At 45.4% G+C, this 144,179-nt stretch overlaps 1 long non-coding RNA gene across 1 annotated transcript; it reads left to right on the top strand.

Moving 5' to 3' along the window:
• Nucleotides 1-23,621: 23,621 nt before the first annotated feature.
• On the top strand, nt 23,622-95,526 carry LOC143793952 (uncharacterized). Its single transcript, XR_013220349.1, has 3 exons — nt 23,622-23,732; nt 94,861-94,949; nt 95,349-95,526. It is a non-coding gene; the product is annotated as an uncharacterized LOC143793952 (long non-coding RNA).
• The last annotated feature ends 48,653 nt before the right edge of the window (nt 95,527-144,179 follow it).

Below are 144,179 nucleotides of genomic sequence, written 5' to 3' on the forward strand. Positions count from 1 at the left end.
TTGCCAGATTCTTCCTGCCCTGAAAAGGGACCTGTGAATGTTGGAGTATCGAAGCAAGCTTTTACACAGCCTTTAGAGAGCTTTTCCACAAGACAGCAGTGAAGCACAGAGTTTGCATTGCAGTTCTAGACTTCCAACCTCCAGCACGTTAATTCATCAATGCCAAAACATAAGCAGCAGCTTCCACTAGTGGAAGTGGAAGAAGCAATTTCTGTGAGTTCTTTGACACTTTTTTTAGACTAGCTGTGCACCAGCACAACAGAGTCCAAGTCTTACACGTGGTGAACGAATGGAGAGGATGGTTGAGGAGTATTTAGAAATGAATATCAAAACCATTATGGAGGGTTTGAACCCTTTCACACTTTGGTCTTCCAAAATGGATGAGTGGCTGACCACCTAACTTTCATCAAGATGAACAAGTCATGGATCTCCAAGGACTTTTGTACCCCAATCGCAGACTGTACAGACTAGGTGATATAGCATTTTTTAGTGTGATGCATTAATGTCACGTAACTGCACTCTGTGATTTCTTTAGTGTGGCTTCTGTGCCTGCTGTGGCTGCTGCTGTTGATGTTAACACAAATGTGTGGAAATGTGAACAGTCATGGTTGGTGTACATCTGCTGGGTTAGCTGTAGTGGAAGACGAGTTGGTCCCAATTATACTGTTTCTATTCTTGTGACAGTTATTCCACTTGGGTGATGGCAGGCCCTCATTTTTTCAAATGTGAAAACTCCAGTTTGGGTGTCCATCTGCTTGATTGGGTGTAGTGGAAGACCTGTCAGTCCTTATTATACTATTTCTACTGTGTTGAAATTGATGCCACTTCTGTGGTGTAAGTCCCTCATTTGTTTAAATGTAAGCTCTCCTGGTTGAGTGTCCATCTGCTGTATTGGGTGTAGTGGAAGACCTGTCGGTCCTTATTATACTATTTCTACTGTGGTGAAATTGATGCCACTTTGGTAGTGTCTGCCAGTAATTTTTGGAAATGTGAACACGCCTGGTTGCGTGTCCATCTGCTGTATTGGGTGTAGTGGAAGACCTGTTGGTCCCTATTATACTATCTATACTGTGGTGAAATTGATGCCACTTTTGTAGTGTTTGCCAGTAATTTTTGGAAATGTGAACACGCCTCGTTGCGTGTCCATCTGCTGGATTGGGTGTAGTGGAAGACCTGTCAGTCCCTATTATACTATTTCTACTGTGGTGAAATTGATGCCACTTTGGTGGTGTCTGCCAATAATTTTTGGAAATGTGAACACTCCTGGTTGGGTCTCCTTCATGCGTGTTGCCTGTAGTAGTAGGACTCTGAGACGTCAGGCCTCTACTTCCTTGGACTCTACCTGTGTTACTATCCGGGCTCTGCAAACGCAACGTGATGCCCACAGACCATTCCATCATTTTTCTTACAATGGTAGTCTACAAAACTGATATCAGCATGAAAGCAGGTAGAGGTGTTGCATGTGGTATCAGGACTCCCAGCAAAGGGGGCCTACACCAATCCCTCACTCACCTCGTCTTACTGTGACATTCAATTGAAAGCTGTAAATGCTGTCCCAGACCTCATGCCGAGCTTATTGCTGCAGTTCCATGCTAATATTTATACTGTGGGTGAATTGAGGCCACTTTCCTGGTGTCTGTCCCTCATTTGATGTGTTTTGGCAGCATTTTGGGTCGTTATTAGTGTTATGCATGTGTTTGTTTTTGCCTCCAATTGACCTGAATGGCGTTCAGTTATGTTTGGCAAATATTTGTTAAATTAATCCGCGAATATTGCAAATTCGGCGATCGTAATCCGAAACATTGAAATTGAAACATTCGATCATCTCTAGTCAGGAACTATATCCCCAAGCTACTTGGGATATGAAGGGTCCATGTTTCAGGATCCATTTATAGCATATAGGCGTGACCTATAATTAGGTCATGTACCGTATATACTCGAGTATAAGCCGACCCCCCTAATTTTGCCACAAAAAACTGGGAAAACTTATTGACTCGAGTATAAGCCTAGGGTGGAAAATGCAGCAGCTACCGGTAAATGTCAAAAATAAAAATAGATACCAATAAAAGTAAAATTAATTGAGACATCAGTAGGTTAAGTGTTTTTAAATATCCATATTGAATCAGGAGCTCCATATAATGCTCCAAACTGTTCATTATGGCCCCATAAGATGCTCCATTCAAAATAGGCCCCATATAATGCTCCATACAGTTCATTATGACCCCATAAGATGCTCCATATACAAATATGCCCCATATAATGCTCCATTCAGTTCTTTATGGCCCCATAGATGTCCCATATAATGCTCCATGCAGTTCTTTATGGCCCCATAAATGCCCCATATACACTCACTGGCCACTTTATTAGGTACACCTGTCCAACTTCTTGTTAACACTTAATTTCTAAACAGCCAATCACATGGCGGCAACTCAGTGCATTTAGGCATGTAGACATGGTCAAGACAATCTCCTGCAGTTCAAACCGAGCATCAGTATGGGGAAGAAAGGTGATTTGAGTGCCTTTGAACGTGGCATGGTTGTTGGTGCCAGAAGGGCTGGTCTGAGTATTTCAGAAACTGCTGATCTACTGGGATTTTCACGCACAACCATCTCTAGGGTTTACAGAGAATGGTCCGAAAAAGAAAAAAAATCCAGTGAGCGGCAGTTCTGTGGGCGGAAATGCCTTGTTGATGCCAGAGGTCAGAGGAGAATGGGCAGACTGGTTCGAGCTGATAGAAAGGCAACAGTGACTCAAATCGCCACCCGTTACAACCAAGGTAGGCCTAAGAGCATCTCTGAACGCACAGTGCGTCGAACTTTGAGGCAGATGGGCTACAGCAGCAGAAGACCACACCGGGTACCACTCCTTTCAGCTAAGAACAGGAAACTGAGGCTACAATTTGTACAAGCTCATCGAAATTGGACAGTAGAAGATTGGAAAAACGTTGCTTGGTCTGATGAGTCTCGATTTCTGCTGTGACATTCGGATGGTAGGGTCAGAATTTGGCGTAAACAACATGAAAGCATGGATCCATCCTGCCTTGTATGGAGCATCTTTGGGATGTGCAGCCGACAAATCTGCGGCAACTGTGTGATGCCATCATGTCAATATGGACCAAAATCTCTGAGGAATGCTTCCAGCACCTTGTTGAATCTATGCCACGAAGAATTGAGGCAGTTCTGAAGGCAAAAGGGGGTCCAACCCGTTACTAGCATGGTGTACCTAATAAAGTGACCGGTGAGTGTAATGCTCCATGCAGTTCTTTATGGCCCCATAGATGCTCCATATAATGCTCCATGCAGTTCTTTATGGCCCCATAGATGCTCCATATAATGCTCCATGCATTTCTCATGGTTGCACAAGTGCCTATCTGATAAATGCCGGAGTGTCAGTCTAGTGGTCATTCATCAGTTTGGCAGAGGCACTTGTAAAGCAAGAACTCAGGTGACCTTACTGTAATTGTGAGAAAGTTCTCACACAGCCAGCACTGACGTCATTGAGGTCACCGGAGTTTGTTGGACTTCGCTCATCTTATTGACGTCACAGCTTGGTGCTGCAGCTGAGTTCTCAGGCTCAGCTCAGTGTTTTCTGGATTCATGACTGAGCGGTGGCATCATGCCAGCACTCAGTCATGCAATCCAGATGTAGCAGAATTGAAGAGCATCATGGAACATATGGATTATCGTGGAACAGGTGAGGAATATGGTTTTTTTTTTCTTTCTAATTTTTGTAAATAAAAGGTTAAAGAGGGTCAGGGAGTTTTATTTCAAATAAAGTGCTTTTCTCTGTGTGTGTCTTTATTACAATATGACTAAGTGGTTAGCAAGGGGGGCATCTTATAGACGCCTCTACATTTCTAACCCTTGGACTTGATGTCAGTAGCCATAAAACAGTAAATACACACATTGGCACACCAGAACGCTAATTTTTGGGATCCGTACCAGACACCCTGTGCTGTGTGCAGTACCGACCCCGAACATGGACTTTAAATCGGAAGTGCATCGGCTACAACAAATAAAGCTTGGTAAAAGGCTGCATCGCAGTCAATCACCCAGATTTATGACTGTAGACACCTCCTGCTGCATCACAGCCATGCCAAGTATTGACTTGGCTGTGATTTGCCAGTGCTGCATGTGAGACATCCTGTGTACAGGCAGGTTCGCATGTTCAGCATTGTCAGATAGGAGAAAAGAGTACAGTACAACCTAGTGCATACAGCCCCTACTAATTTAATCTTTACAGCCTGGTTAATATTGCTGCTACAGCCTAGTACACAGAGAAGATCCAGCCTTGTGTATTGCGTAATGTGACCATCCAGCCTGGTGCACAGTGCACTTTCAGTGTCATGTATCGTGGCTGAAAATATGAAAGCACCAAACAAGCGACGTGGTCGTGGTGCTGTTAGTCGTGGTAGTGGAGCTGCTGCAGGGAGAGGAGGTGGTAGTTCTGTAACACTCCAGGAAGCCAGATGTTACAGTGGTATTGCCTTTCTCATGGGGAGGGTGATACCATGCCTGTAAACAACAAGGATCCCATTAACAGGTAACATGTACATACAACACTGTTCTGACTTCAGGCCAGAAGGGGGAGCTAGAACCGGTTTGAGGGTGGCTTCCCTATATATTCTGGCTGGAGGAGGAGTTAGCTAGTCAGTCAAGAAGAGAGCTGGAGCTGAGCAGACATGCGATTCTGCAGCTCCTCACAGAGCAGTCTGTAGGAGACTGTGAGGGGAAAAGAGGCAAAGGAGAGGAAAGATACTAGGAGTGGAGCTGCAAGTGGGCTCACTCCAGAATCAGCGCAGAAACCGGAGGCCGGAATGCAGAGGTTGTGGGGGTAATTGTATGCCCCACAGCAGAAACCGTTGGACAGGAGATTCCAAATCTTCTGTCCACCATTACACCCGAAGGCACAGCAGCAGATAGAGCCAGAAGTCACCATGAGAAGGGACACCTGTAAAACAGCTCGAGTTGCCTGCAATGCGGGTAGTATCCACCTAAAAAGGAACAGAGAGAAAGAGAGGACCTTGTGTGAAGTCTCAAACAGCAAGGAACTTAAAATACAGTGCAGAAAGGAAGGCTTCCAACCCTACCTGGCTAGAGGGATCCCGAATCGCTTCTAGGTTGGCCGGACTTCACCATCACTTGTTGCTGGTATCCTGGACTGTGCCTGCATACTACCAGTAAAAGGTAAAGAGACTGCAACCTTGTGTCCTCTAGTTCTTTCCTGCACCTCACCATCTCTCATCCTTACCAACTAAATCGGGAGCCCTGTGGACCAAGTTCTATCTCTGAGGAACTATTCCACCTATGTTGCAATACCATCATCCCCCGTGGACCCCTTTAAGCAGCGTCGGCAATCCCTGGCCGAATACCACAGGTGGCGTCACGAACACTACTACAATAGACTTTATTTTCCCATCTTGATTAACTCCCCTTTTACTGGACGCCAAGGGCCACGACCAGGTCACTGCTGCCATGACCACCACCCCTTTAAGAACAGAACCGGCCCAGTACCGAGTATCCCATGGTCCTAGCGGGCACTCTAGTTCCATACCTGCTACGTCTCTTTCACTTGTGGGGCCGGGCCAGGTGTATGGGCCACGGATCCACAGCCAGCAGAGTCCTCAAACAGCAGAAGAGACTGCTGCACAACTTGTGGCTCAGACAGCTTGGCTGTTTTGCAAGGGGGTGAAGTGGAAGAATGTTCATGCCCAAGTGCCAAATGTGCTCCTGTTTCAGGGGAACAGATGGAAGACAATGCCAAGGAACTGAAGTTACCACCTTTTCAGCATCTAGTGGCCTCATCATTCTGCCAGTATTACTCAGGCCTATGAGAATATGCCGATTGTCCTGGCCCCTAAGTTTACCAGAGGAAGGTGTTGTATTTTGGTACATAGTAGGTACAGAACTACCACATCCTCTCCCTGCAGCAGCTCCATCATCAAGACTAGAGTTGAGCGACTTTTACTTTTTTCAGATCGAGTCGGGTTTCGCGAAACCCGACTTTGTCAAAAGTCAGGTCGGGTGAAATCTGCCGATTATTGCGTAAAGTCGGGGGCCGACTGAAACACGAAACCCAATGCAAGTCAATGGGGAATCACAGTCGGCAGTGAGTGGAGGACAGGAAAACACCTACAGTGCCCATTTTAATGCCAAAAACATAAATTCTTATTACTGAAGCTTGTCAATCTTAATTTACTTTATAATAATAGTTAGGCATTGAAAACTGGGGGTCATTTGGCTAAAGTTGTGGGGGGGTAGGGCTGGTTCAAGTTTTTTGTGGGCCCAGGAAACGCGGAATACGTCACGGTGGTGGAGCAGGGAGAGGTAAGTATTTCAACTTTGCAAATCCTGTGATCCTGAGCAAGCAGTGGGGGCCCACTTATTGGCATTGGCACTGGCACAGGGCCCCTCATAGTACGGCAGTGTGTTTGACGGCGGGTGGCGCCTCCCACCGGCAGAGACACTTTTGCATACTATGAGGGGCCCTGTGCCAGTGACGTCGCCAACGAGTATGCCCCCCCACCTGATGAAGGAACCTGCACTTTCATCTGCACCTTCCTCTTTGTACCCGTGTAAGGTGGTATAGTATGCGGGGAAGGGGAACCTGACTTTCAGCAGGGTCAGATTCTGGCTGTGTAGAGTGGAAGGGGAATGTAGTGGTCTGGGTCAATGTACCAGCAGACTCATCTAGCAGTGGCTGGGCAATGGGCAGGATGAGGAGGAAACACAGATATAGGCCCAAATAATAAAGTGGGCTAAATGCAGTTCAAAAATGGTAACAGGAGTAAACAGGCGGCATTGCTTTGTTCAGCGGAGAACAACTGTAAGGAGTGGCTGACACAGTGAGTAGGCCCAAATAATTAAGTAGGCTAAATGCAGTTCAAAATTGGTAACAGGACTAACCAGGCGGCATTGCTTTGTTCAGTGGAGGACAACTGTAAGGAGAGGCTTACACAGTGAGTAGGCCCAAATAAGTAAGTAGGCTAAATGCAGTTTAAAATTGGTAACGGGACTAACCAGATGGAATTGCTTTGTTCAGTGGAGGACAACTGTAAGGAGAGGCTGACACAGTGAGTAGGCTCAAATAAGTAAGTAGGCTAAATGCAGTTCAAAAATGGTAACAGGACTAACCAGGTGGTATTGCTTTGTTCAGCGAAGGACAACTGTAATAAGAGGCTGACACAGTGAGGAGGCCCAAATAAGTAAGTAGGCTAAATGCAGTTCAAAATTGGTAACAGGACTAACCAGGCGGCATTGCTTTGTTCAGCGGAGGACAACTGTAAGGAGTAGCTGACACAGTGAGTAGGCCCAAATAAGTAAGTAGGCTAAATGCAGTTCAAAATTGTTAACAGGACTAACCAGGCGGCATTGCTTTGTTGAGTGGAGGACAACTGTAAAGAGAGGCTGACACAGTGAGTAGGCCCAAATAAGTAAGTAGGCTAAATGCAGTTCAAAATTGGTAATAGGACTAACCAGGCGGCATTGCTTTGTTCAGCGGAGGACAACTGTAAGGAGAGGCTGATACAGTGAGTAGGCCCAAATAAGTAAGTAGGCTGAATGCAGTTAAAAAATGGTAACAGGACTAACCAAGTGGCATTGCTTTGTTAAGCGGAGGACAACTGTAATGCGAGGCTGACACAGTGAGTAGGCCCAAATAAGTAAGTAGGCTAAATGCAGTTCAAAATTGGTAACAGGACTAACCAGGCGGCATTGCTTTGTTAAGAGGAGGACAACTGTAAGGAGTGGCTGACACTGTGAGTAGGCCCAAATAAGTAAGTAGGCTAAATGTCTGCCAAATTTTTTTTCATAAATAAACAGGTGGCATAGCTAGGTACAGGGGTGGGCTCCTCTGCTGAGTAGCAGACAGTGGTAGTAGTCACAACGTATTAACTGGTCTAAATGGAGGCCAGGGCCCCTGTATATTTTAACTATCATCTACCATTTCAACAAATTTGTATTGCCAGTGCCATTGAAGGATTTAACAGCACAGACTACACAGTGGTGGAGCAGGGAGAGGTAAGTATTACAAGTGGTAGAGCACTGTTCGAGCTGGGGGGAACACTCTCTCGTGGGCGGCGGTACTGGCCCAGGGCCCCTCATATTACGACGGTGTGTCTGACGTTGGTTGTGCACCACCACCATCAGAGACACTTCATTGTACTATGAGGGACTCTGTGCCAGTGCCGTCGCCCAAGAGTGGGCACACCCACTTGTCCAGGCAAACGGCACTCGCACGGGTGCTTGCGCCAGGTAGTGACCACGGCCCTGTGGGGGGAGTCAGTCCATTTAGGGAGGTATAAAAATGGCCTATGGTGGACATTCAGCAGCTGCAAATGGAGGAATTGGAGAAGTCAGTAAGAGGAGGCCAAAAGCAAGACATTTTTCAGGCAAGCTACGTGTCAGCAGGGGAAGGTGGGGCCAAATAATTTGAAATCCATGATTGGTTCATTTTAATGAAGGATAGATCATCAACATTTCGGGTAGTCAGACGTGTCCTTTTTTCGGTCAGTATTGAACCAGCAGCACTGAATACTCTTTCTGATAGCACACTAGCAGGAGGGCATGCGAGCTCCTGTAATGCATATTCTGCCAATTCAGGCCAGGTGTCTATTTTAGATGCCCGGTAATCAAAGGGGAATGACCTGTAAGGGAGAACATCGATAAGGGCGGAAAAGTAGTTCGTAACCATACTGGAAAAATGCAGTCTCCTGTCACTTTGAATCGATGCAGCAGTACCTGTCGTGTCAGCGGTCGTTGCAAAATCACTCCACAACCTGGTCATAAAACCCCTCTGTCCAATGCCACTTCAGATTTGTGCACCTCTAACACCTCTGCCATGTTGCCCACTATAGCTCGTGTGAGAACCATCACCGCTGCTGTGTGCTGGAAATGCCTGAACCAAATGGTCTACAAGAGTTGCTTGTTTGGTAGCCAATATTTGCTCAAGGTTCTCATGTGGCATGATATTTTGTAATTTTCCTTTATATCGTGGATCCAGGAGGCAGGCCAACCAGTAATCATCATCGGTGATGATTTTGATAATGCGGTGGTCCCTTTTTAGGATACGTAAGGCATACTCAGCCATGTGGGCCAATGTTCCAGGTGTCAATTCGCTGCTTGTGCTGGGTTGAGGAGCACTTTCTTGCAAATCAACATCACTCGTGTCCCGCAAAAACCCTGTACCTGACCTTGCAACGCCACCAGTTTCTATTGCCCCCTGAGAAGCATCCTCCTCCCATAAATATTCACCCCCATCATCCTCCTCCTCCTCCTCTTCATCCGCCACCTTGTCCAGGAGAGTTCCCTGAGCTGACAATGGCTGACTGTCATCAAGGCTTCCCTCCTCTTCGGCTGCAGACGCCTGCTCCTTAATGTGCGTCAAACTTTGCATCAGCAGACGCATTAGTGGGATGCTCATGCTTATGATGGCGTCGTCTGAACTTACCAGCCGTGTGCATTCCTCAAAACACTGAAGGACTTGACAGAGGTCTTGTAGCTTCGACCACTGCACACCAGACAACTCCATGTCTGCCATCCAAGTGCCTGCCCGTGTATGTGTATCCTCCCACAAATAAATTACAGCACGCCTCTGTTCGCACAGCCTCTGAAGCATATGCAGTGTGGAGTTCCACCTTGTTGCAACGTCGATTATTAGGCGGTGCTGGGGAAGATTCAGCGATTGCTGATGGTTCAGCATACAGCTGGAGTGTACGGGCGACCGGCGGATGTGCGAGCAAAGTCTTCGCGCCTTCAGGAGCAGGGCTGGTAACCCCGGATAATTTTTCAGGAAGCACTGCACCACCAGGTTCAAGGTGTGAGCCAGGCAAGGTGTGTTTCAGTTCTGAAAGGGCTATGGCAGCCATAAAATTCCTTCCGTTATCACTGACTACCTTGCCTGCCTCAAGATGTACACTGCCCAGCCATGACTGAGTTTGTTGCTGCAAGTACTCGGCCAGTACTACCGCGGTGTGTCTGTTGTCACCCAAACACCATTTGTAACACAGCCTGCTGACGCTTACCACTAGCTGTTCGATAATGGGACACCTCGTGTGCAACACTGGCAGCTGCGGATAGAGTGGTCGTGCGACTGCGCTCTGTGGACGAGCTTTCGCTTCTGGAGGAGGAGGAGGAGGAGGGGTGGCGAACGCCTACAGCCAATTGTTTCCTAGACTGTGGGCTAGGCAGAACTGTCCCACTATGGCTGTCCCCAGTGGACCCTGCATCCACCACATTAACCCAGTGCGCCGTGATGGACACGTAACGTCCCTGGCCATGCCTACTGGTCCATGCATCTGTTGTGAGGTGCACCTTTCCACTGACTGATTGCCTCAGTGCATGGACAATGCGGTCTTTGACATGCTGGTGGAGGGCTGGGATGGCTTTTCTCGCAAAGAAGTGCCGACTGGGTAGGTCATAGTGTGGTACTGCGTAGGCTATCAGGGCTTTGAAAGCTTCGCTTTCAACCAACCGGTAGGGCATCATCTCTAATGAGATTAGCCTAGCAATGTGGGCGTTCAAACCCTGTGTACGCGAATGAGAGGATGAGTACTTTCTTTTCCTAACGAGAGTCTCTTGTAGGGTGAGCTGGACTGGAGAGCTGCATATGGTGGAACTAACGGTGGTGGTGGTGGACATGGCAGATTGAGAGAGGGTTGGTGATGGTATTCTTGATGTTGGCCTACATACAATGTTTCCTACCAATAACCTTGTGATTCCCTTACTGCTTTGGCCTTGCGACGATACCTCCACAATTTGCTGCTGGTGGTGTCCTAACCCGTGGGCTTACAGTGAGGGAAGCAATGTAGCATTGCTGACTACCTTCATTCTGAGCAGGTGCACCAACGGTACGTGACGTTTGGTAGCTAGTCCAGGCTTGCAAGTGCATGCTGGTTAAATGTCTACGCATGCACGTTGTATTTAAATTTTGAAGATTCTTCCCTCTGCTAAAGGTCTTTGAGCATTTCTTACAGATAACTTTTGACTGATCATTTGGATCTTGGTTAAAAAATTGCCACACTGCACTCTTCCTACTATCGAATACCTTTTCAGGCATTGCACGCTGTGCTACTTTCTCTGGATGGCCACGCTGTCCTAAAACTGTTTTTGTTTTTGACACACGTTTTTGGTCTGATACAGGCGTGCCAGATGACAGCTGTTGCGATGTAGATGGCTGCTGCGGATCATCCTCCTCCACTTCTGAGCTACTGGCAGCGGCACCCTCTTCCCCCAAAGGCTGCCAATCTGGGTCAACAACTGGGTCATCTATCACCTCCTCTTCAATGTCATGTGCACCTTCCTCTGTGTCACCGTGTAAGGTGCTATAGCGTTCGGGATGGGGCACCATAGTCTCATCAGGGTCAGATTCTGGCTCAGTACACTGCGAGGGCAATGTAGTGATCTGAGTCAATGGAACAGCATAATACTCTAGCTGTGGCTGTGCATCAGTGCACTTCATGTCTGATTCATCTTGCAATGGGCAGTTAACAATTTCCCTTTCTAACCCAGGCACGGTATGTGTAAAGAGCTCCATGGAGTAGCCTGTGGTGTCGCCTGATGCATCCTTCACTTTTGGTTTGGGTGAAGGACACAAGGAAAAGTCTTGTTCCTGACAAGGAGCATCCACTAACGACTCGCTGCTTTTATATTTTGAACTTTCTGAAGAGGAGGCGAAAGAGCTAGAGGCTGAGTCAGCAAGGAAAGCCAAAACTTTTTCCTGCTGCTCCGGCTTTAAAAGCGGTTTTCCTACTCCAAGATAAGGGAGCCTTCGAGGCCTTGTGTAGCCAGACGATGACGCTGGCTCAACACCTCCAGCCTTAGGTGCTATTTTGCTTTTCCCACTACCACCAGATGCTCCACCACCACCATCAGTACCAGCTGGCAATGACCGCCCACGGCCTCTTCCACCAGACTTCCTCATTTTTGGGAAAATGTTACCAAAATAACAACCGTTATATGGTACTGTAAAACAAGGTAGACGGTGTATATAAACTTGTTGAGAATTTAAATCTCCCTTTTTATTTTGGGGAGACTGAACCAAAACTCAGGCCCAGTGTATAACACAACACAATGTAAGTGGCAGAACGTGGCTGGCTGATATACGACAAACTAACAGAATTGACGTATATCCACTTTGTGACAATTTGAATCTCCCTTTTTTGGGGGGAGACTGCACCACAACTCAGGCCCAGTGTATAACACAACACAATGTAAGGGGCAGAACGTGGCTGGCTGATATACGACAAACTAACAGAACTGACGTATATCCACTTTGTGACAATTTGAAACACCCTTTTTTTGGGGGGAGACCGCACCACAACTCAGGCCCAGTGTATAACACAATACAATGTAAGTGGCAGAACGTGGCTGGCTGATATACGACAAACTAACAGAACTGACGTATATCCACTTTGTGACAATTTGAAACACCCTTTTTTGGGGGGGAGACTGCACCACAACTCAGGCCTAGTGTATAACACAACACAATGTAAGTGGCAGAACGTGGCTGGCTGATATACGACAAACTAACAGAACTGACGTATATCCACTTTGTGTCAATTTGAAACACCCTTTTTGGGGGGGGAGACTGCACCACAACTCAGGCCCAGTGTATAACACAACACAATGTAAGTGGCAGAAAGTGGCTGGAAAATATCTGAAAAAATCCAAGGACTGTAGTACAATTTCAATCTCCCTACAATGATCTCAGGACAAGTATGGCAGCAACAAAAAGGACTGCTGCATACAAAACTGTGGACAAATAAACAAGATAACTGCAGAAAGGATCAACAGGATTTTTGCTTTTAAAAAAGCAGTTGGTTTGCACAGCAGCGTGCAAACAGCAATGCAGCTATCAGGGAGCCTTATAAGGCAGCCTAATAAGCTACAGAGCTGATGCACAAAAAAATTGCCCCCCTGTCCCTGCAAAAAAAGGTGGTGTTGGACAGTGGAAATCGCTACAGCACAAGCGGTTTGGGGGTTAATCTTCCCTCTCTAACTATATCCCTTCTTCTGATGAAGCTGCAGCAACCTCTCCCTATGCGGAGATTGGCAGAAGTAAGATGGCGGTCGGCGTGCACGCCCCTTTATAGCCCCTGTGATGCCGCAGAAAGCAAGCCAATCACTGTCATGCCCTTCTCTAAGATGGTGGAGACCGAGACCTATGTCATCACGTTGCCCACACTCTGCGTCCTCCTTCATTGGCTGAGAAATGGTGCTGAACGCGTCATATGAAACGCGACTTTGGCGCGAAGATCGCCGACCTCATGGCCGATCCCACACTAGGATCGGGTCGGGTTTCATGAAACCCGACTTTGCCGAAAATCGGCGATTTTTGAATTTGTCCGATCCGTTTCTCTCAACCCTAATCACGACTAGAATCTTTGCCCTGATGAAACTGTCTTAAGACAGTGATACGCTTGGACTCTCCCAGCCACCCCTCTTTCTTCAGGTATTACCCACCATGGCAGTTTCTTGGTACTTCCCGTGTGATTTCAGGTATATATGCCTATGATCTTTTTTCTTCAGCTCACTGGCTCATTCCTATTGATATCCTTGGCCTTTCTTCCTGTCAGCATTGAAAAGCACTCACTTTAAATGAACATTTCTGGCCTTTTTTTCCCTCTTGCCAGCAATGGTGAGCATTAAGGTCAGATTTGATGATTGGTCATGGTTGCTATGAATTATTAGTTATGAATTGTTCTCACAAACTATTGTAATTTATTGATTTGTGATTCTTTCAAAGCTTATTATTAATTACCAGTTTTGCACTGTTGATTCAACACACAGTTATAAAACTGACAGGTTGCACCATTTAATATTGAGGGGTGCGGGTTGACCGCCATGATATATATTTGTTTTTAATTGTTTTATTGTTTGTGGATTTGTGCGTCCTAACGTCCAAATAAAGCTATATATTTTATTATTGTTATCTTGATCTGAGTATTGAAACAGGTGTGCATGCCCATTTGTGTCTGGTCTTTTTTGCTTTGATTTGACTAGCATCGCCACGACTGTGTTGCTTGCTTGATGCTCTCATCTTTACAGCCACGACACTGGAAGTAAACTGTGCACCAGGATGGACGGGTTGGGCAGTATACACAACCCTGAAGAGCCAGGCAAAGAGCCAGAATTGGCGTATCTAATAGATGCGCCTTTTCTGGGGCTGCTACAGCCTGCTATTTTTAGGCACGCGGCCAATAGACATGGCCCCTTCCCAGTCTGAGAATACCAGCCCCCAGCTGTCTGCTTTAGCAAGGCTGGTTGTCAAATGCGGTTGGACCCTACGCCTCTTTTTATTTCTTAAAATAATTTAAAAAAATGGCCCCTCTATTTTTGATAATCAAGGTGTCCTTCATTGTTGGGTCATTGCCCTGACAAGACAACTCTTGTTCCTTCCTACACCATAAATTGTAGGCTTCTTACCCAGGAGAGGTGTCTTATCAGGACAGGAAACCAACAATAAAGGACACCTTGATGTTTGCTGTTGGGCTCACATATATTGGCCAATCTCTATGCTCTAAGTACCTTCTTTTTTACTCTAATTTTTCATAGCAATATTGCTGTTTCAGTTTTCCAATATTTCATATGTACATAATGTAACATTTTCTATGGCAGTAATGCAGTTCCAATTTTCTAAAGTTATCATTCTTAGCAATTCAGGGTGCAAATTAATTTTTACTTATAGTCATATTGTTTTAGTTAGTACCTGTATACACATGTTTTGAATCTCGGAAACTTTAGCTTGCAAAAAAAAAGGCTAAGAGGAGACTTAATCGCTGTCTACAAATATCTCAAGGGATGTCACAATGTAGAGGGATCATCCTTATTCTCATTTGCACATGGAAACACGAGAAGCAATGGAATGAAACAAAAAAAAAAGATACAGATTAGATATTAGAAAAAACTTTTAGACAGTGAGAGTGATCAATGAGTGGAATAGGCTTCCACGAGAGGTGATGAGTAGGGTTGAGCGAAACGGGTCGTTCATTTTCATAAGTCGCCGACTTTTGGCAAAGTCGGCGTCTCATGAAACCCGACCCGATCCCTGTGCGGGGTCGGCCATGCGGTACGCGATCTTGGTGCAAAAGTCGCGTTTCATATGACGCGTTTAGCGCCATTTTTTCAGCCAATGAATGAGCGTGGGCAGAGTGATGACATAGGTCTTAGGGGAGTGAACGCCTATCGTCATGTTATCGCTTGTGCAATACGAAATTTTCTGTGCTGGGATGGAGGAGGAGGAGGAGGAGGAGGAGGAAAAAAAAAAAAAAAAAATTCCCCATTGAGGTGCATAGGGTTTCGTGTTCCGGCCGATCCTCGACTTTGCGCAGTAATCGGCCGATTTCGCCCGACTCGACTTTTCCAACAGTCGGGTTTCGCGAAACATGACTCGACCCTAAAAAAGTCAAGGTCGCTCAACCCTAGTGATGAGCGAAAGTGCTCGAATATCGTTTTATCTGGGTATTGTCCGAGTATCTTGGGTGTACTCAGATAATATATTCGAGTCCCTGCAGCTGCATGTTTTGCTGTGGTAGATAGCTGCAAAACATATGCGGGGATTGCCAAACAAACAGGCAATCCTTGCATGTGTTGTGGCTGTCTACCTCCACAAAACATGCAACCACAGGGACTCGAATATATTATCCGAACATACCCAAGATACTTGGATAACACCCAAGCATGTTTTGATAACACATTATCCGAGTACATTCGCTCATTACTAGTGGTCAGTTCTCCTTCAATAGAAGTCTTCAAACAGGCTGAACAGACATGTGTCTGAGATGCTTTAGTGAATTGTGCATTGAGCAAGAGATTGGATACAATGACCCTGGAGGTCTCTTGCAACTCTTTGACTCTATGATTCTTAGTTTCTATGATTTTATGACATGTTACTGATTTTCATACCTTGTACAGTGGTGGTCGGTACTGGGTCATCACAGACCAGCTGTTCCCAGTGGAGCACAGTTTGTATAGCAGAGTGGTTCTCTATCTCCGGAGTCATTGGGCAAATCTCTCTTTTCTGTAGTATGTAAGGTCTTATGGTCAGCAGGGTCTCTCTCTCACACTTTCTCCTTCTCTTGTGTACGGTGTAAGATCTTATTATCAGCTATGTCTTTCCTATTTCTCGCTCTCCTTCAGAGCATAGGTTCTAGCAGGGTACTCTCGCTCTCCTGTAGAGTGTAAACTTTTATGATCACTGGTGTTCTCTCTACTGTAGATTGTAAGCTCTTATGATCAGTCAGATCCTCTTTCTCTTGTGTCTTATGATCAGCTGGGTCTTCTCTCTCATCTGTGGAGTGTAAGCTCCTATGATCAGTGAGGACTTCTCCCTCCTTTAGAGTATAAGCTACTATCATCACTGGGGACCTCTCTCTCTCCTTTATAGTGTAAGCTCCTATGGTCAGCAGGGTTCTCTCTCTCCTCCATCCATGTGTATTTTCCAAGAAATTGCAAGTACTCCAGTACTGAGACTCATGCAATACTGGTGCAGCACTCTGCAAGTGGGGGAAATGCAAACTCCAGATAAAAAAAGGAAGCGCTGTCACCTAATTGCTGACAAATGCAAAGGGAGTAGTTGGCTCCTTGCACAGCCATTCACTATATAGTTTATTAGACTCCTTTAGTCAGTAGCCTAAGTGGCACACAGCATTGCAAAATCAGACAGAATGGCATCATGATGTCTGTTAGCATGAAGCTTTAGACTGCTTTGACTGCAAAAGAAAGATGGGCAAAATATTGTAGGATGACCACTGTCTATTGGAGTCATTATTTATACAACCCCATATTGAGTGCTAACTACCGTATTTTTCGCACCATAAGATGCACTTTTTTCCCATAAAATTTGGGAGAAAAATGGGGGGGTACGTCTTATGGTGTAAACGCAGGCTTACCGGGGGGTTGCGGCAGCAGAATCGGCAGAGGTGTGGCGATGCTGCGGTGGTGGGCGGTGCACCTGAGTGCAGCTGAACAGGGTCCCTTCCTCAGGATACACATGTCAGAAATGTGTCCACGCCACGGCCCGGTGTCCACGCTGCTGTCCGGTGTCCATGCCGCTTTCCACGCCGTGGCCCGGTGTCCAAAGCGAGCACATCACCGGTTTCCCTGCGGCCATCTTCCTGAAGCCGTGGGCCGCCGAAGAATTCAGGAAAATGGCCACTGGAGGCTGTGTGTGAGCAGATTGAGATATCCGCGGCACTCGGCTTCAGGAGAATGGGCGCCGAGATCTCAAGTTACAAGAGTAATATAACCAATAATGTTGTTATATAAGATTAAATGCAGTGTGTGATATAAGTATTGAACACATCACCAATTCACTAAGTAAATACATTTAAAACTAGAAGTTTACATACATTATACTGTATAAAAAGACACATATGCATGTTTTTCTCAATATCTGACATGACTCAGCTAGGCGCAGGAGCGCTGCTAGGACCACATATCTTAACAAGACCTATGCTCGTCGGGACGGCTACATATACCCCCACCCCATTATTACAATTCCACAGGTTACTCTATCCCTACAAGGGATCCTCCCATAGTTACCTCTATTTGTACTCTTAAAGCGACCAATTTTGATAAAGACTCGGGAAGAGTCGAAACGTCAGCTTATACTTCTGGTCGCCCTCTACATTATTGAGTCTTTTGTCTAATGTAATACAAATAAATCTCATTTCCTTTTTGCATTATATACTCTCAGTGTGTGCGGTGTATATTGTTCACACCAACGGATAGTGACAGCTCCACACCAGAACCTACTGTGTACACCTTCTTTTGCCAGCACCTGTGAAAAGATTCCTGATACACCATATCATATTGTATGAAATACTACACCACAGAGATAATAACTATCTTTGACCTAAGATGCTTTATTAAATGGGCGACTATGTGATCAAGGCTATTAACTGGCCGAAACATCATTTTGCCTGTCGCTTCAGCAATCACTATTAATAAATTCTCACTTGAAGAATAATTTTCAACTCGTACAGTATGCGTGCAGTGATTTTTTTGAACTATTGTTTATGAGAGTGCAGCGCCCCAGAGTCCTGGTCGTTGCAGTATTGTCGCTCTGCCACAAGGGGGAGTGATGGTACGTCTGATGGCACTAAAGGAGTTCACCTGACCAGGTATCACAGTCACACACTACACTTCACACTCCGGCCACCAGGGGGAGCAAAAGGTTCTATGTATTAGGCCACTCCTCACACTCTGGTAAAACTGGGAGGGAACTGGGAAGTTGGATAGAAGCTGACTGGGATTTGCCCAGGTAACATCTAGTGAGAGAGAGAGTTACTTGGGAAGATTCAGGGAGGTCCCTGTCAGGGGTGGGTTCCTGGCAGTGGCCTAGCACGAGACAGATCATTACGGAGCCGTGCCTGCACCTCATTGCGGCGGCATCCTAAGAAAGAACACAAAGTGAAGTATATTGTGGAGAAGTGAGAAACGAGATCACAGCACAAAGGAGATAGAACCAGGAGGAGTCGTGCCCCAAGATCGGCAACATCCTTCTGAGGCGCGTAGCTGGCGGCCGGAACGCCGAGGAAGTAATTAGCTCTACGCATTACTTTGAACTACGGCAGGGCAGTTAACTCTAGGTTGGCTGTCTCACCTTTACACCTAATGAAGACAACGGAGGCAAACGTGGGAGAGGGGCGTCTCTAGGGTCCCTATAAAATAACTCCAGGCCTACCCCGTCATATGGGTGCGTCCTATCCAAACCATCTGGGGGACGGAGAGAAAGAACAGAAACATACACGACAGTTGTGAGGACTATCCTGTGGTGCTCAGCAGGGAGGTACTACAACACACAGGCGCTAGTAGGAAGGCTACTGATTTCCACCTGCAAAGGGAACTCTGGAGGTGCCTTCGGACTGGACGGTCTCAGCCAGCCCTGTTAGCAGTGCTCTGGATTGTGGATGCCGAAGCCTTCAGTAAAAAGGTAAAGAGACTGCAACCCTGTGTCCTCGTCATTTACTGCGACCTACACCATTATCATCTACTCATCAAGAGAAGCCCTGGGGACATACTTCACCTGTGGGAAGTTACACCATCAAGCTGCCATTCCATCACCCCAGCAGACCCCTAGCAGCGTCGGTCACCCTGACCGAATACCACAGGTGGCGTCACGAACACTTGACAAACTTTCACCTACACCTTTATTTGGGCACCCCTTAGCAGGGCCACGGACCGGGTCGGGCCACCATGACACCTCTAGAACAGAGGCCGAGGGACCCGGTACCGAGTACCCCGCTGCCCTGCATTTGGGGGCCGCTCCAAACTCACTGGCCCCTTTCACTAGCACCATCATTCTAATCTTTAATTGAGTTCTAGCCATCGTATCCTTTGAGTTTAAATAATTCTGGACTGCACAAAAAAAGATCATGTGTTTGGAAGTTTCTGATGTTTTTTGGCAACATCTGAGTTAAATAGAGACACACTTGTGGATGTATTTCAATTTACGCCTGAAACACACTGCTTTTTTGTGTAGCATCATGGGAAAGTCTAAAGAAAGCAGCCAAGATATCAGGAAGAGAATTGTGAGCTTGCACAAGTCTGGCTCATCCTTGGGTACAATTTCAAGATACCTAAAGGTGCCTCGTTCATCTGTACAAACAATTATATGCATGTACAAGATGGGAATGTCCAGCCATCATACCGCTCAGGAAGGAGATGGGTTCTCGGTCCCAGAGATGAACGTGCTTTGGTCCAACATGTGCATATCAACCCACGTACAAAAGCAAAAGACCTTGTGAAGATGATGGCTGAAGCTGGTAAAATTATGCCAATATCCACAGTGAAGCAAGTACTTTATCAACATGGGCTGAAAGGCCACTCTGCCAGGAAAAAGCCATTACTCCAAAAGAAACATAAAAAAGCGAGATGTTTGCAAATGCACACAGGAACAAAGACCTTAATTTTTGGAGACATGTCCTGTGATCTGATGAAACTAAAATTGAACTTTTTGGGCATAATGACCATCCTTACGTTTGGAGAAAAAAGTAAGAAGCTTGGAAGCCTAAGAACATTATCCCAACAGGCGCTGGGAAAGGTCAAAGAGGCCCAGCGCCTGGGCACTGCAGGAATTTGAGGGCAGATAAGTACGCCTGCACAGTAGCGCGATGCCTAGCAGACTATGTGGATGATCCAGGGATGCGTCATCCACATGAAGCAAGCAGGAGGATGGCATCACAAGAATATGGGAGGCAAAGGACCAAGAAGAGCGACACCCCTCAGTTATGGCTCCGGGAAGAAGGGGAGCAAAAAACGGAGATGCAAAAAAGGAAATACCCCTGGTCTTTAATGGGTTAATAACACATGAATGAAAAAAAAATCATGGTGTAATCCTGCACATCCAATAGTGATGAAATTGCGGCAATATCCCTGGATAATAGGGTGGTGCCCGCTCTCTCCCCGTTTTATGTTTGGCATTAATGTAGTCATACTGGCCTGAAGAATCATGTTGCCAGGTCATTTAGCACAGAATGAACAACGTGAAAACAAAACCCAAAAATTAAAATTGGGATTGTCTTTTCTTCACAATTTCTAATTTGGAATTAATATACTGTTTTTCAGTACATTATATGGCAAAATAAATGTTGTTATTAAAAACTACAACTCATCCTGAAAAAAAAACATCATACTGGTTTTACGACTGAGAAATAAAAAAAAGAAATCTGGAAGAAGTTAGAGGAAAAAAGTGCAAAAATGTAAAAATAAAAATTGACTGCAGCAGGAAGGGGTTAAATATTCATCCTTGCAGGGTATATGGGGCTTTGTATCAGGAAAACAAACTTCGCATTTTTTAAAGGTATATTGAAAAGGTTATTTTTACTACAAAAACTTTTGTTTAATTAATTTTTTATAAAAACTTGTGTTTCATTTTTTATGCCATTTTTATATATAAGAGCAGATTTAAAAAAGAAAATAAGAAGTGTTCTAAAATGCAAAATCTAAAAATTAATCTGTAAATGCCAAACCACTTTGGTGTTAAATTAGTTTCAGATACTGTAGGATAAAGGATAATGGCATTGCCAACTGGTTTTGAGGTTAAATGTGATCTGCCTGCTTGCTTGTAATGCTTTATAAATATTTTTGGCAGTCAAGTGAAGAGGTGAAAGGGGTACCCATAAATCTTCAACATTATTGCTTTAAATATGATGCTGTGAAAATGTTTCGCTTGTTCCCCCTTGAAGGCATCGCCATTCGTAATCACTGTGTAGTAAATCAAAGTTGAAGTAAACTGAGATTAAACAGTCTATTTAAAACAGTGAGAGGAGAAAGTTCATTTATTGACTGAGATCAAAAGAAGGTTAAAGGGAGGAATGCCCTAGCTGGTACTGAAAGATAACAGGGAGCATAGATGAAAAATGTTGAAAGTGTTCAGAAAGCTGAGATATAGTGCTTAATTTCATATTTATTTACTACTAATAATATAAATATGTACGAGCGCATTATCAAGTTCCAAGCAAATAAAGATCTTTTATAGGTTGACCAAGACTCTGTGGTGTAAGACACTGGATGGGTCCATACACATTATTGTAAGGTCAGACGAACGTACCAATTTCAGCTTGGCAGGTCGACCATAAGATGTTTATGAGTGCCAATTCTTTTATTCTTTCAGAAAAAGCCACCGCCAGAGGCATCTCCAGTCCACTCTCCCTATGCACAACACATGCACTCTCAGCAGAACTGAGTGTGCATATATATGGAGATCAGGAAAGATAGTTGTTAGCTGCTCAGCTGACAGCTATTTGAAAGAAAACGGTCACCAGGTTTTCTCAACATAAACTACAGCCACCGTCTTTAACCTCTTTCTGACCTCGGACGGGATAGTACGTCTGAGGTCAGATCCCCTGCTTTGATGTGGGCTCCGGCGGTGAGCCCACATCAAAGCCAGGACATGTCAGCTGTTTTGAACAGCTGACATGTGCCCGCAATAGCAGCGGGTGGATTCGCGATTCACCCGCTGCTATTAACTAGTTAAATGCCGCTGTCAGACGCAGACAGCGGCATTTAACTACCGCTTCAGGCCATCCGGCCAGAAATGAGCGCATGGCTGACCGGAGGTCATCGATGCATCGGCATAACAAGCAGTGGTTGAGACCACTATGGTTGTTGAGCTCCACCCTGTGGTCGGCACTCATAGCAATGCAGGAATTCAGCTACATAGGAGTGATCTGACCTTCGCTCCTCTGTAGCTGAGCCCATCGAGTTGTGCCAGCTTCTAGCCTCACATGGAGGCTATTGAAGCATGGCAAAAGTAAAAAAAAAATGTTTTAAAAAATCTGAAAAAAAAAAAATATATATAAAAGTTTAAATCACCCCCCCTTTTGCCTCATTCAAAATAAAACAATAAAAAAATCAGATATACACATATTTGGTATCACCGCACTCAGAATCGCCTGACCTATCAATAAAAAAAGGATTAACCTGATCGCTAAACGGCGTAACGAGAAAAAAATTTGAAACCCCAGAATTATGTTTTTTTGGTCGCCGCGACATTGCATTAAAATGCAATAGCGGGCGATCAAAAGAACGTATCTGCACCAAAATGGTATCATTAAAAACATCAGCTCGGTACACAAAAAATAAGCCCTCACCCAACCAGAGATCATGAAAAATGGAGACGCTACGGGTATCGGAATATGGCGCAATTATTATTTTTTTTAGCAAACTTTGGAATTTTTTTTCACCACTTAGATAAAAAATAACCTAGACATGTTTGGTGTCTATGAACTCATAATGACCTGGAGACTCAAAATGGCAGGTCAGTTTTAGCATTTAGCGAACCTAGCAAAAAAGTCAAACAAAAAACAAGTGTGGGATTGCACTTTTTTTGCAATTTCATCACACTTGGAATTTTTTCCTGTTTTCTAGTACATGACATGCTAAAACCAATGATGTCGCTTAAAAGTACAACTTGTCCCACAAAATATAAGCCCTCACATGGCCATATTGACAGAAAAACAAAAAAAGTTATGGCTCTTAGGCCGGGATCACACATACGTGAGATACAGCCGAGTCTCGCAGGTGAAAACCCAGCTCTGGCACTGGCACTCCGAAGCGGAGCGTGCAGCCGCACAGCAATACATGGAGCTGCACGCTCCACTCCGGAGTGCCGGCGCCAGACCTGGGTTTTCACCTGCGAGACTCGGCCGTATTTCGCGTATGTGTGATCCCGGCCTTAGAAGGAGGGGAGCGAAAAACGAAAACAAAAATACCCCAGGTCATGAAGGGGTTAATGCCTCTTTGACAGTATTCTAGCTAGATGTATAGAAGTCCTCAACCCCCCTCTGAATAGCCCCAAAAATGCCTTTTATAACCCCCCTATACAGTGCAATCCGGTGTGTCGCTTCAGCTTCTCCTCTTTCATCACAATCGCCATCCTCCTGATTGCTTGTATGTCATCCATACAGTGTCCCCCACCCACACTGCTGTGCAGGCATATTTCCTTCTGCACTGCTCAGGGCACAACAAAGTACTGGAATATGCATGCTCCAGGAGAGACCAAAGAGAGCCGATGCATGCGCATTATAATGCTCTGCTCCACCTTCGGCTTGGCAGAGTGAAATACGCCTGCTCCTGATCACGATTGGGGGACACTGTGTGGATTCTGAAGGTCACATCATCCACATGAAGCAAGCAGGAGGATGGTAATTGTAATGAGAAAAGAGGCACCAAAGCAAGACCAGCGACACCCATAGGACCGGACCACGCTGTATGGGGAGATTATAAAAGGTATTTTTGGGCTCTGCAGAGGGGGTTGGGGAGTTATATACAGATAATTAGAATACTGTAAAAAAGGAGTTAAAGATGATGGCTGTTGTTTTTTTATTGGGAACACCTGGTAACAGGTTCCCTTTGAGGTGTATAGACACCATATAGGCAGTCTGACAGCACAAAATGACTGTTCAAAATCAAGAGCAGCAACTTGCAGGGGATAGAGCCCTAATAAAAATTATACGTGTAGTGTCCAAATTTTTGCTGTGTTTGCAAGAAATCAGTAAAATGCTAGCGAGGTGCTTGGTACACTCTCAGTTCAGTGCACCTACCCTACCTACTTGTTTTATATCCATCTCCAACCTCCTCTTCCTTGTTTGACAGCTTTTATAGTAGCCAGAAGAGGGTGAAGATGGATGCAAAACAAGGTGGGAAGGTGCACTGAACTGTTCAGCTATGTCAATGTCACGATTCCAACGATCAGTGTTTCTGGAATTAGTGAAAGACAGTTCAGCCATCCAATCATGGCCGGGGTGTGCTAGTGCTTCCTCCTTGTGTTTCCTGTTCTGAGTAATTACCTAGCTATTTAACTGGCTCTCTGCCTCCAATTACTGCCAGTTGTAGCTTAGCTCAACTGATGTGTGCTTGTTCTGTACTCTGTGATCCTGTATTTTGATCTTTGTTGCCGGACCTTGGGCCATGCCTTTGACCCCATTTTACCTTGCCCCTTTGTCTACCTTCCTGGAATTCTGACGTCAGACTATGATATGACTACACCTCACCTTAACTCGTTGTTTATTATGAGCCCTCTTGATATCTGACCTTGGACCTCTTGACCGCACATCCTCACGACTTACCCGTGAATAGTGACTAGCATCACAGTCTCATTCATACCCCCCAACAGACCTATCCATCAAAGTAAATGACTGCCCACTTTCCCCAGTCCCACAAGCTTGCTGCCTCTGGGTAACCCTTGACTCTGATCTCTCCTTCAAACCACACATCCAAACCCTTTCCACTTCCTGTCTACTCCAACTCAAAATTATCTCCCGGATCCACACATTCCTCAAGCAAGAATCTGCAAAAACACTAGTGCATGCCTTCATCATCTCCCGCCTCAACTACTTCAACCTCCTGCTTTGTGGCCTCCCCTCTAACACTCTCGCACCCCTCAAATCTATCCTAAACTCTGCTGCCTGACTAATTCACCTGTCCCCCCACTATTCCCCAGCCTCTACTCTCTGTCAAACCCTTCTCTGGCTCCCCATTGCCCAGAGACTCCAGTTCAAAAGCTTCCATCCAAGCCATCCATAACCTGTCTCCTCCATATATCTAATCTTCCACTACTTACCTGCACACAGGCTCTAATCCTCATAAGATCTCCTTCTCTACTTCCCTGTTATCACCTCTTCCCACAATCGCATACAAGACTTTTCTTTTCCCATGCATCCCCTCCTACTCTGGAATTCCCTAACCCAACATATCAGACTCCGGTGAAAACCTTCAAAAGGAACCTGAAGACTAACCTCTTCCGACAACCCTACAACCTGCAGTAAACCTCATTTCACCATACCGCTGCACGAGCAGCTCTATCCTCACCTACTGTATTCTAACTCATCCCTTGCAGATTATAAGCCCTCGCAGGCAGGGTCCTCTCTTCTCCTGTACAAGTTGGTAACTCATTTTGTTCAAGATTATTGTACTTGTGTTTTGTTGTTTTTTTGTTTTGTACATACCTTTTTGCATGTAAAGCGCCACGGAATAAATTACTCTATAATAATAAATAATAATAAATAATAATATATACTTAGAAGATACAGCCGGGGACCATAGTCAGAGACGAGACTAGTCCGATGCTAGTCCTGTCCAGCTTCTCCAAGGGCCTCTTCAGATGACTTACAGGTCTATTGCTATGGGGGAGTCTTGTTAATCACCTGGAGGGGTGCTAGGAGAAGCCATCCAAAGGCAATGCCAGACTAGTCTTGTCTCTTGAATCTTCTAACTATATATTCCCTAAAAGTTTGTAGCCAGGCTGTGATTCATGCAGCGATGGGTTTAGGCAGCATGAATTGCATGACAGGTTCTCTTTAAACAGTATTGTTGCCTTCTGCAATGTGTAAATGATGTCAGAGTCATTGTGTAATACATGTGTCATTGAGTACAGAGCAGTAATGTGTTCATTAAAACAAATAAATGAGAATAAGACAATAAAACAATACATGAGTTAATGGATATAGCAAGATAACATTTGATCATATCAGTCACCTTCTTGTGACAAAGGTGCCATCTCCTCTCACTCGAGTAACTATCAAGAGACACGCTGGCGCCCAGTCATCCACATTAAGTATTGCTATAGGAACCGCAAATGACCATCACATCTAGAGCCATATCTTCTTTCCACACTGCTGCAAATTACACAATTGATAAGCACAAAATGGGAGGGGGATTCCTTTATGGCTCTGGCTGGAAGCAGGGTTCAGGGTAATAGATAAGTCTGCTATATAATGGGGGTGTCATATCTTCTTATCGCCTCTCTTCCCTGTTTTATTCCACCTACAAACCATAACTCCAGCCTATATAAACACATAAAAGTAAGAGTTTACTCAGAGTTTTATGGAACTAAACAGACAATTACCTTGGTGCCGGGACGGATAGGTGCGAAGGGACACAGGTCAGGGAGGGAAGGTGTGTGTTTAGTGTTTTATTGTTCTGTTTTTGTAACACCTGGGGAGCGGGCGTAGGTGAGTCCCTGAGGATAAAGGGCTTTTTCCAAGATGAACTTTTGATAATGCGCACGTAACACTGGATCAAATTAACCCTTTAGATTGTTTCAATTATTAGCATTTATCCACAATTGTGATGACTAGCAATGCTAGTAAAAATTTCAAAAAACTGACCGTCACATCCATACATAGACTAAGCGTGAACAGGTGCTGAACCTAGAGTCACCAACTCGCATACAGCCAAATAAATAAGGCAGCATACTGCGGCGCTAAACCATGCAAACATGAAACATGAAAATTGAACTGCATTACTGCAAAAGGAAAGTTTAGGACCTGGTATACGAGAGATGCCTTAATGTGGCTACCAGGTACACATGAATTGGCCAATTTATGCGCTAAACGCTCTCATTTTTTCATATTTCTAGTGCAGTAATGCAGTCAAATTTTCATGTTTCATGTTTGCTTGTTTTAGCGCCGCAGTGTGCTGCCTTATTTATTTGATAGCAATGCTAGTAAACTGTACTGCAATCACAGATGGACAAGAACCTTGTGAATCTACTGCTTCCAAGATCAGCGGAGCCTCTTCTTATTAGTAGGCCTGGCGTGATGTCATGCAAGGATTGCGCCACAAAGTAATTACATCTCAGGGCCCATTAATTTGAGGGAGAATTGGAGGATGTAGCTTGCAGTAGGAGCTTTGCCATAGACTACCAACTTGACCGATGGACCAAGATCCTGCAAATCTTTTTGCTCAGTTCGACTGGTCAGTCATTTTTTCCTGCTGGAAATGTATTTTCTAAAGACAAAAACAGCACTGCAAAAAATTAGGGGTAAAAAAGAGACAATGTGCAAGAAAAACAGACGAGAGTGCAATCTGATAAGAAATCAGATTGCACTCTTCCTAATGTTATTCTATGATTCACTGCTCATCTGTGATTTTTTTTTCTCAGCTAAGGTCGGACTAAAAAATATATTGCAGCATGCTGCAATTGTTCTCGAATATCAGCCAAGATTTGTCAATGCAAGTCAATGAGTGTGTGAAAAAAAATCCCACAGTTTACAAACCATGCACGTGTTGTCCAATTTTTATACACCAATCTCCTAGAAAACCTGACATTTCATCAGCCGAGTACAATAAAATGACAGCATGACAAGTCAGAATGAAAAGAATAAGTATACATACATAGATTGCTACAAATATGTGAGTGACATACTGTATATAATCAGTACAGTGCATGTGTAGTTTAATATTCATGTATTTAATTGATAAATCAAGTAAGTTACAGAAAAAAATGGTGAGGGATTCCCCTAAATTTTGTTAACCAGCAGAGGGAAAGTGGACAGATGGGGGCTGATGTTTATAGTCTGGGAAAGGGGTAGTATACAGAGCTTCTAAGCTTATTAATATCAGCTCACAGCTGTATATTTAGCTTTTACTGGTTATTAAAATAGGGTACCCATAAAAGAATGATGTGGGGCCCCCCTACTATTAATAATCAACAAAAAGTCACACAGCTGTGGGCTGATATTAATAGACTAAAAGGGGCCATGGATATTAGCCCCCTCCCAGACTAAAAACATCACCTTTCAGCCACCCCAGAAATGGTGAATCTTATCGATGTGTCAATTCTAGCACTTATCCTCCGCTCTTCCCACTTGCCCTGGTACGCTGGAAAATGGAGTAATAATATTGAGGTTGATGTCCCTTGATGAGTCTAGCACTGCTAAATCTATTTGCCAGGTATAACGCTGGCATGATACGAGTGTTCAGCCTGGCAGCCAGCAGAGACACTGAGCTGCGCATCATAGCACATCATCAGTGTCTCACAGTGACGTGAGTGGAGTTCATAGCCAATGAACTCTGTTCACCTCACTGTTGTCACTGCTAGGGCATGAGAAATTTGGATTATCTTCTCATCAGAGAGGTGAGGAATATGGTTGTTTATTTTTTTACTCTTTTACTCGGGACATGGGCATCAGAGGATTATCTTCATGTCAGACAAGTGAGGGATATGGTTGTTTATTATTTTAATTCTTTTACAGGGGACATTGGCTTTAGTGAATTAGGTGTCAAGGTGAGTATAACTTTGTCTTTATATTTTTAATTTAAAAAAGGTGGCAGTGTTTTTATTTAAAATAAAGGACTTTATTCAGAGTGTTTTTTATTTACAATATGAGTATGGTCCTATAGACACCTCTCCATTACTAACCCCTTGGCTTGATGTCAGCTGCCAATACAAAGCTCACATCAACCCCAATACTATTACACCACCTGTCAGTGCACCAGAGCAAGTGGGAAGAGCAAAGGATAAGCACCATAATTGGCACATCTGACAGCTGATGCTTTTAGTCTGGGAGGGGCCCAATATCCATGCCTATTAATTCCTTGCCTACTGATATCAGCCTGCAGCTTTGTGCCTAGCCTTTGCTGGTTATTAATTATTGGGGGGCCATGTCATTTTTTTGGGTGGTCCACCATTTTAATAACCAATAAGGGCTAAGTATACAGCTGTGAGCTGATATTAATAGCCTGGGAAACTCCATGTTTATTACCTCTTTCCCAGGCTATAAATATCAACCCCCAGCTGTCTGCTTTCCCTCTGCTGGTTAACAAACTTTCGGGGACACCACGCCATTTTTTTCTTACATTTTTTCATTTATTACTTAAATACATGTACAGTAAGCTAAACACGCACTCCATTATTTATATATGTCAGTCACATATTTCTATCTATATGCAGTATCTACCTATCCATCTACCTATCTACTATCTATGTATTGAAGAATATTTACTTTGAAAACTATCTTTGAATGACAGAGAATTACTCTATGTAAAAGCTAATGTTAAAATCACATTGCATACGGATCACATACGCATGTCATTTGATTGTCGTACGGATGTTAGGTGAGAAAAATTGCATTGTACTGGAGCGCCAGCTAGGACCATGGAGTACTCGGTACCGGGTCGGTTCTGTTCTTAAAGGGGTGGTCACAGTGGCAGTGACCCGGTCTGTGGCCCTGGGCGTCCAGTAAAAAGGAGATTAATGGAAATGGGAATAAAGTCTAATGTAGCATGTTCGTGACGCTACCTGTGGTATTCGGTGAGGGGTGGCTGATGCTGCTTAAAGGGGTCCTCTGGGGCTGATGGCTTGGCAGCTTAGATGGTATAGCTCCCCACAGGTAGAGCTTGGTCCCCAGGGCTCCCGGTGCAGCTGGTAAAAGGGATAGTTGACGGTGGAGTGCAGGAAAGAACTAGATGACACAAGGTTGCAATCTCTTTATCTTTTACTGGTGAAATTCAGGTACAGGATACAGGTGGTCTAGCCAGGTGGGTTTGGAAGCCTTCCTTACTGCTCTGTGTTCTCAGTCCCTTGCTGTCTGAGGCTTTGTACAAGGTCCTCTCTCTCTCTGTCCTTTTAGGTGGATACTACCTGCATGGCAGGCAACTCAAGCCTTTTTACAGGTGTCCCTTCTCGTGGTGACTTCGGGCCCTATCTGCTGCTGTGCCTTCGGGTGTAATGGCGACCAGGAGACTTGGAATCTCCTGCCTGCCAGTTTCTGCTGTAGGGCATACAGTTACCCCCACAACCTCGGAATGCCGGCCTCTGGTTTCTGCGCTTGATCCTGGAGGGAGCCCACTAGCAGCTCCCTCCAGTTTCTCTCTCCTCCTGTGCTCCTTCTCCCCTCACTGTCTCCTGCAATCTCACTAACTCCTCCTCCATCCAGAATATATATATAGGGAAGCTATGCTGAAATCGGGTCTAGAGCTCCCCCCTTCTGGCCTGGAGTCAGAAGAGTGTTGCAAGTAAGTGTTACCTGCTAAGGGGATCCTTCTTGCTTTCAGGCATAGCATCACCCTCCCCGTGGGGAAGGCAATACCACTGTGACAACCAGACTCCTGGGGTGTCACTGTACTCCCATGGAAATTGCATGCCACTTGCATGACAGTCGTCCGACTTTTCATGAACAACATCGACCGATTTTATTCACACAGATGGGAATGAGCCCCAAGGCTATGGTCACACTATCAGTATTTGGTCAGTATTTTACCTCAGTATTGTAAACCAACACCAGGAGTGGAATAATCAGAGAAAAACTATAATAGAAACACGTCACCACTTCTGTATTTTTAACCCATGCCTGGTTTTGGCTTACAAGTACTGATGTAAAATACTGGCCAAATAATATATGGATCGCCCCCACGTAAGGGCAATGGAGTACTCGGTACCGGGTCCTTCGGTTCAGGGGATGACACCCGGTCCCGGTGGCCCTTTGAGGGACGTCCAATAAAAGGAATAGTTTGAAATAGTGTTCGCGATGCCACCTGTGGTATTCGGTCAGGGTGACCGACGCTGCTTAGGGGTCCGCTGGGGTGATGTTATGGCAGCAAGATGGTATACCTTCCCACTGGTGAAGTGTGTCCCCAGGGCTTCCCAGAGTGTAGGTAATGGATGGCGGATGATGTAAGGCACAGTGAATAAAGAGGACACAAGGTTGCAGTCTCTTTACCTTTACTGAAGACTTCAACATCCACAGTCCAGGGTACGGACCACAGGGTAGGCAGAGTCCGGCCGGTCCGAAGGCAAATCCAGAGTCCCCTTATCCAGGTGGAAATCAGTAGCCTTCTTCTAGAGCCTGTGTGTTGTAGTACCTCCCTGCTGAGCTTCTCGGTAAGGTCCTCACAACTGTTGTAGATGTTCTAGATGCTATGTCTTCCTCTCTGTCCCCCAGATGGTATGGATAGGACAAACCCATATGACTGATGGCCTGAGCCTTTTTACAGGGACCCTAGAGACGCCCCGGCCCCCACAAGTTGCCACCGTGCCTCCTGGGTATATGGTCGGGCAGCCAACGTGGAATTAACTGTCCTGCCAGTCTCTGAAGTAAAGCGTAGAGACTATTACTCCCTCGGTGTCCTGGCTACCGGCTTCTGCGCCTCAGAAGGAGGCAGCCTTTTACAGGGCAGAACTCCTTCTGGTTTTATCTCCTTGTGCTATGACTTCATTTCTCACCTGCTACAATACAATTCTCTTCGTGTCCTTTCTTAGGATGCTGCCACACGTGAGGCAGGCGCAGCTCCATAGCCTTCTGTCTAGGCCTCTGACAGGATCCCACCCCTGTCAGGGACCTCTCTGTCTGCAGCTCTGTGATGTTCCTCCTTTCCCTCTGTCTGCCTGACAGGGTGCTGCCTGGGAGAAGCCCAGTCAGCTTCTGCCTCGATGTTACCTGGGCGAAGCCCAGTCAGCTTCTGACTAACTTTCTATCCAGCCCACCAGTTTTACCTAATTGTGAGGCGTGCCCTAGTAGATAGGAGCAAGGCTCCCCCTGGTGGTCTGGAGTGTGAAGTGTGGTGTATGGTTTGTGATACCTAGGAAGATCTCCTTTATTGCCATCAGACGGAATATCGCTCCCCCTGGTGGAAGAACAATTACTGCAACGACCAGGACTCTGGGTCGCTGCATATACATGTGAACATAGCCTAACAGTGAAGAAACGTCAGACGCAAAAACCAATATAAGGCTATGTTCTCACCATCAGGAATAGCAACGTTTGGAAGCAGCTTATTTTCGCTATGTTATAATTGCTGCACTTGTTTATCAATGCATGCGGATTCACTGCATGTAATAACATTCAATTGGTCATAAATTGACATGCTGTGGCTCAAAAACCCGCACCGTGGGTGAGTTTACACAGCAGTAAATAGAAACACAGCGGTCATGGGATTTCTATATATCCAATCCACTGTGCTTCTAATGTACAACGCAGCGTTTTGGATGCAGCACAAACGCGCTGTATCCAAAACACTGCTATTCCTGATTGTGGGCATGCAACCTGATAAAGTGATCAGCAGTTGATTTAGAAACTTTACACTGGCGAATGTAAACTATGGGGACAGAACAATAGTTAAATCCATGACTATTTTTTTTTCTACTGCTGGCCTAAAAGCTAAAAGGCAGGCAGTTACTACCTACCTTTTCTATTCCACGCCAGCTCTGCATGGTCATTAACCACTCTGCCTCTGATTCAGCTGCTCCTAGTCAGCAGAGCAGCTCTTCCTCTTCTGGGCTGCTCTGTCAATGGGGCGTGAAAGCCGACATCATGCACATTGACAGCCAGCTCCTCTCAGTTAGACAGTGAGGAGCCGGCTGTCAATCAGCATGACGTCACCAGTCACACCTCGTCAACAGAGCAGAGTGGAATAGAAGCCACTGCTCTGCTGACTTGAACTCTATGCCAGCAGAGATCGGTGCCAGGCAAAACAAGCACGCAGCTATCATCCACCTGCCTATTATTATTCTTAGGCCCTTAGTAAAAAAACAATTAGCCCTGGATAATCCTTTTCATATGATTGTTCAATCACCATAAGGATTGCATATGATTTTTACAGGAAGATATGTCTGCAGGTGATGATTTTAGGTTTACAAAACATATCCAATTAGCCAATGAACAAGTGTTTTTGCTGATAAGTGCCATGTTTACATGGGACAACGATTATGAGTGGGCGATCTTATGAATGGTTGTTTGGACAATTATTGGCCCATATAAAGTAACCTGTGGTTGAACAGAACTTCTGATAAACATTGGCAGGTTATGCGCACAATAAAGTAATATGAATGGCCAGCTTAAAAAGATGTCCCATTTATGACATATATATTTGTGGCATATTGATCAAATATTTCATAAATATCCAATAAGTTTGGGACCCACTGCAGGTATCTGCATCTATCTCAAGAAGGGGGTCTCGGCATATGCTCTCATGGAATAAAGAGGAAGTCATATGTTCACAGATTTTTTCATTCATTACTATGGGACAGCCTCTTTAGTTAGCCAAACTTTATAACAGTTACTGTCCCAGCCAAATTTTTTTCCTTTTTTGTACTACAACCTTAATATGGCTTTGAATAAAATGTTTTATGCAAGGAAAAAAACATCTGTGGTGCAGCTCATTTACTAGCAGTGGTCCAAAATACAGAATTTATGTCATTTATTAAACGAAGCAGCTTGATTGGTTTCCTCTTATCACTTCTTAACAGTGAAAGTAAAATTTTGTAACAAAATTCTGAATTGCTAAATGAACAAGAAAAGAACTAAAGTAGCAAACACCCTTCCAGATGGTTAAGATAATGCCTGAGGGAGATTACACAGTCTAGTAATATAAAAGGAAGTAGAGAATCTTCATGCTTAGTTTACGACTTTGACTTTAATAGGGAATTCCCCGCATCATAGGCAGCTGCTTCAGCTTTTTTGTACCATGCATTCTAGATATGATAAAATACTGTAATAGTCTTTGTTCAGTAAATTTACATTTTGCTTGGTCTGCAATGTAAAGTTTAACTTATCACATTGGACATCTGCATTTATTATTTGGAAGATAGGGAAATAACAAATAAGGGATGCACTATTGTGGCAAGAATGGCATAAACTTTCACAAATGCGAACAGATTTTTTTTTTTGTTCAATTGATTATTGTAATTGAAAAGATATTCTAAAATATGTAAGATGTATTGCATTACATGTTATACTCACAATGTCTCAAGGTCTTGACACCTTCCAGTACCTGAAGGTAGTGTGTGAAGGAACGCATAATTTCTTGATGCTGGCTGGTTCAGGACTAAGCGTGCAGCTGGCATCACCTGGAATAGGAGCAAACACCTGATCTGGGGCCTAAATATTGTTTTCTTTTCTGTTTGAGGCTTACATTTATGGGCCTGTAGTGTGATTTCTTTTGACATCTGATTCAGGTCTGATTTATTTCTGTGTCTGGCCTGGGGTTTGAATTTAGGGGTCTGAGTTTTAAACTTAGGGGTCTAGTCTGAATAATTTTCCGGTCTGAGTTATTATTTATCCTGGAGTATGATCTATGGTCTTATTCATTTTGGGATTTTTTTTAAGGATCTGATACATCAGTTAATTAATGTGAGAGTCTAAATAACATTGAGTTCTGGGGTCTAAATTAGGATCTAAGAATTGCTACAGAACCCAACATCTTCATGTTATGATTCCACTTTCATCAATCTTTGCTTTCCTCCGACACTAACATTTGGGCATTGAGCAGTACTGAATGTACTGTAATGGGGGCACCTGGGTCAGAGCAATCACAGTAGCGGTTGTAGCTGAAGAATGGAGCTGTGAAAGGATGGGTAAGTTGCCTTGCTAAAAAGGGTGGGGTTGGACTGCAGAAGAGAGGCGCCAAAGATGTCTTGGCAGCAAAACTCTGCAGTCAAGAGAAGCTGTCTTTGTCAGAAGAAGAGAAAGGACAGTGAACAAGTCCAATTAGTCACCTGTAAGTCACTGGATTTTACTGTACTGACTTTACTTGGCTCTTGTATAGAGGTATACAATAGCAACTGTATGACTACTAAATCAGAGATCTACCATTACACATGGCCTAGTTTTTGATCAGTTTAAATAGTTATAAATTATTTGTAGGAAACATGGATACAAGTTCCAGGCGGCACAGAAATCATTTTCAATAAGAAGTAGTATCCAGGGACCAGGGGCGGACACAGACTTCAGAGGGCCCCTGTGCAAGAAATCTTCCCGGGTCCCCCCTCCATAGCGCAACAAAGTTATGTAAACATATAGGTTGTAATATTTATTATCAGTTTAGAACACAACTATCAACTCTAAATAATAAATTTAAGTTCCATACTTAAAGGGAACCTGTCACCCAGGTGAGTATAATCTAACCTCTTTTTCTCATCTTTCAGGTTATATCGGGGAGCTTATCTACAGCATTACAGAATGCTGTAGATAAGCCCCTGATGCCGGTGGGCTTAGCTCAACTTCCATTTTGGGGGTGACAGGTTCCCTTTAACAACTGAATATAGCACAAAGCAGTCATGCAATTGATGTCATATCTGCACAGAAGACACTTGCAGATCATCCTGTCAGCCAATCACAGATGTGCTTGCAAGGCAGTGTGTGATTGGCTGAGAGGTAACCATGCACAAATTTTACTGTGCACTCCATATAACCTTAAACATGTACCAGGCGCTCTGTAGATCTCTATCCCCATTCACCCCCTATATAGTGGATCGATTATTTTAATACTTTTATTCCATGGGGGCCGGCCCTTCCCCTACTTAGACCAGTGATTAATTCACTCCTCCCCTCACCCCCCCTATTTTTATGTGTAATGTAAAGACCCAGTCCTGTGGATCACTGAGGCTCTGGGAAGAGTGCACAAACTACTGCCCGTGCACAGCAACAGTGAGTCACAAGCAGAGCAAGCTTCAGTGGCTCACTGTGACTGAGAGGCCCTCCCCCTCCCTCCTCTCTTCCTGGTCCAGCGTCTGCTACCTGTCACCTCACCAGACTGCAGCAGTGACAGCCGGCTGGACAGCAACATAATATATGCTAGCAGGTGAGGAGGGGGGCCCATTTAACTGTCATATCACATGCGTGCAGCAGAGCGGGCCCCCTGCTTCTCCTGTTAGCAGTAATACTGCGGCCAGCTGTCATTCACATTCATTGCTTTGTATGTCCGTCGGGGGCCCCCTCCCGCTCTGGGCCCCTGTGCGGTTGCACAGGCTGAATAGGCGGTATGTCCACCCATGCCAGGGACAGCATGCTACTGAGCCAGAGTATCTAAGCCTGTCTCATTTACTCTTCTTTACTGTCTTTGTCCTTTCCCATCCTCTGTCTCTAGTGGTTGGGTCTTAGTTTTCATTTTCTAACTGTAATTAATTTAATATGGAGCTACAGAAATCGAATGGCTTAAGGCATACATGTCAAACTCTGGTCCGCAGTGTGACTTTATTTGACCTGCGATGCCTGCACTAGCTCCCCCCGGCCGGAATCAGACTTTCAACTGTATCGGCATTCTGAATGTCGATACAGTTGAAAGCAATGATGGCAGAGGCAAGCTATGGAGGACTATTGGGGGCCATTATTCTGTATGGAGGACTATGTAGGGCCCTTTATACTGTATGGAGGGCTATGGAGAGCCATTATTCTGCATGGAGGACTATATGGGACACATTATTCTGTATGGAGGACTATGTGGGGCCTATTATACTGTTTGGAAGATTATGTGGGACTCATTATACTGTATAAAGGACTATCTGGGAACCATTATGCTGTGTGGAGGGCTGTGTGGGATCACAGTTGGGCATCATACTGTGTTGGGGTCACTATACTTTGCAGGGTGGAGTTGAGAGAGGGTACAGTAGGGGCATCGTACTGTGCTTTTGGAGAGAATTTTGGATACATTCACAGTGGGGATATCATCCTACGTTTAGGGGACAACTTTGTTGGTATCATACTATTTGGGAGAAATAAAAGGGCAATCTAGGGGCTTTGATAGGAGGAAAATACCGTACTTAATAAGGGCTACAAAGTTGTGAAATATGCCCTCCTGTGACCCTACTGAATATTAAGGGTTTTTTTTCAGGGGGGCCCAATTAGAACTTCTGCTATGGGACCCCATGATTTCTATGTTCATCCTTGCCCGAGACTAAATACTTAATGTTCCGGTCATGTGATTTGACTCTTAGTATCTATTAACTAAAATGTACTTTGTGGTGGAACAACCCCCTCAATTTTGTTTCCATATAAAAAGGTTCATCGTTATATTTGATGATAAAGAAACACTATCTCAATTGTAGCCATTTTTTTAAATACCAAGGTTTGATGCAACTTTGTTCAAGTTTTTAATTTTGGTTCTCTGTGTATTTCAGTTTGACATCCCTGGCTTAGGGTGTATGGTTTTAGATCTCTGTCCAGTAAAGTACATCATACTGTTTTCTAGTGAATTGTTCTCTATTGATGGTTATTTTTTTCAACCTCCACTAGATTTCTATTATCTATATGTGCTACATATACTCCCCTTCTTTATACCTGTACTACAAGTGCAGCACTTCTATACTCCTGTATTATACTGATCTTCACCTATTCAGTTCTGCTCTCTATCTGTAGTATATTAACTGTACTGCTCATTAGAGGACACAGACAGGAGAGGACCCCTGGGCAAAACCAGTGTATGGGCCCCATGCTGCAATATTATCTACCTGTACTGAACTGCATAGTACCTGTACTAAATGTACTGCTCTTCCCCTGTACTATACCCCAGGTTCAGACTGGCCCACAGGGCAACAGGGGAATCCCCTGGTGGGCCCCTGTGTAGATCTGGGCCCCCAACCCCACTGTATGGGCAGTACTTGGCATAATTCACTTGATTCACTCTATACAGAAAAAGCAGCATCTCATCATTCCTTAACCACGCTACCCAGTTTATTATTATATACAGATATAGGTGTGAATACTTTTCTGCCCAATGATGACATAAGTATTCTAGGAGTGATACCTTTATTGGCTAAACAGAAAATAATATGTTTGCAAGCTTTCAGAGCACAGTGGCTCCTTCTTCAGGCAAGATTACAAATAGATTAATAAGAAACAAGCACAAAATTTAAAGAATACTAAAGCAGGACATTTGTTAGAGGGTGGGAAGTGTAATGACGAGTCCATAGATAAGCCAAGGTAATCAAATTAGGCACTTTCTTAAGGCCCCGTCTCACATAGCGATTTACCAACGATCACGACCAGCGATACGACCTGGCCGTGATCGTTGGTAAGTCGTTGTGTGGTCGCTGGGGAGCTGTCACACAGACAGCTCTCTCCAGTGACCAACGATCAGGGGAACGACTTCGGCATCGTTGAAACTGTCTTCAACGATGCCGAAGTCCCCCTGCAGCACCCGGGTAACCAGGGTAAACATCGGGTTACTAAGCGCAGGGCCGCGCTTAGTAACCCGATGTTTACCCTGGTTACCAGCGTAAATGTAAAAAAAAACAAACACTACATACTCACTATCTGATGTCCGTCAGGTCCCTTGCCGTCTGCTTCCTGCTCTGACTGAGTGCCGCCGTACAGTGACAGCAGAGCGCAGCGGTGACGTCACTGCTGTGCTGTGCTCTCACTTTACGGCGGCAGTCAGAGCAGGAAGCAGACGGCAAGGGACCTGACGGACATCAGATAGTGAGTATGTAGTGTTTGTTTTTTTTACATTTACGCTGGTAACCAGGGTAAACATCGGGTTACTAAGCGCGGCCCTGTGCTTAGTAACCCGATGTTTACCCTGGTTACCAGTGAAGACATCGCTGGATCGGTGTTTCACACACCGATTCAGCGATGTCAGCGGGACCTCAACGACCAAAAAAAGGTCCAGGCCATTCCGACACGACCAGCGATCTCGCAGCAGGGGCCTGATCGCTGGTACGTGTCACACATAGCGAGATCGCTACTGAGGTCGCTGTTGCGTCACAAAACTTGTGACTCAGCAGCGATCTCGCTAGCGATCTCGCTATGTGAGACGGGGCCTTTACAAATGGAGAGGCAGTGGGAATAATGTTCTTAGTTATCTGGAGTCCGTCTGGTGGAGGTGTGAATTGTATCCATGTAGTGACTCATAAATCCAGTTGTTAAATTGAGTCCTAGTGTTAACGAAGTAAACATATTCATTAGTTTGTATTCCCAAATTTTTCTTTCCCTGTGGTCCTCAAAATTACCTTTTAGTATTAAAGGTACCGTCACACTCAGCGACGCTGCAGCGATATAGACAACGAGCCGATCGCTGGAGCGTCGCTGTTTTGGTCGCTGTAGAGACGTCAAACACAGCAGCTCCAGAACGATGCAGGAGCGATCCTGTGACGTAACGGTGACTCACTTATCGTTCTCACAGGTCGTTAGCTCCATGTAAAACATTGCTGACATCGTTGCTTTTGCTGTCAAACACGACGATACACGCCGACCTGACGACCAAACAAAGTTCTGGACTTCTAGCTCCGACCAGCGATATCACAGCGGGATCCAGATCGCTGCTGTGTCAAACACAACGAGATCGCTAACCAGGACGCTGCAACGTCACGGATTGTTGTCGTTCTCTTTGCAAAGTTGCTGAGTGTGACGGTACCTTTAGACTTTTAAATCTGTCATACTGTGTCCAGGTCCAGAGAAATGTTTTCCCACCGGTGTGTCCATTTCATTCCTGATTGTGTGTCTGTGTAGATTCATCCTAGTTTGTAGTCTTTGCATAGTTTCCCCGATATATTTGTAATCTTGCCTGAAGAAGGAGCCACTGTGCTCTGAAAGCTTGCAAACATATTATTTTCTAGTTAGCCAATAAAGGTATCACTTCTAGAATACTTCTGTCATCATTGGGCAGAAAAGTATTCACATCGATCTTTCTGGCTAACACGGTACCACAATGCAATTTGTTATTGTACACCATACAGATATAGGTAAATTTGTGAACAAAGGTAGTATAATATTTGCATGCAGGTGAAAATGGGCCCCCAAAGTCAATGTTACTGGTGGGCCCTTGTCACCCCAGTCCGACACTGGTTGCAGTGCTTGCACAAGTGCTGTGACTAGTGTTGAGCATTCCGATACCGCAAGTACCGGGATTCCGATACTTGCCGCGTATCGGATACCGGAATCGGAAGTTCCAAGATTCAAAATTCAGAAATTCAGCCAATGAGAATGATTCCAAGTGTGGGCACATCCTGTTTAGCATGGAGGGCATGAAAGTACTGGCAAGGCTGTGATTGGCTGCTGAAATGATGTCATGATGCAGTTTAAAAGTTGCTGGCGCCATTTTGCGATCACTCTGCTGTGAATTCAGTTAGTGACAGGACGCTGTTTGCTGACTGAGGGACAGTTTAGAGATAGCGATTTGCTTCTTTGTGCTTTCCAAAGGCTAATTTAGCAACCGCTGTGTTCACCTACTATTCACCTTGCTTTTGCCTTGTAGCGCTGTTTTCACAGCGATCTGCAAGGTCTGTGTGTGTGTGTGTGTGTGTGTGTGAGTGCAGCCCACTCTCTAGTCTGAGTGCAGCCACATAGGCCATCCATAGCTGGTTGTATTCAGTTCAGGGAGGGTGGTTCATTGCCTCATACTGTTCTTTTTTTTTTTTTTTTCAAGTAGTGTAGTCTGCTGCTAATTTATTCAAAAAAATCCTATTAGTGTCTTTCCACCCGTCTCCAGCTAATTTGTGGAAAAACACTACATAGGATAAAGTAGAGGAGGGTTTTTGGGCCTTGCAGCGCCGTTTACGGCTGTCTGCACGGTCTCCGTGTGACTGCAGCTCGCCCTGTAGTCTGTGAGCAGCTATAGCCTGGTTGTCTCCAGCTCAGGGTTGTTCACTGCGTCATACCGCCAAATCAATTTTCATTTTGTTTTAAGTAGTGCAGGCTGCTGCACATTTTTTCAAAAAATTCCTATTAGTGTCTTTCCACCCGTCTCCAGCTAATTTGTGGAAAAACACTACATAGGATAACGTAGAGGAGGGTTTTTGGGCCTTGCAGCGCCGTTTACGGCTGTCTGCACGGTCTCCGTGTGATTGCAGCTCGCCCTGTAGTCTGTGAGCAGCCATAGCCTGGTTGTCTCCAGCTCAGGGTTGTTCACTGCGTCATACCGCCAAATCAATTTTCATTTTTTTTCAAGTAGTGTAGTCTGCTGCTAATTTATTCAAAAAAATCCTATTAGTGTCTTTCCACCCGTCTCCAGCTAATTTGTGGAAAAACACTACATAGGATAACGTAGAGGAGGGTTTTTGGGCCTTGTAGCGCCGTTTACGTCTGTCTGCACGGTCTCCGTGTGACTGCAGCTCTATCTGTTGTCAGTTCATCCCCCAAAAAATAAATAAATAATAAAGTTCACCAAACACACCAGTTACACCACTTTACATTTGTGTAGGCCACATTAGCTCATATTAAAGTCTAGTCCACACTTTAGAAAATTAGTGTTTCTTATACCTGTTAGGAGGAGTTGCTCAGGAATAAGCACACAAATCCGTTAGTACTTTTCTGCTTATCTTTATCAGTCAACCAAGATGAAGAAGGCAGTGAGTAAGGCACGTGGGCGTGGGAGCCGTCGCGGAGCAGGGAGGGGACGTGGGGATTCTGTGCCTGCTGCGGGCACCGGTGACTCATCAGCACCCACTTTCACCAGGCAACAGTCATTCATGCGTAGCTTTGTGTCAGAGCGCCGTACACCGCTGCTGCGTGAAGAACAAATTGAAGCTGTTGTCGGATGGATGGCAGCTAATGCATCAACTTCCATTAGTGCCACATCCTCTCAGACACAGAGCACTGGAGAGCAGCCATCTGTCTCTTCACCACCTGCCAAATTGCCCAGGCAGACAGAGAGCCCAGGACAGGAGCCGTCTCTACTTCTGTTCTCTGAATCTCTTGGCTTGGAAACAGGGGGCCAGCCAAGCAGCATTGGAGAAATGGAAGAAGAGGCAGGGTGCAGTGATGCCCAACAGCTTTTTCTGTCTTCCTCTGAAGAGGCGGGTGGGCCAGTGGCTCCAGTCACCACATCGCAGGCCGCATCAGCTGATGATGACACTCAGGTGCCACTTACTGGTGCGTGCTCTGCTGCTGAGACTACCCAGGAGGAGCAGTTGGGGGCAGAGGGTAGTGTAGATGATGAGGTCCTCGACCCATCTTGGCGTGAGGGACAGGAAGGTGGTGGGAGCAGCTCTGAGGAAGAGATTCCCCGTACGGCCCAAAGAGGGAGAGGGAGGGGGAAGACTGCGGATCCTGCAGCCTCCGCTTTGGCACCCGTTAGGAGCATGTCTCTTCCAAAAGCCAAAAAGGGCGCTCCCAAGACTTGCAGTGCCTGGTCCTTTTTTGACACAGTTGCAGATGACATTTGCTATGTCAGATGCAATGTGTGTCATCAAAAAGTCAAAAGAGGTCGAAATGTCAGCAACCTCAATACCTCCAACATGTGAAAACATGTGCGCAACAGGCACCCGGCGGAGTTAGAAAAACACACTGAAGAGGTAGGCCAACCAACAGCGGCAGCTACCACCTCTTCAGCTCGTGTTGCCTCTTCCTCTAGCTCACACGCAGCTGGTTCGGCTTCCTCCCAGGATCGCCGTGGAAGAACCTCTGGCCCTGTTGTCCAGAGACCCGCTGTAATTCCACCCGCAGCGCCACTTTCCCAGTCATCCACACACTCCCAGCCCAGTCTACAGCCATCGGTAGTACAGGCATGGGAGAAAAGGCGGCCTTTCTCGTCAAACCACCCACGAGCACAGGCTCTGACTGCAGGCATTGCCAAACTTCTGTCACTGGAAATGCTGTCATTCAGGCTGGTGGAGACTGACAGCTTCCGTGACTTGATGTCATTGGCAGTCCCACAGTACAATGTGCCCAGCCGCTTTTACTTCAGCAGGCAAGCCGTCCCTGCCCTGCACAAGCATGTGGAGGGACACATCAAACACGCGCTACTGAACGCCGTCAGTAGCAAGGTCCACCTCACCACCGATGCGTGGACCAGTCAACATGGACAGGGGCGATACCTTTCCCTCACTGCCCATTGGGTTAATGTTGTTGAGCCAGGTACAGACCGTGCGAGTGGCGCAGGACGTGTCCTGCCCACTCCAAGGATTGCAGGAATCCATTCTGTACGCATTGACTCCTCCTCTTACACCAGTTCCTCAGAATCATGGCTGCAGGAGCCGTCACAGTCCACCTCCACATGGACCCGTGATGAACGTGTACCTGTTACGACCGACATGAGCACAGCCATGGCCAAACGTCAACAGGCCGTCTTGAAATTAATTTTTTTGGGGAATCGTAGCCACACAGCGCAGGAGCTCTGGAATGCCATCAAGCAGGAGAGCGATGTGTGGTTTGTGCCAGCGAATCTCCAGCCAGGCATGGTAGTGTGTGATAATGGCCGAAATCTGGTGGCAGCTCTGGGCCTCGGCAACCTCACTCACATCCCATGTCTGGCACATGTGCTCAATTTGGTCGTGCAGAGCTTTTTGAGGGACTATCCGGATCTTGATGCACTGCTGCACAAGGTCCGCCTAGAGTGTGCTCACTTGCGGCGTTCCAGCACGGCAAAAGCGCGCATTGCGGCTCTGCAGCGCCGACACCGCCTGCCGGAACATCGCATCATATGTGACCTACCTACCAGGTGGAATTCCACGTTACATATGTTGGAGCGGTTGTGTGAGCAGCAGCAAGCTGTAATGGAGTACCAGCTGCTTCAGGTGCAAAAAAGTCGCAGTCAGCGCCGTACAGACTTCACAACCACAGAGTGGGCCACTATGAATGACGTCTGCCAGGTTTTGCGTCCCTTTGATTATTCCACGCGGATGGCGAGTGCAGATGATGCACTAGTCAGCATGACTGTCCCCCTTATCTGCCTGCTTGAAAAATCACTGCAAGCGCTAAGGGATGATGTTGTGGAAGAGGTGGAGGATGAGGATTCACCATTTCCATCATCTTCTGGACAGACAGCGCCACGTGGTTCCTCACAAACGCGTAGGCAGGGGACAGTTTGTGAGGAGGATGAGGAGGAGTCAATGGAGGAGGAAGACATCCGTCCAGAGGAGGGAGTTACACAATTGTCCAGTACTCAGTGTGTACAGCGAGGGTGGGGTGATGACGAGCGGGCAGAGATCACGCCTCCAGCAGGGGACAGCGTTTCTTGGGCAGTTGGCAGTCTGCAGCACATGGTGGATTACATGCTGCAGTGCCTGAGAAACGACCGCCGCATCGCCCACATTCTCAACATGTCTGATTATTGGGTGTTCACCCTCCTCGATCCTCGCTACCGGGACAACGTAGAAAGCCTCATCACACCGTTGAACCGGGAGCGAAAAATGCGGGAGTACCAAGACACACTGGTCAATTCCATCATCTTCTCCATTCCAACTGAGAGAAGTGCTGCTAGTGCATTCCAAAGCAGCTCAGTGCGTCCAGGCAGTGGTGGAGGCTCTGCACAAAGAGGGAGCAGAAGCAGTGCCTCTGCCCAAGGCAAGACCAGTATGGCCCAACTGTGGCACAGTTTTCTGTGCCCCCCACAAAAGTCTACACCATCACAGACGGCTCCAGTCAGCAGGAGGCAACGGTTCCGTCAGATGGTGACAGACTACATGTCTTGCCCTCTTGCTGTACTCCCAGACGGCTCTTCCCCTTTCAAGTTTTGGGTCTCAAAGCTGGATACATGGCCAGAGCTAAGCCAGTATGCATTGGAGGTGCTGTCTTGCCCTGCGGCCAGTGTATTATCGGAACGTGTCTTTAGTGCTGCAGGTGGTGTACTAACTGACCGTCGCATGCGACTATCCTCCGATAACGTTGACCGGCTTACTTTCCTGAAAATGAACAAGGCCTGGATCTCGCATGAATTTGCCACTCCTCCTCCTGATTAACTAATTAGGTCACTGTATACGTTATCCAGGTCTCCTGTTGTGTTCATCTTTCTACCACCTGAACTTAAATTCCTGGGCTCCAACACCGCCAGTTGAGGCTCAGAAGTGCCGTCTGCACAGTCAAAACATACGACCCAGTGTTATTGGGTTTCAGTAACGTCAGCTGATCCCCAGCTGTGTAGCCGGCAATGTGTCATGCGACCGCCACGCTGACACAACAACTGAAATGTAAGGGAATCTGTCCCCCCCCCCCCCAAGGCGTTTGTTACTGAAAGAGCCACCTTGTACAGCAGTAATGCTGCACAAGGAAAAAGGTAGCTATTTTGGTTTTGCTCCTTGCACACGCAAAACTTAACACTTATAAAATGTGTCCACTGATACCGTAAAACCGTCCCGGAGGTGGGACTTTCCTTCGTAATATGACGCAGCACAGCCGTCATTCCTACCCCCCCGGCGCCGCGCCCCGGCTCATCAGCGTTGTTTGATTCCGTCCCGGAGCCTGCGCTGTTATGTTATCCCGTGGCCAGGCACACTTAGCGCTGCCCGTCTTCTGGCATCATTTGGTGTCAGGCTGGCTGCGCCTGTGCGGCCGCGCTGGCCGAGAGCCCGCCTCGCAGTGTCTTCTGATTTAATCCCACTGGGGGCCTGGGATCCATGGACATGCGCAGTGCATATCTGAACCTCCACCTCTCACTCATCTCCCTATGGCTTCTTCAGACTGTTCGGTGTCAGCTGGTCCCTAATAGCATGCCACGGCCGTGACACCGCACAGTCTTAAGAAGCCATAGGGAGGGGAGTAAGAGGTTCAGATATGCACTGCGCATGTCCATGGATCCCAGGCCCCCAGTGGGATTAAATCAGAAGACACTGCGAGGCGGGCTCTCGGCCAGCGCGGCCGCACAGGTGCAGCCAGCCTGACACCAAATGATGTCAGAAGACGGGCAGCGCTAAGTGTGCCTGTCCACGGGATAACATAACAGCGCAGGCTCCGGGACGGAATCAAACAACGCTGAGGAGCCGGGGAACGGCGGCGGGGGGGTAGGAATGACGGCTGTGCTGCGTCATATTACGAAGGAAAGTCCCACCTCCGGGACGGTTTCACGGCTTCAGGGGACACATTTTATAAGTGTTTAGTTCTGTGTTTGCAAGGAGCATGATGAAAAGAGCCACCTTTTCCTTTTGCATCTTTTGTGCTGCACAAGCTGGCTCTTTCAGCTACAAACGCCTTGGGGGGGGGTTAAAGGTTCCCTTTCGACTTTCTCAAGCTTCGGCCTACATTGTGTTCCTCTGCTTTTCCACCTGCCCCTGGGCTCCAACACCGCCAGTTGCCATCCAGAAGTGCTGTACGCACAGTCAACAGTCGCTCCTCTGTTATTGGGGTTCAGTAACGTCAGCTGTTCCCCTGCTGTGTGTGTGGCAATCCCTCCTACCTCCTCCAACCTCCTCCTCCTCCACCTGTCCCTGGGCTCCAACACCGCCAGTTGCCGTCCAGAAGTGCTGTACGCACAGTCAACAGTCGCTCCTCTGTTATTGGGGTTCAGTAACGTCAGCTGTTCCCCTGCTGTGTGTGTGGCAATCCCTCCTACCTCCTCCAACCTCCTCCACCTGTCCCTGGGCTCCAACACCGCCAGTTGCCGTCCAGAAGTGCTGTACGCACAGTCAACAGTCGCTCCTCTGTTATTGGGGTTCAGTAACGTCAGCTGTTCCCCTGCTGTGTGTGTGGCAATCCCTCCTACCTCCTCCAACCTCCTCCACCTGTCCCTGGGCTCCAACACCGCCAGTTGCCGTCCAGAAGTGCTGTACGCACAGTCAACAGTCCCTCCTCTGTTATTGGGGTTCAGTAACGTCAGCTGTTCCCCTGCTGTGTGTGTGGCAATCCCTCCTACCTCCTCCAACCTCCTCCACCTGTCCCTGGGCTCCAACACCGCCAGTTGCCGTCCAGAAGTGCTGTACGCACAGTCAACAGTCCCTCCTCTGTTATTGGGGTTCAGTAACGTCAGCTGTTCCCCTGCTGTGTGTGTGGCAATCCCTCCTACCTCCTCCAACCTCCTCCACCTGTCCCTGGGCTCCAACACCGCCAGTTGCCGTCCAGAAGTGCTGTACGCACAGTCAACAGTCCCTCCTCTGTTATTGGGGTTCAGTAACGTCAGCTGTTCCCCTGCTGTGTGTGTGGCAATCCCTCCTACCTCCTCCAACCTCCTCCTCCTCCACCTGTCCCTGGGCTCCAACACCGCCAGTTGCCGTCCAGAAGTGCTGTACGCACAGTCAACAGTCCCTCCTCTGTTATTGGGGTTCAGTAACGTCAGCTGTTCCCCTGCTGTGTGTGTGGCAATCCCTCCTACCTCCTCCAACCTCCTCCTCCTCCACCTGTCCCTGGGCTCCAACACCGCCAGTTGCCGTCCAGAAGTGCTGTACGCACAGTCAACAGTCCCTCCTCTGTTATTGGGGTTCAGTAACGTCAGCTGTTCCCCTGCTGTGTGTGTGGCAATCCCTCCTACCTCCTCCAACCTCCTCCACCTGTCCCTGGGCTCCAACACCGCCAGTTGCCGTCCAGAAGTGCTGTACGCGCAGTCAACAGTCCCTCCTCTGTTATTGGGGTTCAGTAACGTCAGCTCTTCCCCTGCTGTGTGTGTGGCAATCCCTCCTACCTCCTCCAACCTCCTCCTCCTCCACCTGTCCCTGGGCTCCAACACCGCCAGTTGCCGTTCAGAAGTGCTGTACGCACAGTCAACAGTCCCTCCTCTGTTATTGGGGTTCAGTAACGTCAGCTGTTCCCCTGCTGTGTGTGTGGCAATCCCTCCTACCTCCTCCAACCTCCTCCACCTTCACCTGTCCCTGGGCTCCAACACCGCCAGTTGCCGTCCAGAAGTGCTGTACGCACAGTCAACAGTCGCTCCTCTGTTATTGGGGTTCAGTAACGTCAGCTGTTCCCCTGCTGTGTGTGTGGCAATCCCTCCTACCTCCTCCAACCTCCTCCACCTGTCCCTGGGCTCCAACACCGCCAGTTGCCGTCCAGAAGTGCTGTACACACAGTCAACAGTCCCTCCTCTGTTATTGGGGTTCAGTAACGTCAGCTGTTCCCCTGCTGTGTGTGTGGCAATCCCTCCTACCTCCTCCAACCTCCTCCACCTGTCCCTGGGCTCCAACACCGCCAGTTGCCGTCCAGAAGTGCTGTACGCACAGTCAACAGTCCCTCCTCTGTTATTGGGGTTCAGTAACGTCAGCTGTTCCCCTGCTGTGTGTGTGGCAATCCCTCCTACCTCCTCCAACCTCCTCCTCCTCCACCTGTCCCTGGGCTCCAACACCGCCAGTTGCCGTCCAGAAGTGCTGTACGCACAGTCAACAGTCCCTCCTCTGTTATTGGGGTTCAGTAACGTCAGCTGTTCCCCTGCTGTGTGTGTGGCAATCCCTCCTACCTCCTCCAACCTCCTCCTCCTCCACCTGTCCCTGGGCTCCAACACCGCCAGTTGCCGTCCAGAAGTGCTGTACGCACAGTCAACAGTCCCTCCTCTGTTATTGGGGTTCAGTAACGTCAGCTGTTCCCCTGCTGTGTGTGTGGCAATCCCTCCTACCTCCTCCAACCTCCTCTACCTCCACCTGTCCCTGGGCTCCAACACCGCCAGTTGCCGTCCAGAAGTGCTGTACGCACAGTCAACAGTCGCTCCTCTGTTATTGGGGTTCAGTAACGTCAGCTGTTCCCCTGCTGTGTGTGTGGCAATCCCTCCTACCTCCTCCAACCTCCTCCACCTCCACCTGTCCCTGGGCTCCAACACCGCCAGTTGCCGTCCAGAAGTGCTGTACGCACAGAGCCAAACACCTCGCCAATGTGTTAGTTGGGTTCAGCACCGCCAGCTGTTCCCCTGCTGTGTATACGGCAACGTGTACTGCGACCGCCACGCAGGCACAACAAGTTAAATTTAAGGGAACCTGTCCCCCCCCCCAGGCGTTTGTTACTGAAGGAGCCACCTTGTGCAGCAGTAATAATGATGCAAAGGGAAAAAGTGCCTCTTTTCGTGGTGCTCCTTGCAGATGCTGAACCTAACACTTATGAAATGTGTATCCTCACAGCGTTCAACCGTCCAGTAGGTGGAACTTTCCTTTGTCATGTGACGCAGCACAGCCGTCATTTTTACCCCCTTGGCGCCGTGCGCCACCTCCTCAGCGTTGTTTGAATCTGTCCCGGAGCCTGCGCTGTTAGGTTACCCCTTGGCCATGCACACATTTTGTGCTGCCCGTCTTCTGACATCATTTGCTGTCAGGCTGGCTGCGCCTGTGCTGGTGCGCTGTCCGAGATTCAGCCTCGCGGTGTCGTCTAATGTAATCCCACCGCGGGCCTGGGATCCGTGGCCATGCGCAGTGCATATCCTCGCCTCTCACTCCCCTCCCTACGGCTTCTACAGTCTGTTCGGTGTCAGCTGATCCCTAATAGCATGCCACGGCCGTGACACCGCACAGTCTTAAGAAGCCGTAGGGAGGGGAGTGAGAGGCGAGGATATGCACTGCGCATGGACACAGATCCCAGGCCCGCGGTGGGATTACATTAGACGACACCGCGAGGCTGAATCTCGGACAGCGCACCCGCACAGGCGCAGTCAGCCTGACAGCAAATGATGTCAGAAGACGGGCAGCGCAAAATGTGTGCATGGCCAAGGGGTAACCTAACAGCGCAGGCTCCGGGACAGATTCAAACAACGCTGAGGAGGTGGCGCACGGCGCCAAGGGGGTAAAAATGACGGCTGTGCTGCGTCACATGACAAAGGAAAGTTCCACCTACCGGACGGTTGAATGCTGTGAGGGGACACATTTCATAAGTGTTAGGTTCAGCATCTGCAAGGACCATAATTAAAAGAGCTAAGTTGACCTTTTCCAGCATTAGTGCTGTACACGATGGCTCTTCCAGCTACAAACGCCTGGGGGGGGGGTTAAAGGTTTCCTTTCAACTTGCTCCAGTGCAGGCTTCGGCCTACACTCCGCTCCCCCTGCTCCTCCTGCTGACCCTGGGCTCCAACACCGCCAGTTGGGGCCCGGTACTGCTAGCTGCACAGAGAAAAACACCAGCCAATGTGTCAGTGGGGTTCAGCACCGCCAGCTGTTCCCCTGCTGTGCAGCCGGCAACGTGTCCTGCAACTGCCACGCAGGCACAACAGACCCAAAAGCTGCCGCCAGTGCAGGCTTCGGCCTACACTCTGCTCCATCTCCTCCTCCTGCTGACCCCGGGCTCTAACACCGCCAGTTGGGGCCCGGTACTGCTAGCTGCACAGAGAAAAACACCAGCCAATGTGTCAGTGGGGTTCAGCACCGCCAGCTGTTCCCCTGCTGTGCAGCCGGCATCGTGTCCTGCAAAAGCCACGCAGACACCAGAACTGAAATTGAAGGGAACCTGTCCCCCCTCCCCCAGGCGTTTTTACGTTATCCAGCCACCTTGTACAGCGGTAATGCTGCATGTGTGCAAGGTGGCTCATAAACGTATTCTCCTCGCACATGTGGAACTGAAAACACGTCTGAAATGTGTCCTCTGTGTGACCATTTAACCGTCCCGGTGGTGTGACTTTCCTTTGTAATGACACGCTGCAACCCCCTTGGTAGCGCTGCCCGTCTTCTGGCATCATTGTTTGGCTGGCTGCGCCTCTGCGGCCGCCCTGACCCACACAACGCCCCTCGGTGTCTTATTTATTGGGACTGCGAGGGTGTGATTGATGGGCATGATCAGTGCATCAGTTCGCCTGTCCCTCCTCTCCTTCCGCCTTCTTCGGACTGTGCGGCTTCATGGCCGTGGCATGCGATAAGGGATCAGATGACGCCGCACAGTCTGAAGCGGGTGTAAGGACCCGAGTGTGAGAGGCGAACATATGTGCTGCGCCAGGCCCTGAATCCCAGCCCCGCAGTGTTTTAACAATGTTAAGACACTGCGGGGCTGGGATTCATGGTCATCGCGAACCGCACCGGCCGACATTAAATGATGTCAGAAGATGGGCAGCGCTAACAGCGCTAGGCCAGGGGACAACACGACAGCGCAGACTCCTGTACAGCAAATAACAACGCTCAGGAGGCTGCACCCAGCACCAAGGTGGGATTCTTGACATCTGTGCTGCGTCTCATTACAAAGGGAACTCGCGCCTCCAACACAGTTTGACTGTATAAAGGGCTAAATGTTAGACGTGTTTCATTCAGCGTGTGCAAGGAGCGAAATTAAAAGAGCAACCTTTGACTTGTGCAGCACTACTGCTGCATAAGCTGTGGCTCTTCTACTTTGTAACCCCTGAGGGGGGGTTAAAGGTTACCTTTGAAATTGGTTCAATTAGGCTTCGGCCTACACTCTGCTCCCCCTGCAGAGCCCGGGCTCCAACACCGCCAGTTGGGGCCCGGTACTGCTAGCTGCACAGAGAAAAACACCAGCCAATGTGTCAGTGGGGTTCAGCACCGCCAGCTGTTCCCCTGCTGTGCAGCCGGCAACGTGTCCTGCAACTGCCACGCAGGCACAACAGACCCAAAAGCTGCCGCCAGTGCAGGCTTCGGCCTACACTCTGCTCCATCTCCTCCTCCTGCTGACCCCGGGCTCTAACACCGCCAGTTTGGGCCCGGTACTGCTAGCTGCACAGAGAAAAACACCAGCCAATGTGTCAGTGGGGTTCAGCACCGCCAGCTGTTCCCCTGCTGTGCAGCCGGCATCATGTCCTGCAAAAGCCACGCAGACACTTGCTCTTGTACCTTCTGCTCCCCATCCTGGTTCCAGTACCGTCAGCTGGTTCCGGGCAGAGCCTTTGGCTTAGGTGCCTCCCTCTGGGTATCCGAGTTCCACCAACGTCAGGTGGTCCTTGGTAGTGCATTCAGGCACGGGTACCTCCTGCTTAGTAACCGGGTTCCAGTAACGTCAGCTGGTCCTCGGTAGTTCCATTGGCTCTTGGACCTTCGGCTACCCATCCGGGTTCCAGCACCGTCAGCTGGTTCTCGGCAGTGTCTTTTGCTCTTGTACCTTCTGCTCCCCATCCTGGTTCCAGTACCGTCAGCTGGTTCCGGGCAGAGCCTTTGGCTTAGGTGCCTCCCTCTGGGTATCCGAGTTCCACCAACGTCAGGTGGTCCTTGGTAGTGCTTTCAGGCACGGGTACCTCCTGCTTAGTAACCGGGTTCCAGTAACGTCAGCTGGTCCTCGGTAGTTCCATTGGCTCTTGGACCTTCGGGTAGCCATCCGAGTTCCAGTTCCATCAGCTGGTTCTCGGCATTTTCTCAGCCTTCTTGTACCTTCTGCTACATTTCCAAGTTCAAGAGACTAAACACGATGACCCGGAAGACCACCCCTAAGATGACAACGACACCAGAGACGACAACCACCGTGATGACGACGACCCTGGAGACGATGACCCTGAAGACCACCCCGATGACGACGACCCCGGAGACGATGACCCTGAAGACCACCCCGATGACGACGACCCTGGAGACGACGACCCTGGAGACGACGACGACCTGGAAGACCGAGAAGCAGAAGAACAAGAGGCTGCAGAACAAAGAGCAGAAGAACATTAAGCATAACACAAAATATCAGAGCAAAAAATATTATCTAAATTATAAGCAGAAGAAGACTAAGCAGTGTATGGGGGTGAGTCCGTTCCTCCTCGTGGTGCCCCTGGATAAAGCCTGATGCTGCAGGCCAAACTGAACGCGGACAAATGTAACTGTTTTGTGACAGGCAGAACGGAAGGTGTAATCTTCAAACTTTTATAGATAACAACTACGGGAATGCCTGTCACAAATAAGAATATGATGAAGAAGTAGAATATGATGAAGATAATAGTAAAATAAAAAGAATATGAACAATGTAACCCAAAAAATAATAGGTAGAAGATGAAGAAGAAGATGAATAAGGTGAAGAAGTTGATGTCAAAGAAGCTGATGATGAGGATAATGAAGAAGAAAGCGTGGGAGAAGTAAAAAAGAAGGTGAAGGGCGTGGAAGTAGTGAAACATCAATATCTGACATAAAAAAAAAAAAATTAACATAGTCAAATTCTTTCTAACGCCGAACGTCATAAAAAAAAAAAAAAAAATCCTGCTATTCTATTAGATTGGGCTAAACCTCTGTGCCTTTAATATCTCCGCCACGTCCCCCAATACATCCTACATTATTCTTAGTTGTTTTCCTTCATGTAGAATGAACCTACAAGTTTATAAAGGGTTTATTTTAATTCCGATATTTTCGTCCCATTGACTTGCATTGGGATCGGGTATCGGTATCGGATTGGATCCGATATTTTGACGGTATCGGCCGATACTTTCCGATACCGATACTTTCCGATATCGGAAGGTATCGCTCAACACTAGCTGTGACCCATTGTAACAGCACTTGTGCTGATCTTTATGGGGTGTGAAGAGTCCCACTGATCTGATAATACTGGCCTATTCTAGGCATCAATAATCTAAACCTCAAGGCACTGAGTCAGAAATTACTGCTGACAGATTACTGCTATTTATTCTGTAAAATTGTGAATGCAGCCGTTGGCTATTAACAGCCTGTAATCGATGATGAGTATAAGATACAGTAAAGAAATATTAGATCATTTTTACTCATCCAATATTCTCATAGTGTTCTGTCCATTATAAACAAGTATTCATTATAGTCTATGGGCATGCTCACATGTCCAGCTTTTTTATAGATGAATTGACGCTATCCGTGTCGCATCATAATGCTGTCCATATTTCACTGTCAAATAGGTAGAAGTTGGAAAATGTTGATCTTTTTCAATACTTTCAAACAAAAACCCCACTTATGGTAAAAATGTACATCGTGACCAAAAAAATTACAAAAATCATTTAAAAATCATTGATCAAAATGTATCCATATAAGGGGATTGATATGATTCCTCATTGCAGTTCTTGAAGAGAAATACATCTTATGAGCCCAGATTCATACATGAACCAGACACCTAAATAAACTCTAGAAGAAAAGCTATAATATCTGACGGCATCACAAAATGTGTCAACTGAAGGAAACTAAATTTTAAAACGCACTCCTCTTAATATATTGCAATCATCATATTATACAGCACTGTGTACTTACAATTGCTCATTTTTCCCTTCTTCACAGTTAATTATTTTCTTTTCTATTAGGTCTATGACATCACGTGAGTAAAAACAGACTAGCTGAATCCTTCTAAGCTCTATGTAGAAACAGGAAGCCTCTCTTCCCTGCATGAGTCATCATTAGGACTACAATTCTACATCATGTGATATAGAGCTAATGGAAAAGAGAAGAATTAGCTGGGTAGAAAAGCAAAATGAGTCATTGTAAGTACACAGTGATATACAATATGATGATTGCAATATACTGTATTAATTAAAAAAAAACTTTCAATAAAGTTTCCCAATTAAATGAGATTCCATGCTGTCAATGCGACACCCGCTAGGGTCGTGGTGTACTCGGAACCGGGTCGGACGGTTCTTAAAGGGAAGGTCACGGCAGCGGTGACCCAGTCCGTGGGTCTAGGCATGCAATAAAAGGGATGAGGGAAATGGGAAATAAAGTTTATGGGGAGATTGGGGAATTGTTCATGACGCCACCTGTGGAATTCGGCCAGGGATAGCCGATGCTGCTTAAAGAGACCGCTGGGGCTGATGGTGATGCAGCTGAGATGGTTCTGCTCTCCACAGGTAGAGCTAAGTCCCAGGGCACTTATGATGTGAAAGATGGTGATAATGGATGTAGTGCAGGGTGAATGGCGCAATAAAGGGAGAGGACACAGCAAGGTGCAGTCTTCACGCTTTACTCACAGTTCAAATGTTATTCCCCAGCCGGGGTTCTGTGTCCTCCAGGTCAGTGGTCCAGCCAGCTCTCCAGTAACATGGGGCACATGTCCAGAACCCCGTTAGTATGCCTTTTTTTCTGGCCGTCTCTCTGCGCTGGTTCTCGTCTCTCCTGCCCTGCGCTTCACACCCAGTGTCCCAAGCCAGTAGTCACTGGTCTTGTCGGGTGATGTCCTCACTGTCCCCTGGGTGCTCCATGTCTACCCTTTTGGTGAAATAGATGTGCATGTGGCCTTTGCACTTGCAGTCACAACAGCCTCCGGGTTCCTAGCTGGGACCTGTAGCTCCTCTACTAGATCAGGGGCCAGTTCCCCCAGTGCGACCTGGTCCCTCCACCTGATGATGGTCAGGGTGGATGCGGGCCCCACGACTGGTTTCCACACTTCCCGTGCCCCTAGAAGCCCTTTGTTCCCTCTGGGAGCTTCTCTCCTTTCTTTCTTCTGTTCTCTCTCAACTATCCTGTGACAAGCTCCTCACAGCTCCAGTCCCCTGCTCCAACTTCCAACTTCTCACTCAGACTGACAGGACCTTCAGACCCACACATCTGCTCTGCTCCACTTCTCACCAACTCACTGACTCCTCCCTCCTGTCTCCCATGACAACTCCTCACTCTCCACCCACACCTTCTACCTAATCCATCCCTGGCCTGGGGAGGTCTGGTGTTGGGTGCTAGTGTTAGGGTTCTGAATAGTGTCCCCTCCTTACCAGAGAGCTGGGGCACCATACCTCTGGATGAGGTGCAGTACCTCTGTGGCGACTGGACCCTCAGGGGCGCCACATCAACATAGCATTTTTCGGTGCCATCAGGACACTATGTAGGTCTGTTACTGTTTTACAAATTGCATTTCTTGCATCAATGAAGTAACTCTGGATGGGTGCTTTATGTACCTAATTTAAATGCATGGAGTAATTCAATTCCCTTGTGTTACACCCTTCCCAATTTGCTGTCCAGGAAGGAGGCGCTGATGCCTCTTGCCCACAACCTGCAGTTTCACAAACACAACAGTCAGCAACCATGTCCAGTCCAGCGTTCAGTTGTCCCTTGTCAGCATATATGTCTGTTCACAAACTGTTAGTTAGAAAGGGCATATACAGTATATTTGTTAGCACTTTACATTGTCCGGTGCTAGACCATGACCATTGCTGTCTTTTAGAGGCTCCTAAAGGAGAATTGTGTCTCTTTATTAAACTGTCGCTTCCATTAAATTTTCTAAATTTGGGTCAAAAAAATGGTGATGGGGTATTGGCCAGTTTCTGTACATTTTAAGCAGCTCTAAGAGTCTGGGTTAGCCACTAGAGGGGGGCATTATAGCACACTGAGATTAGAGATAGGAACTCATGAACAGTAACAGTTAACTTAGGAGGGGCAAGCGGGTAAGAAAGGAAGAATTCCTAGTTTTGGGTCAGTCAGGCTAGGGAGCCCAGGCAGGTGAGCTGGGCCTGGGGGCCTCCAGCTAAGCAGTGGGCCATGTAACGTTAAGTGTGAAGCCCAGTCATCCAGGACAGAAGATGTGAGAGCAGCAGGACAGCAGAAGAGAGAGCAGCAGAAACAGCAGAAGTGAGAGCAGAGGTGATAGCAGAAGTCACCGCAGAACAGAAACGCAAGTCACTCCAAAATGTGGCAGCTTTCTACTTGGGCAGATGCCCTTATGTCTGGTGCGAAATGGACAAGGGAATTCCTGAATGTTGCGAAGCTGAACAGGGAGGACGCTGCAGTAACGGTCGAGACAGGACAAACCGGGTACAACCTAAAGGACATAGGGAAGAGCACAGGGAAAGCGAAGGATGTGAACTGTGCAGAACTCTGTGTTGATGCTGTGACTGATGTGGACGTGCTGCAATTGGAAACAAGCAAAGTTCTACTTTTTAAGTTGGAATTGGACTCTGTCTCTTTGTGTGAAGAAGTGTCCCTGCGTCTAAGGGAGGCCTCTGAGAACCAGGCAAGTGAGACAGTGGGACTGTATATATGCAAAAACATAATAAAAAAGAGCAAAGAATCCACATCACTGCATCAAAGGTTCACTGCGCCTCACACTCAAACCAGCCATATGCCATAAATGCCCCAAAAGGATCGGGTGCTCAATCTGAAAAAAGTATGCAACAAAATTCCACTGAAATAAGAAAAACTGAGAGCACTCACAGTCCTAAAAATCAGTCCTTTATTGAAATGGAAGAATCTTCAGCAAGGGAGAATGTGAATTGTGACAGACGAAGGACCTGTGGAAGTGCAGTAGCACGAAACGGCCGTCATCTGTCACAATTCACATTCTCCCCTGCTGAAGATTCTTCCGTTTCAATAAAGGACAGATTTTTAAGATGGTGAGTGCTCTCAGTTTTTCTTATTTCATTGGAATTCTGTATATATGTGATGCGGGTGGTCAGGGCACGCTAAAGCAGACACCTATGTGGGCCATGACTACGGCCCTGGCTGCCGCTCACAATACAGCGCTTATTCATATCTGTAGATTGTCAGTTACTGCAGGGTATAACAGCCATCCGGAGGCAAGAGCAAGACATGTTCTCTGTAACCACACTGATCACGAGGATCACGGACAAAGGACACCCCTATATTCCTTAGTATTCTTCAAGATACCATATCAAAATGTTTTGGGTTTTTTTGTGCACTTTTTTCTTAGCTGGACAACCTCATAATTTAGACCACAAATTCTCTCCCATTGGCAGCAGACTTGTCTCTCTTCCCCATCTCACAATCAGTGAAATTACCCTCAAAGGCTATGTTTATACGATGAGAATTTGGTGAGATTTTGACGCTGTAGATTTCCTGCAGAATTTCATTCTTCAATTTGCCAGATTAGGTTATTTGTGTTTCTTCGTTGCCTTTTGAGTGTTTTTTACATGTTTTTATTGCATTTATTTCAGTTTCGCTCTTGCTTCTTTTTGAATATAATTTTTTAATTAAAATTACTTTGTTTTGTAAACTTCCTGTTTGCTGTGAGCTTTGATAATGCTTTATTGATAATGTCATGTGTGCATGTTGATTACATCGATTTTTTTTCTGCTGAAATGTAATAAAAACCCATATGATTTTTTTTTTAATATGTGAATATTTGGCATCTCATTAAACTGTATGGGGAAATCCCATAAAACACATATAAATCGCAAGATTTCAAAAATTCATCAGACCTCAATTTTTGGTCTGATAATGTCATGTGTGCATGTTGATTACATCGATTTTTTTTCTGCTGAAATGTAATAAAAACCCATATGATTTTTTTTTTAATATGTGAATATTTGGCATCTCATTAAACTGTATGGGGAAATCCCATAAAACACATATAAATCGCAAGATTTCAAAAATTCATCAGACCTCAATTTTTGTAGTATTAAAAAAAGTGAACAAGTCCAAGAACGGTAAAGGATCCAGCTTCCAGAATATAATTTTTTAATTTAATCCATTAAAAAAGTGAAAAAATATACAAACTTTCCAAAATGTTGAAGTGAACACTTTCTATAAGAACCAACGCGTTTCAAACGTTACAACGTTCTTAGTCCTGGTTCGAAATGCATCGGTTTTTATGAAGGGTATTCAGAAAGTGAAATCTCTGTTCCCCTGTACTTTATACACTCTCCCCTGCTCCAGGGCTGAATCTCTGGTGCCACCCATGCTATCTGTTATTGTCTGCAGCGCTGACTTCACATCGACAGCACTGCAGACAATTATTGAGCTCAACAGCTTATGATGTCAACTCAAGCAGAGTCACTGAGCTAAGTTACTGACTGCAGCGCTGTCATCGATGTAATGATGAAGTCACTTAGGATTTACAGCACTTTCACATAGTGATATTTTGCATCAGTATTTGTTAACAGACTCCTGGAGTGGATCCAAAACACAGAAGAAGTGAAAGTCATTCAGTTATTACTTTTCGCAGTGTTTGCTCCTGTCTGTTATTTTAGCTGACAAATACTGATGTAAAATACTGGCCAAAATACTCACTGTGTGAATGAGGCGAGGAAGCTGCTTGTAATCCTGATGTAATATAAGTCCTTATTCCAATGATGAGTGCACACTTGCTTGTCTTCTCTGCTCCATGATATTCAGCAGAGCAGGAGCAACACCTGAGGCAAAACTGTGGCCGGCAGATGTCCGGCCCTATGACACAGTGACATGTGATGGACCCAGACTCCCAAACAAACTGAATCACACAGATGCACACAAAATAAATACATGAAGCATTGTAAATAGGTGTCAAACGTTCTCAATTTTATTTACATTCACATGACACCAAAAATGGCACAACCCCCGACTCATGAAGAGTCACCCTCCAGCACTCAGGAGAGGAAAAAACCCCTGTGGTGGAAACCTCTAGGAAACGATGGCTGGAGGATTGCCCTTCCCTTTCGCTTAGAGAGCTAGTGCCGATATATAACAGATGCAACAAGTTTTAACATTTGTACATTTTACCAGATTCACAGAGAACGACATAACAAATATAGACTATAAATATGATAAACTGGATGTGGGAGAGATCTGGCTGCGATATCGGTCACCACATTGGTTGTTAGACCCAATTTAATTGATCTGATTGCCCAGATGGATGAACCATTTCTTCCTTACAGATCCAGGTCCACCTCTCATAAATTTAGACTTTTGGTTACAGGGATTGTTCATAATGGATAACCCCTAATAGGAGAAATACCCCCTCCCCCTTCTCCCATCCCAATTTATCACCCATTAAAGTCATAGGTGCTTCCATGAACTCCCAAAGGAGAGCAGCTCTTTGTAGAGCGTAACAGAAGGGGATCCTGTTCTGTGGACCCCCCTCGGTTACCTTCCCATGTCCTGGGGGTGTCTAAAGCAGACAAACCCTTTCCCTGGTAGAACCTCCAAATTTCACCAAAGTTGGCACATTACGTGGGGTGGTCAAGCTCAAAGTCCTCAGGTGCATCAGTAATGGCGCTGATCGTGGCAGCGCGGCCTTCTATTATGGAATCTTCTTTATCACACTTGTTTATGACCTCATAACAGTTGTCATGGTTACTGCAGGGACTATTACTGATGCAGGACCCAAGTATTAACCCTTTCATCATTGGTAATTCACTTCATTATAGAGGCATATAACTTCACTCGATACCAAGCAGGCGCCTATCATTATGGCTTCTCTTAGGCACCATAAGAAAATCCAGATTAAATGTGCAAGTGTTCCAGGAGAGTTTTGCACTTTTTAAATCCAGAGATTGGATTTATAGCTAGCACATTACACAGAAAAAAATAAGGGGAAATTACTTGTAAAATAATATTATAGGGAATTACATTTCAAGCATTTTCCTAATGTACAGTTCACATAATTACATAGGTTAAAAAAAGACCTAGGACCATCAAGTTCAACTAATCTTTAATGTTATATATTTTATATTGCTAGATTATTTATAACTCACGTTGTAAAGTTTTGTTAAAAAAAAACATCCAGACCTTTGTTTAAATGTTGTTATAGTAACTGCCATTACTAGCTCTTGTGGTCGGCATTCCAGTCTGATTGTTCTTACTGTAACGAACCCTTTCCTATTAAGCTGCCATAATTGTCTTTCCTCCACGTGTAACAAACAGGCTCGGACTGGCCCACAAGGTAACATGGGAATCTGCCGGTGGGCCCCTGTGTAGATCTGGGCCCCCAACCCCACTGTATGGGCAGTACTTGGCATAATTCACTTGATTCACTCCGTACAGAAAAAAGCAGCATCTTTTCATTAACCACGCTACCCAGTTTATTATTATATAGAGATACTAGCTGAAGAGCCCGGCGTTGCCTGGGCATAGTAAATATCTGTGTTTAGTTATAGCACCTCACTTCTCTTATTTTCCCATCACGCCTCTCATTTTCCCCATCACATCTTTCATTTTCCCCCTCACATCTCTCATTTTCTCCCTCACACCTCTCATTTTCCCCCTCACTCCTCTTATTTTCCCCCTCACTCCTCTCATTCCCCCCTAACACTTGTCATTTCGACCTCACATCTGTCATTTTCCGATCACTCCACTCTTTTCCCTCACTCCTCTCATTTTGCACTCACACCTTTTCATTTTCACCTCACACCTCTCATTTTCACCTCAGTATATACATGTTTGTCATCTCCCTTATATATAGTATACACCTGTATGTCATCTCCTGTATATAGTATGTACCTGTATGTCATCTTCCCTGTATATAGTATATACCTGCTGTGTGTCATCTCCCCTGTATATAGTATATACCTGTATGTCATCTCCTCCTATATATAGTATATACCTGTATGTCATCTCCTCCTGTATATAGTATATACCTGTGTGTCATCTCACCTATATATAGTATACATCTGTGTGTCATCTCCTCCTATACATAGCATATACCTGTATGTCATCTCCTCCTGTATATACTATATACCTGTAGGTAATCTGCTCCTGTATATAGTATATACCTGTGTGTCATCTCCTCCTGTATATAGTATATACCTGTATGTCATCTCCTCCTGTATGTAGTATGTACCTGTATGTCATCTCCTCCTCTATATAGTATATACCTGTGTGTCATCTCTCCTGTATATAGTATATATCTGTGTGTCATCTCCTCCTGTATATAGTATATACCTGTGTGTCATCTCCCCTGTAAATAGTATATATCTGTATGTCATCTCCTCCTGTATTAGACCTCGTTCACACGTTATTTGGTCAGTATTTTTACCTCAGTATTTGTAAGCTAAATTGGCAGCCTGATAAATCCCCAGCCAACAGTAAGCCCACGCCCTGGCAGTATATATTAGCTCACACATACACATAATAGACAGGTCATGTGACTGACAGCTGCCGGATTCCTATATGGTACATTTGTTGCTCTTGTAGTTTGTCTGCTTATTAATCAGATTTTTATTTTTGAAGGATAATACCAGACTTGTGTGTGTTTTAGGGCGAGTTTCGTGTGTCAACTTGTGTGTGTTGAGTTGCGTGTGGCGACATGCATGTAGCGACTTTTGTGAGATGAGTTTTGTGTGGCGACATGCGTGTAGCAACTTTTTGTGTGTCGAGTTGCATGTGACAGGTTAGTGTAGCAAGTTGTGTGCAGCAAGTTTTGTGCATGGCGAGTTTTGCGCGTGGCGAGTTTTATGTGTGGTGCCTTTTGAGTATGTGCAAGTTTTGTGTGAGGCAACTTTTGCATGTGTTGCAACTTTTGTGCATGTGGCAATTTTTCCACGTGTGCAAGTTTTGCGTGTGGCGAGTTTTCCATGAGGTGAGTTTTGCACGTGTGGCGAGTTTTGCATGTGGAGAGTTTTGCGCATGGCGAGTTTTGAGCGGCGACTTTTGTGTTTTGACTTTTATGTGGCGAGGTTGGTGTATGTGTGGTGAAATGTGTGCTGAGGGTGGTATATGTGTTCGAGCACGTGGTAGTGTGTGGCGCATTTTGTGTGTGTGTTCATATCCCCATGGTGGTGTGGTGATTATCCCATGTCGGGGCCCCACCTTAGCAACTGTACAGTATATACTCTTTGGCGCCATCGCTCTCATTCTTTAAGTCCCCCTTGTTCACATCTGGCAGCTGTTAATTTGCCTCCAACACTTTTCCTTTCATTTTTTCCCCATTATGTAGATAGGGGCAAAATTGTTTGGTGAATTGGAAAGCGCGGGGTTAAAATTTCACCTCACAACATAGCTTTGACGCTCTCGGGGTCCAGACGTGTGACTGTGCAAAATTTTGTGCCTGTAGCTGCGACGCCTCCAACACTTTTCCTTTCTCTTTTTCCCCATTATGTAGATAGGGGCAAAATTGTTTGGTGAATTGGAAAGTGCGGGGTTAAAATTTCGCCTCACAACATAGCCTATGACGCTCTCGGGGTCCAGACGTGTGACTGTGCAAAATTTTGTGCCTGTAGCTGAGACGGTTCAGATGCCAATCCCGGACATACACACATACACACATACACACATTCAGCTTTATATATTAGACTAGCTGTACTACCCGGCTTCGACCAGGTTAATAACTGCTGTTCGCAAAATAGAATGTGTTAACAAAAATTTATTCTGCACACAAAAAACACAAAACGAGTAGATAGAAATGTAATTATTAAAAGGCAAAAACTAAGTATCATTGGCTCTTGAGGAAGCAGCTCTTGTTTTCATGTCTGCAAGCCTCGCTTCCCTCTCCTCAGAAAGTTAATTGGCCCTTGAGGAAGCAGCTCTTGTTTTCATGTCTGCAAGCCTCGCTTCCCTCAGCTCAGAAAGTTCATTGGCTCTTGAAGAAGCAGCTGCTGTTCTCATGTGTGTCAGCCTTGTTTCTCGGTCTTCACATTTTTTATTGGCCCGTAATGCAGCTTTTCTTTTCGCATCAGCTGACATTCGTGCCATGGAATTCCTTTTCTTATGAGGCACCAACACACCCTAACTGACATGCTATTACCTCACACAAGCTTTGTTATACTGAGAAATCCTTTGCTGCCTATATTAACCAATCAGAGCTCAGATTAATTAACTGTAGCAAAAGAGAAGCGGAGCTGTGATTGGTTGCTATTGGCAGCCTGATAAATCCCCAGTCAACGGGAAGCCCTCCCGCTGGCAGTATATATTAGCTCACACATACACATAATAGACAGGTCATGTGACTGACAGCTGCCGTATTTCCTATATGGTACATGTGTTGCTCTTGCAGTTTGTCTGCTTATTAATCAGATTTTTATTTATTTTTGAAGGATAATACCAGACTTGTGTGTGTTTTAGGGTGAGTTTCATGTGTCAAGTTGTGTGTGTTGAGTTGCGTGTGGCGACATGCATGTAGCGACTTTTGTGAGATGAGTTTTGTGTGGCGACATACGTGTAGCAACTTTTTGTGTGTCGAGTTGCATGTGACAGGTTAGTGTAGCAAATTTTGCACATGGCGAGTTTTGCGCGTGGTGAGTTTTATGTGTGGTGCGTTTTGAGTATTTGCAAGTTTTGTGTGAAGCAACTTTTGCATGTGTTGCAACTTTTGTGCATGTGGCAATTTTTCCGCGTGTGCAAGTTTTGAATGTCGACTTATGTGGCGAGGTTGGTGTATGTGTGGTGAAATGTGTGCTGAGGGTGGTATATGTGTTCAAGCACGTGGTAGTGTGTGGCGCATTTTGTGTGTGTGTGTGTTCATATCCCAGTGTGTGGTGAGCATCCCATGTCGGGGCCCCACCTTAGCAACTGTACGGTATATACTCTTTGGCGCCATCGCTCTCACTCTTTAAGTCCCCCTTGTTCACATCTGGCAGCTATCAATTTGCCTCCAACACTTTTTCTTTCACTGTTTCCCCATTATGTAGATAGGGGCACAATTGTTTGGTGAATTGGAATGCACGGGGTTAAAATTTCACCTCACAACATAGCCTATGACGCTCTCAGGGTCCAGACGTGTGACTGTGCAAAATTTTGTGGCTGTAGCTGCGACGGTGCAGATGCCAATCCCGGACATACACATACATACACACACACACACAGCTTTATATATTAGACTAGCTGTACTACCCGGCTTCGCCCGGGGTAATAACTGCTGTTAGCAAAATAGAATGTGTTAACAAAAATTTATTCTGCACAAAAAAACCACAAAACAAATAGATAGAAATGTAATTATTAAAAGGCAAAAACTAAGCTAATAGAAGCATTTTACAACATATATTTCAACACCAGAGATATTCCACACAGATTTAATTAAATTGGCCAAGTAATGTGAAGTAATCTTCTACTACTTATTCGAGAGCCTTTTGATAAACGACATTCTTAGCTTTTCCTTCAGGTGCAAAGACAAACAGATTTTTGGCTGTTCCAACTCTTGAACAGGCCACATAAAGTTGACCATGAGAAAAGCATGGAGATTGTAAATCTAAGCTAGCTGAAGAGCCCGGCGTTGCCTGGGCATAGTAAATATCTGTGGTTAGTTATAGCACCTCACTTCTCTTATTTTCCCATCACGCCTCTCATTTTCCCCATCACATCTTTCATTTTCCCCCTCACATCTCTCATTTTCTCTCTCACACCTCTCATTTTCCCCCTCACTCCTCTTATTTTCCCCCTCACTCCTCTCATTCCCCCCTAACACTTGTCATTTCGACCTCACATCTGTCATTTTCCGATCACTCCACTCTTTTCCCTCACTCCTCTCATTTTGCACTCACACCTTTTCATTTTCACCTCACACCTCTCATTTTCACCTCAGTATATACATGTTTGTCATCTCCCTTATATATAGTATACACCTGTATGTCATCTCCTGTATATAGTATATACCTGTATGTCATCTCCCCTGTATATAGTATATACCTGCTGTGTGTCATCTCCCCTGTATATAGTATATACCTGTATGTCATCTCCTCCTATATATAGTATATACCTGTATGTCATCTCCTCCTGTATATAGTATATACCTGTGTGTCATCTCACCTATATATAGTATATATCTGTGTGTCATCTCCTCCTGTATATAGTATATACCTGTATGTCATCTCCTATACATAGCATATACCTGTATGTCATCTCCTCCTGTATATACTATATACCTGTAGGCAATCTGCTCCTGTATATAGTATATACCTGTGTGTCATCTCCTTCTGTATATAGTATATACCTGTATGTCATCTCCTGCTGTATGTAGTATGTACCTGTATGTCATCTCCTCCTCTATATAGTATATACCTGTGTGTCATCTCTCCTGTATATAGTATATATCTGTGTGTCATCTCCTCCTGCATATAGTATATACCTGTGTGTCATCTCCCCTGTAAATAGTATATACCTGTGTGTCATCTCCTCCTGTATATAGTATATATCTGTATGTCATCTCCTCCTGTATTAGACCTCGTTCACACGTTATTTGGTCAGTATTTTTACCTCAGTATTTGTAAGCTAAATTGGCAGCCTGATAAATCCCCAGCCAACAGTAAGCCCACCCCCTGGCAGTATATATTAGCTCACACATACACATAATAGACTGGTCATGTGACTGACAGCTGCCGGATTCCTATATGGTACATTTGTTGCTCTTGTAGTTTGTCTGCTTATTAATCAGATTTTTATTTTTGAAGGATAATACCAGACTTGTGTGTGTTTTAGGGCGAGTTTCGTGTGTCAACTTGTGTGTGTTGAGTTGAGTGTGGCGACATGCATGTAGCGACTTTTGTGAGATGAGTTTTGTGTGGCAGCATGTGTGTAGCAACTTTTTGTGTGTCGAGTTGCATGTGACAGGTTAGTGTAGCAAGTTGTGTGCAGCAAGTTTTGCGCATGGCGAGTTTTGCGCGTGGCGAGTTTTATGTGTGGTGCCTTTTGAGTATGTGCAAGTTTTGTGTGAGGCAACTTTTGCATGTGTTGCAACTTTTGTGCATGTGGCAATTTTTCCGCGTGTGCAAGTTTTGCGTGTTGCGAGTTTTCCATGAGGTGAGTTTTGCACGTGTGGCGAGTTTTGCATGTGGAGAGTTTTGCGCGTGGCGAGTTTTGAGCGGCGACTTTTGTGTTTCAACTTTTATGTGGCGAGGTTGGTGTATGTGTGGTGAAATGTGCGCTGAGGGTGGTATATGTGTTCGAGCACGTGGTAGTGTGTGGCGCATTTTGTGTGTGTGTTCATATCCCCGTGGTGGTGTGGTGATTATCCCATGTCGGGGCCCCACCTTAGCAACTGTACAGTATATACTCTTTGGCACCATCGCTCTCATTCTTTAAGTCCCCCTTGTTCACATCTGGCAGCTGTTAATTTGCCTCCAACACTTTTCCTTTCATTTTTTCCCCATTATGTAGATAGGGGCAAAATTGTTTGGTGAATTGGAAAGCGCGGGTTTAAAATTTCACCTCACAACATAGCTTTGACGCTCTCGGGGTCCAGACGTGTGACTGTGCAAAATTTTGTGCCTGTAGCTGCGACACCTCCAACACTTTTCCTTTCACTTTTTCCCCATTATGTAGATAGGGGCAAAATTGTTTGGTGAATTGGAAAGCGCGGGGTTAAAATTTCACCTCACAACATAGCCTATGACGCTCTCGGGGTCCAGACGTGTGACTGTGCAAAATTTTGTGGCTGTAGCTGCGACGGTTCAGATGCCAATCCCGGACATACATACATACATACACACATTCAGCTTTATATATTAGATAGGTAAATTTGTGAATGAAGGTCATATAATATTTGCATGCAGGTGAAAAATGTCACCCCAGTCTGACACTGCTGTACCCTATCTGTACTACATGTTGTACTGCTCTCCCCCTGTATTGTACTGCACTGGTCTCTCATCCTCCTCTAGTTTTAATGCATTATTATCTACATGTACTACATGTATTATACTTTTCACTCACTATTTCTGCTGTAATTCCCTGTTCTTTCCTGTATTACATTTACAGCACTGTTGTATACCTATGCATCTATTGTACTGTTATTTTACCTGTACCTGATGTACTGTACCTTTTCTCTATATGTGCTACATTGTACTATTGACTACCTGTGCTACAAGAACATTGTAGCTCTGTGCTACTAATCACTATCAGAATAAGCTGGTCAGTTGGACACCCGATGAAAATGGCATTATTTTATTGAGATGTACACTGTGTGCACTGTGGTGTTGGAGAAAGATGTTTTCAATTTCAGAGATGGCAAGAAGAACAGACAAATCAATTTTGGAACTCATCAAGCCAGACATGCCACCTGAAGCAAGGATCATTCATTAAGCTACAACTACTTTGGACATATCATACGAAGAGAGCAATCACTGGAGATGGACATCATGGGCGGAAGAATAGAAGGAACAAGGTGAAGAGGAAGACCAGCAACCCAATGGATTGATTCTATCAAGATAATGGAGAAGACCCTGGTGGACCTATCAAGGCTTGCATAGGATCGATCTTCATACAAAGCTTTCATCCATAAAGTAGCCATGGCTTGAGAACGAGCAAAAGGCCATTAAATAATAATAATGCACTGTGTGCTGTAAATAATCCTCAACATAAACTTACTACCCATTTTAGCACACCCTGCGTAGTAATAGTACGATCCTGTTGTGCCCCCTAGACAGTAACAGTGCCCCTTATGTCCTACAGTGGAATAATGCTTCATCTGCATTTTTTCATAGTAATAATGATCCCCTCTGCCTCCTTACAGGTAATAAATTAATGTTCCCTGTGCTGCCCTAAAATTATAATCCCCCCTGTGCCTCCTAAAAGAATTCTCCTATGACCCTTTATAATAATGACCCCGTACCTTCTTATAATATGAAAAACTTTGAACTCCTAATTCTGCAGCCCTGATAAAATTGGCAAAACGTGCCGATACAGATGGGATCTGCCAACAGGTTCTGCTCTCCCTTTAGAAAACACATGACTTCTGTGTGTAAGGACCTCTGTGCATGTGTTTCTTGATTGTTAAAATTGAGGGAGTATTGTGCTCAGCTTTAGAATTTGCCCACCAAAGCCTAAACTGCCACAGAAATGTCACTAAATAATTCTGATTTTTCTGCGTGTGTAAACTTTCCGACATAAAAAAATTGTGCAAATATGTGCACAATTTTCTGCACCACATTTACTTCAAAGGTCTGTCTGATGGTGTCATTTTTAATATGTGACCCAGAAAAATATAACAGTTAAAATGAGAAATCTTATGTTTAATTCTTTGTAATTCTGCTAGGGGGAAGATTAACCCACCTGTGGTTGTTTCCTTTCAGGAGGGTACTGGTAAAGTAACAGCTGGATTGTAGTACTGGACATGATGTCAGTCTGCTACTTTTCCCGTGAATTCACTTGAATCTGAGGCTTAAAAACCACTCCCATCAAAATTGTTATCCTCTTAATATATTGCAGTCATCATAGCATATAGCACTGTGCACTTACAATTGCTCATTTTGCCTTTCTACCCAGCTAATCCTTCTCTATTCCATTAGGTATATGACATCACGCGACTAAAAACTGACTAGCTGATTCCTTCTAAGCTCTATATTAAGAGGATAAAAACTTTGATGGGAGTGCTTCTGTAGCGCCCCCACTGCCGCAGGGCCGAGGGGTACCCGGTACCGGGCCTGTGAGTCTCTGCTCTGGGGTTGTCACGGCGGCTAGGCCCCGGTCCGTGACCCTGCCGTGGGGCGCACAGTGAATGATGGATATGGATGATAGTAGTGACGCTGTAGTGGTGCAGTGCAGTAAATAACGAGGACACCAGGTTGCAGTCTCTTTACCTCTTTACTGAAGATCTCTGGGTCCTCAGTCCGGAACACGGTTCACCAGGCTGCGCAAGTCCGGCCGGTCCAATGGCACCTCCAGAGTTCTCTTCACAGGTGGAAATCGGTGCCTTCCTACTAGCGCTATGTGTTGTGGTCCTTCCCTGCTGTGCTTACGGAAAGTCCCCCACAATTGTTGTGTCTGTTTCTTAAGTTCCCTCACAACTCGATTAGATGATGTTCTGCTAATCCTCCGTCCCTCCCTGGTGTTCTGGTTGGGACGGCACCCGTTTGACGGGTAGGCTCGGAGCTCTTCCGGGACCCTAGAGTCGCCCCTCTCCACAAGTTGCCCCCCAAGACTGCATAGGTGATTAAAGTTAGACAGCCCGCCTTAGACTGACTGTCCTGCCGCTGTTTGGAGTATTGCTTGAAGCTGAATGTTATGATACTCCCTCGGCGTTCCGGCCACCGGTAGTGCGCCTCAGTAGGATGTTGCTTCGGTCTTACAGCACGACTCCTACTGGTATTTCTCCTTTGCGTGATCTCGTTTCTCACTCAGCACAATCTATCTCGCTTCTAATCCTTCCTTGGGTACCGCCGCTACCCGGAGCAGGCACGGTCCCGTTACCTTCTTTCTTGTTGCCAAGCCTCTGTCAGGATCCCACCCCTGACAGAGACCCTACTGTATCTTCTCCCACAACACCCTCTGCCACAAGGTGTTGCCTGGTTCCAACCCAGTCAGCTTTCTGATCTAACTTCCTGCCTGACCCCTAGTTTACCCACTATGGTGGGGAGTGGCCTAATGAATAGCACCCTTAGCTCCCCCCGGAGGCCCGACTGTGAAATGTATTGGTGTCTGTGATACCTGATCAGATGAACTCCTTCAGTGCCATCAGACGCACCATAGCTCCCCATAGTGGCGGAGCCACAGTACTGCAACGACCAGGACTCTGGGGCGCTGCACTCCCCCCTGGTTAAACACAGTACTCCGGGACTGGGAAGAAAACAACAATACAAGTTAGCAAAAAGACATACAGTTTTGTTGAGTGCAATAACAATAAGTATACTTGAACAGGCTTCCCTTTATGGGAGGTAAGGACACTTGAACGTTACAAACATGGTTAAATATCATAGCAACATGCTATAAATAACTCTTCGTACCCAACCGGGTATTCTACTAAGTGCAAAATTGTTGAACAATAATTTAACATTGCCTTTAAGGACATACACTCTGAATCCACTAAAGACCTTCCTATAATCACATTATAAGGCAATTTAACTTTTACATTCTCCTCCTTTAAATCTGCAGGACCGCCTGTCCTAACGGCACCAGACCTACTGCCTCTCCTTTCTATGCAGGACCGCCCCGTTCAGCCCGGGCCTACTGCCTTTTCTACTACTATACACAGTATAGAACATAACATTACTTTCAGTTTAAGAGCACTGAGCCATCTCTACATGACTCCTATGAGGACTCAGGTTTTACCTTCTATCCTAACTATCTATCAACATTATCAAAAACATTTTCTATTGAACATTAAGCCTTCTCATTATCTTTCTCACTATCATGCATGCTGGACACCACGTCTATCTCTACGGGCCCACTGCACCCTTCTTCTATCTTTCACTTTTTCTTTTCAGAGAACATCATCAGTATTTCTTCACAATTAACTAGTCAAATACATATAACTTACTCATGTAAACATTATCATCACTTTCTTTCGTCAAAACATTATTGCTACCTGTCTTAAAGCAATATCATCGTTTAAGTGCGACAAATGAACATCCCCTTTAAGAGGGGAACAAGTCTCTATGAGGTAGCATATCTTCTCAAGCCACCAGTCCATACTCAGCAAAGGTTCCAGTGTGGTATCTTCACAAAGAGTCCTTCTTTAAGTAAAACCAGTAGGGAGCGCCTTTAATAAGGTGCAAACTATGTACAAGAAGTTCGGATCATGCACTGTTCATGATTTCAGCAGTTCTTTTCAACTATAAACTTGTGCAAAAACTTTGGAAAAGCAAACAAAAACAAACAATAGGGATCCCGAGTCAACAGAAGGATCCCTTTAAGAGTTAACCCTGGATGGGTTGTAGCAAAGCAGGACACGAACAAACAGTCAAAGAACTATTTACATATTCATGGTATCGAGGTTTATCCTTCTAAGCCTGGGGGTGATCTTTGTCCCCCGGTCGACGCAGCACCCGTACTGGTAGTTGGTCTCTCAGATGCCATCAGATCAGCCGGTGCCTGGATTTGAAGGCTAATCCTGCTTGCGAGTTCGGTAGCCGCTACAAGGCGTACAGTGGTGATAGGAACAAGGTCCGGCAAATCGGGATCAGTCATGATCGGGGCAACAGGGGGTGCTCTCTCAGGCTCACACCATCAAACGTTCCGGGCACACCATCCTTGTGCACTCCGATGGCGGGTGTAGGTCACCTGATCCCCCCTTTGTAACGGATCACCATTTCGACTGCAGCAGGGGGTCTTCACGTTATAGCTAGTAACAAAGACATCAGTTGGTAGCCCCGGTTCCTGTATGGAGCCCCATCCCCTCTTCGGGTGGTAGGCCAGCACGGTTCCCTGCTTTACCACGTCTTTCTTGCCGGGAGCAGACTTCTTACGTTGTGTGTCAGGTGGTTCGGTCTCGTCCCGATCTTTCCAGTGTTGGATCAGACATTGCTTATACTGTTCCCAGGTAAGTACCGCAAGGGTGAGGCCATCCTCCCGGGTCCCATCCGGCCCGGTCCAAGGGGTGTCCCACCGAAGGATCACCCCGTCTAGGCCCACATCTATGGGTTCTCCCATCTTGGTTGGTAGCGGAGGCACTAGCTTCCCCATCGCGTTAGAGGTGAGGATCACCCGCTCCACCAAGAAGGAACGATCATTGCTGGGGTGAGGAGCGGTCACAGGAGCGGGATCGGTCAGGAGAGCAGAATCGGCCAGGGGAGTAGGGACGCCGTCCATACCTGCGCCTGATGTGATTCCACCGATGTCGCTCCGGTCCGTTGACAAGAGCACTGGAATCGGCTGCAGCCCGAACCGCGGCTCCTCCGGAGCCACCTCTCGTTGTGGCGAGTCCGCCTCCAATGGGTGAGGGCAAGCCGGGATTGCTCCTTCCTCGTTCAGGCACTTGCTGTTCGTCTTCACTGTCCGACATTCGGTGACAGTGCATGCATCTGACTCCGCCATTTCTCCGGGGTCGGGCTTCCTCTCCGTCTCCCGTTTCCCGCCGTTGCAGGTCAGGGGGTGGTCTTCTGCCTTGAGGCAGGTCATCGCTTTGCAACAAGAGGCGCAGGGGGCGGTCGCCGCTGCTGGCGCCACTTTGGTAGTCTCCTCCCATGGCACGCCCTCCTTCTTCTCTGGCGCAGCAATGGCGGCGGTTTTTGGCGGGAACTTTTGGCGGCAAGTGGTAGTACACAGTCTCCCAATAAAGTACAGTCCAAATACGTTAGGTCACAGTTCCAAGGCGCACATGACCTGATTCTTCAGGCTTAAGTAGATCCTGTTCGTGACGCCAAGTTGTAGCGCCCCCACTGCCGCAGGGCCGAGGGGTACCCGGTACCGGGCCTGTGAGTCTCTGCTCTGGGGTTGTCACGGCGGCTAGGCCCCGGTCCGTGACCCTGCCGTGGGGCGCACAGTGAATGATGGATATGGATGATAGTAGTGACGCTGTAGTGGTGCAGTGCAGTAAATAACGAGGACACCAGGTTGCAGTCTCTTTACCTCTTTACTGAAGATCTCTGGGTCCTCAGTCCGGAACACGGTTCACCAGGCTGCGCAAGTCCGGCCGGTCCAATGGCACCTCCAGAGTTCTCTTCACAGGTGGAAATCGGTGCCTTCCTACTAGCGCTATGTGTTGTGGTCCTTCCCTGCTGTGCTTACGGAAAGTCCCCTACAACTGTTGTGTCTGTTTCTTAAGTTCCCTCACAACTCGATTAGATGATGTTCTGCTAATCCTCCGTCCCTCCCTGGTGTTCTGGTTGGGACGGCACCCGTTTGACGGGTAGGCTCGGAGCTCTTCCGGGACCCTAGAGTCGCCCCTCTCCACAAGTTGCCCCCCAAGACTGCATAGGTGATTAAAGTTAGACAGCCCGCCTTAGACTGACTGTCCTGCCGCTGTTTGGAGTATTGCTTGAAGCTGAATGTTATGATACTCCCTCGGCGTTCCGGCCACCGGTAGTGCGCCTCAGTAGGATGTTGCTTCGGTCTTACAGCACGACTCCTACTGGTATTTCTCCTTTGCGTGATCTCGTTTCTCACTCAGCACAATCTATCTCGCTTCTAATCCTTCCTTGGGTACCGCCGCTACCCGGAGCAGGCACGGTCCCGTTACGTTCTTTCTTGTTGCCAAGCCTCTGTCAGGATCCCACCTCTGACAGAGACCCTACTGTATCTTCCCCCACAACACCCTCTGCCACAAGATGTTGCCTGGTTCCAACCCAGTCAGCTTTCTGATCTAACTTCCTGCCTGACCCCCAGTTTACCCACTATGGTGGGGAGTGGCCTAATGAATAGCACCCTTAGCTCCCCCCGGAGGCCCGACTGTGAAATGTATTGGTGTCTGTGATACCTGATCAGATGAACTCCTTCAGTGCCATCAGACGCACCATAGCTCCCCATAGTGGCGGAGCCACAGTACTGCAACGACCAGGACTCTGGGGCGCTGCACTTCTTTAACAAGTTGATACAAATAAATATTGTAGTGCCACTACAAGGTGTACCGCAATGTAAGTGGCACACTGCCAGGTAGAAGCCTAGCCAGAAAAGACCAAGTTAACAGATGGATAACAGTGTGAGAACACAGGCAAGGTAGTAAGGCTACGTTCACATTTGCGTTGTGCGCCGCAGCGTCGGCGCCGCAACGCACAACGCAAACAAAAACGCAGCAAAACGCATGCACAACGCATCCTTTTTTTGATTGATTTTGGACGCAGCAAAAATGCAACTTGCTGCGTCCTCTGCGCCCGGACGCGTGCGCCGCAGTGGCGCATGCGGCGCAAAACGCAAGTGCGACGTATGTCCATGCGCCCCCATGTTAAATATAGGGGCGCATGACGCATGCAGCGACGCTGCGGCGCCCGACGCTGCGGCGCAGACCGCAAATGTGAACGTAGACTAAGATATGTTTTGCTTAGGCTACTTTCACACTAGCGTCGGACGACGCACGACAAATTGCGTTAGCAGTGAATGCGCCGCACAACGGGGGCAGCGGATGCTGTTTTTCAACGCATCTGCTGCCCCATTGTGAGGTGCGGGGAGGAGGGGGTGGAGTTACGGCCGCGCATGCGCGGTCGGAAAAGACGGGAACGACGCACCAAAAAACGTTACAAGCAACATTTTTTGGTGGCGACGGTCCGACGCAACCGTCGCACGACGGTTGCGACGTGTGGTAACGCATCGCACTGCGTCGCTAATGCAAGTCAATGGAGAAAAAACACATCCTGCAAGCACTTTTGCAGGATGCGTTTTTTCTACAAAAAGACGCATAGCGACATGCAGTGCACGACGTTAGTGTGAAAGTAGCCTTAGAGTGATCTTTCTTTTTCATTCTGTGGGTATATCCAGAGGCATGTTTTTATTTAGTGTCACAGCGTGGGCCATTTTATTCTGATATGACACAATGTGGACATTTTTTATTAAGGGGACACAAGCAAGTGCTGCTTAAAGGGAATCTGTCACCCCAAAATTAGCCTATAAGCTAAGGCCACCGGCATCAGGGGCTTATCTACAGCATTCTGTAATGCTGTAGATAAGCCCCTGATGTAACCTGCAAGATAAGAAAAACAGGTCCGATGGGTGTTGTGGTCCGGGTCCAGTGCCTCCCATCACCATATGATGATGACCGCGACGCCCATCGGACCGGACCGCATCGGGACCACCCCTGGGTGAGTATAATCTAACTTCTTTTTTCTTATCTTTCAGGTTACATCGGGGGCTTACCTACAGCATTACAGAATGCTGTAGGTAAGCCCCTGATGCCGGTGGCCTTAGCTTATAGGCCAATTTTGGGGTGACAGATTCCATTTAATACTGGGATACAATCCGGTAGTATGCCTTCATCATTATAGATGATGAAGCCCTTCCTGTATCGGAGAGAGCTCTGATCCTTGCAGTTTAACTCATTATATGCTGCAATCAGAGGGAGAGGGCTAACTCTGTCAGTTATTCAGAGTTTAGTGAAACAATTGGTTGCCATAAGTATATGCCTATTATGGTCTAAAACAGTTTTTCCCAAACAGGAGTCCCAGGAACACTGGAGCTTCTTGAGCTCTGAACCACAGTTCCCCAGAACACAGTTACAAGGCCTGTCATTTTTACAATGGGAATGGCAAACTGATTTTAGTGTGCTCAAAGATGATTTGCAAAGCAGAAAAAGCTAGCCAAATTATAGCACTGGCCAAGAATTCTAGTAGGATTTACCCGCCCTTACCAAGCTTCTGTTAGTGTAATACTGACAGGCAACAATGCCTTAGAATGCAAAGTATTCCAACACATTATTCTCAGCCTCAGGTCCTGTACTGGGACATTACAAATACCAAACTACCGCAAATTCTGTGCCTGTTTCATGAGCGACTTTTTGACCTAAAAAGGCACGAAACGTGATTAAAGACAAAAAGAAACAGCATTTTTTACTTTTTCCAAAATTCATGAACGGTGTAGGCCATTTTGAAGAGTTTTGTCCAAAAAAATCATAATGGATAAACAAGAAAGAAAAGTGACTTGGAAAAAAAGCGCAATACGTGAAACACATTTCTGACATTGTAAAATATAAGGAACCAATCAATTCTGCTTGCATTTTCTAGCCTGTCCTGAAATAATACGCCATGCAATATTAGGCCTCTAATACCGCAGAAATTCATTGCGAGTTTTAGGAAAGCCTTAAACGATATGTGGGAGCATAGCCCTATATGAACTTTTTTTTATCTCTTAGGTTGCGGCTATGCAGCGACGTGTCGTGTGACCGCAATTCTCTAAAAATTTGTGCAACTTGTCTGCTACTTGCAGCTGTATGAGTATTTTAGAACACTGATTTTGCTGCAAATAAAACAGCAAGACGGGTTTGCTAGATAGGGACTTTTTTATGAAACCATGTACAGGTCCTTCTCAAAAAATTAGCATATAGTGTTAAATTTCATTATTTACCATAATGTAACGATTACAATTAAACTTTCATATATTATAGATTCATTATCCACCAACTGAAATTTGTCAGGTCTTTTATTGTTTTAATACTGATGATTTTGGCATACAACTCCTGATAACCCAAAAAACCTGTCTCAATAAATTAGCATATCAAGAAAAGGTTCTCTAAATGACCTATTACCCTAATCTTCTGAATCAACTAATTAACTCTAAACACACGCAAAAGATACCTGAGGCTTTTAAAAACTCCCTGCCTGGTTCATTACTCAAAACCCCCATCATGGGTAAGACTAGCGACCTGACAGATGTCAAGAAGGCCATCATTGACACCCTCAAGCAAGAGGGTAAGACCCAGAAAGAAATTTCTCAACAAATAGGCTGTTCCCAGAGTGCTGTATCAAGGCACCTCAATGGTAAGTCTGTTGGAAGGAAACAATGTGGCAGAAAACGCTGTACAACGAGAAGAGGTGACCGGACCCTGAGGAAGATTGTGGAGAAGGACCGATTCCAGACCTTGGGGAACCTGAGGAAGCAGTGGACTGAGTCTGGTGTGGAAACATCCAGAGCCACCGTGCACAGGCGTGTGCAGGAAATGGGCTACAGGTGCCGCATTCCCCAGGTAAAGCCACTTTTGAACCATAAACAGCGGCAGAAGCTGTACTTTTTTCTGATGAAAGCAAATTTTGCATGTCATTCGGAAATCAAGGTGCCAGAGTCTGGAGGAAGACTGGGGAGAAGGAAATGCCAAAATGCCTGAAGTCCAGTGTCAAGTACCCACAGTCAGTGATGGTGTGGGGTGCCATGTCAGCTGCTGGTGTTGGTCCACTGTGTTTCATCAAGGGCAGGGTCAATGCAGCTAGCTATCAGGAGATTTTGGAGCACTTCATGCTTCCCTCGGCTGAAATGCTTTATGGAGATGAAGATTTCATTTTTCAGCACGACCTGGCACCTGCTCACAGTGCCAAAACCACTGGTAAATGGTTTACTGACCATGGTATTACTGTGCTCAATTGGCCTGCCAACTCTCCTGACCTGAACCCCATAGAGAATCTGTGGGATATTGTGAAGAGAAAGTTGAGAGACGCAAGACCCAACACTCTGGATGAGCTTAAGGCCGCTATTGAAGCATCCTGGGCCTCCATAACCACGCCGCATTGAAGAAGTCATTTCTGCCAAAGGATTCCCGACCAAGTATTGAGTGCATAACTGAACATTATTATTTGATGGTTTTTTTGTTTGGTATTAAAAAACACTTTTATTTGATTGGTCAGGTGAAATATGCTAATTTATTGAGACAGGTTTTTTGGGTTATCAGGAGTTGTATGCCAAAATCATCAGTATTAAAACAATAAAAGACCTGACAAATTTCAGTTGGTGGATAATGAATCTATAATATATGAAAGTTTAATTGTAATCATTACATTATGGTAAATAATGAAATTTAACACTATATGCTAATTTTTTGAGAAGGACCTGTATGTGGTATTAAAGTTACAATTACCTGTTATTACATTTGTTTTACCTCTACAGGACAGAAGCAGATGCATCGGCAGCACACCTGCCACAAAAAAAAAACTGTGCTCCAGCTTTGTAACAAAGGACTTCAGATTGACCTCTTTTATCTTTATGAGCTGTGAATTTATCTTTCAGTTCTTCTTTACAGCATGTGGGAGGAGGAATATCAGTGAAGAGCAGAAAAGGGTGAACCTAAGATATTAATGAAATACTTAACTCACACACCTTAAACATGGCCTGTGCATCCCCTCCGAGAGCTGGCGCCATTCCGAGAAAAACGCACGCAAGCGAAACATGCTATTCCTGGTGACCTTGTGGTGGAGCCCGGGCGGGATGCACAGTGGATTTTCACAAGACCATAAATTAATTCCTTGGCCTAACATTTGCCTGCCAGGGATGGGAGCTAATAAATCTTTAACGGCAGAGGTGTTGTGAAGGCTCGTGCTACAAGTAGCTGATGTGAAAGGGAAGGATTTGTGGATCCACTGATAATTAATGGGAGAACAGATACTGAACAGAATGTTATTTGCTTTTACTTAAATATTTGAAAAAAGAAATAGCAATTCATGGGGACAGCTGCGGTTGTCTTCTGATGTGGAGTGTCACGGTTAGTTCATATGTGTCAATATTTATAATGCATTTTTTTTATGTTCAAAGAGTTTGAAAGAGATTTTCAAGTTTTATGTATATGAAGCAAAATTCTACAATTTAGATACATTATGTTTCAACCCCTTCAAGACATATGTTGTATATTTACATCATATGTCACATATATTTACATCATACGTCATGTCCCTGACTTTCATGCAGGTGTCGGCGCTGAGCCCGCATCTTTCCATGCACATGACACTTGATAAACAGTTGTTATGTGCCTTTAACAGTCGCTGTGTCAGTGTTAGGGCTCGCTCACACTGCCATAAAACACGGCTGACTGCTATACGATGTTTTATCAGATAGCGCTCGTCCCAATGTTATTCTATGGGGCAGTGCAGATCAGAGATTATTTTCTCATGCCGATTCGGCAGCATGCTGCAAGTGCACCCGAGAATCAGATTGCAAGCACCCCTACAAGTTTATGGGTGCGTGTGAAACATCGGACTGCATTCGGATGTTATCCCAGTGCGGATGCCGGCAATAGAGGAGATGGCGAAATGACTTTCTCTGTCTCCTCCGCACCTGTGCTGCCATTCTCTCGTGCGACAGAATTGGAACACAGAGAACTGACACTCGGCTCACGCTCACAGCATAGTTTGAGCTGAGTATTATGTGCATAATCGTCCCTATTCTCTCACATGGGAGAATCGATGGCAGTGTGACCCCAGCCTTAGACAGCAGGCCAGCAGCATCAGGATAATGAGACCCAATAAACTACTATACATTATTATAGTCAGACAGAGAATCAGTAAACAAAGAAATTTACAACATAAGTGACAAGATAACGGCGAGGCTGTGACAAAAGCTGGAAAGAATTGACTGTCTGAGCAAGCAGCATTTACCATGGATCAAGCATCACTGCCTGGAACAGTCTTCAACCATAAACTCTAGATTTGGTACCATGGCCAAGTCTATAGAGTATTGCTTTGTCACTGCCAGCTATCTTCCTGATAAAATTGTCAAATGAAGTTTGGGTGAACTGTGAACAAGGAATGTAGCTGCTACATAAATATTATTAAGGGTACGTTTGCATAAGCTGACAGGCGGCATTAAATGACTGCCGATCAGTAAACCTTAACCAATTGGTTGGTTAAGGCTGAGTCACACATAACGATATCGTTAACGATATCGTTGCAACGTCACGCTTTTGGTGACGTAGCAACGATCTCGCTAACGATCTCGTTATGTGTGACAGTGACCAACGATCAGGCCCCTGCTGGGAGATCGTTGGTCATTGGGGAATGATCAGGACCATTTTTTGGTCGCTGATCACCCGCTGTCATCGCTGGATCGTCTCTTAGGGTGCCAACCTCCACAGTAAGGCAGTTTTGAGTATCAGTGGTATCTAGGACCATAATAGGTTAATTAACATTTTTTGTGACAATTTTTTTGGGGTCGGGGTTTTTATATTGTATTAATAAAAGTAAATTTTAGGGGTTATATGTACGTCGCATTCATGTTTTTTCCCCTACAACATTTAGTTTTTGTTTAGCTACTTTAATTTTTAGGACATGGCTAGTTTTTTGTCGGCACCAATCAATACGGAGTTGTGGGCTCAGGACGCAAATCAGGTTTTCTCAACCAGTACACTCCCCATTAACAACGCAGAGAACCCCTCTTTGAAAACATTGTTTAAAGAACTGTACTGGGGTTATAAAGAAAATATCAGATCGTGGTGGGAGGTAAGGGGGCTAGAAAATTATATTAAAAATCAGATTGTCCCCAAAGGATTACGGATTAATATACAGCCCTCACCACGTACTACGAATCCCCACTTATTGGCAGCTTGGACCAAGGAGTCCACAGAAGCCTCAATTCGTTTTATGCAACTTCTGATAAAAGAGGAACAGAGGCTCTTTGAAGAGTCCTCGGTAAAATTGAAGAGCCTAATAGAAAAAGTTCAAAAACATAAATCGGATCCAGAATTCGTGAAACGAGAAAATACATTACAAACATCTGTGGAGAAGTTTCAAACGAATCTAAAAGAACGCAAACATAATCAATTTCTGCGGGATCTTAGTGAGTTCAAAGAAAACAGGGCATACGAGTTCCAGGTGGGAACCGTTTCGGAGGTGTCTTCATCAGATATTGACACCTCTGACACAGAGCGGACGGAGGGTTTCTCTGGTTATCGGGGTAAGGGGAGATACGGGAGAGGCAAATGGCGACATTCAAGGGGCAATTACAAACCGAGGGGTGGAGGGAGAGGTACTCAGCTAAGCCTTACCTCAAATGCACCGTCCTTTTCCTCATCATCTCAGTCTTTTTTGGATCAGGGCCCACTGGCAACGGGGTACGACCTTCGGAAAAGACAGTTATAGGTCAAGGGCAAATTGTAAATCTATCATCATATAATCTGTCCAGTGAAGAATATTCCGTCTTGCTAAAAGGCCTAAACTTTGTACCAACGGGGGCTTTTAATTGTTTTCAGTGGGTTAAGGACCTAAATTTGTTTGGTCGAAACCTTAAATGGAAACTGTTTTTCCAAAAGAATGATGTGGAGCAGTGCAAAAGACTGGGTCTATCGGAAGAGGACATTGATGGATTACGGAACCTAACTGATCTCTTGAGGGAGAATGAACTTGAGAGGGGGAAAGGACCGTTTACGGATCTTAAAACTAGAAGCACCAGAATGCCGCCCTGTAGTGAAATCACCAGTGTTGATATTTTTATGAAAATGGTGGAGGCGGATCTCTGTAAAATTCCACGGTTTAATCAACATTGTGGCTCCAACCTCTCTGGAGAAGAACATATGGCCCTTGAGACCCTGGAGAATAACAGGGAGATTATTATTAAGGCCTCAGACAAGGGCGGCAATCTGGTGCTTATGGATCAACAGTTATATTTAAAAATGTGCTATTCTTTGCTTGACGACCAAAATACGTATGAGACCCTGGAACATGATCCAACCCAGGGTTATGCTGAGGAATTATTGGACATTTTGATTAGAGGCAGAGAAGGGGGTTTGGTGTCTCAAAATGAATATAAGTTCTTGATACCAAATAATCCAGTTAAACCTACCTTCTATGCTCTACCAAAATTACATAAGGGCACTAGTCCCCTTAAAGGTCGCCCGATTGTAGCAGGAATTGGTTCGTTAATGCAGAATAGTGGGATCTACTTGGATAAGGTCCTTAGATCATTTGTTACCTCTTTGCCCTCATACGTACGGGATACGTCACATCTGCTCAGCCAATTGGAAGGTATTACGGTAGGAGAAGATACCCTGCTGGTTTCTATAGACGTAGAGGCTCTCTACAGTAGCATACCACATACATGTGGAATGGAAGCCATTTTTTATTATTTACAGACAAGAGCGGTGGAGTGTAGAGAGCACAATTTGTTTATTGAAGAACTCCTACAATTCTGTCTCACGCACAATTACTTCCTTTTTGATGGGAAGTACTTCCACCAGCTCAGGGGTACTGCGATGGGGAGCCCCTGTGCCCCCACATATGCAAATATCTTCCTGGGCTGGTGGGAGGAAACCCAGGTGTTTGGGGATGACCAGGTATGGTGGAATTCATATGTCTGTCTCTGGGCCAGATATATAGATGACATCTTGGTGTTTTGGTCTGGCCCAGAGGCGGAGCTCCGCCGTTTTGTGGAGACCATTAATATTAACAACATTGGTCTATGTTTCACCTATGAATACCATGTCAGTAGTATTAATTTCTTGGATCTGACTATTTCCAAGGGGTTAGATGGTAGTATCAACACCTGTACCTACCGTAAACCTACCTCAACAAACAGCCTACTTAGATGGACAAGCCATCACCCGATCCCCCTGAAGAGAGGGATACCTAAAGGCCAACTTATGCGTATTAAAAGAAACTGTACGGATGACGGTGTTTTTAAAAGACAGGCGAAGGATTTATATCAGCGTTTCAGAGCAAGGGACTATCCCTGTGAAGTATTGGATGGCCCATTCCATGAAATATCAAAAATAGAGAGGCAGTCCCTCTTGAGACAAAAAGACATAATAAACCAACAAGAGAATAACATAGTCAGACTAATAGGCACTTTTGACGGACAGTCTGAGAGGGTATACCAGGTTTTCAAAAAACACTGGGGGATTCTTCAAGCGGACCCTAACCTGAGCAAATACATACCTCCCAAACCTAGTATCACGTATAGGAGGGGAAGATCGATAGGAGACCGTTTGGTACACAGTTTATATCAGAGACCATCTAAACCAGGGACATGGTTGGAAAGAAGGCCCCTGGGTTTCTTTAGATGTGGAAATTGTACTAAATGCGTCTTCATGGCTCAAGGAAAAATGTTCAAAAGTGCAGCGAATGGGAAGACTTATGGGATAAGAGACTTTGGAAATTGTAAATCAAGTGGTCTGGTTTATAAAGCAACCTGTACTTGTCCTATGGACTACATAGGCAAGACCCTGAGGGAGCTCAGGGTAAGAGTAGGTGAACACCTGGGTGACATCAGGCACGGACGTGATACGCCTGTGGCTCGTCACATGAATAGTCATCACGGCAGAAATCTTAAAGAAATCACATTTAGCATGATTGAGTTGGTACGGCCCAAAACTAGGGGGGGGGATTTGGATAAAATCATACAGAGACGGGAGACAGAGTGGATATTTAGGTTACAGTCTCTGTCCCCTAAGGGCCTTAATGAGAACCTCTCTTTTACGTGTTTTTTGTAAAGAATATACCATCATATTTATCTGGGGATAGGATAACTTTTTTTGCCCTGTATGTCCTTAAATTTGGTCATTATGCCGCTATAACTACCTGTCTATACATTTTTTAATGTGCTCCTTATTGTAGGTTTGATCTAAATATCTCATGTATTGTAATATATACATTTTGTTATTATAGGATGCTGAGGTCCTCTTAGTAAAAGAAATTTGTTTGCCGTTTATACCTTGAATTATCGTTATCATAATTATCTAAAATTATATGCCCCTCTACTAGTTTCCGGTATATAGTTGCAGCCTGTCCACATAGCTTGGTTGGCCCTTGGAGGGGTCTAATACTCGATCCGAGACCTACGGACATGCGCGCTGGTCAGGACGAATGTGACAGGGCTTTGTATAGTAGGATCTCAATATTCTTACTGCGCAGGCGCTTTCTGACACGCAGCTGGGTGCTGCGGCTCTGGCTTGCGCTCCATTGGGATCCCGGACATGCGCACCTCACGCCAGGGTGAATACCTTTGTATCGCGGGTATTTGGTTTTATACGCGCTATATCGGGCTTTATATTATATGGCGCCTTTATACTGCAAAATATGTGAATGGGGCTATTTAAGTAGAACGGTTATTTATTTATTTATTATTATTGATAAAATGAGGACGTAGGCACCTTATTGACCCATTAGGGACTCCGTATGATAGGGGGCGTGACTTAATTTGGCACGCAGTTTGTTATGGGCTATTTAAGCTCATACTGTCATGGCCGGCTTATGCCCTATATCCAGGCGGCATGCTGCATCAATACATCATCGCTTCCTCCTGATGAACCGCAAGAGCGGGGAAACGCGTTGAGGAGATATGAGGAGACACGGCACACGCTAAGTTCACCCTTATTATTTTTTCCTATGGCTGCTTTTTTATGCTTTACCAGAATAGAGGTATTATACTATTGACTATGTGCCCAATGGTGAAGCTAATAATATAATATATTTACTGTTGCCACTGGAGTAATGATTTCTTTCTGGCAATAAATTGAACTATACAGGACTGAGCAATATCCTGGCTGCCATTGGAATACGATTTTTTGCATAAGGGGCACTATTTGCTTAAACTTTTGTGCGTTATGCCAAACAATTCTTCTATATGGAGGCACCTATCTAGGTCCTGATTATGGTTTACATTTTATAAATTATCTTTTCACTACTGCACTTTCCCTATATTGTTTTCCTGCCTGCACTTTAAGGGACAGTGCAGGGGAGATAGGGACAGTCTGCGTTGAGTGGGGGCGCCAAAAAATCGTCTCTTAGGGTGCCAACCTCCACAGTAAGGCAGTTTTGAGTATCAGTGGTATCTAGGACCATAATAGGTTAATTAACATTTTTTGTGACAATTTTTTTGGGGTCGGGGTTTTTATATTGTATTAATAAAAGTGAATTTTAGGGGTTATATGTACGTCGCATTCATGTTTTTTCCCCTACAACATTTAGTTTCAGTGTGACCCCAGCCTTAGACAGCAGGCCAGCAGCATCAGGATAATGAGACCCAATAAACTACTATACATTATTATAGTCAGACAGAGAATCAGTAAACAAAGAAATTTACAACATAAGTGACAAGATAACGGCGAGGCTGTGACAAAAGCTGGAAAGAATTGACTGTCTGAGCAAGCAGCATTTACCATGGATCAAGCATCACTGCCTGGAACAGTCTTCAACCATAAACTCTAGATTTGGTACCATGGCCAAGTCTATAGAGTATTGCTTTGTCACTGCCAGCTATCTTCCTGATAAAATTGTCAAATGAAGTTTGGGTGAACTGTGAACAAGGAATGTAGCTGCTACATAAATATTATTAAGGGTACGTTTGCATAAGCTGACAGGCGGCATTAAATGACTGCCGATCAGTAAACCTTAACCAATTGGTTGGTTAAGGCTGAGTCACACATAACGATATCGTTAACGATATCGTTGCAACGTCACGCTTTTGGTGACGTAGCAACGATCTCGCTAACGATCTCGTTATGTGTGACAGTGACCAACGATCAGGCCCCTGCTGGGAGATCGTTGGTCATTGGGGAATGATCAGGACCATTTTTTGGTCGCTGATCACCCGCTGTCATCGCTGGATCGGCGTGTGTGACGCCGATCCAGCGATGTGTTCACTTGTAACCAGGGTAAATATCGGGTTACTAAGCGCAGGGCCGCACTTAGTAACCCGATATTTAACCTGGTTACCATTGTAAAAGTTTAAAAAAAAACAGTACATACTCACATTCTGATGTCTGTCACGTCCCCCGGCGTCCACAGGGTTAAAACTGCTTTCGGCAGGAGCGCTGCTAATGCACGCGCTGCTGCCGAGAGCTTCCCTGCACTGACTGTGTCAGCACCGGCCGTAAAGCAGAGCACAGCGGTGACGTCACCGCTGTTACTGCCGGTACTGACACATTCAGTGCAGGGAAGCTCTCGGCAGCAGCACGTGCATTAGCAGCGCTCTTGCCAAAAGCAGTTTTAACCCTGTGGACACCGGCGGGGGACGTGACAGACATCAGAATGTGAGTATGTAGTGTTTTTTTTTTTTACTTTTACAATGGTAACCAGGGTAAATATCGGGTTACTAAGCGCGGCCCTGCACTTAGTAACCCGATGTTTATCCTGGTTACCCGGGTGCTGCAGGGGGACTTTGGCATAGTTGAAGACAGTTTCAATGATGCCAAAGTCGTTCCCCTGATCGTTGGTCGCTGGAGAGAGCTGTCTGTGTGACAGCTCCCCAGCGACCACACAACGACTTACCAACGATCACGGACAGGTCGTATCGCTGGTCGTGATCGTTGGTAAGTCGTTTAGTGTGACTCCAGCTTTACTTACCTGTTTACACAAGCAAACCGCAGGTGCACTGAGCAATTTGTAATACACTGCCACAGGCTGCCGTGGTTCTGTGCAAAAGATAATTTCACCCACATCTTGCCTGTTCATCATGTGATCAGCAGCCGGTTTACACTGAAGAAAACAAGCGTTCAAGAGAATGCTAATTCAGCATAAATGCAGCTTTAGGACCGTTTATACCACCCCATTGGTGGCACTAAACAATCGTAGAACAGATGCTTGTTTGCAGAAAGGAGGTTGTTTAAGGACCTGTTTAGACAGGTAGACTGCATTGATTATGAGCACGGAATGATGGGAAATATATAAAGATGACCAATCGATTTAATGCAAATTCAATTAGAGTCGAATTTTATGAATTCGAACAATTTGCAATTCAATTTACGTGAATGACCAAAAGCTGCCTGCCACCAGTTTTCACATTGTAGAAGATCGCATAAGTCACAGAAGGCTGACATGAACTCAGACGTGACCTCACAGACTTCCCATTATGCCTTGCAGCTATCACATCATAAGTTATTGCACAGATAATAAAGAGAGAATATCAAAGCCCATACAAAAGTCTAAGCAGGTAATGCAGCAGCCTACTTACCTAGCATTTTGTATTACGTCCTTTTTGACAAAGGTTGAATAATTGGGGTTGAATAGATTGTCAAAATCCTGACAGTAGTACTACCAAACACAGACCACAATTGACCTCCTTTACCCCGACAAGGGTATTAGTGGGAAGGAAGCAGAGACCATTATGGAATTTATCGCATATCACTCATCCCAATCACAGCAGGATGTTGATATCTCCATGGGTAAGGGCACATAATGCTTTTTTTCCAGGACAGTGAAACCAACAAGGTTTGGTGAAAAGTGGAAACCATTTCAGGAGATTTTTTTTTTATTCTGAAACACCTTCTATAACTCTTTTCCTGGGTTCCTGAAGCAGTTTGGAAGCATTTTTTTATTGGCATTTTCATAAGCCTTTTTGAGGATATATTTTGAGCTTGTTTTGGAGCATCTTTTTGGATATTTTGCTGGTATTTTCTTAATTCCATTCAGAAACTTTTTTTTTAGGTGAAAACGCTCACAAAACACCCCAAAGGATGCTTTGGCATCTTTGTGCATCTTGCCTTTCCATTGACTGGTATTGTAACATGGATTGTCTTCCAAGTGGGAAACATATGAAGACTGGTCTGCTCACTTCTTTCAACTACATGGAAATCAAAAGTGCTAATAGTAGTTCAAAAGCCTGAACATTTGAAAGGCAAATCTTTTATACATAGAAATGCATAGGAAGAATCTGTTGAGCATTTTACGAGTTTTTAAGTTAAAAAACATGAATGATGTGTTAGTTCAGTGTGCTATGAAATGGGCTGTTGGTTACTACTGAGTTACCATCCATTTCTATGTTAAGGACACTTTGACATTAGTACAGCTGTGTTTGCATTAAAGAGATAAAAAGGGGCTGGATATAGACCTAGGAATCCTCAGAGTGTTATACACATGCTTACAGGGCAATGGGCCTATCCGCAAATCCAAATTTTTGGGAAAATGTATCAAACTGTGCGAACAGTGGCGTATCGCCTATGATGGCAGACCACGCGGCCACTATTGTGCCCATAAGTCTGGGGTGCCCAGCACCAGTGCATCAGGCAATTATGCTGTTTGGAGGGCTATATGGAGGCCATTATGCTAGTTGGGGGGCTAGTAAGGGACATCATACAGTGAGGGGTTGTGTTAGGGCCATCACACTGTGTGGAGGGTTGTGTTGGGACTTTTATACTGTATAGAGGGCTGTGTTGGGGTCACAGTTCGTGCATCATACTGTGTTGAAGTAACTATACTTTGACAGACAGAGGAGGTACAGTAGGTTTATCACACTGTGCATGTGGAGTGTACTATGGGGGAATTTACTTTGGGGGTATCATACTGTGTTTAGGGGCTCTTTGGTTGGCATCATACAGTATGGGGGCAATGAAAGGGGAATCTGGGGGAATATCTTCTGTATCCCCGCCGGATATTCTTTTTTTTTTTTTTTCTGGGGGGAGGGGGGGGGCGAATTTGATTTTTACATAGGCTCCTAGTTGTTAATTTGAATTTTTAAATGATACGATCATGTCTAGCAATAGATTATTCTGGCCATATAACTGCCATTATTCTCGACAGCACAGATCCTGTTTATAGAACAATGTGCTGGCAAGAATGATGATCTTTTAAGCAAATCAAAGGATTATTTCAGCCGACAAATGAGCATTTAGCTCATTCGCCTGGTGATTGATTGTCAGCCTGTTTACACTGTACAATTATCTGAAGAACGAGCAGACTTGTTCACATGCATTGGGTATTAGGAGACCAAACAAGTGTCTAGAGAAAATTCTCCACCTCACTAGCGTTTTACGTTCAGAGTCGGAGTCCATAGACCCTTATGCCAGATTCTATTTTATTAACAAAATGTAAAAGTCACTGAGACCCATCAAAATCAGGCAACTTTTTAAATTGGGAACATGATATGATATATTACTAATCTAAGCTGTCCATGTCATCCGCAGGCGAACTACTATTTCTTGCATGACAATTGGCCTGTCACTGTGGTAATCTGCATGAGTACAGCATGGCAGATAGCCTGCATTAATTTAATTAGTCTCATCAACAACTGTATTTCACGCAAGTAAAACTCGCAGGATGCTTTACACTTCTCTCTGTCTTGTATGTGTACCCTCAGAATGGTTGCTGGGGTTTGACGTCTTCTAAAGTAGATGATAACGCCAAACCTCAACTTTCCTTTAAATACTATTCAGATTTTATGGGTCCTTGATAAAGAATAATAATATATTAATAATTATATATTGAATCCCATGAATTCACTCTTTATTGAACTTCTTATCTTTAGTATCAATGAACTATAAAGTTTTTAAGCACATTTATCCATAAATTACACCCAGATGTTAGTTATGATAGTGTGCGAAATATCAGGTGAAATTGCATGTGTTGAGTTTAAGTATTTGGAAATATTCTGCTTACTAATGATGTAATTACTAATACCTACAATAAATTCTGCCTCGTGTACACAGCAAAACATGACTAAACACATATGCGGCTTGTAGGTTATTGATAGCATACTATTCTGCTTCTCTTTGTAAATTTCCACATGATGCACAGAATATGAATTACATGTGTCCTATCTACTTAATTGCACCCATCTATTACCTATATAAATTACCACACCTATCTATCGAGCTTGATTTGGTTTGGTCCTCAAAAAGCAAGGGGTAAAATATAAGTCTTAGTTACAACATGTATTTATGGGTGTCGTCATTAAGTAATTGCCATAAATATTAAAACCACCTTTATTTAGTTTAGTATTTTCAAAATCACAATGTCTATAGTGTTCTACAGATTGTCTGAAAAGTGCCGAAATGGATACACGCTACGTAATCAGCTGTACCGATACCTTTCAATATATGTATATTATTATATATGATGTCTTCTGTTTTGTAAGGAGATAGGTCCACCTTTGACATAATCAGTGACTTCTTTGAAACAGGAGACTTTAATGGAGTTGTAAAATATGTCACATGTTTACTGCATAGTGCCTATACTATAGATGATGCTGTGTCTTTGGACTCACATTAGTGCTTGGAATAGAGCAGAAATGTAGTAAATACATATATACTGTATCATTGATGGATGGCTACAGTGAATGTGACAGTTCTAGCTTTCATGTTGCCCTATTAGGGTATGTGCACACGTCCGGATTTCTTGCAGAAATTTCCTGAAGAAAACCGGAAATTTTCTGCAAGAAATCCGCATTTTTTTTTGCGGTTTTTTTCCGTTTTTTTCGTGTTTTTTTTAGCATTCTGCAAGCGAAATTAGCTTGCAGAATGCTAAAGTTTTCCAAGCGATCTGTAGCATCGCTTGGAAAACTGACTGACAGGTTGGTCACACTTGTCAAACATACTGTTTGACAAGTGTGACCAACTTTTTACTATAGATGCAGCATCAATAGTAAAAGATAGAATGTTTAAAAATAATAAAAAAAATAAAAAAAATGCTTATACTCACCTGCAGACAGCGGATCTCCTCAGCGGCGTCCGTTCCTCTTCCTATAGCTGGTGTGTGCGCGCAGGACCTTCCATGATGTCGCGGTCATGTGAGCGGTCACGTGAGCGGTCACATGACCACTCACGACCAATCACAAGACAGTGACGTCATCACAGGTCCTTCACCGCACACCAGCTATAGGAACCGAAGCAGCAGCATGCAGCGGTGAGGCGGGAACACTGCGGGGGACATCGAAGGTGAGTATAGGACTATTTTTTATTTTAATTCTTTTATTTTTGACCAATTATATGGTACCCAGTGCGTGGAGGAGAGTCTCCTCTCCTCCACCCTGGGTACCAACCGCACATAATCTGCTTACTTCCCGCATGGTGTGCACAGCCCCGTGTGGGAAGTAAGCAGATCAATGGACTCCTAGTTGTGCGGAATCCCCGCAATTCCGCATTTTTAATGAACATGTTGCTTTTTTTTCCGCGATGCGATTTTTTCCGCGCAACATTTGCACAAAAAATGCGGAATACACGGTAAATAATAGGAGGCATATGTTAGCGTTTTTTTCGCGTTTTTATTGCGGTTTTTAGCGGAAAAAACGCGAACAAAACGCAAAAAATCTTGACGTGTGCACATACCCTTAGTCTATGACATTGCTAAAATATAGTCAACACCATCCTGATGTGCAGTAGACACAATTATATTACTGTTTATTTATTTTGCATATTTGCTTATAATGCCATTAATTTCTACAGCACTTTACAGACATTATCACTATCCTTATTTGGTTCATAATCTAAATTCCTTATCTTTATGTCTTTGGAGTGTGGGAGGGAACAGGAGTACCAGGAGGAAACCCACACAAACATGGCAAGAACATGTAAAAATCTTGCAGATATTGTTTTTTGGTAGGACTTCAAACCAGGATTCCAGCGCTGCAAGCAGGGCAACAGTGTTACCCACTGATCCACCATCCTCTGGCTGATACAGTGGGTACAGAAAGTATTCAAACCCCTTTAAATTTTTCACCCTTTCTTTCATTGCAGCCATTTGGTAAATTCAAAAAAGTTCATTTTTTCTCATTAATGTACACTCTGCACCCTACCTTGACTGAAAAAAACAGAAATGTAGAAATTTTGGCAAATTTAATAAAAAAGAAAAACTGAAATATCACATGGGCATAAGTATTCAGACCCTTTGCTCAGACACTCATATTTAAGTCACATGGTGTCCTTTTCCTTGTGATCCTCCTTGAAATGGTTCTACTCCTTCAGTGGAGTCCAGCTGTGTTTAAATAAACTGATAGAATTCCGATACCGAGTTCCGATATTTTTGTGATATCGGAAATCGGAATCGGAAGTTCCCAGTGTATGGTTCCCAGGGTCTGGAGGAGAGGAGACTCTCCTTCAGGCCCTGGGATCCATATTCATGAATAAAATAAAGAATAAAAATAAAAAATATGGATATACTCACCTCTCCGGCGGAGCCTGGACCTTAGCGGTGTAACCGGCAGCCTCCGTTCCTAAGAATGCAGTGAGTTTAGGACCTGCGATGACGTCGTGGCTTGTGATTGGTCGCGTGAGCGATCACATGAGCGGTCACGCGACCAATCACAAGCCGCGACGTCATCGAAGGTCCTTTACTCAGCATTCTTAGGAACGGAGGCAGACAATTGGACCGGTGAGAGCCAGGGGCCGTCCGAGGGGTGAGTATATCCATATTTTTTATTTTTATTCTTTATTTTATACATGAATATGGATCCCAGGGCCTGAAGGAGAGTCTCCTCTCCTTCAGACCCTGGGAACCATTCCGATATTTTGTGTCCCATTGATATGCATTGGTATCGGGTATCGGTATCGGCGATATCCGATACTTTTTGGGTATCGGCCAATCCAATCCGATACCGATACCTTTGCATATCGGAAGGCATCGCTCAACACTACTGTTAAGTATTTCAAGGTATAAGGTAATACACAATAGGACTAAGCAGCTTACATGATTAATGTGATGTCAGGCTAAGTAGCCAGTAACAATGTGCACACCATAACATTAAAGTGGCCGTTTGTAAAGAAAAATTATATCAGAACAAATACCCAAAAAGGTTATAATTACCCTATGATAAGCGTACCCCTTAACGCGCGTTTCGATCTCGTATCTACCTCAGAAGGGGTGTGAAAAACTTGTTGCATCATTCCCAAGAAGAGTCATGGCTGTACTAGCTCAAAAGAGTACTTCTACTCAATACTGAGCAAAGGGTCTGAACACTTATGACCACCATGTGATATTTCAGTTTTTCTTTTTTAATAAATTTGCAACAATTTCTACATTTATGTTTTTTCAGTCAAGATGGGGTGCAGAGTGTACATTAATGAGAAAAAATGAACTTTTTTGAAATTGCCAAATGGCTGCAATGAAACAAAGAGTGAAAAATTTAAAGGGGTATGACTACTTTCCGTACCCACTGTATAGCTGCATAGACGATGTTATGTGACTGGTGCTATATTATAGTCACTTATATGAAAGTGAAAACTTACAATAGTGATGCTAAACTTTAATTTTCATTAATAAGTCTTATTTGTATTGACTAATAATTATAGATACTACTATATAGATATTAATACTGGAATCATGTAGCTATTACCGCTTGAGATCATTAACATTATTGTTTGGTTGGTAATACTGCATGGCCATATATACAGTACAGTATAGGGACACTATGTATTTCCCACTGCAGTTTGGGCAACAATATGGAACTAATATGGCTGCATTGGTACTAATATTTGAGCTTTACCACTGTTTGGACACAAATATATGGCAGTTCTTCTAAGTGGCTGGCAATACTACTTAAGAGTTATATTATTGCAATGGAGGGACAGTCGCAGTTTGTTAGTTGTGAGCACAAGCAACCAATGGTGAGGCAGGCTCTCTCAAAAATGTACTCGCTTATCATTGATTGTTCATCAGCTGCCTACTTTACCAAGTCATCTCCAAAGCAATGCTATCAATTGAGTTCAAGATTGTCAAGATTGGGTTCTCAGACTGAAGCACTATTGCGGTCCATTCGTACAACCGACTAGGCCGACTAAATGACTGCCGATTGGTAAAGATTTACTGATCAGTAGTCGACTGCAGTGAACAACGCACACTGAACAATGTATTCCAGATTGCCTGCCATTGTCTTTTGCAGTGCAAGTCTTGTTTACACAGGATAATGTGCTGCCATGAATGATGATCTTCTGCGCTGCACAAAAGAACATTCCACCCAATGAACAAGCATTTTGCTCATTCATTGGGTGACCGGCATCCCGTTTATAATAATGAAAGATTATATTATGCAATGTGCATTCTTATGAAAACTAATTGTCCCAAAGGTTTGTGAGCTAAATAAAAGGGATAACAATAGTTTTCCTAATATTTATTGAATAAAAAAGGTGCGGCACTTTGACAGTTGTCATAAAACAGAAGCATGGAGACGACACCTGTCACCACAGTGAATATTACCATTATGTGCTGTATATGTTATCACAAAAACAGCTTTGCATAAGGCAGCGATGTGTTCCCGAGGTTGGCATGTCTGAGAATTGGTACTGACTGTAAGTCACCTTCTACTGTAGTGCAAGTAACTCAACAAAGTGTCAAGGTGGTGATTTTTCAGGTGTGAGAGGAAAAGGCTACTGGGACTGTTAATATTATTGCTCTTTGTGCCCAAACATATGGAAAGACAGGAGGGTGTTTAGCAATGGATTGGTCAAACATCGAGCAGCACAAGTTTTGGAAGAGGTGAAATCTAGAAGAAGGCGTAGGGGAGCTCACTGATAAGAACTATGATGAGTTATTATAGCAAATAGCAAATTACAGCAAATATTTAGAAATAGGAATGTCATCACATGTTGTCCTTTGTGATCTAATCAGGCTGGAAGTACAAAAACTATTGGTATCTTTTACTGCATTGGTACACTGACATGCACAAAAGACTTGCTAGTCAACATTTTGTACATCAAAACTAATGGAATGGTCAGCCGCACGCTGCCATCAACAGTACACAGAGTCTACAGAATCAAGGAACCATACTTGGTACCAAATCTTCAAACATAGAATAAGTAAACTGGTGGGAGCATTAAGGCAAAGTGCATTGACTGTTAACCCATTACATGCTTAATAAAAGATCTATGGGTTGAAAAATAGCTATTATGTAATTAGCGCAATAAACTTTGTTGTAACGCCATGTGGACATGGGCATACTCTCTCTGCGTTTTAAGTTTTTGTGCATGTCACTGTATCAATGCAATAAAAGACACCAATATTTTTTACAAGTAATGCCCCCATGGTGACTCCTTTTATATTTGTTGCACTTGTGGTCCTACATTCTCCCAGGATGCACCTGACTTGCGGGCAGATCTCTAAATATCCTCACACTGTGGATCTGTTTCTAAATCAGGCTTTTTATTTATTTTTATTTTACTTTTACTCATTTATATACACATGTCCGCTAAGTCCAAAGCACTGCCAGCTTTTTAACGCAGGTGATTCCACATGTGTTCATTGAACCGTGCGGAATCACAGCATCCACTACATTGTACGGGTGACATTTACATATCTTGTGGAGACTCGCGTCGCCGCAAAATAAATAGATATGCTGCGGTCTGGAAGGCGCGTCGCATGTCCGTCTCCGCAGGTGATCCATGGGTGTCCGTGCACACATAATGGGCATGGTATTTCTTGAAATTCCATCCACTATGCTGTAACATCTGGACACTGCGGGTTGGATGCTGTGTACGTACCCTTGGACATTTTGACAGGGAGGGGGATTTTACATTTTCACTAAAGACAGCCAAAAAGTCCTGGCCCATTAGAAAAATAACAGCCCCTAGACTCCTGTTCAACCACGTGAATCAAGTCAATGGTACTTACAGAAAGAACAAATCAAGCTATGGATATGTCATAATTGTCTTTGGAAGGAAATCCCCATCATCTTTGTAGGTCTAAACATGCTCCACATGGTTTTTTTACTCAAAATATCACAAATAGTAGAAGACTATTTTTAACTTTTCAGACTCTGCAACTCTAAACCTAGTGGCTAATAACATGTCATATATTGTATCAGGGACAGATTAAGAATAGCCAAAGCCCCGAACAGTTTAGAGGGAGTGGGCCAACCCCCCCAGCACCCAATGTGATACATGAGAATCCCAGCATGCTCTGGGATTCTCAAATGAATTGTGCAGTGAGGGAAGGAAAGGGACTTTAAATTCAAGTACACTACCGTTCAAAACTTTAGAGTCACTTAGAAATGTCCTTATTTTTGAAAGAAAAACACAGTTTTCTCCAATGAAGCTAACATTAAATGATTCAGACATACACTCTATACATTGTTAATGTGGTAAATGACTATTCTAGCTGCAAACGTCTGGTTTGTAATGCAATATCTTCATAGGTTTGCGCCCCCTGAGGAAGGTATTCTTACCGAAACGCGCGTCGGGGTGGTTCGGTGTCCCCTGCGTTGGTCCAGGTCCACACTATCAGGTAATATTTATACTGCACTTGCTCTATATACTTGTGACTACACTATTGCCTTCCATTGAGGTGTATAATGTGTTGTACCTGGATCCATAGCAGGGCATGCCATTCCTTGGGCTATTATTTTCTCATGTTGCTTTTGGCATTTTATAACATCTACTAGCCCTACTGCACACTGTTGGTTTGGTTCTTTGTTTTTATTGTCAAATGTGTTATTAATATAGAGTGTTTTCTCGGATAGTAAGACTGCATCTGTTCTTGTTTCTAGTTGTACTATATGTTGGCAGTTTTCCGTATTGTCCATGCAGGGGTGGTGCATGTAATTTGATAAATGTTATTAGTTACTGAGTGACTTGCCTGCACCACCAATAATGCTCATTGGAATTTTTCTCAATATCTTCATAGGTGTATAGAGGCCCATTTCCAACAACCATCACTCCAGTGTTCTTATGGTACCTTGTGTTTGCTAACTGTGTAAGAAGGCTAATGGATTGTTATAACACCCATGAAAACCCTTGTGCAAGTATGTTAGCGCAGCTGAAAACAGTTTGGCTGATTGAAGAACCTATAAACCTGACCTTCCTTTGAGCTAGTTGAGAATCTGGAGCATTACATTTGTTGGTTCCATTAAACTCTCAAAATGGCCAGAAAAAAGAACTTTGATATGAAACTCGACAGTCTATTCTTGTTCTTAGAAATGAAGGCTATTCCATGAGAGAAATTGCCCATAAACTGAAGATTTCCTACAACGGTTTGTACTACTTCCTTCAGAGGAGAGCACAAACAGGCTCTAACCAAAGTAGAAAGAGAAGTGGGAGGCCCCGCTGCACAACTGAGCAACAACACAAGTACATTAGAGTCTGTAGTTTGATAAATCGACGCCTCACATGTCCTCAACTGGCAGCTTCATTAAATAGCACACGCAAAACGCCAGTGTCAACATCTGCAGTGAAGAGGCGACTCCGGGATGCTGGCCTTCAGGGCAGAGTGGCAAAGAAAAAGCCATATCTGAGGCTGGCTAATAATAGTAAAATATTAATATGGGCAAAAGAACACAGACATTGGACAGAAGATTGGAAAAAACTGTTATGGACAGACGAATCCAAGTTTGAGGTGTTTGGATCACACAGAAGAACATTTGTGAGACGCAGAACAACTGAAAGGATGCTGGAAGAGTGCCTGACGCCATTTGTCAAGCATGGTGGAGGTCATGTGATGGTCTGGGGTTGCTTTGGTGCTGGTAAAGTGGGAGATTTGTACAAGGTAAAAGGGATTTTGAATAAGGAAGGCTATCAATCTATTTTGCAATGCCATGCCATACCCTGTGGACAGCACTTGATTAGAGCCAATTTCATCCTACAACAGGACAATGACCCAAAGCACCACTCCAAATTATGCAAGAACTATTTAGGGAAGAAGCAGGCAGCTGGTATTCTATCTGTAATGGAGTGACCAGCGCAGTCACCAGATCTCAACCACACTGAGCTGTTGTGGGAGCAGCTTGACCGTATGGTATGCAAAAAGTGCCCATCAAGCCAAACCAACTTGTGGGAGGGGCTTCTGGAAGCATGGGGTGAAATTTCTCCAGATTACATCAGCAAATTAACTCATAGAATGCCAAAAGTCTGCAATGCTGTAATTGCTGCAAAGGGAGCATTCTTTGACAAAAGCAAATTTTGAAGGAGAAAATTATTATTTCAAATAAAAATCTTTTTTTCGAACCTTGTCAATGTCTGGACTAGATTTCCAATTCATTTGGCAACTCATTTGATTAATAAAAGTATGAGTTTTCATAGAAAACAGAAAATTGTCTCAGTGATCCTAAACTTTTGAACGGTAGAGTATGTTAGAAAAAAGATTGGATTACGATATCAAATAAAATTTAGTTTTGGACCACTCCAACTCCAATTCAGGATGTATTGTACAGTCAGGATGTCATGACTGTCTCCAGGAAAAAAGAAGATTGGTGCCTATCATCTGTAACGTGGCGCAGGGTGGTAGCCATTGGCAAGGTATTCGTCTGTTGCGCCCCGACATGATACATGAAGGTGGGGATCCTGGCTGGGTGTGTGGACTTATGCTGTGAGGGCGCTGTGGGTATACCCACACTGCTCTGCTTCCGACTTATTACTATTCAACAAAGCAGACTACAGACCTGACACCGCGCTCATCGCACAGGGCATTGGGGGAGACACTGAACAAGGGAGGCGACATTACGCAAGGGAGACACTCAGGGACACCGCAGGAACAGCACTACCCAGAAACGAGCATCACTGATAATGCTACGTTTCAGGAAAGGAGCAGGGGCTGTAACAATGAGCAAAGACTCTGCCCCCCCCCCACGATGATGCTTTCTTTGAGTATCCCAGCATGCACTGCTGATGCTAAATGAATCGTCATCAGACAGGAAGTAGGAAAAAAAATACAAAAGTAGTTAGTGTAGTTATAGAACGGTAGGAAATTTTAAAAGCAAATATATTAGAAAATAACTTAATTATTCATTATTGGACTAAATAGATAAGGAAAAACACTTTGCTTTCAGACACACCCTTTAAGTAATAAAATTTTTGAATATCATTATCAACCAATAAACTGAGAGCCTGCGCCACTTATATTTTTAAATCAGATAACTTTTTATTAACATTTTCCAAAAGAATCATGATTCAGAAATCAAAATTCAAAACAAAACAGTTTCCCCCATTTACTCTCTCCCTGCAACACTTATATAGCAAAGCATTCAAATATTTATTTTTCATATTTTTTAAAATACGTTTTTTATATTCCAGTTCCAAATCCAAATCTTATTATATTAAATCTTACCATTAGAATATAATAGACACTGATCATAGCCTAAAATTATTAATAATAATAATAATGATAATAATAATATTAATAATAATAATAATAAATCCACTAAATCTATTCAGTGGTAATAACCTTTTATGAGTAAATTTTGAAACATTTACTTCTGTATTTTAAACTATAATGTGCTTAAAATGGAACACATTTAAAAATAAGAATACAGAAATAACACTAAAAATGAGAATAAAGTAGGAAACATTATGAAAAACCATGTGGGACATTTTTAGTATTATTGTTCATAGTTACTGTCTTTTAATGTGTACATTTAAAAACAAGACGTAGTAGACTGTCCTGGAAAGAATCGCATATTAGAGTTTTATTGGCTTGGAATGACAGCGAAACCATACATGTAGTAGATAAAATCTGGACAAGGCAGACATCTAGTCCTCATATCTAAAGCTTCCAGATCGGGGCCAGTCCCTCTGTCTCCTATTCTCCTTTTCCTCACTTTATGAGCTGATCAATGCTCCAGGCATGGAAGAAAGTGAACTATAAAGGAGGGGGGCAAAGTAGAGCAGACACCAGGATGTCAGGCATTAGAAGCTGCTAATCTGTGGTCAAACTGGCTCTCACTAGTAGGGTAACCATTTGATAAGATCAATAACAGTAGCGTAATATTTCAGAAATGCTATTAACCCTATTGTTTCCAGAGGACACAGTAAAGGCATATATATGAAAACACAGTGAAAGCTCTTTAGGAACAGTGCAGGTTATAGAATAAAAAGCAAGACAAGTCACTGCTGGTCATTAAAGATTTGAATGGAATAAGAAGTAATGAAGACATAAATATAGTATAGGTCTGTTGATTGTCTGCTGAGAACCTCAGACTGTACTTTACATGTCATTTTGAAATTATTTATTTAGCAGATGATTATCTTTAAGTGACTTTTCTTTTTTTTAAAAACCTACAAACAAGAACATACTATGAGAATATATTGTCTAAATTGTAATGAAAGCATGAATTTTACGATTTCATGGGCAAAATAAGGGACAATTGGATACAAATTAAATTTGAAGAAAACCTTAGACACACTACCGTGTCCACAGAGTCATATAATGGTGCACAGTCTGAGTGTGTAACCCTAGTTCTCTCCATGTGCCATCATAGGCTATGTTCACAAGTTGCGCTTTTTCTACTTTTTTTAACGAAATTTTATTCTACGTCTTACAGTACCAGCAACAGCTATGAGATTTCAGAAATCTCATGCACATGCTTTTTTTTTACTGACTGAATTGGAAAACCGATGCATCAAGGGCAGACCAAAGTGTGAAAGTAAACAGTGTCCTACAAACTCAATGCTCTGCTAATGTCTTAGGGTACTGTCACACCGTGCAATTTTCGTCGCTACGACGGCACAATCCGTGACGTCGCAGCGTCGTATGAGTATCGCTCCAGCGTCGTAGACTGCGGTCACACTTTGCAATCACGGCGCTGGAGCGATGCCGAGGTTCGCTGGTAACCAGGGTAAACATCGGGTTACTAAGAGCAGGGCCGCGCTTAGTAACCCGATGTTTACCGTGGTTACCAGCGTAAAAGTAAAAAAAAAAAAACCGTACATACTCACCATCTGATGTCCGTCAGGCCCCTTGCCGTCTGCTTCCCACTCTGACTGTCTGCCGGCCGGAAAGTGAGAGCAGATCACAGCGGTGACGTCACTGCTGTGCTGTGCTCTCACTGTACGGCGGCGCTCAGTCAGAGCAGGAAGCAGATGGCAAGGGACCTGACGGACATCAGATGGTGAGTATGTACTGTTTGTTTTTTTTTACTTTTACGCTGGTAACCACGGTAAACATCGGGTTACTAAGCGCGACCCTGCGCTTAGTAACCCGATGTTTACCCTGGTTACAAGCGAACGCATCGCTGGATCGCTGTCACACACAACGATCCAGCGATGACAGCGGGAGATCCAGCGACGAAAGAAAGTTTCAAACGATCTGCTACGACGTACGATTCTCAGCAGGGTCCCTGATCGCTGCTGCGTGTCAGACACTGCGATATCGTAACGATATCGCTAGAACGTCACGAATCGTGCCGTCGTAGCGATCAAAATTGCACTGTGTGACAGTACCCTTAGGTAAACTATTCCCAACAAATTCACCTCCCCCACTGATACATTTGTAATTGTGTATTTTGAACTCAGGTGAACTTTTTGTTCAGAATAGTCACTTTTTCCAGATATAAAAATCTTTTTCCACTAAACAATTTGATCAAACTGCCCTATTTTCCAAAATTGCTTTTATGGTTTTACATATGTCTTGCATTGGTGACCTGTGTTCATGCTTCTGTGGTGGAAGAAAAGCTGAACTTTGGGATTCTGAAAAGCGCAGAAAAAAAGACAGGAAAACCTGCTTTTTGTAAGCAGATCTTTAATGCCAAGAGAGCAGGTTTTGCCTGCAGAAAAAAAACACAGAAAAAATGCAACGTCTGAACATAGCCATGTGGTGGTACTCCACAATAGTTAATTCTCTCCTACTAGAGTTCTGGAGGACCAAAATGCAACACTGCGATTGACAATCTGGAGAGGAGTACGCTGCCCACAGAGCAAGCATTTAGTGGGGTAGACATGGAGTGTGGAGATGTGGGTCAAGAGGAGCAGGTAAGTAACTAGGCTAACATAGCAAGGAGAGAGGAGAGAGGTCTAAGAAATGGAAGGCTGATCCTGTTTCTGTGCTTCAAAGCAAAATTGTCAAATTAGGGGATTTTTGCCAAGACTGATTCAACCGAATGGTTTTCTCTATCCCAGATGTAAGGGCTCAGCATGTGGTGGAATGGTTGATAAATTATTGCAGGTGGGTGCTGATGATCCAGCTTTTATGTTCTGTGTGGGAACAATGACAGAATAAGTGGTAGGTGGAGGATCATTAAGTATCATTTTCAAGAATTAGGTTTCCAACGGTGCTTCACTCATTTAACCCCTTTCTGACCTCGGATGGGATAGTACGTCCGAGGTCAGATACCCCGCTTTGATGCAGGGCTACGGCGGTGAGCCCACATCAAAGCCGGGACATGTCAGCTGTTTTGAACAGCTGACATGTGCCCACAATAGCGGCGGGTGAAATCGCGATTCACCCGCTGCTATTAACTAGTTAAATGCCGCTGTCAAACGCTGACAGCGGCATTTAACCGGCGCTTCCGGCCGGGCGGCCGGAAATGAGCGCATCGCCGACCCCTGTCACATGATCGGGGGTCAGCGATGCTTCTTTATAGTAACCATAGAGGTCCTTGAGACCTCTATGGTTACTGATCTCCGGTAGCTGTGAGCGCCACCCTGTGGTCGGCGCTCATAGCACACCTGCATTTCTGCTGCATAGCAGCGATCTGATGATCGCTGCTATGTAGCAGAGGTGATCGCGTTGTGCCAGCTTCTAGCTTCCTATGGAGGCTATTGAAGCATGGCAAAAGTAAAAAAAAAAAGTTTAAAAAAAATGTGAAAAAAATAAAAAAAATATAAAAGTTTAAATCACCCCCCTTTCGCGCCATTCAAAATAAATCAATAAAAAAAATCTAACCTATACATATTTGGTATTGCTGCATTCAGAATCACCTGATCTATCAATAAAAAAAGCATTAACCTGATCGCTAAACAGCGTAGCGAGAAAAAAATTTGAAATGCCAGAATTGCGTTTTTTTTGTCGCTGCGACATTGCATTAAAATGCAATAACGGGCGATCAAAAGAATGTATCTGCACAAAATGGTATCATTAAAAACGCCAGCTCGGCACGCAAAAAATAAGCCCTCACCCGACCCCAGATCATGAAAAATAGAGACGCTACGGGTATCGGAAAATGGCACAATTTTTTTTTTTTTTAGCAACGTTTGGAATTTTTTTTCACCACTTAGGTAAAAAATAACCTAATCATGTTAGGTGTCTATGAACTTGTAATGACCTGGAGAATCATAATGGCAGGTCAGTTTTAGCATTTAATGAACCTAGCAAAAAAGCCAAACAAAAAACAAGTGTGGGACTGCACTTTTTTTGCAATTTCACCGCACTTGGAATTTTTTTCCCGTTTTCTAGTACAGGACATGCTAAAACCAATGATGTCGTTCAAAAGTACAACTTGTTTCACAAAAAATAAGCCCTCACATGGCCAAATTGACGGAAAAATAAAAAAGTTATGGCTCTGGGAAGGAGGGGAGCGAAAAACGAACACGGAAAAACGGAAAATCCCAAGGTCATGAAGGGGTTAAAGATTTGCTGTTCTGGGATTTTCTGTCCAGTGGGTGTTCCTCTCAGTGACTGACTGACAGCTTTCTTTCTATAAGAGTACATACAGACATAGGTGTCAATCACTGCTAGGACTGCCCACTTGACCAAAATCTCAGAAAGAGCAGAGGCTTAAATTATAAAAACACAGAATATATCAAATCCTATCCTCAAAAAACTACAATCAATCGACTCATCTCCCCCTATTCTATAACATGTTGCCTGTAGATTGGACTGCATTTTTGTGGTGATAGGTTCCCCTTTAAGGTACCTTCACACTAAACGATATCGCTAGCGATCCATGACGTTGCAGCGTCCTGGATAGCGATATCGTTGAGTTTGACAGGCAGCAGCGATCAGGATCCTGCTGTGATATCGCTGGTCGTTGCTGAAAGTTCAGAACTTTATTTGGTCGTCAGATCGGCGTGTATCGTTGTGTTTGACAGCAAAATCAACGATACCAGCGATGTTATACAATGGTAACCAGGGTAAATATCGGGTTACTAAGCGCAGCACCGCGCTTAGTAACCCGATGTTTACCCTGGTTACCAGTGTAAAATGTAAAAAAACAAACAGTACATACTCACCCTCTGATGTCTGTCACACGTCCCTCGCCGTCCGCTTCCTGCACTGACTGAGCGCCGGCCGTAAAGTGAAAGCACAGCACAGCGGTGACGTCACCGCTCTGCTGTTAGGGCCGGCACTCACAGTCAGTGCAGGAAGCGGACGCCGGGGGACGCAAAGGTGAGTATGTACTGTTTGTTTTTTTACATTTTACACTGGTAACCAGGGTAAACATCGGGTTACTAAGCGCGGCCCTGCGCTTAGCAACCCGATGTTTACCCTGGTTACCCGGGGACCTCGGCATCGTTGGTCGCTGGAGAGCTGTCTGTGTGACAGCTCTCCAGCGACCACACAACGACTAAACAGCGACGCTGCAGCGATCGGCATCGTTGCCTGTATCGCTGCAGCGTTAGTGTGAAGGTACCTTAAGTCTTAGTGCAGAGCACAGGGAATTGGATTACTAGAGCACTGGGCTGACATTTAATTGGGGTACAATATGTAATATGCAGATAAATTGCACCTGAATGGAAGGGGAGAACGAAGAGATAGTGAAGACAAATGTGCCCAGAAAGAAAATTTCAGGAATTAGCATTTCTAAAAGTAGTCTAGTAAGCAAGATGGGAGAGCTGAGGCGCGGTACTGGAGGAACACATTGATGTGGTTGGTGTTGCTGAAACATAGTTGGATTCTTCACATGATTGGGCTGTAAATCTTCCTTTTTATGCTCTTTCGAAAAAAACATGTCTACTACAAAAGGAGGAGTATGTCTGTAAGTTAGGAGTGATATGAAATTGAATATAACAGAGGCGATAGGGGAGTAAGATTGTGAGGAAGATGAAACCTTGTAAGTGGAACTACATACGAGCTAAACACTAGAGATGAGCGGTGTTCGAGTCGAACTGTTCGCCAATTTCAAATTCGAGCTGTTTTGGGCGGTGTTCGAGTCGTTCGACGAACCCGAACAATTTGCTTAAAATTTGGCTGTTCAAGTTTCTGTTCGATAACTGTTCAGCAAAAGCCTAGCTTGATTTGCACATTAAAACTGTTTATCATTGGGGGCAGGGGATAGATCTGTGCTGAAATAACGCCGATCTCCATTTTTTTTTTCTTTCCAGCATTTACAGAGGGGTGGTGCAGTCTCTAAGCCTATCAGCAGTGCACACAAGCAAGGGCATGTGTCATTGGCTGTGTATGTCACATGTCCTTGCCCTATGAGAAACAGCCATTTGCCCCGTCGCCACCATTTCCTTACTGCTGCAGCTTAGTGTGAGAAGGAACCGCTGCTGCTGTGGGCGCTGTACAGACTAAGAGTGTTGTTTTGGAGCAAATTCTCAGAGAGATAGGTTTAGGAAGTCGGGAGAAGTCGGGACTAGTTGTAATATCAGTCCTTTTCAGGGTAGGTTACAGCAGTTTATAGCACTGTTTGCCAGGCAGGTCTGAGCCAGTGCTGTGCAAGTGTTTGTCACAGCATTTGGTGTAATCTAGCTCAGCCAATCCTTTTGGGCTAGTAGCATTGTCTGAGTCATCTGAGTAGCCCGCCTGTGAAGCTAGCTACACCGCCTGTGTATCTCAATTTTTACTGCATCTAACCCAGTAAATCGTTTGGGGGTTTTGGGATTAGTAGCAGTGTCTGCACGTCAGCAGATTAGCCCGCCTGTGAAGCTAGCTACACCACCTGTGTATCTCAATTTTTACTGCATCTAACCCAGTAAATCGTTTTGGGGTTTTGGGCTTAGTAGCAGTGTCTGCATGAAGGGCCGCCATCAGGGCATTACTGCCATGACTGGCATATGGGGCCCGGTGGGCAGAGGGGGCCCTCATCGGGCCCCGTCTCATCTGCTCACCGGGCCCCCCTACAGGCGCTGCGGCACGCTATTGACGTGCAGGCCCGTTGCCCGCACGTCAATAGTTAACAGTCGCCAGCCAGTCAGAGGCTGGCAGCTGACTTGAGCCACAGTGCGCATGTCGCTGGCGTCTGACGTCATTGTCAGCAGCCGGCGAGGGCGTGCTTCACCTGCGTGGAGGGAGTGAGCTTCGCCCGCCGCAGGAGCACGGCCAGGTAAGAACTAGTGTTTTGTTTTGAGAGCGGCGATCCAGGGGGCCCGGGGGAAGAATGCTGGACACGCTGGGGTAGAGATGCTGGACACGAGGGGCAGAATGCTGGACACAAGGGGCAGACTGTGAGACATGGGGTAGAATGCTGGACATGAGGGGCAGAATGCTGAACACGAGGGGCAGAATGCTGGACACGAGGGGCAGAATGCTGGACACGGGCAGAATGCTGGACACGAGGGGCAGAATGCTGGACATAGGGGCAGAATGCTGGACACGAGGGGCAGACTGAGACACGGGGGCCGAATGATGGACATGAGGGGCAGAATGCTGGACACAGGGGCAGACTGTGAGACACGGGGGCCGAATACTGGACACGAGGGGCAGAATGCTGGACATGAGGGGCAGACTGAGACACAGGGGCAGAATGCTGGACACGGGGTGCAGAATGCTGGACACAGGGGGCAGAATGCTGGACATGGGGAGCAGAATGCTGGACATGGGGAAAGACTGAGACATGGCAGAATGCTGGACACGGGCAGAATGCTGGACATGGGGAAAGACTATGAGACACAGGCAGAATGCTGGATACAGGGGCAGAATGCTGGGCACAGGGACAGAATGCTGGACACCAGGGCAGAATGGAGATACAGGGCATGACTGGAGACACTGGGGGCATGACTGGAGACAGATGGGGTAGAATGGAGAAACAGGGGACATGATTGGAGACATGGGTGCATTATTGGAGCCATAAGGGGCAGAATGGAGATACGGGCATGATTGGAGACATGGGGCAGAATGGAGATACACGGTATGATTGGAGACACAGTGCAGGATGAAAGACATGGGGGCATGATTGGAGACAGATGGAGCAGGGTTGGAGACAGATCGTGCAGGATCATAGGACAGGATGGATACGATGGAGACAGATGGGGCAGGATGGGGAGATCATATGGGGCAGGATGGATTCTCATGAGGGCAGGATGGGTGAACATATAGCTGAAGCCAGGAATGAGACACACGGGGCCAGGATGGGGGATATTATTATTACCATAGGGGCTAATTAAGGGATATTATTACTGCAGTGATGTATTTATTTTATTTTTTGAGGACATGGTTTCGCCTTTTTTTCTTCATGTGGTGTAATGTAGAAGTTGGGAAAAATTAAGTAATGTGTTCTGCAAGCGGAGCTCGAGATAACTGTGTTATTTCCTGCAGAGACAAGTCCTGGCTGGATGAAGTGATGGTGGTCTGTGCTGGATGAAAGATGAAGGACTTCACCTAGAGACATCACTGGTGAGTCAGTGTGTTACCTATACACTGACACTATACACTGTATACTATATACAGAGGTCCTGTGTATAATGTCACCGCCGGTGATCACTGTATAACCCGTACACAGACACTGCATACTAAGTACACATCTCCTGTGTATAATGGCACTGATGGTGATATAAGTATTGTGGGTTTTTTTATTACTGATCAGTATTGTATTCAGTCACTATGTGGTTGTAATATGTGGTCTGGTCATGGTGCGGTGGTATTTGTTCCTTGTATGTGATATTATTCGGTCACTTTGTGGTGGTAATATGTGGTCTGGTCATGGTGCGGTGGTATTTGTTCCTTGTATGTGATATTATTTGGTCACTGGTGGTAATATGTGGTCTGGTCATGGTGTTGTATTTGTTCCTTGTATGTGATATTATTGGTCATTTTTAAAATTGAAAAATAATTAAAAATATACCTAAATTGTATTGCATATTTTAACAAATATTTAGAGTAGGGCCCGGACAAAAGTGTCTACCGTGTTATGGTGGTGGCTTAAAAAATCTTTTGGCCAAAACAAAAGCTGCTGGCTATATGTGTGATCTGGTGATGGGAACTGTTAATGTGTGATGGGTGAGAAGTGGAGTTTTTCCAAGAGAGAGCGGTGGGACTGTGGACAGTTCGAGGGGTGGAGCCTGGGCAGAGTCTCAAGTGGGCCCCAAAAATTTTGCCAGTATGGGGCCCTGAAATTTCTAGTGGCAGCCCTGTCTGCACATCAGCAGAGTAGCCCGCCTGTGAAGCTAGCTACACCGCCTGTGTATCTCAATTTTTACTGCATCTAACCCAGTAAATCGTTTGGGGGTTTTGGGCTTAGTAGCAGTGTCTGCACGTCAGCAGAGTAGCCCGCCTGTGAAGCAAGCTACACCGCCTGTGTATCTCAATTTTTACTGCATCTAACCCAGTAAATCGTTTTGGGGTTTTGGGCTTAGTAGCAGTGTCTGCACGTCAGCAGAGAAGGCCCGCCTGTGAAACTAACTACACTGCCTGTGTATCTCAATTTTTACTGCATCTAATCCAGTTAATAGTTTTGGGCCTTGGAGCAGTGTCTGCACGTCAGCAGACTAGCCCGCCTGTGAAACAAACTATACCGCCTGTGTATCTCGATTTTTACTGCATCTAATGCAGTTAATAGTTTTGGGCCTAGGAGCAGTGTCTGCACGTCAGCAGAGTAGCCCGCCTGTGAAACAAACTATACCGCCTGTGTATCTCAATTTTTACTGCATCTAATCCAGTTAATAGTTTTGGGCCTAGGAGCAGTGTCTGCACGTCAGCAGAGTAGCCCGCCTGTGAAACTAACTATACCGCCTGTGTATCTCTGTTTTTGCATCTAATCCAGTTAACAGTTTTGGGCCTAGGAGCAGTGTCTGCACGTCAGCAGAGTAGCCAGCCTGTGAAACTAACTATACCTCCTTTGTATCTCTGTTTTCACTGCATCTAATCCAGTTAATAGTTTAGGGCCTAGGAGCAGTGTCTGCATGTCAGCAGAGTAGCCCGCCTGTGAAGCTAGCTACACCGCCTGTGTATCTCAATTTTTACTGCATCTAACCCAGTAAATCGTTTTGGGGTTTTGGGCTTAGTAGCAGTGTCTGCACGTCAGCAGAGAAGGCCCGCCTGTGAAACTAACTACACCGCCTGTGTATCTCAATTTTTACTGCATCTAATCCAGTTAATAGTTTTGGGCCTAGGAGCAGTGTCTGCACGTCAGCAGACTAGCCCGCCTGTGAAACAAACTACACCGCCTGTGTATCTCGATTTTTACTGCATCTAATGCAGTTAATAGTTTTGGGCCTAGGAGCAGTGTCTGCACGTCAGCAGAGTAGCCCGCCTGTGAAACTAACTATACCGCCTGTATATCTCTGTTTTTGCATCTAATCCAGTTAACAGTTTTGGGCCTAGGAGCAGTGTCTGCACGTCAGCAGAGTAGCCAGCCTGTGAAACTAACTATACCTCCTGTGTATCTCTGTTTTCACTGCATCTAATCCAGTTAATAGTTTAGGGCCTAGGAGCAGTGTCTGCATGTCAGCAGAGTAGCCCGCCTGTGAAGCTAGCTACACCGCCTGTGTATCTCAATTTTTACTGCATCTAACCCAGTAAATCGTTTTGGGGTTTTGGGCTTAGTAGCAGTGTCTGCACGTCAGCAGAGAAGGCCCGCCTGTGAAACTAACTACACCGCCTGTGTATCTCAATTTCTACTGCATCTAATCCAGTTAATAGTTTTGGGCCTAGGAGCAGTGTCTGCACGTCAGCAGACTAGCCCGCCTGTGAAACAAACTATACTGCCTGTGTATCTCGATTTTTACTGCATCTAATCCAGTTAATAGTTTTGGGCCTAGGAGCAGTGTCTGCACGTCAGCAGAGTAGCCCGCCTGTGAAACAAACTATACCGCCTGTGTATCTCAATTTTTACTGCATCTAATCCAGTTAATAGTTTTGGGCCTAGGAGCAGTGTCTGCACATCAGCAGAGTAGCCCGCCTGTGAAACTAACTATACCGCCTGTGTATCTCTGTTTTTGCATCTAATCCAGTTAACAGTTTTGGGCCTAGGAGCAGTGTCTGCACGTCAGCAGAGTAGCCAGCCTGTGAAACTAACTATACCTCCTGTGTATCTCTTGTTTTCACTGCATCTAATCCAGTTAATATTTTAGGGCCTAGGAGCAGTGTCTGCATGTCAGCAGAGTAGCCCGCCTGTGAAACAAACTATACCGCCTGTGTATCTCAATTTTTACTGCATCTAATCGAGTTAACAGTTTTGGACCTAGGAGCAGTGTCTACACGTCAGCAGAGTAGCCCGCCTGTGAAAAACTATACCACCTGTGTATCTCAATTTTTACTGCATCTAATCCAGTTAATAGTTTTAGGCCTAGGAGCAGTGTCTGCACGTCAGCAGAGTAGCCCGCCTGTGAAACTAACTATACCGCCTGTGTATCTCTGTTTTTGCATCTAATCCAGTTAACAGTTTTGGGCCTAGGAGCAGTGTCTGCATGTCAGCAGAGTAGCCCGCCTGTGAAACAAACTATACCACCTCTGTATCTCAATTTTTACTGCATCTAATCCAGTTAATAGTTTTGGGCCTAGGAGCAGTGTCTGCACGTCAGCAGAGTAGCCAGACTGTGAAACTAACTATACCGCCTGTGTATCTCAATTTTTACTGCATCTAATCCAGTTAATAGTTTTGGGGCTAGGAGCAGTGTCTGCATATCAGCAGAGTAGCCCTCCTGTGAAACTAACTATACCGCCTGTCTATCTCTATTTTTACTGCATCTAATCCAGTTAATAGTTTGGGGCCTAGGAGCAGTGTCTGCACGTCAGCAGAGTAGCCCGCCTGTGAAATGAACTATACCGCCTGTGTATCTCAATTTTCACTGCATCTAATCCAGTTAATAGTTTTGGGCCTAGGAGCAGTGTCTGCACGTCAGCAGAGTAGCCCGCCTGTGAAACAAACTATACCACCTGTGTATCTCAATTTTTACTGCATCTAATCCAGTTAATAGTTTCGGGCCTAGGAGCAGTGTCTGCACATCAGCAGAGTAGCCCGCCTGTGAAACTAACTATACCGCCTGTGTATCTCTATTTTTACTGCATCTAATCCAGTTAATAGTTTTGGGCCTAGGAGCAGTGTCTGCACGTCAGCAGAGTAGCGCGCCTGTGAAACTAACTATACCGCCTGTGTATCTCTATTTTTACTGCATCTAATCCAGTTAATAGTTTTGGGCCTAGTACCACAGTTTAGCCACTCAGTTCTGCTCGGTTTTCATCCATCGGTTGTTGTGCCAACAACTACAGATACAGAGTTGCCAATTAGTTAAGCACTAAAATGAGTGGCAAAAGGCCTGCTGCTGGTGGAATGGGGAATAGGCGTGTTGGAAAGGGAAAAAAAGGTTGTGTCCGTGGGGTAGGTGGTAAAGCAACAGTAACATCTGCAGAAAAAAGACCGTTTTCCAGCCAAAGTAAGATGTTTACTTCTTTTTGTGGACAATCTGATATGATCCCTTTCTTACGACCATCGCTACTAGCATTGCCAAAAACTCCAGATGAGGCACAAAAACAGCAGGTGCTTGAACGGATATCAAGTGCTCGTTCAAGTGGGCTCTCCTCCATGTCAACTTCAACATCACAACTACTCCAGTCCTCATAGTTGTCACCCCAATCGCACTTGCTTCCTCACAGCTCCCAAGTCTCCAGCTGCCCATCTGAGCATGGGGTAACACACATGGTTGAGTCTGTAGAGCTGTTTACGCATACTATAGCCTGGGAATCAGAGGTCTGCTCCAGAGCTTCTGTGAATCCAGACGAGGAAATGATCTGCATTCTGCACTGATGCCCAGAATCTTTGTGAGTCGGATCAAGGCCCAGATGAAGAAGGTTCTGAGCATAATGTAGACCCTCGTTCCCAAACTGTAACTCCTGTTGGTGGAGACAATAAGGAAGATGATGATGAGACTGAGATACCTGATTGGAACGAAAACTTGACTTTTCGGTCGGGGCAGGAAGAGGTTGGCTCTGAGGACGATGGCTGTGAGTACACACAGGATGATGATGACAAGGTTGTAGACCCCACTTACTGTTAACCCCCAGTCCACCAGTCCATGAGGTCAGCAGAGGAGGTGGAGGAGGATGCTAGTGACGAGTCTGATGATGAGGTAACGGTGCGCCTTCCTGGACAGAGACGGAGTACTGGAAGCACATCATCAACTGTATCCTCAACCCCAACTGTGCCTCAGACCAGAAGTCGTAGTGGCTCTTCAGGTCGCACAGGCTCTAAGCCTTGCATAGCCTGGGCTTTTTTTGACATCGCAAAGGATGACCCAACTCATGTTGTCTGTAAGATTTGTCAACAAAATCTCAGTAGAGGCCAAAAAATCACTAGCTTGAGTACTTCATGAATGAACCGTCACATGGATATGAGGCATAAGTTGCAGTGGGAAGCTCACTGTGCTGCAATGCGGCCTAGTGGGCTGGGTCAACCACTGTCTGCCCCATCAAGTGCATCCGCATCCTCTTCATCCTCTGTGACTGTGGGGACAGCAGTTGCACTTGGTTTTGGAGGCAGATCTTCCACCTCTTTACCCGCAACAGCCAGTGTGATTGGCAGGTCATCAGGACATTTGCAAGTGGAAACACCTGCTGGTGTTGAGCGCTCTCCGACATCGACACCACATTTTGATCAAGGCAACATAACATCTCCGCCTGCACCTTCCTCACAGACCAGCAATTTGCCGGGGACACACTACTCAACTCCATCTAAGCACGGCAGCCAGCCCTCAGTCCCTCATATGTGGACAAGTAAAAGACCATTTCCTCCTAGCCATGACAAAGCTAAGAGGTTGAATTTTTCCATCTGCAAGCTGTTGGCTACAGAAATGCTGCCTTTCCGCCTGGTGGACCCAGAGGATTTTCGAGACCTTATGTCCGTCGCAGTGCCCCAGTACCAGATGCCCAGTCGCCACTACTTCTCAAAGAAAGCTGTGCCTGCGCTGCACCAGCATGTCACACACAACATCACCGCTTCCTTGAGAAACTCTGTGTGTTACAGGGTGCATTTCACCACAGACACTTGGATGAGTAGACATGGACAGGGGCGTTACATGTCGGTGACTGGGCACTGGGTAACTATGGTGACATCAGGAGAAGGGGCTGCTGTCCAAGTCTTGCCGTCCCCACGAGTTGCTCGTCGATCCTCTGCATCTAGAAGTTCCTCCACTGCTTCTGCCTCCTCAACCTCCTCTCGGTCCGCCACCTGCACCCAAAGCCTGTCTGGTAATGCCACCCGCATTGCAACTGCGCAGAAGGAATCCTGCACACCTCCTCACTATGCTGTTACCAGGGTTCAACGGCATCAGGCAGTGTTTACATTGAAATGTCTGGGAAATGTGAGTCACACAGCTGAGGAGTTGTGGTTAGCTCTGGAGAACGAGTTCCATCAATGGTTGTCTCCACTCAACCTGCAGCCAGGGAAGGCTGTGTGCGACAATGCTGCAAACCTGGGTGCGGCCCTTTGCCGGGGCAATGTCACACACGTGCCTTGTATGGCTCACGTTTTGAACCTGGTTGTCCAGCAATTTTTATCCCACTATCCCGGACTAGATGGGCTTCTGCAGAGGGCACGGTTGCTGTGTGCTCACTTCTGCCGTTCGCATCCCGCAGCTTGACGACTTGCATCTCTACAGAAGTTGTTGGGCCTGCCAGTTCACCGGCTGAAATGCGATGTGCCCACACAGTGGAATTCAACTCTGCACATGTTGCAGCGACTGTGGCAGCACCGACGAGCCCTGGTCAATACGTTATGACGTATAGCCTGGGCCAACGAGATCAAGAGGTGGGGAAAATCACGCTGCAGGAGTGGTCTCAGATCAGTGACCTATGCACCCTTCTGCACAGTTTTAAAATAGCAACAAAGATGTTTAGTGCTGATGATGCCATTATCAGCATGACCATTCCGGTGATTTACATGCTGGAGCACACCTTACACAGTGTCTGGAGTCAGGTGGTGGAACAAGAGGAGGAGGAGGAACAGGAGGAGTCATATGCGGAAGGGATCATATCTCCAAGGTCAAGAAGGTTGGCAGCATCAAGGTGGCTGGCATTGGAGGCTGGGGGAGAGGGATTACCGAGGGCGCATGGTAGCAGCCAAACTGTTGAGGAAGGTGCAGGAGGCAAGGAAGAAGTGGAGGATGAACTGGCGCTGGGCATGGAAAACTCATCAGATGAGGGAGACCTTGATCAAATTTCTGTTGTGCGAGGTTGGGGGGATGAAGGAAGCATGATTCTCACCTCGCCACCACCAAGACAACAAGGACTTGGTCCTCCTGGATGCGCAAGACACGAGTGCCTTCTTGCTGCACTACCTGCAAGATGACCCTCGGATTGTCAGAATCCGAAGTAATGCCGACTGCTGGGTTGCCACACTCTTAGATCCCCGGTACAAAAGCAAATTTGGCGAAATAATTCCTGCCATAGAAAGGGATTCACGCATGCAGGAGTAACAGCAGAGACTGTTACAGGATCTATCATCTGCTTTTCCACACAACACCAGTGGTGCACATAGTCAATCTCTGAGTTCTAACTTGCCAACCGTGGGACTATCGAGTCACCACTCTAACCATAACAGTAACATCGTATCTGGTGGTAACAGCAATTTTTCCAATCGTTTCAAGATTTTTTTAGACCATCCTTTGCAAGGCCACAGGAGACAAGAAGTCTGACGCACAGCCAACGCCTAGAGAGGATGGTACAAGAGTATCTCCAAGTTAACATCGATGCCATGACTGTGGAACTGGACCCTTGCTCACTTTGGGCTTCCAATCTTGAAAAATGGCCTGAGCTTGCCACATACGCCTTGGAGATCTTGTCGTGCCCCGCAGCCAGCGTTCTTTCTGAACGTGTGTTCAGCGCTGCTGGTGGTGTGCTGACAGATAAGCTCACGTGGTTGTCCAGTGACAATGTACACAGACTAACGTTCATCAAGATGAACAAATCCTGGATCCGCAAGGACTTTTCTACCCCTGTGTCATCTTGGGGAGACTAAAAGCTTGATGATTTTTGAAAATCACCTCACCAACTGTTTTAAAAAAACTCTGGCGAAATTGATGCCACTTAAGTGGTGTCTGAGGCCGAATTTTTTGAAAAAATGGAGACTCTTTTATTTAGTCCCCTTGCTGAGTTTTACATGACGTTGCCATCGTTAATTCCAAGTGGGTGTGGTCGTCTGCAGAGTTGTTTACTCATACTATGGCCTGGGATTCAGAGGTCTGCTCCAAAGCTTCAGTGTCTGCTAGTCAGCAGAGTAGCCCAGCCACCCACCACCTGTTTACCTAAGTACTATTTTTAACGGCATCTGGCCCAGGAAATCCTTTTGGGCCTAGTAGAATTTGGTGCTACTCAGCAGTGTACCCCACCCATGAAGCAAGCTACACCGCCTGTTTACCTAAGTACTATTTTGTAATGGCATCTAGCCTGGGAAATCCTTTTGGGCCTAGTGGAATTTGGTGCTACTCAGCAGCGTACCCCACCCATGAAGCAAGCTACACTGCCTGTTTACCTAAGTACTATTTTGTAATGGCATCTAGCCCAGGAAATCGTTTTGTACCTAATAGCATTTTGTGCTAATCAGCACAGTACCCCACCCATGAAGCAAGCTACACCGCCTGTTTACCTAACTACTATTTTGTAATGGCATCTAGCCCGGGAAATCCTTTTGGGCCTAGTAGATTTTAGTGCTACTCAGCAGCGTACCCCACCCATGAAGCAAGCAACACCGCCTGTTTACCTAAGTACTATTTTGTAATGGCATCTAGCCCAGGAAATCGTTTTGTACCTAATAGCATTTTGTGCTAATCAGCACAGTACCCCACCCATGAAGCAAGCTACACCGCCTGTTTACCTAACTACTATTTTGTAATGGCATCTAGCCCAGGAAATCCTTTTGGGCCTAGTAGAATTTAGTGCTACTCAGCAGCGTACCCCACCCATGAAGCAAGCTACACTGCCTGTTGATCTAATTACTAATTTTTAACTGCATCTAGCCCAGGAAATCGTTTTGTACCTAATAGCATTTTGTGCTAATCAGCACAGTACCCAACCCATGAAGCAAGCTACACCGCCTGTTTACCTAACTACTATTTTTTAACGGCATCTGGCCCAGGAAATCCTTTTGGGCCTAGTAGAATTTGGTGCTACTCAGCAGCGTACCCCATCCATGAAGCAAGCTGCACCGCCTGTTTACCTAAGTACTATTTTTTAACGGCATCTAGCCCAGGAAATCCTTTTGGGCCTAGTAGAATTTGGTGCTACTCAGCAGCGTACCCCACCCATGAAGCAAGCTACACTGCCTGTTTACCTAAGTACTATTTTTTAACGGCATCTGGCCCAGGAAATCCTTTTGGGCCTAGTAGAATTTGGTGCTACTCAGCAGCGTACCCCACCCATGAAGCAAGCTACACCGTCTGTTTACCTAAGTACTATTTTTTACTGGCATCTAGCCCAGGAAATCCTTTTGGGCCTAGTAGAATTTGGTGCTACTCAGCAGCGTACCCCACCCATGAAGCAAGCTACACCGCCTGTTGATTGAATTACTAATTTTTAACTGCATCTAGCCCAGGAAATCGTTTTATACCTAATAGCATTTTGTGCTAATCAGCACAGTACCCCACCCATGAAGCAAGCTACACCGCCTGTTTACCTAACTACTATTTTTTAACGGCATCTGGCCCAGGAAATCCTTTTGGGCCTAGTAGAATTTGGTGCTACTCAGCAGCGTACCCCACCCATGAAGCAAGCTACACCGCCTGTTTACCTAAGTACTATTTTTTACTGGCATCTAGCCCAGGAAATCCTTTTGGGCCTAGTAGAATTTGGTGCTACTCAGCAGCGTACCCCACCCATGAAGTAAGCTACACCGCCTGTTGATCTAATTACTAATTTTTAACTGCATCTAGCCCAGGAAATTGTTTTGTACCTAATAGCATTTTGTGCTAATCAGCACAGTACCCCACCTATGAAGCAAGCTACACCGCCTGTTTACCTAAGTACTATTTTTTAACGGCATCTGGCCCAGGAAATCCTTTTGGGCCTAGTAGAATTTGGTGCTACTCAGCAGCGTATCCCACCCATGAAGCAAGCTATACCGCCTGTTTACCTAAGTACTATTTTTTAACGGCATCTAGCCCAGGAAATCCCTTTGGGCCTAGTAGAATTTGGTGCTACTCAGCAGCGTACCCCACCCATGAAGCAAGCTACACCGCCTGTTTACCTAACTACTATTTTGTAACGGCATCTAGCCCGGGAAATCCTTTTGGGCCTAGTAGAATTTAGTGCTACTCAGCTGCGTACCCCACCCATGAAGCAAGCTACACCGCCTGTTTACCTAACTACTATTTTGTAACAGCATCTGGCCCAGGAAATCCTTTTGGGCCTAGTAGCAATTTCTGCTACTCAGCAGAGTACCCCACCCATGAAGCAAGCTACACCGCCTTCTTTCTTTCATAATCTAACCCCTCGGCTCTGGGGTGTCCACTCTCCCTCCAGCTCTCTCCTTCTCACAGGTGGACTGCCGCGTGTTTTCACACTGTGGCGAATCTTTTGGGCCCAGACATAAGAAGTCGTCGAGGTAATGGATAATATATGCCGCCTTACAAACATCCATGACGACACATTCGAGGAAGCAACTAAACGCCTCAAATAGTGAGCAGGTTATGGAGCACCCCATGGGCAAACAGCGATCTATGTAGTATGCTCCTTCACAGAAGCAGCCCAATGGGAGGACACTATTCGGAGGCACAGGTAGTAACCGGAATGCCCCCTCAATGTCTGTTTTGGCCATTAGGGTGCCCCTTACCAACTTCTTGACCCGCCTGACTGCCTCGTCAAAGGAGGTACAGTACATAGTACTGTACTTGGTTCCGCGTCGATGTTGTCGTTTACTGACCTGCTCCTTGAATATGACAAATGCTGGATTAGTCTGAATGTATTGGGTTCATTTTTTGGCACAACTCCCAATGGAGGTACCACTACGTCTTCTAAGGAAAGTGTTCTGAATGGACCCGCCGCCATTCTACCTAAAGATATTTATTTTTTTATTTTTTTTGTCAAGACGTCTGGGTGTTGGTAGAGTGAGTTTAGATTTTTACTCCAGCCTTTCTTGATTTTAGAAGGGCATGACATGCCTATATCTGTGTCTCCTCCTCCTTTTACTCCTCCACCTCTTTTCTTTTTGCATGAATATATGTAATTGTGACTTTCCCATGTGTTTCTTGTGTCTTCTGAGCCGTTTGTCAGCTTTTGGACACCTTTTAAGGTGTTTTCCATGTGTTTGTATGTGTTTGTGTTTGCCTGCCATTGGTTTTCAATGGGGTTCGACGGTGTTCGTCGAATGTTCGACGAACAGTTCGTCGAACATGTCCCTGTTCGACGAACCGAACCCGAACACTAGGGAGGTGGCTCAACTCTACTAAACACTAAGAAATTATTGGTGCTATCTATTGATCCCCCAACTTCACTGATGAGTTGGAGGAACCGCTATATAATCAGATCACTGCAGTGATTCACTAGTATACAGTGATTTTGGTGCCAGCAATGTCTGAATGTTCTGATGGATCTAATAGTTTCTAACAACGTAGAGCATACCTCCCAACTTTTGCGCGCCGTGGCAACTTTTGGGCCTCGCCAGACCACACCTATTTCACAGCTATTCACACCCATATCCACGCCCCAACCACACCCATTTAGCGCTGTTGATCACACTGTTTCATAAACAATAATTATAAACAGAAAAAAATATGGCCACATAGTGCTTCATACTGTATAATGGCCACACATGATGCTCCATACTGTATAATGGCCTCACATGATGCTTCATACTGTATAATCCCCCCACATAGTGCTCCGTACTGTATAATGGCCTCACATGATGCTCCATACTGTATAATGGCCACACATAGTGTTCCATACTGTATAATAGCCACACATAGTGTTCCATACTGTATAATGGCCACACATGATGCTACATACTGTATAATGGCCTCACATGATGCTCCATACAGTATAATGGCCTCATATGATGCTCCATACTGTATAACAGCCACTCATGATGCTCCATACTGTATAATGGCCACACATGATGCTCCATACTGTATAATGGCCTCACATGATGCTCCATACTGTATAATGGCCCCACATAGTAATCCGTACTGTATAAAGGTCACACATGATGCTCCATACTGTATAATGGCCCACATAGTGCTCCGTACTGTATAATGGTCCCACATGATGCTCCATTCTGTATAATGGCCCCATATAGTGCTCTGTATTGTATAATGGCCTCACATGATGCTCCATACTGTATAATGGCCTCACATGATGCTCCATACTGTATATTGGCCCACATAGTGCTCCGCACTGTATAATGGCCACACATGATGCTCCATACTGTATAATGGCCTCACATGATGCTCCACACTGTATAATGGCCTCACATGATGCTCCATACTGTATAATGGCCCCACATAACGCGGCGTACAGTATAATGGCCCTACATGATGCTCCATACTGTATAATGGCCACACATGATGCTCCATACTGTTTAATGGCCCCACATGATGTTCCATTCTGTATAATAGCCCCAAATAGTGCTCCGTACTGTATGATGGCCTCACATGATACTCCATACTGTATAATGGCCTCACATGATGCTCCATACTGTATAATGGCCTCACATGATGCTTCGTACAGTATAATGGCCACACATGATGCTGCATACAGTATAATGCCCCCACATGATGCTGTGTACAGTATAATGGCCCCAGATGATGCTGCGTACAGCATAAAGGCCCTATATGACCCTCCATACTGTATAATGGCCACACAGTGCTCCATACTGTAGAATGGCCCCACATGATGCTGTGTACAGTATAATTGTCCTACATGATGCTCCATACTGTATAATGGCCTCACATGCTTCATACAGTATAATGGCCCCACATGATGCTGCATACAGTATAATGGCCCCACATGATGCTGCGTACAATATAATGCCCCACATGATGCTGTGTACAGTATAATGGCCCTACATGATGCTCCACACTGTATAATGGCCACACAGTGCTCCATACTGTATAATGGCCTCACATGATGCTGCATACAGTATAATGGCCCTGCATGATGCTCTATACTGTATAATGGCCTCACATGTTTCATACAGTATAATGGCCCCACATGATGCTGTGTACAACCCTAACCACAAACCTAACCGTAACACACCCCTAACCCTAATCCCATCCACAAACCTAACCCTAACACTAATCTCAACCCTAACACTTATCTCAACCCTAATACTTATCTCTACACTAACCCTAATCCAAACCAAACCCTAATCCCAAACCTAACCCTAATCCCAACTTTAACCCTAATTTTAGCCCCAACCTTAGCCCTAACTTTAGCCCAACTCACTTTAGCTCAACTCTAGGGGGCAATCACAAAGGCAGGGGGCGATCCCCAGGTCAGGTGGCAATCTGCGGGGCACAGGGGTGATCAGTGGGGCAGGGAGGTGATCAGCAAGGCAGGGGGTGATCAGCGGGGCAGGGGGTGATCCGCAGGGCAAGGGGGTGATCTGCGGGCAGGGGGGCAATCTGTGGGGCAATCAGCGAGGCAGGGGGCAATCAGTGGGGCAGGGGGTGATCACTGGGGGAAGGAGGGGGCTGTCAGGCATGGGGGGCAGAGGAGATGCAGCAGCAGATGGAGATGAGGCAGAGATGGAGCTGGCAGCAGCAGGGGGGGTGACCAGGGGGCAGGGCATAATCACCAAGGCAGGGGGAGGGAGTGGAGTTCAGGGGTGGATTCTGATGGCAGGGGGAGCAGAGGGCAGCAGAGGGGAGTACCAGATGGCAGATGGCGGTCAGGCAGCAGCAGCGGTCAGGTGGCGGCAGCAGTCAGGCGGTGAACAGGTGGCGGCGGCAGCAGTGCAGCAGAAGGAACCTTGCTCTGCAGCTTCTGGAATCAGGATGGAGAGCGAGGGCAGCCATATTTCACTCCACCCATCCACATTTGATTGGAGGGATAGCGTCACATGGATGCTAGCTCCAATCAGATCTGGGGGGTGGTGACAAAGAGGTGACCAGAGTGATCATAGCCATGGGGAGAAAGCCACTCCCCTGGGCTCAACTAGAGGTCCACCTGTACCTCCAGGTCGGGTTAAATTTCAGTGACCCCGGTTACCCAACCCGCAGGAATGCGATCCCGCCATAGTCAAAAAATTGATCAATTATTTGCTAAATGTCTCATATTTGAACTACAGTTAGAATTCAGTAGGTGCATGTGCATCATTTGTATTGTGTTCGGACCATAAGCAGTGCTGGCTTCTCCTTTTTTTGATCCCGCCATAATGCCACATAGGCTTCACAGGTCAGGAAGAGGTTTTAAAACAGCGATACATTTAGTCTGAGGCTATGCGAAAAAAGGAGAATCCCAGTCGTGACAGCGGGACAGAGTCTCAAAATCGGGACTGTCCCAGTTGAGAGTTATGACGTAGAGCCTGTTGGAAAAATCACTGTTTGAGAAAATCTTGATACAAGAAACCACAATATGATTTCACTTAGCTTTACACTATCTGTGTTTCAAGACATTGACTAGGAGTAGCTTCTGTCAGAGAGTGATAGAGATAATGATAAATGGGAGCGTTTTAAGTCTACATTGGTCAATAAGACTGCAAAATGTATTCTTAAATATAACAAGTGTACACAACAGAAATGAAACCCTCATGGATAACACTTACAGTTAAAAAGCCTAAGACTGACAAAAAAGTGCACTTAAAATATATACTGTAAATGTAAGGGGTCAGCTCTAGCATGTAAAAACTACAAAGAGCTGAATAGAATCGGTAAAAACTAAACAAATCAGCTAAAACAGAAAACAAAACAAATCCCAAGAAAAGCTTCAAATATATAAATACAAAAAAAAGATATGGTGCAAGCTACGTAAAATCCATGTTAATGAGGCCCCCTGACCCAGATGAACTGCACCAAAGGGTTCTTAAGGAACTCAAGTCAGTTATTTCTGTGCCCCTGTACATAATATTTAGAGACTGGTTTAAGGATATGGACATGCTGCCCATGATTCCCTCTTGATGAAACAAGTTTTACTGCTGTGTGATTTGATATGTTATGTGATATAATGTAAATTATAATGTGCAGTAGAAATACAGTGACTTGCGAAAGTATTCGGCTCCCTGGAACTTTTCAACCTTTTCCCACATATCATGCTTCAAACATAAAGATACCGAATGTAAATTTTTGGTGAAGAATCAACAAGTGGAACACAATTGTGAAGTTGAACGAAATTTATTGGTTATTTTAAATTTTTTTGGAAATTCAAAAACTGAAAAGTGGGGCGTGCAATATTATTTGGCCCTTTTACTTTAAGTGCAGCAAACTCACTCCAGAAGTTCATTGTGGATCTCTGAATGATCCAATGTTGCTCTAAATGCCTAATGATGATAAATATAATCCACCTGTGCGTAATCAAGTCTCCGTATAAATGCACCTGCTCTGTGATAGTGTCAGGGTTTTGTTTGAAGCACAGAGAGCATCATGAAGACCGAGGAACACAACAGGCAGGTTCGTGATACTGTTGTGGAGAAGATTAAAGCTGGATTTGGATGCAAAATGATTTCCAAAACTTTAAACATCCCAAGGAGCACTGTGCAAGCGATCATATTAAAATGGAAGGCGTATCATACCACTGCAAATCTACCAAGTCCCAGCCGTCCCTCTAAACTTTCATCTCAAACAAGAAGAAGACTGATCAGAGATGCAGCCAAGAGGCTCATGATCACTCTGGATGAACTGCAGAGATCTACAGCTGAGGTGGTACAGTCTGTCCATAGGACAACAATCAGTCGTACACTGCACAAATCTGGCCTTTATGGAAGAGTGGCAAGAAGAAAGCCATTTCTCAAAGATATCCATAAAAAGTGTTGTTTAAAGTTTGCAATAAGCCACCTGGGAGACACACCAAACATGTGGAAGAAGGTGCCCTGGTCAGATGAAACCAAAATCGAAATTTTTGGCAACAATGCCAAACGATATGTTTGGCGTATAGGCAACACAGCTTATCACCCTGAACACTATCCCCACTGTCAAACATGGTGGTGGCATCATCATGGTTTGGGCCTGCTTTTCTTCAGCAGGGACAGGGAAGATGGTTAAAATTGATGGGAGGATGGATGGAGCCAAATACAGGACCATTCTTGAAGAAAACCTGTTGGAGTCTGCAAAAGACCTGAGATTGGGACGGAGATTTGTCTTCAGACAAGACAATGATCCCAAACATGAAACAAAATCTACAATGGAATGGTTCACAAATAGTGTTGAGCGATACCGTCCGATACTTGAAAGTATCGGTATCGGAAAGTATCGGCCGATACCGGCAAAGTATCGGATCTCGCCGATACCGATACCCGATACCAATACAAGTCAATGGGACTCAAGTATTGGAAGGTATCCCTGATGGTTCCCAGGGTCTGAAGGAGAGGAAACTCTCCTTCAGGCCCTGGGATCCATATGAATGTGTAAAATAAAGAATTAAAATAAAAAATATTGATATACTCACCTCTCCGACGCAGCCTGGACCTTACCGCTGTGAACCGGCAGCCTTCTGTGCTTAAAATGAGCGCGTTCAGTACCTTCCATGACGTCACGGCTTCTGATTGGTCGCGTGCCGCTCATGTGACCGCCACGCGACCAATCAGAAGCCGTGACGTCATCCCTCAGGTCCTAAATTCCTAGAAGGAAGAGGGTGAGTATATCCCTATTTTTTATTTTAATTCTTTATTTTTTACATGGATATGGATCCCAGGGCCTGAAGGAGAGTTTCCTCTCCTTCAGACCCTGGGAACCATACACTGGGAACTTCCGATTCCAATTCCCGATACCACAAAAGTATCGGATCTCGGTATCGGAATTCCGATACCGCAAGTATCGGCCGATACCCGATACTTGCGGTATCGGAATGCTCAGCACTATTCACAAATAAATGTATCCAGGTGTTAGAATGTCCAAGTCAAAGTCCACACCTCAATCCAATCGAGAATCTGTGGAAAGAGCTGAAAACTGCTGTTCGCAAACGATCTCCATCAAATGTCACTGAGCTCGAGCTGTTTGCCAAGGAAGAAAGGGCAAGAATTTCAGTCTCTCGATGTACAAAACTGATAGAGACATACCCCAAGCGACTCGCAGCTGTAATCTCAGCAAAAGGTGGTGCAGCAAAGTATTAACAATGAGAGATAAACTCCGGCACACTGAGGTATGTAAACAAATTTTATTATAGTTCAAAAAATCCAAACGGTAAACTCCAAAAATGAAGAAATTAAATCTAATGATTTAATGTAAACATGTTTACATGTACATGTAGACATGTAAAATATATTCAACATTTCGGCGATCTAGCCTTTTTCAAGAAATGTCGGTCTCTGAAATATATAACAAAATAAGTTTTTGCCCTTTAAGTCATTTTTAAGTTGCGCTAGATTATGCATCAAATACATATGCATATATAACTTAGCGGACTTTATATTTTTCCACAATTTTCACTCTTTAGTTTGATTGCCTTTTGTCTCTTTCCTCATTGTTACGATTGATACTCATGGGACTAATCTGTCAAATATTTATCACCCTTCTTTTTCTTTTAGTACACAGGCGGAGATCCGAGATAGAGTATTCGGCTCTAGTGGTCCACGCATGCGCACCTCCTTTCCCGTAGATATCGGCTTCTGTCGACAGTATTCTGTCATTTTCAGATGGCGCTTGCGCAGTACAATTCAGTTCCGATTCAACTATAACCCGGAAGTATTCACGTACATACACGTACCTGAGACAGATAAACAAACGGCGCCATGCTTCACTGTCACTTGGACCCTCCACCGCCAGTGCTCACAGGCTTTTCCCTGGAATTTTCCACTTGGGGACGCACAATATGGGACTCCTTTCCTTGATCACTTCAGGTACTAAACCGGCCTAATGTGTTACCTCGCACTTACCACACTAGGTGCTTCCCCAACTCTCATTTAGCAACTATGGTATATAGCCTTGTCTAGTTTCAAGCTTACGCTTAGTTACAAATTCTTACGCGATACTGAAGATTACAAAAATAACCATGTGTACCGATGGCAGTCCACCAACTCAGAAACTGGAGGCCCACACAGCAAGAATATAGTCCTATCTCTACCAGTTCGGACAGCGATTTTGGTACCATACGTTCGTCTACGTTATTCACTTGCATGTTAGCTGTGTGCATGGTTAGTGAGCAATATAGTGTATATAACTCTAGGGGAGGTCTTTTTCTTTGGTTCAGTAATTTACGTTTATGTAATGTATACTCCCTAAATTGGTCACGCAGCCTCGTTTAGCCTGCTCTTTTGTACTCTTGAAAGATGGTCAGATCATTACATTCTCTATATAATAAGACCTTTTTTTCCACAACAAGACTTAATTCTCATACTTATTTTGTTATATACAGTATTTCAGAGACAGACATTTCTTGAAAAAGGCTAGATTGCCGAAACATTGAATATATTTTACATGTCTGTATGAACTTCATTAGATTGAATTTTTTCATTTTTGGAGTTTACCGTTTGGATTTTTTAGACTATAATAAAATTTGTGTACATTTACCTCAGTGTGCCTGAGTTTATGTCTCATTGTTGGACTATTTTTTTCTCCTGAGCACCTTTATTGCAGTGAGCACTCCTTCATCTGATTATGCAACAAAGTATTAAGTTAAAGGGGCAGAATAAGATTGCATGCCCCACTTTTCAGTTTTTGAATTTCCACAAACATTTAAAATAACCATTTTGTTCAACTTCACAATTGTGTTCCACTTGTTGATGATTCTTCACCAAAAATTTACATTTGGTATCTTTATGTTTGAAGCATGATATGCGGGAAAAGGTTGAAAAGTTCCAGGGAGCCGAATACTTTTGCAAGGCACTGTATGTGCAGTTTTACAAAATATTGATAGTAAGAGTTAATGGTTGGGACTAGCCCAGAGTGGGAGGGGCTGAGTTACAGGGAAAGTGGCAATTGCCTGTCAGAGAGTCAGATAGGACCTGGAGTGCATAGTGAGTGGACCAAAAGGTCCAAGGTGAGCAGTGCCTCATTCTGGGGTGACACAAAGTGAGAGGAGACTGAAGAAAAGGAATAGTGAGATCCGGAGCAGAAATGACTAAGAGACAGAGTGACCTTCTGGAAACTGACTTAGTCTAAGAGTGATTCTCATGCACCATTGGTAGCTTGGGGGTTGCTCGGTTGGACCCCCCACAAGGTCTAAGGCCATAGAAAATCCAAGATTCCTACGCACCAGAGAACATAGGGATAAAACATAAGCTTTATCACATCATGAAAACAATTGAGTACAATTGAGTTATACATACGCCCGGCCAGAGCCCGTGCAGTGGGTGTGGCCTCACTTCATATACTTGTATTGAGCGAGGTCACACCCCATCTAGTGACATGGCTGTCCAGTGGGCGTGGCCAGCTGGAGGGTACGGCATCGCTCTATACATAAACTTAGTATGCAAGTGAGGCTGTGCCAACTGGCTGGGAGTATGTTTAACTCATACATACCCTCCGGTCCCGGGTGAGAAACTGTTGAATCCCTGCAGTGTGATTGCAGACTTATCAATTTGGACTGGACAACCCTTTTAAAACTGGGTTGTGGTGATGTAGTGTGAAACAGTGGCCATAGAGGGCACTTTAGACTATGACAAAAGGAAACTGAAAAATGCTTTAAGTTGGAAAGAAAGCATTTATAAGACTAGTGTATATAACCCTTATCAAATTGCCATTCAGTAAAGAGCTTATTTTTGAATGGTGGTCTCCCTTATTGAAATATGAAATCTCTGATTCTGGCAAACTCGCAATCCTACATTTCAAAGACATGCTGATAGGGAATTAAGATTGTGAGCCCCATTGGGGACAGCGATGATAATGTACATAAAATGCTGCGGAATATATAAGCACTATATAAGCAAAGCATGATAAGAGCCAGCATGGTAGTCCTAAGTAGAGCTGGGCGAACCCAAAAGTTCAGGGTCCGTACTAAACACATAGTGTTGGTGCAGAGACCTCGAACACGGACTTCTCCAGGAAGTTTGTGTTATTGTTTTGGGTTCGGCACCCCGAACATCAGCTGTTTCCCAGCGGGACAGCATGGGAAACAGCGGGAGAAATGTCAGCAACTCTGATCCGTGGTAACTTAGCTACCACTGGTCAGACAGCTGCGGTTCCCATGCTGTCAGATGATAGTGTGAACCAGCAGCTGGGGCCAGTAAAAAGGTTATCACCAGTCACTGGAGTCAGCTAATGAGATAGTACTACTCTCAGCAGCGTACACCTGCTGTTGCTGATAAGGGCAAAAGCGGGCAACACTGATGGGAGTATTTATCAGAAAGCGCCTGTGCTATGAATAAATAAATGTAAAAAAAAAATGAAAAAATGAAGTCAGGTCTCTTCTAGTTTTGATAACCAGTGTCAGCAAAACTGAAAGTTGCAGGCTGCAACCCTCAGCTGTCAATGTTATCATAGCTGGTTATGAAGAATAGAGGGGTCCCATGCCGTTTTTTCAAATTAATTAAATAAATAATTTAATTAAATGCGTGGTGTCCCCCAATTTTTTACAACCAGCCAAGCTAAAGCAGACAGCTGGGAACTGGTATTCTCATACTGGTAAGTAACCATGGCTATTGCCCCCCCCCCAGGGTAAAAATAGCAGCCCTCCGACGCCACAGAAAAGGCACACCTATTAGATGCTGGTGCTTTGACCACATGACTTAGTGTGGCGGCAAGTGGGGTAATATTTGTGGGGTTGTCAGCTGTTTTATGGCCACTGACATGAAGCAGTAAAGGATAGGCGATTATGAGACATCTCCATTACTAACCCCATAGTTAGATTGTAAAAAAGATACAGCCAGAATTAAGTCCTTTAATTGAAATAAATACACTGACACCATTATTTGAAATAAAAAAAGCCCAGTTATACTCACTGTGGAGACACAGGGGGTCAGTGGACACCCTGGTATGCTAGCTGAAACCTCATGGAACAGGGATCATCCCAGTGAATGCTAGCGCTCCTTTCACCGTCAGGGTAATACTACTCAGACAACACATGATGATGTTAAAACAGTGTGGCAATGCTTTATTGAACCACAAAAACAGGGAAATAACACATAGAACAGCACTAGCAAAATATCCAAGATGTTGCAAAGTCAACCTTCCACTGACTCGCAGGGATAAGAGCAGCTGTTTCTTCCAAAGGCAACTACCCACCTGTGGCACGCACAGAGAGAGGAGATAATGACAAGCTTAGGAAGCTGACAGTCCATTAAGGTTCAAGTCCAGTTGACCAGAGAGTCACAACCAAGCTTCTCGAATATCTCCATGGGGCCAGGTGACCCGTGGGTTGCATCCCTGGCTTTCACAAAACATATCCATGGGGCTCAGGTGACCGGTGGGTCCAAATCCTGACTGCTCCAAACGTATCCATGGTTCAGCGATGGTCAAACGAGTAAATCTGTATTCTTTCAGCTTGGGCTGTGGTCCCCTAAGCTGGCATCCTGTAGAATGTCAAATCTCTGTCCCTCTGCATGGAGCCATGATGTCTTGGCTGATGTCCTAAAGAGAGTCTCTGGTTCTTTCGATGTTTGGATGTCTGGATGTATTTCTGTATATGGAGGTGTCTCTTACAGAGGCACATATATCCTCTTTTTATAGTTAACAGCTGTTCTTCAACACAGCATCCACAGATAAATTAGAAAAATGGTGACGAGATCAACTCGCATTGTTTAATCATATAATCTATTTACATAGTTTTTCCTCCTCTGTTTTGCAAGTCAACACGCTAGCTGACCTGGACAATGTGCAATCAACATATTAGCAAACATGCACTAAATGCTATATATCTCAAAACTACCGCGCTACAGACCTGATGAAAAAGTGAAAAGATGTGTATAAAGTGCGGGACGGTCCTTGGCCAATAACTATATAAGGATTGCAGCACTTACACTTCTACTGATGAGTTTTGCTTGCATCATGGTTGTCGGGTGCTGGGACATTCTCTGTAGAGAGAGCGATGCGCAGTGGAAACATTCTCCTGTTGCTATGCCACCCCTGGAGCTTGCGGAAATACGAAATTTAAGGGTACTTCTGCCGGAAGCGCCACCGTGTAGTAGCGAGGTGAGCAGGGGGAGTGGTAAAGGTGACATCACCAATCCTCAGTGATGGGCTCGTGGATGGGCCAAAAAAGGTGATGTCGCTGACAATTGATGACGTCACCTTTACCACATCCCCGCTCACCTCGCTATTACATGTCCGCATTTCGTATTTCTGCAAGCACCAGGGGAGGTATAGCAGTGGGAGGGCACTTCTATTTTGCATCACTGGCTCCACGGAGACTGTCCCAGCATCGAACAGGATACAAGCCACACTCATTGCAGGAAGAGTAAGAGCTGCAATGCTTATATAGTTATTGGCCAAGGGGCATTCCACACTTTATATGCATCTTTTCACTTTTTCAGCAGTTCTGTGGCATGGTAGTTTTGAGATACAGTACAGACCAAAAGTTTGGACACACCTTCTCATTTAAAGATTTTTCTGTATTTTCATGACTAGGAAAATTGTACATTCACACTGAAGGCATCAAAACTATGAATTAACACATGTGGAATTATATACTTAACAAAAAAAGTGTCAAACAACAAAAAATATGTCTTATATTCTAGGTTTTTCAAAGTAGATACCTTTTGCTTTGATGACTGCTTTGCACACTCTTGGCATTCAGTCCCAGAGGATTGAATTGCAGATGGTGCCAGCACACACCTCCCCTGCATGTGTATAAATGGTGTACCCCAAGGTTCAGTGCTGACTCCACTATTATTCAACTAATTTATTAATCCCTTAATGACCAGAGGTATTTTTGTTTTTGCATTTTCATTTTTTGCTCCCCTTGTACCCAGAGACATAACTTTTTTATTTTTTTTAAGTCAAAATGGCCATGTGAGGGCTTGTTTTTTTCAGAACAAGTTGTACTTTTAAATAACACTATGGGTTTTAATATATCATGTACTGGAAAAAGGGAAAAACATTACAAGTGCAGTGGAATTGCAAAAAAAGTGCAATCCCACGGTTATTTTTTCGGTTTATTTATTACCATGTTCACTAATGCTAAAACTGATCTGCCATAATGGCTCTCCAAGTCATTACGAGTTCATAGACACCAAACATGTATAGGTTCTTTCTTATTTACGTGGTGAAAAAAAATTCCAAAGTTTATATTAAAAAAAAATTGTGTCATGTTCCGATACCCGTAGCGTCTCCATTTTTCATGATCTTGGGTTGGGTGAGGGCTTATTTTTTGCATGCCAAGTTGACATTTTTAACCACACAATTTTAATGCAAACACAATCTTTTGATCGCCCGTTATTGCATTTTAATGCAATGTTGCGTCGACCAAAAAAACGTAATTCTGGCATTTTTACTTTTTTCTCATTACGCCGTATAACGATTGGGTTAATTCTTTTTTTATATTGATAGAATGGGCAATTCTGAATGCAGTAATACCAAATATATGTATTTTTTTGTATTGTTTTATTTTGAATGGGGTGAAAGGAGGTGATTTATATATTTTTTTTTTTTTTTATATTTTTTGAAACATTTCTATTTTTACTTTTTGCACACTTCAATAGTCTCCATGCTCATAGCAATCTGGCTATGACAACCATAGAGGTCTGCTGGAGACCTCTGGTTGTCATGCCAACCCATCGGTGACCCGCGGTCATGTGACGGAGTCACCGATGGCCGGGATTTCTGGCGCATTTTCCAGAAGTACGAGTTAAAAGCCCCTGTCAGAGTGACAGCGACATTTAAAGGGTTAACATCTGCTGCTCAATTGCGATTCCACATGCGGCTGTTACAGGCACATGTCAGCTGTATATATCAGCTGACATGTGCCTGGAGAGATGTTTGCTTAGTGCCGGAAACTGCACCAAACAGGGGGAGTCTGACATTGGCGTACTAGTATGCCCGATGTCAGAAAGGGGTTAATGATATAGGAGACAGGATTAATAGAGTTGTTTCTATTTTTGCAAATGGTACTAAACAATATAGGTTAGTGCAGTCTATGGAAGATGTTCACAAGTCATTGGCGAAGATAAACTGAGTGTTTGGGCATCTACTTTACATTTCTCCACATTGAACCTCATCTGCAAAGTTATGCATATGGACATTAACAATATGTGGACTCCATATGTTTTAGAGGGGTAAACATCGAGAGTCACTAATGGAGAAGGATCTGGGTGTACAAGTAGATCACAGACTAAATAACAGGATGCAGTGGCAATCAGCAGCTCCTAATGTCAGCAGCATATTGTCATGTATTAGAAGCATGAACTCGTGTAACAGGGATGTAGTACTGCCACTTTTTCAAAGTTTTAGTGACATCTTCTGGAATATGCAGTTAATTTCTGGGTGGTGGTTCACAGACAGTATAGCCTGGTTTCAGAAAAAATTCAAAAGAAAAGCCACAAGACTGATATGGGGCATGGAGGATCTAAACTATGATTGTGAGTGTCAAAGATCGCAACCAGGGGGTCATAACTGAACCACCCACGATGTTATCTTTTTGTCATGAACATCCCTCTGCTACCCCTCTACATCCAGACAATTACACAATTGACCGATGATTAGCGAAGGAGGAAGCGGCTGTTTCTACTACGGCCAGTTACTGGGAAACTAACATTGAGCGTATGGTATATACACCTCCGATTCACACGCATGGAATATGTGTACATAGCTGGTACGATCACAGCTAGCTCTATGATAACCCAAGAACTACTCACTGCCTCCATGAGTCATTTTTATACAGGCTGTCTGGACACCTGGTTCTGGTAGCGTATGGCTTCAGGGTGCGGTTTACAGAACAAAAAGAACAGCATTATTAAATGTTATATTTAATCAACAATGATAGGCAGTGTTTATCAGAATATACAAAACATTTTACAAAGGGGACAAAACAAAACAGCATATACAATTATGTAAAATAAACAGAATTAGCAAAAGAAACTTGCTGATCACAGGGATGATTCGGCTGAGTGAAGGAGAGCACTTCAATTGAAAAAGGTCCAGTGATGGGAATCATCCGTGTACTAATATGTATCTACATCAGGGGTAGAGAATCTTTTTTCTGCCAAGGGCCATTTGGATATTTATACCATCCTTCGGGGGCCGTACAAACTCCACTCACAAAGAACATCCTGACTCTGGTTTCAGGATGCAATCTTTCATTACATGGCCTTCAGTGTTCAGTAGTGAACACTGTTTGTGTCTGTGTGCTCACAGAGCAAGAAGAAATTAATGAGTTGGTTGTAATCAAATTACACCTCCCTGCCCAAGAATGCGGTCCCGGAGAATCTGCCCAGGGGCCGGATAAAAGGTCATCAAGGGCCATAAATGGCCTGGGGGCCTGAGGTTCTCCCACCCCTGCTCTACATGAACACAGATCATAATTCGCCTTGACCATTAATCCGCCCCTGAGTTACACCTACACACCTCTCCTTGATGATTTCACGTGGGCCGAGTTGTGGGATGTTCTCAGCCCTTCAGGATTTTAGGAAATTCACAACATTAACAATATCTTCCCTCCTGACGATCGCATAAGTTCAAGATTGCCGCCATATTGTTTATGGGGATTTTATCATTCCATAGATAGTAAATATGACATGGCTGGTGTCAGCAATCTGACCACTTGATTTGCGGCTTATAGACAGGTGTCACAGTTATGAGAAAAAAATGCATATTCTTCCCCGATTAGTCCTGAAGTTGAAAATGTATGTCCTATCTCTATTGGATCTATGCAGACCATAATATTCATAATTTTCTGTCGGAGACCCCAAGTCTGGGGGAAGTTCTTTCACCATAGCAGAATCATCCTGTAGGAACATTAGTTCATCCTGGATGGCAAAATAGGAATCTTGTCTTAAATTAAATGTCCAATCTATAAATCTTTGTCTCCCTCATAATAGACACTCTCTTTGGCACTGCAAGGGTCCACTGCTTCAAAAAGAGCCTCTGCATTTTAATTAGGATTCATCACTACAACATATGTTAACTGGACACTTCTATTTCAAAGTGTCTCTTAGGCTATGTGCACACATTGCAGATTGCATGTCTTTTTGCAGCTTTTTTTGCAGCGAAAACGCATACACAACACAGCCCATTGAATTCAATGGGATTCCGCAAAGCTGTGCTCATGCTGCATATTTTTCAGCAGCGGAACCGCATCGCAGAAAAATATGCAGCATTTTGTGCGGAATCGCGGCAATTCTGCACACATAGGAATGCATTGATCCACTTACTTCCTGCATGGGGCTATGCCCACCATGCGGGAAGTAAGCAGACCATGTGCGGATGTGCAGCGCCCCAGAGTCCTGGTCGTTGCAGTACTGTAGCTCCGCCACTATGGGGAGCTACGGTGCGTCCGATGGCACTGAAGGAGTTCATCTGATCAGGTATCACAGACACCAATACATTTCACAGCTGGGCCTCCGGGGGGAGCTAAGGGTGCTATTCATTAGGCCACTCCCCACCATAGTGGGTAAACTGGGGGTCAAGCAGGAAGTTAGATCAGAAAGCTGACTGGGTTGGAACCAGGCAACACCTTGTGGCAGAGGGTGTTGTGGGGGGAAGATACAGTAGGGTCTCTGTCAGGGGTGGGATCCTGACAGAGGCTTGGCATTGAAAGAACGTAACGGGTTCGCGCCTGCTCCGGGAAGCGGCGGTGCCCAAGAAAGGACTAGAAGCGAGATAGATTGTGCTGAGTGAGAAACGAGATCAAGCAATAGGAGAATACCAGTAGGGGTCGTGCTGTAAGACCGGAGCAACACCCTACTGAGGCGCATTACCGGTGGCCGGAACGCCGAGGGAGTATCATAACATTCAGCTTCAAGCAATACTCTAAACAGCGGCAGGACAGTCAGTCTAAGGCGGGCTGTCTCACACAAATCACCTATGAAGTCTTGGGGGGCACCTTGTGGAGAGGGGCGACTCTAGGGTCCCGGAAGAGCTCCGAGCCTACCCGTCAAACAGGTGCCGTCCCAACCAGAACATCAGGGAGGGACGGAGGATTAGAAGAACATCATTTAATCGAGTTGTGAGGGAACTTAAGAAACAGACACAATGGTTGTGGGGACTTTCCGTAAGCACAGCAGGGAAGGACCGCAACACATAGCGCTAGAAGGAAGGCACCGATTTCCACCTGTGAAGAGAACTCTGGAGGTGCCATTGGACCGGCCGGGCTTGCGCAGCCTGGTGAACCGTATTCTGGACTGTGGACTCAGAGATCTTCAGTAAAGAGGTAAAGAGACTGCAACCTGGTGTCCTCGTTATTTACTGCACCGCACCACCACTACCATCATCCACACCTATCGTTCACTGTGCGCCCCACGGCAGGGTCACGGACCGGGGCCTAGCCGCCATGACAACCCCAGAGCAGAGACTTCGGAGGCCCGGTACCGGGTACCCCTCGGCCCTGCGGCGGTGGGGGCGCTACAACTTGGCGTCACGAACAGGATCTACTTAAGCCTGAAGAATCAGGTCATGTGTGCCTTGGAACTGTGGTCTACTGTGCTAGGACTGTATTATGTTGCAAAGACTGTGTTACGACATTCCCCGCCAAAACCGCCGCCATTATAACACTATGTGGCGCGCAGGGAGCATGGGGCGTGTCCTCGTGGGCGTAGCTTGGAAGAGTGGTGCGAAGATGGAGCCCGCCCCTCACCGATATTACTATGTCCAGAGAATATGCCCATCAAGGAGAAGGGCCCGCCTCCTAGTGTGGGATGGTGGAGGAGAGAAAGGCCGCCCTCCGGACGGGGAGGGGCAAGAACTTCTGGAGACCACGAGGCAGAATCCGATTGGCAGCATGGAGCACGGAAGTCACCCCGGGGAGGGAGAGAAGACCTGTGCCAGGTTCTACCAATGGGAGCCGGCGGAGTCCTTACCAGGCTGCGCTAATCAGGAAATCCTCGGGGCAGAAGTGGAGGAGCTGTGCCGGCAGTTCCGGAGTCTGTGCCAGCGAGCAACCACCCCTGGCGAGGAGCCGCACCCGCACCAGGTATCGGTCCTGCAGCCGACAACGGAGGAGGCCGGCACCGGAGATGCATCGGAGGCAGGTAACCGCGCCAATCCCGGCGTGGCGATTGAAGAGCCCCTGCTGGTGGATGTAGACTCACCCCCACCACGACCACCCGGGCGAGTGTGTAGCCGCATCGAGTGCGAGAGGCCCTGGGAAACTCTGCAGACGGCCGATCGCCCCCTACGGCCCATTAAACAACCCACGCAGCTCCAGGGAGAATGGGTAACCTTCAAATGGACCCGCGCGGCCACTACCAATCTGATGGGGTTTCCAGGGGATGCCCAAGAGGAGGGGGAGAGTATCGAAGTCATCCGCCAGAGGGAGTACCGCCAACAGCTGCGCCAGCAAGAGGAAGAGTGGGCCCGCAAGAAGGAGCTCCGGCGTCAGGCTGAGCGAGAGAAGGACCTTCAGAATAAAGCCCAAGTCAGGCAAGTTGCTGAGGAGAACTGGGGGCCGCAGCGCTATGGCGTGATCAACACCTTCCAGCTGCAGGGAGGTTGGGGCTTCATTAAGGAGCCCGGTCTTGCCTTGGAAGTGTTTGTAAACCGGCGGGATGTAGAAGCGCACCTCATTGAAGGACACCCAGGCCGGGATCTTTACCCAGGAGACCGGGTTCGGTACACCCGCCACTGGGGGGATAAGGGGTGGTATGCCCTGCACGTGCGCAAATACAAGCCGGAAGTGACAGTACCATCCTCTGATGATTCATCAAGGCCGGCAGTTATTGCCCCGATCTCCCTGTGCGCCAAATGCCTGCGGGCCATCACTCCAAGGAGAACCGTGAGTACCCAGACCCTTATCCAGGGTGCGGACGCCCTCTATGTGGTGGCGGGGGGAGACCGGTACTCGCGGAAGCCGCCCCCAGACTTGGAAGAATAAACCTCGATACCATGAATCTGTAAATAGTTGCTGTTTTCCTGTGTTCTGCTAAACCCGTCCAGGGTAAACTTTTAAAGGGATCCTTTTGTTGACCCGGGATCCCTAGTGTTTTGTTTTGTTTGTCTTTTCAAAGTTTTTGCACAAGTTTTAGAACTGCTGAAATCATGAACAGTGCATGATCCGAACTTCTTGTATATAGTTTGCACCTTATTAAAGGCGCTCCCTACTGGTTTTACTTCAAAAAGGACTCTTTGTGAAGATACCACACTGGAACCTTTGCTGAGTATGGACTGGTAGCTCGAGAAGATATGCTACCTCACAGAGACTTGGTCCCCTCTTAAAGGGGACGTTCATTTGTTGCGCTTCAACCGTGATATTGCTTTAAGATTGGAAGCAATAATGTCTTGACCAAAGAAAGTGATGATAATGTTTACATGAGAAAGTTATATGTGTTTAATTAGTTAAATGTGAAGAAAAACTGATGATGTGCTCTGAGAAGTAAAAGGTGAAAGATAGAAGAAGGATGCAGTGGACCCGTAGGGATAGATGTGGTGTCCAGCATGCATGAAAGGAAGAAAGATAATGAGAAGGCTTAATGTTCGATAGAAAATGTTTTTGGTAATGCTGATAGATAGTTAGGATAGAAGGTAAACCCTGAGTCCTCATAGGAGTCATGTAGAGATGACTTAGTGCTCTTAAACTGAAAGTAATGTTATGTTCTATACTGTGTATAGTAGTTGAAAAGGCAGTAGGCCCTGGCTGAACGGGGCGGTCCTGTAACTGAAAGGAGAGGCAGTAGGTCTGGTGCCGATAGGACAGGCGGTCCTGCAGATTTAAAGAAGGAGAATGAAAAAGTTAAATTGCCTTATAATGTGATTATAGGAAGGTCTTTAGTGGATAAAAGAGTGTATGTCCTTAAAGACAAAGTTAAATTATTGTTCAGCAATTTTGCACTTAGTAGAATACCCGGTTGGGTAACAGGAGTTATTTATAGCCTGTAATTTATAATGTTAACCATGTTTGTAACGTTCAAGTGATCTTACCTCCCATAAAGGGAAGCCTGTTCAAGTATACTTGTTGTTATTGCACTCAACAAAATTGTATGTCTTTTTGCTAACTTGTATTGTTGTTTTCTTCCCAGTCCCGGAGTACTGTGTTTAACCAGGGGGGAGTGCAGCGCCCCAGAGTCCTGGTCGTTGCAGTACTGTGGCTCCGCCACTATGGGGAGCTACGGTGCGTCCGATGGCACTGAAAGAGTTCATCTGATCAGGTATCACAGACACCAATACATTTCACAGCTGGGCCTCCGGGGGGAGCTAAGGGTGCTATTCATTAGGCCACTCCCCACCATAGTGGGTAAACTGGGGGTCAGGCAGGAAGTTAGATCAGAAAGCTGACTGGGTTGGAACCAGGCAACACCTTGTGGCAGAGGGTGTTGTGGGGGGAAGATACAGTAGGGTCTCTGTCAGGGGTGGGATCCTGACAGAGGCTTGGCATTGGAAAGAACGTAACGGGTTCGCGCCTGCTCCGGGAAGCGGCGGTGCCCAAGAAAGGACTAGAAGCGAGATAGATTGTGCTGAGTGAGAAACGAGATCAAGCAATAGGAGAATACCAGTAGGGGTCGTGCTGTAAGACCGGAGCAACACCCTACTGAGGCGCATTACAGGTGGCCGGAACGCCGAGGGAGTATCATAACATTCAGCTTCAAGCAATACTCTAAACAGCGGCAGGACAGTCAGTCTAAGGCGGGCTGTCTCACACAAATCACCTATGAAGTCTTGGGGGGCACCTTGTGGAGAGGGGCGACTCTAGGGTCCCGGAAGAGCTCCGAGCCTACCCGTCAAACGGGTGCCGTCCCAACCAGAACATCAGGGAGGGACGGAGGATTAGAAGAACATCATTTAATCGAGTTGTGAGGGAACTTAAGAAACAGACACAACGGTTGTGGGGACTTTCCGTAAGCACAGCAGGGAAGGACCGCAATACATAGCGCTAGAAGGAAGGCACTGATTTCCACCTGTGAAGAGAACTCTGGAGGTGCCATTGGACCGGCCGGACTTGCGCAGCCTGGTGAACCGTATTCTGGACTGTGGACTCAGAGATCTTCAGTAAAGAGGTAAAGAGACTGCAACCTGGTGTCCTCGTTATTTACTGCACCGCACCACCACTACCATCATCCACACCTATCGTTCACTGTGCGCCCCACGGCAGGGTCACGGACCGGGGCCTAGCCGCCGTGACAACCCCAGAGCAGAGACTTCGGAGGCCCGGTACCGGGTACCCCTCAGCCCTGCGGCGGTGGGGGCGCTACAGATGGTACCCAGGTGTGGAGGAGTGGGGACTCTCCTCCAGGCCCTGGGTACCATATCCCTGTTAAAAAAAAGAATTAAAATAAAAAATAGTTATATGTTCACCTTCCAGCAGCCCCCGAATCCATCCCAGGACTTAGCAATTCTCCCTGCAGCTCCCGTTCCCAGTAATGCCTTGCGACAATGACCTGTGATGATGTAGCAGTCTCGTGTGATGCTATGTCATCTGGGGTCATTGTCGCGAGGCATCACTGGGAACAGAAGCTGCTGGGAGCATCGCGAGGAGCGGGAAGGCTGTGGGGGCCGCCGGAAGGTGAGAATATCACGATTTATTTTTTGATTATTTTTAACATTATATCTTTTTACTATCGTTATTTACTGCACCGCACCACCACTACCATCATCCACACCTATCGTTCACTGTGCGCCCCACGGCAGGGTCACGGACCGGGGCCTAGCCGCCGTGACAACCCCAGAGCAGAGACTTCGGAGGCCCGGTACCGGGTACCCCTCAGCCCTGCGGCGGTGGGGGCGCTACAGATGGTACCCAGGTGTGGAGGAGTGGGGACTCTCCTCCAGGCCCTGGGTACCATATCCCTGTTAAAAAAAAGAATTAAAATAAAAAATAGTTATATGTTCACCTTCCAGCAGCCCCCGAATCCATCCCAGGACTTAGCAATTCTCCCTGCAGCTCCCGTTCCCAGTAATGCCTTGCGACAATGACCTGTGATGATGTAGCGGTCTCGTGTGATGCTATGTCATCTGGGGTCATTGTCGCGAGGCATCACTGGGAACAGAAGCTGCTGGGAGCATCGCGAGGAGCGGGAAGGCTGTGGGGGCCGCCGGAAGGTGAGAATATCACGATTTATTTTTTGATTATTTTTAACATTATATCTTTTTACTATTGATGCTGCATAGGCAGCATCAATAGTAAAAAGTTGGTCACACTTGTCAAACACTATGTTTGACAAGTGTGACCAACCTGTCAATCAGTTTTCCAAGCGATGCTACAGATCGCTTGGAAAACGCTAGCATTCCGCAAGCTAATTATGCTTGCAAAATGCTAGTGTTTAGTGGGAATACGCATGCCAATTCTGCATGCGTTATACCAGCGGCAGAGAGTTGCAGAATTGCCGTGGAAATTTCCGCGGCAATTCTGCAATGTGTGCACATAGCCTAAGATTACCAGCTCTTTGTCCCCCTGTAATTCCTTGTGAGAGAGAAGGAGGGAGGGGGGTGAATGTGAAGAATTTAATTTAATGAATCTTGAGAAGAAACACCTAATGGGGGACATAAATTTGTATAAATGCATAAATGGCCATACAAAAAGTATGGCCATAAGCTGTGTCATGTAAAACCTCCTCAAAAGATAAGGATGCATTCCCTTCATAAGAACTTTTATTATGTGAAATAGTCTACCTCGAAGCTGGTCACAGTTTAGATGGGCTTAAAAGCTATATTAGAAGAAAATAACATAAATAATTATGTAAATATATAGTTGTTTTCTGATTTTTTTTGTTCAGTTTAACGATATTGAGATCAGGAAGGAAAGATTTGCTTTTTTGGGGTGGACTAGATCATGCATTATAGTTATACATATACCCCATTCCCTTTATCATTTCCCATCTCTCAGTTGAATTTGACAGACATGCGCCTAATTTTGACTGTATTAACTATGTAACAATGTATCTGCTAAATATTACAGTTGGCTTAATGACCGTTTGGATGATCGATTTCTGAATAAACACACTAAAGTTATAGATGTTTTCCAATTTCCAAAGAAATTCTCCAAATGGCAAGGATGGCTATAAAATATCAATGAGGTATGCTCGCAGCTTTAAATCAATGACTCCAGTTCTGGCCGCTTCAGTTGTCTTTGCTAGAACAGGAAGCAATGATATCCCGTTCTTCAGTCACCCGACCACTTAATGGCCAGGTGATAGATAAAAAGGATTTCATTGATTCCTATGTGAACGAAGAGCATTGGAATGGCCAGCCGTGGAGCCACAAGGGTTAGATCAGGTGAATATTACTTCTTATTATTTTATAATCATTCTTGCCACTTAAAACATTTGTTGGTAGACAGATCACCCCATTTAAAAGACATGTCATTTCAATAGAGATTTAATTAATATGCCATTAAATAGGTTGTTTCTCTCAAAGGAGCAAAGGATTCAACACTTTGTCATGGCCAGGATGTTCCCATAAATATTAGATTGTTGGGATGATGCTAAACTGATATGATTTTTGCAAACATAGTCAAATACCGTAAATGGTTCAGTTGCAGAACCTTCTATGTCAATCCTTCCTGAATACACCCTTTCAGTCTGCCTAAGGAATTATTTCTAGTAATAAATTTCTTGTTAGAATTACATTTCAAATTGATGTCACTTGACTATATCAGGCACTGTTTAAAGGGAATCTATCAGCCAATTCATGGTCATCAAACCGCGAGCAGCATAAATCAAGGCCTGACTGCATGATAACAGCGAAGTATATTTTTCCCTGAAACACTGTGGCGTCAAAAATCCAACCAAGGACCATAGCTAGAAACCAAACTAGTCCTGCACACCCCCACAGTTGGTTCTCCCAGAACCTGTGCAGGTGATTGACAGGTCTCTCCCTATGTACACATGGGAAAAGACAGCCAGGGGCAGAGCCAGGCTAGGACTAAGTATTTGGCTCTGGTCCCCTGCTGGGTCTTTTAAAAGTGGAGCGTTACAGAGAAAAACATATCTGGCTGTAATTGTGCAGCCAGGCTCTCAGTCATGCTGCCCGTGGTTTGGGCAGCATGAATCAGATTACATTTTTCCTGTAAGTAGCAACATTTAAAATATTGTTACTATTGAGACATCTACAAATAACGTGCTGAGATGTTGCGGACCTGAAAGTATATTTTCTTCTATTGGCTTATGACTAATTATAATGAGTATAATGTAATGATCTGTGTGGTGAAATGATGGCTGTCTCTACTGAATGCAAATTTAATGAATTATCTGATAAGGAAAAGCAACAGGAGCAGGATATCCCATATGAACGGCTCTATATTTGTAGTTTTCTACGTGTCTCTCACGACGGCTTGCTCAGTCGGATATTCTCACGTCTCTGTCCTATCGCTATCTTTCCTTGTAATATCCCTTCTGACCTTCATTGTTTTATTAACCTTTTCAGATTTTACAGCTATTTATCTTCCTCTAGAAGTAACGTCCAGTAGGAAATGCTAAACTCACCAACTCTTGTCTTGAAAGTTCCCTCGTGATATAATATTTGCTTTTCTAATTTGCTGTCACATTACCCTATAGCACTTCTGTTTTTTCTTGAGAAGCAAAGGTTAAACATTTGATTTACATACTTTTATTTTGACCCATGATATAACGTCCACAACATCTCCTTATCATGTCACGATTAATAATGCCCAATGTTACAGATATTATTAGATTTGCTGCATTATGACATGCATTTCACATAGCTACAAATCAATCTCTGCACAGGACTAAAAATGGTGCAAGGCAAGAAGGTACAGTAGGAATATGGAGACCTAATATGAAAATATGTCTATCAGTCTGATATCAGCAACTTTTCCATTGATCAAATTGCTGATACATTCAATTGTATGGCAAAACCCATTACACTTATTACTGGAGGAGCCTTAGTATCAGTGCAGGATCATTTCATTCCATTTTGGCATAAACACACTATTGGGGGTTTCATATCATAGGCTTATGCTAAGTTCTTTAAGAAGCCTCTTAATGAATTTTGGCACATCCTTGGGTCACATCTTTAAGAGGCCACAGGTTCCAAAAGGCTGCATTGGATAGACTTGGCACAAGCCTTTGTGTCTCGCAAATTCCAGAGGTACCTGACTTTCACTCTTTAACCCCTGTAAAGGGATCTGGTCTTAACACTGAGTGCAATGGATTGATTCCACGGAAGGCTGCTGTCTGAAGGAATGAACCAGTGGAAGGAAGGGTCGCCAAGCAGCATCAGAGCCAAGTGGTCATGTGAGGAAGAGAATCGTAAGTCAAGAGGATCATCAAAATTCACTCCGAGGCCAGAAAATAGGAGGAATCAAAAAAGCAGCAGAAGAAAGGAATAGATCACAAGTCAGATGGCAAAAACTAATTGACTGGCAGTGGAAGTCATGGGGTTTAAATAGTAGGTAGCCCCGCCAAAGGCTCTCAGAAAGGAGTAACTACAAAAACAGATAATTAACCCCATAGCTCTCTGATCTAGTGGCACCAAAAGTACAAGGAATTAAAGAGGACCGATGCTGTCATGCATCACCAGCAACAAAGGCATGACGCTGCCTAGCGGCCTAAGCAGTAACAAGAGGGACAGGAACCAGCACAGAAGTTACATCTTGTCTTTCTGTGCACCTGCAAACAAGCTCTACTCCTGCTATAAGCTGGCATGGACTATATTTGGCTGTGGGAGGCCTGTCTCTGTGTACTTGTGAAAGGCAGCAAAAAATACTGCACAAGTCTGGTTTGCACAAAAACGTGTTACTTTTAACATTGTTATTAGCCACCCAGAAGATTGTATAGAGAAAATTTGAACGGTTCCTACTAGTGAGGTTATGTCTATTCTGCCTATTGCATCGACTGTATATACCATGTAGTCAGTGTTACTGGAAGACATACACAGCTCCGGAGAGGGAGGCATCAAAACACACAGGAGGCTATGAAAGATAAATGCACAGCATAAGGTTGTAATATACAGTATGTTATTGTCATTAAATTACTACTGAAGTGACAATTTAAAACATTTTCACTAAAATAGGGATTGAGTCTTTCTTCAAGGTAAGATCCACCCATTTGTGTGTACATGGGCGGATTATAATAGGGTCAATCTGGGCGGTAGCCCAGGGCCCAGCGGTGTGTGGGGGCCCTCGGCTACCGCTCAGATTGCCCGCCGCCAGTCAGGGCATTACTGCCCTGACTGGCGTATGGGCCCGGTGGGCAGAGAGGGCGCCCGCATCGGGCCCCGTCTCATCTGCTCACCGGGCCCCTACCGGCGCTGTGGCAGCTTCACCTATTGACGTGCGGGCGCGCGCCCGCACATCAATAGTTAACAACAGCCGCCAGCCAATTGGAGGCTGGCAGCTGAAGTCGGCCGCAGGCACAGCGCACACATCGCCGGCGTCTGACGTCATTGTCAGTCGCTGGCGAGTGCGCGCTGCTGGAGGGAGCTCGCCGCTGGAGCACACAGGTCAGGTGAGGAGAACTCATTTTTTGGGGGGTTTTTTGCTAACGGCAATCCGGGCGGGCCAGAATGCTGGACACTGTCTGTGGGCAATATGCTGGACACACTGGGGGCAATGCTGGAGACACTGGGGCAGATTGCTGGAGACAATGGGGCAGATTGCTGGAGTCGGACACACTGGGGGCAATGCTGGAGACACGGGGAGATTGCTGGACACACTGTCTGGGGGCAATGCTGGACACACTGGGGCAGATTGCTGGACACACTGTCTGGGGGCAATGCTGGAAACACTGGGGCAGATTGCTGGACACACTGTCTGGGGGCAATGCTGGACACACTGGGGCAGATTGCTGGACACACTGTCTGGGGCAATGCTGGACACACTGGGGCAGATTGCTGGTGGACTCACTGTCTGGGGGCAATGCTGGACACACTGGGGCAGATTGCTGGTGGACACACTGTCTGGGGGCAATGCTGGAGACACTGGGGCAGATTGCTGGTAGACACACTGTCTGGGGGAAATGCAGGACACACTGGGGCAGATTGCTGGACACTGGGGCAATATGCTGGACATAGTGGGGCAGATTGCTGGACACACTGTCTGGGGGCAATGCTGGACACACTGGGGCAGATTGCTGGTGAAATCACTGACTGGGGGCAATGCTGGACACACTGGGGCAGATTGCTGGTGGACACACTGGGGGCAATGCTGGAGACACTGGGGCAGATTGCTGGTGGACACACTGTCTGGGGGAAATGCTGGACACACTGGGGCAAATTGCTGGACACTGGGGCAATATGCTGGACATAGTGGGGCAGATTGCTGGACACACTGTCTGGGGGCAATGCTGGACACACTGGGGCAGATTGCTGGACACACTGGGGGTAATATGCTGGACACACTGGGGCAGATTGCTGGACACACTGTCTGGGGGCAATGCTGCACACACTGGGGCAGATTGCTGGACACACTGGGGCAATATGCTGGACATACTGGGGCAGATTGCTGGACACACTGGGGGTAATATGCTGGATACACTGGGGCAGATTGCTGGACACACTGTCTGGGGGCAATGCTGGACACACTGGGGCAGATTGCTGAACACACTGTCTGGGGGCAATGCTGGACACACGGGGGCAGATTGCTGGACACACTGGGGGCAATATGCTGGAGTCAGACACTGGGGCAGATTGCTGGACACACTGGGGCAATATGCTGAACATACTGGGGCAGATTGCTGGACACACGGGGGGTAATATGCTGGACACACTGGGGCAGATTGCTGGACACACTGGGGGTAATATGCTGGACACACTGGGGCAGATTGCTGGACACACTGGGGGCAGGACTGGAGGCATGGGCAGAATGTAGATACAGGGCATGATTGGAGACACGGGGCAGAATGAAAGACATGGGGGCAGGATTGGATCATCGGGCATGATGGATACGATGGAGACAGATGGGGCAGGATGGGGAGATCATATGGGGTAGAATGGACACTCATGAGGTCAGGATGCGAGAACATATGGCTGGGGCCAGGAATGAGATAAACGGGGCCAGGATGGGGAATATTATTACCATAGGGGCTAATTAAGGGATATTATTACTGCAGTGATGTATTTATTTTATTTTTTGAGTATACTTTTTTAAATGGGGGGGCGGTCCTGTTACTGTGCAGAGTGACACTATATCGCCTTTTTTCTTCATGTGGTGTACTGTAGAAGTTGTGAAAAATTAAGTAATGTGTTCTGCATGCGGAGCTTGAGATAACTGTGTTATTTCCTGTAGAAATGAGTCCTGGCTGGAAGAAATGATGGCGGTCTGTGCTGGATGAAAGATGAAGGACTTCACCTAGAGATGTCACTGGTGAGTCAGTGTTATCTATACACTGACACTATACACTGTATACTATATACAGAGGTCCTGTGTATAATGTCACCAGTGATCGCTGTATAACCTTTACACAGGCACTGCATACTAAGTACAGATCTCCTGTGAATACTGGCACTTATGGTGATAGTATTGTGGGGTTTTTTATTACTGATCAGTATTGTAGTATTCAGTCACTATGTGGTGGTAATATGTGGTCTTGACATGGTGTAGCGGTATTTGTTCCTTGTATGTGATATTATTCGATCACTGTGGTTGTAATATGTGGTCTTG

The sequence above is a fragment of the Ranitomeya variabilis genome, chromosome 1 (genome assembly GCF_051348905.1).
Source record: "Ranitomeya variabilis isolate aRanVar5 chromosome 1, aRanVar5.hap1, whole genome shotgun sequence".
Classification (NCBI taxonomy): domain Eukaryota; kingdom Metazoa; phylum Chordata; class Amphibia; order Anura; family Dendrobatidae; genus Ranitomeya; species Ranitomeya variabilis.